Source organism: Sturnira hondurensis, unplaced genomic scaffold, assembly GCF_014824575.4.
Source record: "Sturnira hondurensis isolate 20B ecotype Veracruz unplaced genomic scaffold, ASM1482457v3 Scaffold0008782, whole genome shotgun sequence".
Taxonomy (NCBI): domain Eukaryota; kingdom Metazoa; phylum Chordata; class Mammalia; order Chiroptera; family Phyllostomidae; genus Sturnira; species Sturnira hondurensis.
This window is the reverse complement of record NW_028081413.1, coordinates 1327038-1470696: the sequence shown is the minus strand read 5'-3', so window position 1 is coordinate 1470696 and position 143659 is coordinate 1327038. Positions and strand designations below refer to the sequence as shown.

Here is a 143659-nt window from a genome sequence, read left to right as displayed (position 1 = left end):
AGAATATCTTCCACTTAAAAAAAATATATATAGTAATAAATTTAAAGAGGAAAGGAAATATTCCTTTTCTTACAGGCTGAACAAAGAAGGATCTTAATAAGAAAGTCAGAATCCTCTCAGCTGTTAACACTCTGCTCACCATTTTCTGTTTCTTGAGAGCTTTATCCTGAACCTGTGGGGTCTCTGGTAAGAGACACTTTAGAAAATAGAGAAGTTGGGGCAGGCTGCTGGCTTCCTCGGGTTTTTCCCCTTTAAGTTGTTTCCCAAAACTTCTTGAAGTCCTCACGTTATGTACAAAGTGAAGATTCATTCTCTTACGCCAACAGTCCAGAGGTCTCTCCCCACAGAAGTGTTCACTACTGTTGCTGTTCGGAATTGGCTCAGCAGACGTAAACAGGGTCATCTGGGGCCAAAGAGGGTGGGTGTTTAGTTTTCAAGTCCTGGGGTTAAGAGTGAAAGCATGTGACTCCAGCCTGGCCAGGAACAGAGAGGCCTTTGTGTGCCGGGAGCCAGCGATTGGCAGTCCCGAGGCTAAACGCAGGGGGAGAGGGAAAGAGCGCTGACACAGGTTTCAAGGGTCTGACAGGACACCACTGCAGGGAGGTTAACTCTTTGTGTCAGGCTCAGAGGCTTCCGTGGGGAGCTTCTCTGTGGCTCATACTAGAGCAAAGAACTTCAAAAACAAAACAAAACAAAACAAAACAAAACAAAAAAACAAATGGAGCTTCCTAGGCTTGCAAAGGAATACTAGTACTCCTGTGGCCAGTGCTGAGATGAGGCAGGCTAAAGCAACTGGAAGCAAAAGCAGTGTCAGGGATGGGCTGAGGGTTGATAGATAATCCAATGGAACTTCCGTGGAGTCCTAACATCTAAACACTGCAGGTGTTCCACCCGCTGTGAATGCTCCCCAGAGCTCCTCCCCCTTCTTCTGCTGGATGGCTAGGATGAACCAGAGAACAGGGCAGGCTGGACCACAGCTCCTGCTCACCGGCCCTCCTCAGCATGGTGGTTGGCAGAGCACCGCTAGAGGGAAGCTGGCAGGCTGCTGACCCAGCCCGTCTGGCTCTACCCTCAGGCACCAGCAGTCCACCGGCAGCATCACTCACCAAGGTGCCAGGGACCCATGGGCGCTTGGCAAGCTTCGGCTCTGCTCCCAGTGAACACTGAGTGAGGCAGGTAGGCCTCAGCCTGGCCCACTGTCCTATACTGCTCAGACCCCACCTGCCCCAGTGCCCATGTGCCCTTTTCCTAATCCCACCTCAGCTACCAGATAGTGAAGCATTGAGTATTTTTGAAGCGAGCAGGTCAAGTTTCCTAAAAGTCTGCAGAACCTGACTTTCAGACTTCGGCAGAGGGAGGAAAAGAAAGTTCAATGAAATCCTGTGTCCCGGAGACTCCTCAGGAGGAGTTCAGAGTAAATGTGGCAGTGGGTGGCACAGCTTGCTGAACGTCACACCAGCACTCACCCCATTCCTCCACCGTTACTCATCACTCCTCCCTTCCACAAGGATTTCTGAGCACGTGCAAGTGTTGAGTCCTTTCCTGGATGGTAGGGACACAGTAGTGAATGAGACAGACCGGCTCCTGCCACCAGGAGCCTTTAGTCTGCCCAGACACGTACACAGTCACACACACACACACGAATGCACTCAGGGCCACGAGCCCTGGCTGGCCAGCCCAGTTGGTTAGAGCATGTCCCGACACACCGAGGTTAGGGCACATGTAAGAATCACCCATCTGGCTGCAGCCATCAAGGGTATTAAAAGACTTAAGTGATTTCCAGAAAATGTAGCAGATTCATAAAACTCTTAAGACCTAAATTCCTTCCCACTCAAAAATCTTAAACCATCTATTTTGTGTATAGGAGATGTTCAGTGAAAGGAATCAATGTCTGTTAAACTAAAAAAAAAAATCAATCAATGAATGCATAAATAAGTGGAACAACAAGTTAATGTTTCTCTTGCTCTCTCAAGAGTCAATCAATAACTTTTTAAAATGGTGATATGTGTACTGGGTAAGTAAATGGTGACCGCCAGTGGTGACAGGTTGTCTTGATGGAATGAAATCTATCTTACAGGTAGACCCAGTTTTCCTAGTCAATGAAATACCACCAGCCCCTCTCCACATTCCCGGGAGGGGTCACTGCTGCCGTGACGATCAGTGGCAGCACCAAGTCCGGTGCTTAGGCAGGAGCCTCACTGAGTACCAGACGTGGGGCTGATGGAGCTTTCCGTGGTTGCTATTTAAAACAGTACCCAGTCCACCTGTATGTGTGCGCACACACATGTGCAGTGTCTATGAAATCGGTGCCCCGTGCTTAAGGGCACTCGGCAAAATATAAAGGATGTGCTAGAAATGAGGTTGCCACCAGGCACTGAACCCTCTCCACTTCAAAGACAGAGTCACTGGGCAGAACCCAGGACTCACTCGGGTGAAAAACAAGAACCTTTTATGAGAGGTGCCACAGTGCCCAAGCTTTTGCCCTTGACAGCTCCGGGGTCTCCCAGGGCCCCTGGCCACGCACCTTCAGTGTCTGACAGCTTCCCATCAGCTCCTTCAGCGCCAGCCCTGAGACACCTGAGGAATGGCATCCAAGCTCATTACCCACTGAAAGGTGGGCGAGAGAGCAGGGCTGCAGAGAGGACTGCGGCCACAAACATGTGTCTGTGTGGTGATGGGGTGTTCTCCCAAAGAACCAGACCGTTGTCAGGGCTTCGGTCTGCAAGCGTGCTGAAGGAGAGCGTGCTTCTCTGGATCCAGAATGCAGTATAGTAAACATGGGTGCATCCAGAGAGCACACTGCCCTCCTTCATGCTGTATCCAGAGGGTGGAGTATCTAGGGTCAGAGATAACTCCTTGTGGCAAGAGCCAAGTCAGGAGCAGGAAGAGGAAAGAATTGGTTTTGGTACTACTTGTTCTTCACAGGTATGCAGTCTGGCCCTACCCCACTTTACAGGTGAGGACACCAAGGGCCAGAGAGGTGAAGTCACTTCTTTACCCAAAGTCCTCAGCCAGTTAGTGACAGAGTCAGCCTAAAACCCGTCTCCTCAACCCTAGTCGGGGCGGGGGGCGGAGGGTGGGCAGGGGTTTCCACTGCTTTGTACCAGCCGCATTTCTTTTGGGACATAAATCTGAGGGCGGGGACCCCGTGACCTCTTTCTTTAAACTCTGCACGGTACAGGCGGTGTCTTGCTCCCGGGAAGAGGCTCGGCTTGGCTCGGCTTGGCTAGGCCAGTGCTGCTGACTCATTCAGTGGACCTTGTCTCTGCTCCGGGCAGAGCTTGGCATTAACTCAAATGCTAGTGTCAGACCCACCTGCGAGGTCTCAGTGAGCCAGGGGACCCCTGAATGGCAGCAAAAGCACCAGCCAGAAAGGATATCACTGACTCTCACCCTCCCCTCAGGGCAGTTCCAATTCTGATCCCACTCTGAGCCTTCCCATCAGGAGGACAGACACTTCTCTGGGGGAAGCAGGAGATTAAGGGCAGAGTGACTGGGTTTGGTGGCCCAACGGAGTCTCATTTGCCACAGGAACTGGTTCCAAGACCTTCTGTAAGGCAAAATCACATGACGTGAAAATTGCCCTTAAAAATCCTTTCAGACACCCATGAAATACAACAAGCAGACACATCACTTCTCCGGAAATCCCAGACAGCCGGCTTTTCCTCCAGCTTGGAAGAGAGCTCTGTGGCCTCAGCTGAGCAGCAGAGAAAACCGCTGGCTCTCAGGGCCACCCTGGACCACATGAACGTATCTCTGAGTGTGACATGACGCGGGTGTGACATGAGGCCAGGAAAGCACTGTCGTGCATGTTCCCACGTCACACTCACTGCAGGCACCACCATGTCCACTGAGTAGAGGGCAGGGGACCACCTGCTGCACTGCATCACCAAATACATCTCTCTCCCCCACCCCCTGGCCCCCTGTACACGCCCCCAAACAGAGCTGGCACAGTTGATCTCATGCAAATGAAGTGGGTGCTCCAGGAATCCGCATCTTAACACCGTGCTCCTTTGAATTCCTGACCCACAGAAACCGTGAGATAATAAATGAGATTTTCAGCTGCTAAATTTGGGGACATTTTGTTACATAGAATATGAAGGCAGAGTTCCAACACAAGGGGATAGCTGGACAGCGAAGCTAAGGAATGTGAACTGGACTCAGGAGGGCGCATTTTCCAGCAGAGAGCTCACTGTGGGAGGGGCAAGGCTGGCAAAGAGGCCAGCTAGGGGGCTCTGCAGTTGTCTAGGGAAAAAGAAAAGGCACGTTAGGACAACACAGCAGAGACAGAAGGTAGTTGCAAGACAGTTCCTAGTAAGAATGGTCAGACCTTATTGATCAGCTGCCTACAAATAATTTTAAAAAGTAGTATCAGTTTACATAAACAGACACCTTAATATGTTCCAAGAAAAGTGCCTTACATATATTCACACATTTAATGCTCACAACACCCTTAAAATACATACTACTGTCATCTCGTTTTACAGATGAGGAAACTGAGGCACAGAAAAGCATGCGACCTGCCCAATGCCCTTCAGCGGGTAAGCAGCAGAGCCTGGGCTCAAACCTGGGCAGCTGCGCCTTTAACTTCTCACTGGACTTCCTGGGGAGGGATCAGAGAAAGGGAGGAGCAGGGCGGGACAGGGGGGAGCTCTCAGGTTTCTAGCAGGGCTGCCGAACACAGCCTTACCCAAAGTAGGAGCAGATGCCTTGAAAGAAAGACAGTACATCACCAATCACCTACTAATTCCCTGTGTACCTCATAGGAGCTGCTAATGGGCTCAACTACAATCCAGCACGTGAAATGTAGAATAACATCCGGACGTGGCACCAGGCTGCACTCCTACCACACTCCAGTAAAAATAAACCTCTCTGTCCAAATATAGAGTGGTTAGAAGTGCCATGTTTTACAGGAGAAGAGGCAGTTATTTGGCATTAAAAATAGACAAGTTTTGGCTTCCCTGCAGATCTGGGCAACGGCACTGCAAATTTCCAAGTGGAAACCCAGAGAGATGGGCTAGGCACCCCCCTCCCCAGACTGACTCAGCTATTTAAAATGCCCAAGAGAAAACTGCATCCCTTTTCTGGGCCTCAGTTTACCCCCTCATACAACACAGAGGTTAGGCAAGACGGTGCAGCGTCCCTTCAAGCCCCCCACTGTCTATGAGGGCAGGCACTGGAGTTCAAACCTGGTTCTCAGGGCCAACAGCTTCCCAAGTCTTGGGCACGGCCGGCTTGGCCCTTTGGCTCTCAGCTTACTGCTGACAGGACCAGGGGTGGTTTTCCCCAAGGATTTTGAGAACTCTGTCAAGAGCTTTAAATTACCCTCTTGAGTCAGACACATTGTTAATCCACCAAGAAAGGCAAGCCAGGAAGTTCCCCTACAACTAGCCTACCTCCTAAGATGCCCCAGCTTGACAGGGATGGGGTAGTGGGGGTATGGGCAGGTTCTTTGCACGCATTCCTTCTAGTCCCTCGAGGCCGGTACAGCTGTGTTTTACATATGATAGAACTGACAGCTCAGAGGTTACAGAACTTGCCTACGACCATTCAGCTGGTGGAGGCTGAAACTGGTCCGATTCAACACCCATGTCCTTCCACCTCACGGGGCCTCTGCTGCGCTGCTTACTGTGTGGTCAGAAGGCTCTTCTCCACTCCAGCAGGAGAAGGGAAGTCCCGACAAGCCGGGAGCCCCAGGGGCAACTCAGGACGGCCGCTGAGACACAAGGTAGGAGTCTCAAATTCCCTCATGGGTCTCCTTGCATTGTTACCACACCTTGAAACAGAGCAGCTTTGCTTTAAATGGTTTTATTAAAAACTGTACCAATTGATGAAGGGAAGACACACACACACATACACACGCACACACGCATGTGAAGAACAAAAAGCCAAATACTCTGTACAGGTTAGAAAACAATGGATCCCTATTCCCCTCCCTCTTTCCCTGTTGCTGTCCCGCAGGCAGAGTGCCTAGAGCCGAGGGAAACTGAGCCCAGCTGGACAACACGCTACATTCTCACTGGGTCTCTCCCCTGGCAGCCCTGCGGACCCAGGGATGGGGCCCCACTGGGCGGTGCTCAGAGTGGGGAGAGGCACCGCCACCTGTGCAGAGAGGGGCCATGTGAACCCGGGAGCCTGCACAGGCCCCGAGCACCCGCAGCTGCGCCTCTCTGGGAGCACTGGGCATCCCCTGCCACTCCCTCAGGGCTCTGAGTCCTCACCAGCCCCTGCCTGCTCACTGCCCAGTGTCCCCAGGAGGCTTCACAGCCTGGTAAGTTAATCCTTTCCTGGGACAATTCCGGCCTAGGCGGCCTGCCACCAAGGGTCCCTAAGCCTCCTCCAGCCAGGGCTGCAGCACTGATTCACAGAAGCCCTGAGAGCTGTGGCAATTTAAGTCTTCCCGCTTCTGCTGCTCTCTCCTCCCCACCCCTCTTCATCAAGTCCGCCCCCAAAGATAAGCGTTCCTGGGGCAGTGTACTCCTTGCTGGCTAGGATGGTCCAGCGTCCTTCCCAGAAGGACTTCGGGCAGATGGAGGCCCTAGATGGATGATCCCAGTCAACACCTCCCTGCCATGCCCAGTCAGAAGCCACCCTTGGACAGGGCTTGGCCAGTGGGGACAGCGAGACAAGACAGCTGGGCCCCTCAGACACTCCGAACATGCCTGCTGCATAAGCTCTGGAAACAGACCTACTCCCCTTGGGGGTTTGGGGGGTCACTGGGAGGTGATCTTTTTCTGCCACAGATTGAGCAAGAGAAGGCCAAGGGAACAGCTCTCCAGCAGCCCAGACTTTGAAGCAGGCAAAGTGGGAGGCTAGGCCCAGCTTCCAACTGGCTGGGGAAGAACAAAACGTCTGGCCTGGGGGGTTCCCTCCCCAGTTCTGTCCACAGGCTTCCAGAAAACCCTGCTCTGGGGTTCTAAATTGGAAGGGCTGTTTTAATCCTGAATAGCAGGCTTCCCTTCCTCCGGGGCATGTCTACAACCAGGAGGGAGGTTGGTTTCCAGTCTCTCTCCCACCCTCAACTGTCAGCAAACCACAAAAGCTCCGCAAGTCTTCAGCTGGTTACAGGTCAGGACCCAGGTCAGACTCTCCCTCCCTCTAAATCTGATTCTCCACCCCCTCACTGGAGACAGCCAAGCCTCTGGGGGTGGGGGGTGGGAAGAGGGGGCCCAGAGGGAGGGGCAAGTCTCCTGAGGCTGGACTTGAGGAATGTTCAGACCAACTCACCAGGCAGAGGGGGAAGGGGCCCCGGGTCTAGATCACTAGGCCAATTAAACACAGCAGCCAGGAGGAACCTCTCCCTCCTGGGGCTATTCTGCTTCTGTGAGTTACCTCCAGGGTTTTCTGGGGGAGGGGAAAGGACGGACGGTTTAGATTTGCCCTGGCTTGCTTAGGATAGTTGAGTTAGTCCTTGGCTTCACAGAAGATGGAGACCAGTGCGGTCAGACCATCCTCCACCTGCCCCCAGGCTCAGCGTTCAGATGGGCTTGTCCAACTTGGGGCTCAGTTCTCAGCACAGGCCCTCCTGGGCCCGGCAGGGTCCCTGAAGTGGGTGGCGTTGCCTCAGCACCAAAGTATCGGCCATTTATTTGCTCTCTCATTCAGCTCAGGTCGGAAGTCTGCCAAGAGGGGTTAAAAATGGTTGGTAGAACAATCCTGGCTTTCTTGTGTGTTCCAGTCAAGCATACACCAGCAGCCTGCCTGTCCCAGCCTTGGTCCAGGAGAGGGGAAAACACCACAGGTCCTTTGCACACCCCAAGTGGCCTGGGGACACACTGAGAAGGCTGGGTTTCCCGGCGGCCGGCGCGCCCAGAGCCGGTCCTCGTGCCTGTTGTCTGGGCTCTTTCTCAGCAAGAACTCATCTTAGCAGACAAGCCATAGTACACACCCTGAGAATATAGTTCTGGCCAAGAAGAGGTAACACCTCCAGAACATCTAAGTAGAATAAAGCAAAGGCCTTTGCAGTTTGAGGTCCTTCTCCTCAGGGCCACTGTGAGCCCATATGGCACCTTCATACAAATTAGGAAGGGTGCCGGTTTTTCTGGGCAGACATAGATACAAGGGCAGACAACTTAGTGAGCAGAGCACAGGCTGGGTTTTGGCCCTTAGTATCTTCCTCTGTAGGTGCCCTTGTGCAGTGAACTTGCCTGACATCCAGAAGATCAATAGTCCTGCCTTCAACAGCACCGCAGACCTCACCCTCCCAGAGCTGGGGGAGCTGGGACTTACACAGATCTGGGTCTGCTCTGGACTGCTCCTGTTTCCTTGGGTAGCCCGGGGTCTTCTCTGCCCAGGAAAACCACCTTTTCTTTGGGCCTGCTTCCCTGTTTAGCACCAATGATATCTTTTCTTACATATGCAAAAATTATCAGTTAACTTCTAGGTGTCTGATTAGCAGGTCCTGTTCTTTCAGATCCCCTGCGTCCACTGCTGTCAGAGCCGTCAGACAAGCTGCTCTAACTCTCTCCATTAGCACCACAGCAGGGAGAGAGGGCAAGTTCAGAGGCAGCCGTGATCCTGCTGTGTTCCAGAGCGGGTCCTTCTGGCCGAGCTGGAAACTGAAGGAAGATAGGCAATGTGGTACCCAGCTTTGATGGGTCTGCACTCGCACTGTTATCTGTTGCTCTAAGAGACATTTCGGCTGACAAAGTCACTGTGCTGGCTTCTTCCTGTGTCTTACTGGGTGTGAAAAAGGAACGGGGATAAGGAGGAGGAGGTATGTAGTTTCCAAGGAAACCAAGGGCTCTGGGTTCCTCTAGGGCCGACGCTTCCAGGTGGGATGGCCACATTTCCCAGTCCCACTGCAGCCCTGCCCCTTCATGCCCGAGGCTGCTGCTGATCCCGGGGGTGGAACACAGGCTGTCGCTGGATCTTTGGAAAGAAAAGCTGACAAAGGCACAAGCTGCTGATGACAGCACGCTGATTGGCTATTTGGCTCATCATGGCTGACACCCAGCCAGTTCCAGAAAGCCAGAGGTGGCAGTGGTTCTGTACCTCGGGACCAATCCTGGGGCTTCCAAGTGGGACCAAGTCAGATTTGAGGCCTGTGGAGAAGTTTGGTTCATTCTGCGGCATGTCCGAGGGGTCCTTGGAGAAACCCAGCCCTCCCTGAGGTCTGCTGGAGGTGACAGGGGCTGGGCAAGAATCCCTGAGCCCTCGGGGCAGGCACTGGCGGGGCCACCTGAGAACCCAGATACAGGCAGACTGGCCTAGTGAGGTCGCCGTGCTCAGCTGGAAAGCCCCTGGCTGAGGCCCTGGTGGGTTAACGCCATGCGATTGTTCGGATCTCAGCCCCATCCATGGCGGAAGGCTGACAGGTTTGGTGGAACTAGGAGTGGAATCCGGTCTCCTGGTGCTTAACTGCGTTCCTGTGGGTGAACCACAGTCCAGTCGTCAGAGCGTGTCACTGCCCGGCCATCTTCGCAGCTTCTGACTGAAGGGTCTTCGGTCAGAGCCCTTGGGAGGACCCCCATCGGAGCCCCATCAGCCTCCACTTCAACAGTGTTTGACAAAGGCCCCTATTCCTGGTCAAGGCCCTGAACAGGGAAAAAGGCCCCACTTGGGTATGTCTTATGTACACATAGAGATAAATTTTTAAAGACAAAAACAACAAAAAACAACTTCACAAGACATAGCGTCAGTCCTCGCCGATGTCCTTCAGTGGTGCCCCATTCGAAGAGGCAGCCCAGCCTCACCTGGGACCCGCCCCGTCCCTGTTCTCCTCTCCGTTCAAGGCCAGGTTGTGCAGGAAGAGGAGGATCTGCCACCACATGCGATTTCGGTTCTGCTGGTGCTGAAAGGAAAAAAAATCAGCATGACTCCTGAACACAGCCTCAGATGACTCCTTATCATCCCCAACGAAGGTTCAGCAGGTCTGGGGGGGCACCTTAACCCCATCAGTACAACAAACTTGGCCGGGGGCGGGGGGGGGGGCAAGAGAAGTGGCGACCTGGGGGAGATAGATAGTTGAGTTCTGAAAACAACTGCAGCTTTAACATTAAAAAGACAAGCCCAAGCTCTTTATGTACTGTGCACAAGAGGATTAAACTTTTTCCCCTGCTTGCAGGATTTTCCAGAGTTTAGCCAAGTGCTGCTTTTAATCAGATTGGCTCCTGAGCCCCTCAAACCTCAGCTGCACGAACAACAAACTTTCTTCAGAAAGAAAGAGAAGTGCCCTCCTCCCTCCCCCCACTCCATAGTAACACAGAGAACAAGGGGGAGGAGGGGGGCGCCTCCATCTGCAAGTGATTTGACACTGTGAAGGTCAAAGGGTTAATCTTCAATTTAAACCACACTGCTGAGGCAGCAAAAATCTGATTTCATCCAGTGCAAACACGCACACAGACAGACATACACACACACACACTTGTGCGCCCGCCCTCTCTCCCTTCCCAGCATCTCCGGCTCAGCGCTGCCCTTTTTATAGCTGCTCTTGACAGTAAGCCATAAATAACCCCTCTTGGAGCTCTTTCCTACTGACTGGAGCCAATTAAACGTTAAGCAAGAACATACTTGAAAACAAAACAAAAACAAAGAATGCACACTACTCTCTGGAGGTTATCCCAGGTCCTACTGTCAGGCCGGGAAGCTGGGGGCAAAGGTCAGGGGTCAGCGACTCAGAGGGCTGGGGCTGGGGCCCCACCCACACAGGTACCGTTTCCCTCAGGCCAGAGGAGGCCAGGAGGGGACTGAGGGGTGCTGGAAGAAGCGGTCTTTGTTCTCTCTTTGTCTGCCAGGGCAGGAAGACTGGGGCTGGGGCCCTCTCCACGGGGTTCTCAGTGGACAGGGAGATAAAAACAGTGTGCAGAGAGAAACCAGCCCAGGGGTTACGGCATGGGTCCAGGCAGCAAGCATGTTTGTGTCAAGGGGCGGGGCGGGGCGGGGCAGGGGAGGGCGTGGGGTGGGAGCCCTCTCTCGGACTGTCTGTAACAACTGCCCTGGCCACTACCAGGAGATCCCCCGTCAGACAGGGTGAGGACAGGCTAAGTCGGAAGCAGAACTGGAAAGTGAGTCCAGGTCTCCCGACACCCACAGCTTCACAAGTACCTGGCCCCAGACCATCATGCAGGTTGCCGGGCCCCCTTTCACTCTGCCTTAGGCCACAAAGAGGTAAGAGAGGAGGCGCCAGCTCAGGCTGACCTCAGAGCCTGCCAACCCAGAAGGGAATGCCCCATGCCTGTGGTGACGGTATTCTTCTTTCCCTTGTGGAAGGGAGACTGGAAAACCCAGAAAGGTGAAGGCACGGCTACTGCCGGGAGGGGCAGGGAAACGGGGCTGTGCCACAGAGGAGGTCTGGCGGATTCCGCTGGGGGGACTGAGGGCTTCCTCGTGTTTTGTAAACCCAGATGAGTAGAAAGAGGAAACACACCCGGCTTAACAAAATCTGGTTACAGTAAAGCAGCGTGAAAATGGAATCGGCTGCAAACCTGAAGACTCAGGCCTGCAGCAGCTGGGCAGAGCACCCTCCCCTTCCCCACCCCAGCTGCCGCCCAGGACAGGTGCAAAGGTCATGTGGTGGAACAGGAGGAGGTTCCAGGGAAACGGCTGGTCCCTGGAGAGGCCAGTCGGCTGGAATTCCCAGTCTCCTCAGGTGCCGGTTAGAAAAGGCCAAGGAACAATAACAGCCATATCATAACAATAATAGTCACACTGGGTGCGCAGGGCTGTTTTGAGAGTTTCCCATCTTTCCCTCTCAGAGCGTGGTCTTGCGGACCAGGAGCTCAGCATCACCTGGGAGAGCTGATTAGGAATGCAGATCCACTGACTCAGAACGCGAACCTCTAACGAGATCTCCGGTGACTCGGAGAAACATTACAGTATTAGAAGCACCGCCTTATATACCCTGTACACAAAACTCCTTTGGCCCTCCCAAAAATCCTGCGAGGGAAGTATTACCTTATCACGCTCATTTCACAGAGGGGATCAGGGAAAGAGGTAACTTGGCCACACAGCTGGGAAGTGCCAGGGACAGGACTAAACCCAAACTACTTTTGACCCCTGAGCAATGTCCTTAACCCACTACGATTCTGAGTGCCACCACACACCCCTTTCTTTACACCCATTCTGGCACTCTATTGTCCCCTTGCCTAACTCACCCCAAAACAGCACAACATCCAGGGAAGGGAGATCACAATTCTATGACCTGGGGCTGGCCAAACCCCATCTCTGTATGCCTCAGTTTCTCCCCAAATTCCCCTAACAGAGGCTACCTGCTGCCTGGGGTAACTTCCTGAGCCTTAAGGTCTCTGGGAATAAAGCAAGGCAGCACCCTCACTCCTATCGCTGGGGCTGCTGGAGACCCAGAAACAGCTGTGAGCCAGGCGGTGCCACCAGACAGGAAGGCTGATGCCTCACAGGGAAACACAGGCAGGCCTAGGCACGGGGTGGGGGGCGGGGGGGCGGGGCAGGGTAGCGCAGGGCCACCCTCTGGAAGGGTCTGGGGTCCGTGCTGCTGCCTGTAACAGACCTCAAGGACCATGAATTGGCAGGGGAGGCTCTGGGCCAGGAATAAGAGGACCTGGCTATAGGCTGGGGTCTCCCACCAGCCTGTCTGGATCCTCTGAATCCTTGCAAGTAAAATGCAGGTTCCCAAACCTGACTGTGTCACAGAATCCACGGAGGTGCTGCTGTAAATACACAGTCCCCACGTCTCACCCGGACCCATTGGGTCAGAACCTCTAGGGAGGGGACCCAGGAATTTGTATATGGAGCAAGCTCCTGGGTGATATTTTTTTAAATCAGAAGTAACATTTATTGTATATTTTAGTCATAAGAGTAAACATGTTAACGGTAGAAAATTGGAAAATACAAGAAATTACATACAGGGAGAAATTAAAATCATTCATGATCCTACAGCCTAGAAGAAAACACGTCTTGATTTGGTGTTTTCTTCACTCTCTTTCAACCTCTTCCCACCAGAGTAACGACTTGGCCAAGTCAGAGGTAAAGCTGCCCAGGTGCTTCTACAGCAGCCAGGCCACAGACAGGCTTTTGGAAACCACTGAGGTGCTTTCCAACCCTAAGGTTTGGTGATTCGGCGTGTGTCATCCACAATTAGCTTCAAGATTACAACTCAAAGCTCCAACAACTGAATCCGGTTAGCGGGGTGGAGGGTCTGGGTGGGCCTGGGGCACAGGCAGCCTTGTACAGAATTAGGTTGGCGACTGCATTAGCCCTGAGACCAGCAAGAGCAGGCCTGGGAAGCCGCCTACAGCCCCAGCAGCCCTTCCTCTAGGCATGAGCAGATGCCAGACATATGCCACCTGGCCTTCTCCTGCACAGGGCAGCCCCCACCAGCCCCTTTTCTGAAGGGAAACCAAGCTGCCTCATATCAAGAGAATCAAAGAATACCCTGATTTTGAGGAGCAACAAAAAATATTTTTTAAAAATATTAAACAAAGGGCCCTGACTAGAAAGGAAAGAAAAAGGACTTGAAGAGAGGCCAGTGAGAAACAGTAAGAAGGAAGGAAATGAACATTCACCCAACAGGATGAAGTACACAAAGACACCAGAACACCAGAGAACATGGATCCTTCCAGAAGAGGGCGTGGAGAAGGGGAGGAGAAAGAGGGAACCAGGAAGGAGTGTGCTTGGCCTCTGACTCTCGGGACTTGGCACAGTACCCAGCGCGTAATCTCAGATCAATGAGTGCAAACCCTGGAGCCAGGCCCAGCTCTCTCACACTCGGCTTGAGCACCCAGCAAGGAACGGGAACCTGCAGAGAGTGGGCGTTCCCATACGCACAGCCAGGGTGCCCACAGGACTAGGGGGCTGGGCTACAGGGCCTGGGAAGCCGTGGGAATTTAAGCTTACACCAAAAGCTCTGAAATTCGGAATCCAGAGGGTAGGACCATGGTACAGAGGTAAAGAACAGAGGTGAAGGCCCAAAGGAAGGAAGGAGTTCAAACCTGGTGGGTAAAAAATCTTTTCTTCAGTTAAGAGAGCACAGCCAGGCGTTAGAGGCCTAAAGTTTTTCTCTGATGCAGTCCCACTTTCTTGCTGCGGTCAGGGGACGCGGGCAGTCAGATGACGAGCGTTCCAGTCACCCCTACTGTGTGCGAGGCACTGTGACCGAATGGGTGTTTATCTTGAGTAGCAGGGAACTTATAGGGACACGCAGTAGGTACTCAACAAGTACACACTGGACGGAATACAGAAAAGTTAGCCTTGCAAGATAACCTCCTTGTCTGAGGCCAGGAATGACCAATGTCTGGCCAGGTCTAAAGATGTACTTGATGTGATAGTATCAGCCTCTTGCTTGGGGAGAGGCCCAACTAGTAAAAGGTCTTTTTTTTTTTTAAAGCTAGCGGTGGTGTCTGACATGGTTGGATTACACAAATCAAACTCTGTTTCATCCCACGTGGCCTCTGCCCTTAAGCACAAAGAGTGTTCCCTGCCCTCCCCAGATAAGAATCTCCCTGTGCCTCTCTTCCCTTCGGATCCAAGGGATCCAATTCACACCCGGGGGCTGGGGCGGGGGGCGGGGGCTTGTGTGTTACCAGTGTCCAGATGCTCCAGCAGGAGCTAATTCACCCCAAAGAACTAGAGAAAGGAGCAGGGCTGTGCTGTGGTCCTGCTTTACAAGAGCCCTGCAAATTTACCAAACAGATAGCAATTCTCTCTCTCTCGTCCTTAGAACAGAGTACTTCCCTATCTTGCCGTTTGCTCCCCACAAAGATCTGGGACACAGAAAGGCAGGAATTATCAGTCCCAGCCAGGGAGGCAAAGGCTCAGAAAAGTCACCCCAAGCAAATTAGTTGGGGGTGGGGTGGGTATTCAGACTGCTGACTTCTCATTGCAGAGCTATGTTCTATCACTAAAATACTACGGTGTGTTTATTCACATCATGGAAATAGTATTAACTTTTCAAAGCGAATCACAACTGAACTGCCTTCCCCAGTATGTTTAAAGACATTGTTTCCAGATCATTAAGTGTTTAGTAAGGATGCTGTGGACCAGAAAAAATAAACCTTTCAGGGCCAGAGCTAACTGCAGATCAAACAGAAATAAAGCTGAAACTGGTCTGAAATTATAACTTCAGATCACGTTGTGAAACCCTGCTCGGTTTCTTTAAAATGAAGGATTGCACATGCTCCGCTCTACGGGGAGACACACACTCGGCAGGGTGACATTTCCCTACCTTTCCCCTTTCCGCCACCCTACCCCATCCCCACCCCAGCAGGGCCGAAGGAAAGAGGCTGGCTGTTGAGAAGCAGGAATGGAGACAGGGGAGACTTCAGGAAAATTCCACCTGAAAGAAGGTGGGAAGACACTTTTGTTCAACTCAGCAAGCTTTTGTCAAGCTCCCAACTGAGCTAAGGGTTACGAAGGATACAAAGATGAGCAACGTCAACTCTGTCCTCAATTATTTTACAGTCTGAAGGGGAGACAAGCCAGCACACAGTAGTCTGTGTGACAGAACACAGAGCAGGGTCGGCCCGGGAGGCGGGCACTCCATCATGTTCTCACTGTCTGTCACGTGCTTGTGGAGGAGCGGGGATGGGCCGGGGACNACAGGGGAGACTTCAGGAAAATTCCACCTGAAAGAAGGTGGGAAGACACTTTTGTTCAACTCAGCAAGCTTTTGTCAAGCTCCCAACTGAGCTAAGGGTTACGAAGGATACAAAGATGAGCAACGTCAACTCTGTCCTCAATTATTTTACAGTCTGAAGGGGAGACAAGCCAGCACACAGTAGTCTGTGTGACAGAACGCAGAGCAGGGTCAGCCCGGGAGGCGGGCGCTCCATCATGTTCTCACTGTCTGTCACGTGCTTGTGGAGGAGCAGGGATGGGCCGGGGACGACCGCGGCCCTAGGATCAGTCGGATGGTTCGGCTTCCAGCTCAGCCACTTAAGAGTGTAACCTGGGCACGTTATCTCACCTCTCTGAAGCTCACTTTCCTGTAAGACGGGAACATGGGGGTCTGGGTGTACAAGGTGGCATGGTGATCAAATGACCAAAACCTATGTGCCACAGAGGGCCTGGTGGCTGCACTGAACAAGCTCGCCTCTCCTGGCCAGCACAGGGGAAACCTGGGCCTGCTTGGCTTTGCTGAGTTCTTCCCTCAACACACTCTGTTCAAGGTGCCCGTCCAGGAGCACTATCGTTGGAGCGGATTCATCCAGTCCTGGGGAAATCCCTGACTTTTCATTCTGAGATAGGCCTCAGCAGCCAGAGGCAACTGGGCCCAGAATCCCAGGCTGCCACGCTGAGCCAAAGGCTGCCATTCCCTGCCCCACAGGGCAGCTCCTCGAGCCCAGTGGGCCCACTGTCCCAGAACACTTCTGACCCAGATACCCAAGGAACGAGCAACAGAATGGCAAAATGGAAAAGAAAATAATACTCCTCGCCAGAGCTTTCTCAGCTTGGCCAGCAGTGCTATTAGGACACTGAAGCCACAGGCCACCACCATGGCAAAGGGCAGCCTGGGGCCAGTGGGTTTTCAGTCAAAGACAGGAGGATGTCCTCTAATGCAAGTGGAGGCCCCTGTCTTCGCCACTGGGGACTGGGGATGAGGCACAGGCTGTGGTGGCCCAGTGGCCCCCAGGCCCCCAGGGCCTTGCTTTGCATTCCCATGGCCTGGAGGCAGGAGCTGCTGACGCCCTTACCCACCTTCCCTCTGGATGGTTCTGTGCTTCCGTTCCCCTCAGTCTGAGAACAGCTCCCTCAGACTACCAGGCAAACTCTGAAGAGCTCAAAAAGCACTGTAGTCAGTGTGAGTGCTCTGGTCAAAGGCAAGGGGGAACAGGGACTGAGAAGAGGACAGGTCTGCTGGGGGGCTACTGGGCTGGGTGGGAGGAACCCCAAGGCTGACTCCCCACTTGGGGCCTCTGCAGCTGGCTGTTCTCGTCCCCACCTGGGACTGATTTCTTGAATGAGACAAGGCAAGCGGACCACAGAGGATGGCCGGACCCCGCTTCCCACAACTACACAGGGACTGTTCTCATGCTGGTGCTGGAACACACCCTCTTGGTTGCCAGATGTGGATCATAAGGCAAACTACACTTTCTTCCTTCTTCCTTTTTAGTCCCCTCCCCCAACCCCTCCCCTCCTCGCCCCCCACCTCCAAGAAAAACAAACAACAACCAAAAAACCAAAGCCAATTCCCGCCCCCATGGTCTGCCTTGGTGAGGGGGTAAACTGTCCCTGACAGCAGGACCCTTCTCCTAGAAGGGATAGCAGTCAGGTGCAGTTGTGTGGGGAACTCAGCCTCTCTCAGCCGCGCTGATGACTCAGAAGCTAAATATAGTGAACGATATAAACAGAGCCGGCCGCAGAGCAAACACAGGGCCTCCGAGTCCTTGCACTGGCTCTCACGCACAGCAGCTTTCCACGGCCCCTCCCCCAGCCTCACACTTCCAGGCACTGTCCTAGGTGGACCTCCCACTCCTGGGATGGAGGCTGGCTTGTTGGGGCCCTTCTCACTTTAAGGCAAATCTCTGGGGCTCCTGCCCAGGGCTGTCCCATCTAAAGCCTGAACAACCTCACTGGCCACAGTCTGAGCTCCAGAAAACCACTTGATAACAAGGAGAGCATCTCAAAGGGTCAGGACGCAGTCAGGGGCTCCCTGAATGAAGAGTCCAGGCTGCTGGCCGTGGAGCAGCTGGTCACTAAACCATGCCAAGGGCACCCTGCCCAAAGAGCTCCCCAAGAACTACAAAGGCAGGTCCAAGTGAAATCCTAAAATCTTTTCCCCCCACATGAATAATTTTATGCTTTATTGTATTTCAAATCATCGTGAAATAATTTAAGTGACTCCGGTCTCTTTAGGTCCAGTTTGGGAATGGAGGAGCTGTAAGCAGTCAGCATTTGTCTATATACTTAGGGGCAGGAGTAAACTAGGGTCGGCAGCAACACTCGGCTACCATTGTTGGAGAAGCCCATTCAGGACAGAAATGGTTCTTGGTTGTCAGCAGTCGCTACTTTTTAATCAGGACAAACAATTAGCAATGGAACAGATTATCTTGAGAGGGGAGCACAGAACTAACCAATTGGAGGCCAGAAGCCCGGCTGGTGGCTCAGCTACCGTTCAGGGTCTAGGGCAGAACAGTGGGCTGGCAAAGTCTAGAGGTGGAATGGCTGGTTACGTCACTCCTTAACCCCCTTTTTCCAAACCACCTAGATGCTTTCCTCAAACCAGGTCAATCACCTTTTCACACATTTCAAAAAGCGTGAAACTGTCCATTCCTTAGTAGTTAGTTACATGTCTTACAATCAACTCTTTGAAGTAAGTATTAGAAACCAAGGCTCAGAGAAGATAAATGATCTGCCTGTGAACACAGTTCTCGTAAGCCACAGCGATGGGACCTGAACCGGGATCTGCCTCAAAGTCCAGGACCCTTTCTGCGATAGTGCAACTAAAGATCGTTTCAACTGAGTGGCTGCAATTTTTCTCAGATTTCATTTTCCAGAAAGTTTAATTACTGCTCAGGGAATTTCCAAATCTGACCGCTCTGAATGGAGCCTCTCCTTGTCCAAGTGAAAAAAGCCATTTCCAATACAAAAATTCCAGCTCTCCTTTAGCTTTACTCCACAGTCTACAGTAGCTACTTTTTTTTTAGGGTTCTTGGCTTCTTAACATTGTCCAAAAATACCCCTACAAATTCAAAAATGGTGCCATCGGGACAGGAGACTTTCTCCAGGGGAAGGGACACAAACCACTGTCCATTCTTAGGCCCATGCTAGAATGGAAGAAAGCTGGGACTAACTTCTCCTGACCAGAAAGCCAGGAGCTCAGTGAGGAAGCAAACCTGTACCGCCTCTTCCCTGCAGGAGATGGATGGAGGGCACCCTCACAGAGCCTGAGTCAAGGTGGGTCACAGTCAATACACCCCAAGAGGTCACCTACTCATAGAGGAGCAAAGAGAAGAGGGGACCCTTCAACTCCAGACCCAGCCAAAGGAAGGTGGAGTGTGTGACTGGGTTTAGAAAGGCTTTTTCTTTTACTCACTCTGCCTCCAACTCTCTGGTTGCTTTGGAGACCCAAAGAGCCAAGAGCAAGCACCTCACTGACACTGATCGGCCTCCATCCCCTTGCTGGTTGGTCCAGAGGAGGCACCCTGAACTGACCACTTGGGTAACCAGGCTAGACCTGCATGCTCTTTGGGAAATACGCTGGCCAAGTTTATGCCACCGTAAACTGACACCTTTTCAATCTGGGGTCATGCTGATGCACTCAGTGTGCCACAATGCCATGTGTAACACACTAGCTGTCATCACACCCCTGCATCAGCTCCAAATCTCCCAGGCAGAAGGTTTCCTGTGATACAGAACAGGAATACCTGAGGTCAAACCAGGGACAAAAGGCAGAACTCTCACTCCCTACAGGACTCAGGGATCAATGGCCACTGTCTGGCTCTGGGACACCATCCCAGATAAAGGGGAAAGAAGAGGCGCAGGCCTCCTCCATTTCTGACTACCTCTTGGGTTGTCTTTCATGGCTCCCCAGATTCAGCCTGCAATAACTGGGGAATGACCGTCGCTCTCTGAGGATGTACAAGGCCAGAGCCCACAGTTGAACAGTGTGGACATAGATTTCTATGGACACGGGCAGGTAGAGGGGACCTCAGGAATGACAGTGATGGGTGGGGTGGGAAATGTGAGGGCTGATCAGGATTATAAAGAGACAAAAGGAAACAAGCATTAAAGAATACCTACTGTGTGCCTGGAATTTTCACAGGTATCATCTCACTTAAACTTCACAGTAAAACTGTGTGGTGTTAGCTCAAATTTACAGAAGAGGAAATAGGCTTTGCAAGGTCAAGTGACCTCCCGGTGGCTAGCAGGCACTAAAAGTGTTGTTTAAACCTGAGATTTCTGACTTTATACTCAAAGCCTGAAGACTTAATCCCAAACCACTTCCTTCCTAGGGCCTCCGTCTTCCCACCTGTAACGATGAGGGAGGTGCACAGGGAGAGAAGATACAGGATAAGAATGCAGGAGTGCCGACAGTGCTTTTCAGATATGAAATATTAGACTGTAGTTTATGTAACAACCAAGTTCAGAAAATGACTCACGCCCTGGCTGGTGTGGCCCAGTGGACTGAGTGCAAGCTGTGAACCAAAGGGTCACCAGTTTGATTCCCAGGCAGGGCACATGCCTGGGTTTCAGACCAAGTCTTCAGTGGGGGCCACATGAGAGGCAACCACACATTGATGTTTCTCTCCCTCTCTTTCTCTCCCTCCCCCTCTTCTCTAAAAATAAATTTAAAATTTTTTTTAAAAATTTTTTTAAATTTATTTATCTTGGGAAGGGAAGGAGAGAGGGAGAGAAATATCAATGTATGGTTGCTTCTCGGGCATTCTCTGCTGGGAACTGCCCTGCAACCCAGGCATGTGCCCTGACGGGGAATCAAACCGTGATCTTTTGGTCCGCAGGCCTGTGCTCAATCCACTGAGCTACACAGGCCAGGGCTAAATAAATAAAATCTTTAAAAAAAAATGATTCCCTTAAAACTAGCTGCTAACAGGTCTTAGGTGTGCTATTATTCCTGCCCTGCCCCCAGGGTGAGCTCCTGGTGAAGGTCTTGTGAACGAGGTTAGTGGGGAGGAGGGGGTGTAAAGCAAGAGGATGCCACAAACAAAAAGCCTAGTTCTTTGTAACGGAAAATCTAGGGAAACCAGCTCTGGGCCAGAAAGGCTTCCCTGGCCAGCCTGCTGATACTGCAAGATTGCAGTAGGTGGCCAGCAGGTAAACGAGGAGCTCAGAGAACTCAGGAGCTGATATGGGGTGAGGGGCAAGCAGGGAAGACTCTTCTATAGTTAGTTCTCCTGCTCTACTCCTCCTCCTACCGGGCCAGGATGGCCCTGGCTGGGGGGGACAGCATCCTGCCTAGGGCTGAACCACGCCCTCAAACAGGCAACCTAGATTGGGCTGGGGGAAACGATGCCAAGCAGCAAAGAGCAGGGTGGGACCTTGGGATAAAAGTCGCCTCTCCTCCTGTTCAGGACTGTGTCGGGAAGAAAGGGCCCTGGGCTGTGGTCCTATCCTCTAGCCTGCCCCCAAGCCTACGGGAGCGCACCAGTGGATAGGGGAATATTCTGGGAAACGCCTGTTGAGAGAGACAATGTCTGCTGGAAATTTAAAAAGCTGCCTTCCAGACGGTCCTCTAGACAAGTCCAGGAGACCCACAGGCACCGTGTCCTCCATCAGCTCCAGCACCGGGACTGGGAGCTGGACGCTGGATCAGCCACAGGCCTGGACAACCAGGGCTGAGTTGAATGGGCAGGAAGGAGGCCAAGGGAAAGAAATCAAGAATCAGAGTGAGTCCACACATGGACTGAAAGGGAAACTCTAAGCCAAGTTTCCACAGAAAAATCAAAGGACAGACTAGAGACTGGGGTTTGGGGCCAGAAGAGGAGGCCAAGCTGCCTTATTATCTAAGCGCAGGGCCACCCTCCCTTCCTGATCACTAGGGGCTAGGAGGGCCCACAGGGCCAATTCTAGACCCACATTTCCTTCAGAAGCCCTTGGCAAATGGCACTAACCATATCTAACTCTTGATGGCCTCTTCTCAGGAGACCCAAAGTCAACTTCTCTTCCCCCGGGTGCTGGCAATGGTTTGGTCCCTTAGTCAAACCTACAACTACCAACGGCTCTCCCTCCCCCGTTAACCTAAAGTGACCCATCGAAACTCAGGGTCTTGCCCAATCGTGGTGTTATTTATTTTCCTGATTTCTAGACAGACAGACAGATACACACACACACAATCTTGCAGGCCAGAGACAATGTCTGGGGCGGGGGGCAAGGAATGTGTTCATTTCCAGGTGTCATGCCTCTGCCTCAGCTTCAGGGGTGGTTGTACCAGCACAGATCAGCCTCGGGCTCCTCTCCCTGCCTTGGCAGCCCTCCAGAAAGTCAGCCCAGAGAGGAAGGGTTAAGTGCCTGGGGGGCACCCAGACGGGGCTGCAGAGCAGGGCAGCCTCCAGCCCGTGGCACCACTGCTCCTCCAGCACGAGCCTGCCAGCCGCCGCCTTTGTTGACGGACTCTGCCACATGCTCGACTGACACGGACCGCCCCGCCCTGGCGGGGCTGGTGCCAGGCTGCCGGCCAAGCGCCCGGCCAAGCGCCCGGCCTCGGGTCTGGAGAGACTCTCTGAGGTGCACTCTCCAGAGTCCCAGGCCCCAGTTCCCAGACAGAGACAATGAGGAGCAGCCTCCCCAGCTGGAAAGTGTCAGGTTACAACCGGTTCCACCACTTTCCCCCACTCAGGCCCATCCCTCAGCCTTGGTTACTCAGTCCCCATTGCACCTCAACCAGGCACCCCCAGCTGTCCATTTTCACTGCAGCACCCTGAAAATCGTCCCCTTAGGTAAAGGACGATCTCCCCACTCTGGCCTCAAGAAGGCACAGTTTGTCGAGCAAGGCTGCAAAAAGCCACCCCATTTTCCAGGAAGGAGGGATGGTAGCACCTCCTGGAGAACCTGAGCCGAGAGTGGGCAGACAAAAAACTAGGAGCTCTGAGACAGGGCCGGCGTGCTCATCCAACGGGGCCTACCCAGTCCTCAGGAATCACATCAGTCAAGGCCACAACTCTGGGACCATATCCTTGAGGTCTGGCAAAACAGAGTTGCAGAGGCAGGCCCCAGCCCCCCAGCCTCAGCAGACTGAAATCTCGCCACCCCACCCCACCCCAAGGCCCCATGCCTACTTGCTGCATATGAAGCCGATGAAATTGGTCTGCAATACACTGAAGCTTTCTGGCAATCTGTATCTCTGCTCGATGTTGCCACTGTCCTTCAGGGGGCTGCTCACCAAGGGGCGAGCCTGCAGGGAAACTGGCAGGGAGAGGGAGCCGGTAGCCAGCATTGCCTGCAAAGACAGAGGGCCCACATCTCAGCATTCCCCAGGACTGCCCCTTCCTCCCCGCGCCTAAACACTCCTGGCAGAGGCCTGGGGCTGAGGCCGTATCAGGGCAGCCTGCCAAATCTAGACAACCTGCCGTACTTGCTGCCTAAGTGTATAAAAGTTGATGCTGGGAGAATATAAGGAGATGGTTCCAGGCTTCCCTTCCGTTCTCCGTTCACTGGCAGTGCCACAGCAAAGGTAGTATGTGTAGGTGAACATGCCAACCTTCTGTCCTTCTTTACCAAGCTATTCTTGAAAACAATTTATTATTCAGGTAGCAGCAGGTTCAAGTTCTTCTCTGGAAAAGCACTGGAGGCAGCTCTCCAGAGACCCTGGGTTGAGCAAAGCAAGGCACACAGAAACAGAAAACCAAAATGCATCTTCGCTTTTTAGTGTAGCAGAGGAAGGCTGGTTTCAGGTCTTAAAGTTCTAGACCACGGTACAAAAACTAGGGAGAGAAAATTCCTCTCTGGAGGCAGCCCCCGGCAAGACCTGAAGATGCGCGATCCACACTTACCGAGTGCTGGCAATCGAGCTGCCGCTAGGGGCACCCGCCCACCAGCCTCCTCCCTTCTTTCCCTCGTCCCACCAGAACTGCTGTGCCCAAGTTACCCTACCGGTGAGCTCCCTCCGGGAATAACTGCAGTGTCTGCCCAAGCTGTCCATCAGACCCAGCAAGAGAGTCTCTGAACCTTTCCCCTCCCTCCATAAGCTATTGTGCTAAAACAAGAAAACAGTGTCTAACCTTGCCCTTTTGCCAGAAGAGGGCATACTGCTCACAAAACAAACCATTTAAGTCCAAAAATGAAGGGGTCTTGTCCTACTGAGCCTTGGAAACAGCCCCTCTGTTGGCATGGAGCCTAGGCAGTCCCAACATCTTTTTCCAGTTCCCCTGCCAAGCACAGAAAGTCCCAAGTGACAACTGGGGGACACCTTCTGCCTTCAGGAACCTTCTGTCCCAGAACCAGCTGGGTTTTTCCCCTTTGCTGTCAACAGCGAGTCACAGAACCCCGAACCTTCTCCAGAGCAACACCAGCTACTTTATGGAAGGTATATCACTACCAGGACACAAAGGCAGGACCACTCTCCAGGCCACAGGATGTAAAAACCGAGGCTCAGGTACCCTCTCTGCAACCCAACAAGACATCCTGGACCCAAGGATCTCTCCAGAAAGGGACAAAAGAACAGAAGTAATGGCAGGGCAAATTGCCCTTCTTGGTGCCCAGCGAGTACAGGTAAGGAGCAAGGACAAGCAGAAAAGCAGCAGGTGAGAGCTAAGGAAATCAATAGCCCCTGCTGCTCACTTTGGGGAAGGAAATAGCAAAGGGCAGGTTAGGGGAGGGAAAGTCCCCTCTTTTCCCCAAGTCTCTATGGGAGGAGCCCTGAGGCTATGAGCACTCACCATAAAAGAGTCGCTGGGGTTCCTCGGTCACCCCACAAGGCAGCATGACACCCTGGCTCGGGGAGGCTGGACTGAGGGTCTGAGTGGCCTTGTCTTCCTGGCTGGTGGGTCGAAGCCCAGGGCCACAGCAGTGGGTGAGGGGGAAGAGCTGCAGGCGGCTGAGGGGGCAGTCCAGCTGGCTCTGGGCAAACAGGTCAGCAGAGGGCAAGCTCCCAGGCTGGGTCCCCAGCTCATCCTCTGGCTGAAACACATCATCCTCCAGCTCCTCCACACACTGAGGTGGATCCATCTCCCCTGTTAGGGTGTAATAAGGCATCCAGGATGCTATTCCTTCCAAGCCAACCCTGAGGTGGGGGCCCTGGAGGGGGGCCCTACCCTCCCTTCCCCTTCCTTCTTCCCTCTTCTCCCTTCCTATCTCAGGAAGTGGGGACAGGTACCGATGGCTGATAACCCTGGTGATATAGTACTGCCAAGGGTGACACTTGTCCCCAAATGTGGACTGCCTCACTGTTCAGGGACTTTCTGCACCTCTTTCCTGAGACCAACCGGAGCCAACCTCCCCTCAGCCTCTTCTTCTGACCCAGAGGGTCACAGTCACGAAGTTTGACTGCTATGGGCTCTGGGCAATAGCATGGGTATGATCAGCTGCTACAAGCCCTCAGAGTACCTGGGGAAATGTCAACAAGACTAGGACTCCAAGAGTGGCTGTGGAAGGGCAGAAGGGTGCTGTGACTGGCTGTGCACACAGCTCACAACACTCTCTCACACTCATTGCCCTGAGCAGTAACAACCACCAAGTCTGAGCTGAGCTCCAGGCTCAGCAATAAAAACAAAAGCCAGTCAGCAATCTTAGAGAAGCCAGGTTCCCTCCAAACCTGCTAAGCCCCGCCCAGCTGCCCATCTAGTCTAGTCTCCACCCCCAGCTTGCTCAACACAACAAACAGGCTCCCTGGTGTGGTAAGAGTGTGTCCTGGGAGAGAGAGGGAAGAAAAACCCAAATTAGTCATTGCAGCTGCCCTCTTAGCGCAGGGAGAGCAGTGTGCCCACCACAGCTTGGTGTGGAGGGTAGGTCCAGCATCCAGGAAAGTGGCCGGCCTCCCCCAGCTTAGTCCACTCACTAGTTTCCATGACCTCAAATCTTTCCCCACAGCTTACCATTCCTGCCAGTGCTGAACCTGAGATTGGTACATCCTGCCTCACAGGAGGAAGTGAAATTTGGCCCTTTCTCTGTGACCTCACTCACTGCCTATACTACTCAGGTTGTTGATACGAGTTTCTTGGTAATAAAGAAGTTCCTCTGGCTTCACCTGATGACTCTTGGAAGTCTGACCTTGGAGCCACCTAGCATCTTGAGTTCCCAACGCAGCTCCCTACACACACACTAGGAACCCCACCGAATCCCTGGAGCAGCCAGAAGCAACAACCACCTGAATGGTTAAGGATACAGAGAAGCAACGTTTGTCACTGCCAGATTCAATTAGAGATCCCCTGGGAATTCTGCCTCCCAGTCTCCTGCTTTGAAGAACAAGCCAAATGGTTTGTGGGTTGATAAAGTACTTAAAGAAATCTCAATTAAACTCAGAAATCCTGGCTTTCCCAAATGCAAGCTGTCCCTCTGAGATGCTTGCTTCAAGTCTCCCTCCATCCCATCCAGTCCTGAAGCTATGGTCCTATCTCTCTGCCCTCCTCCCTGGAGAGTGAGGAGATGCCCACTTGGATGGCAAAACAGGCACCTGGTGTTCTTTGAATAGTTTTCCCCAAAGCGGGGGTGGGAGAACTCCAGCTTATCAGCACTAGGAAACAAAGTTTCCTGCTGAAAAGACCAAAGGCTGTCCTGCCAGTCACCTGGCAAGGGCTCCCCTCCAGCCCTTCAACCTTCTCTTGGCAAGCTGGCAATCCCAACCTAAGAAGGGGCCCTCCAAAGCCAATCACAAGCAGGACTCATTGTCTTGGTTCTTCCTTTGAAGCCCATTACCTCCCCCTCCCCCTCCCATCAAAGCCCCAAAGTTCAACCCTTGCTTGGCCTGGATTGTGGGGGAGGTACAACCAGAGGGTGTGGCTCTCCCAGCTGAGGGACCCTTCCCACTCTACAGAAACTTAAGGTGGAAGCCTCCAGAGGGGTATTGGGCAAGGTCAAGTGTAAAGTGGGACACACCGGAGAGACCCTCTTCTTCCCCTCCCCAGGCCCGAAGAGGTGATGTCCAAACTGGTGGGAGGAACACTTCCTAAGAGCTTTGCTAGGGAAGGCTTTATTCCTAGCAAGGGGAACTAAAGCCGCTGTAGCCAACCCAGCCGCTACGGGCTCTAACAGGGATGCTGAACTTAGACTCCTCCTCCTAGGAGAAGGCGGCAGACAGACACTCTGAACTTCGACAGGGTCTAAAATCTGGGAACGCTCACATACACACTCACTCTCACACAACACACAGCAGACCTGGGTGACTCCAGGAGAGAGTCTCAGCCTCCGAGTCGTGATGCCAGGGCTCCGCGCCAGGGTCCAGCGTGACGAGCACTCGGGGGCTTGGCGCCCGGACTCAATTGGGAAGGAGGGAAAAGCCCAGCTGTTAAGGAGAGGGGCCTTCAGACTCCGCAAGGAGGCAGGACGCCCCAGAACTCTCTGCCTACCCCAGAGTAAGATCCAAGGACCTGGCGGTTCTCTGGCGACCAGGTCAACTGAGCAGTGCGCCGCAGGTTCCCCTGCCCACCTGGACCCAACTCCTTGGTCTCTCAAATGCTGCAAACCCCAAATAGCCTCGTGGAGCAGCGCACCTAGATGTGGATTCTGCACCCCGTGCCTGCAGCCCAGTGCCCCAGTCCTTCGTGGTCACCCCAGACACCCGCAGCCCAACCCTTCCCGGGCCCCCCACGCGCAGCGCGACTCCTCTCCCCACCTCCCCGAGGAGGTGCGATCCAACTCCGCCCGGCTCCCGGCCGCCCGGGCGCTCACCGGGCTGTTACGGGAGGCGGGAGGCGCAAACAGGGGCGGCAGCGGCAGCGGGCGGGCGGGCGCGGAAGGAGGCCACTCGGCACCTCGCGGTATTGTTTCCAAAATACGCCCGCTCTGGGCATCCCGCAAACAGCTGATGAGGCCCCGCCTCCAGCGCGTCACGCCGACGGCTGGCCAATGGTGAGTGGAGCCCCAAGTCCCGGGCTGGGCGGCTGCCAGGGACAGTCAAGAATGTACGAACCTTCCCTTGGAAATATTGCAAGGGGCCGAGCTAAATTCTGACTCACGCCAGAAACGCAATTGCTGCGAGGTCGTCCCCGCAGATTCTGTTCCTTATGCAGCCACAGGAAGCAGCGGAAGGTCCCTGAACCCTATTAGGATCGAGCGAGGGGGCGCCAAAGTGACTTTTGTCTTCTTCCTCGGGAATGGGCAGAATAGACTCAGCATTCAGACAGGGAGGGGCGGGGAGACCGAGAGAATTTAGACGCCGCTGGCCGGGTCCAGTGGGTTCTGGTGCGGGTCCCTGTGGATCCCAGCCGGGTGGCAAAACACCCTCCCACTCACCGAGCGAGTCCGGGGAAAACTCCAACCCCAAATCTGTAGGAATCCTGAGAACATGTGTCTAGTGCTGTTACTGAGTGACTTTCAGATTAAATGCATCCAAAGGGATTCTCAGGTACTCTTCATGACCGAGTGTGGACACTTACAAAATAAGCATCTGGCTGAGGAGAGGAGAAATAAAAAAATTTTTTAAAATGCAGGGACTACTTGGGTAATTAACGCGCATCCTCTTTATGGCGGCATCCAGAGGTGGCACTAGTGCCGCCAGGAGAGCAGTGTGCCCTGCAGATGGTACACTATCCGTAAGTGAGTCTGTGGCCTAATCCACAAACATTTATTGAGCACCTAGTTGTACCAGGTACTGAGTTGGGTGCCAAAAACCTGGTTCTGCTGTCAGGGAGCTTATAACCTACTGGGAGAGGTAGACCTGAAAATAATGGAAAACAGTATGAAATGTGTTAATTCCAGGAATAATGACACCGGGAAGAGGCACAAAGCAGACTGGCAGAGACTTCAGAAAGATGGCTTCCAAGTTGGGACTTGAAGGAAGGGGACATTTTTTCAGTAAGGAAGCCATATAAAACAGCCCAGGCCTAGAGGCAGCAGAACAAAGTGAACTGGGGGATCTGGCCTGGGAGGAGGCTAGAGGAGGAGACCATTGGGAGTGCACTGGGATTTAGGGAGGGTAGGCATGGACAGGTAGATTCAAGTCAGAGTACATTGGTGTCCCTAGATTGCCAGGTTGGGGAATCTGTACTTTATTCTGGAGGCAAACAGAAGCCAGCAAAGATTTTATAGAAGATAGAGTGACTTGACCAAGCCTGAATTTTAGGAAAGATAAATGAAGAGTCCAGATATGAGTGAGAGGGAGCCAGTCCCTGTGATACACTAGTCGATCAGTGATGGGGCCTGATCCCAGCGGTGGTGGCAACTGGCAGTCCTCTGGCTACCAAGCTGCTCTCTCTGGGCTGTAAACTCAGACAGATTTAAGTTTAAGGGAGTTGGGACCATTAGCTCAGAAGAGCCTGAAGTCATCTTATACCTTTTTTCCTACCCCTTCTTTCTCTAGCTCCCTCAAAGTCACATAAAAAAGAGCAAACCAGGGGCACTGAGCGCTGTGGCTGCTGGAGCAAGAAAACACTCTTCCAAAAGGATGAAGAGGAGGGAAGGGGGAAAGAGGGGAGCGTCAAGGTTGGCCAGTAGACCAGTCCCCCCAGGACTTGACGGACATCCAAAAAGAGGTGCTGGAGCCAAAAGAAGGTACATTATTTGGCCAGGAGGCTGGGCCAAGAGGGGGTATCAGAACCCATGAGTGTCGCAGTGCACCTGTGGGATGTTGAGGAGAGCAAACCCAACCTCCATGCAGGGTTCTCGGGAGCCCTCATCATGTTCACCACACACAGATCTCCTTCCCCTCCTCCCTCCCTTCCTTCTTACTGGCTTTCCTCCTGGGCCAGTGTCTCAGGCTGGCCAGTGATGACGACAGGGATTACTTAGGGTAAAGGGTGAAACTAAAGGGTAAAGCAGCTCTGAATCTGTCCTCCGGGGCATCGTAGGCCCTAGGGGACAGAGATCACCCTAATTCTCCTGACCCACCCAAGCTGCTAAGGCTCTGTCTGCTTTGGATCCACAGGACCTGGAAGCTGGTAGAGCAGGATGTTACCTGAGATCCATGTATTTGTCAGACTTACAGGGTGTCCTCAGCAACTGTGAACCCCTGAATCTGGCTAAATTCCGTGTGGGTTAACACAAACATTTTTGGACGGGTGGCTCCATAGCTTATAACAGTTTCCCAAGGGGTCTGTGACCCTATAAAAGACTTAAAGTCACCACTCTAGGGGAGCAGAGCAGATCATCTTAGTGGGTCTGGGCAGTTTGCAAGATGAAGGGAAGGCCACACCCTGTAGTGACATTTCTTCTAAGTCCTCTCTCCCAGGCTTTCCCAGGCTGTTCCCTCAGGCTAGTTCTAAAGGACACCTGGTGGCTTGGCCTCCTGGGCTCTCAGCCTCTAAGGTCAAGCAGCAGGGGCTGAGCCTTCTGAGCCCGAGGGACCAGAAAAGACTGTCAGGGATAAAGGGGTCAGGGAGGTCAGGAGCCTCACTCCCCACCTCTCATCCCCCTCAAAGCAGACCCCGCCCCACACCCCACCCTTTCTCCCCTGCTAGACTGGGCAGACTCTGCAGAGTGAGGACCTGCTGGGCTAGAGATCCAGGCTCTGAGCACCGGTCCAAGGGTCCAAGAGCCGCACACAAGTAACAGAGGAACCCTAGGTTTTGGATGGGTTTCAGAGCAAATGCACATTGCAGCCCCAGCAGCCTTTATTCCAGAGAATTTCCTTTCTCTCTTTCTCTTCCCACCCCTTGGCCTAATTTGTTTTCTCTTCTGCCTACTGATCCTGGCCCTAGAAGGAGGGTTGGCAAAGAGAAAGGCAAAGTTGCTCTGAACAGCATCAGTGTGCAGGCCTGATGAGGGAGGCAGACCTTCCCCCACAATCTGGGAGGGATGCGAAGAGTTAAGGGGAGCGCTTTCAGCAGAAGAGAAAACCCAGCTCCCTGCAGACGGCAGGCAGGAGCCCTGTCCATTGTTTCACCTGGCTATAGGATTTCTCTCCGAGACAAGGAATGGGCTCTAAAACTCCAGTAACTGGATCACTGGGAAGGGAGGGTTTTTAAAAACCAGCTGACAGCTGAATAATAGGAATTACCAGGCAGGCCGCCCTGGGGTTACCGAGGTTTGTAACTCAACCCCCAGGGAGGGGCCAGATTGGAAACTGATTTATGGGTAAGGTGGGGGTCTTAGTGGGGGAGCCCACAGTGCTTGACCCCCTTGCCTCTTAACTCCCTTGAGGACAGATCCTGAATGTAAGAAAGGCCAAGAACCTGGAAGGCTTGGTGTCCCTTCCCTCTCTGGATTTGCTCTAACAGAGTGAATTTATCTCCCTGTGCATGATTCCATCTGCCTGCATAGGAGTTAGTTCCTCTCTTCTGAGTTGCAGAGTGTGTGTGTGTATGTGTGTGTGTGTGTGTGTGTGTGAGAGAGAGAGAGAGAGAGAGAGAGAGAGGAGTGGAGTGGGAGACAATAGCAGAACAGACAGCAGACAGACAGATTGACTTCTGCTGATTGGATAAACAAGTGGAGAGACTTGATTTCCCAGTCAGTTGGCCGAAGGCATGCCAATCACTAGTTCGGTGGGACTAAAATAGAAAAAACAGGTACTAAAGAGGAAACATTTGGGAATTCGGAAAGCTGCATGTAGAGGGCAATGTGCAGGTGGAGACAGCGCTGCCAATGCCCAGAGGAACCTAGGAGGTAAGGTGAAGCCCGTGAGTTATGACATTCAGCACAGATTCAATTTTATTTGGAGGGACATGCAGTAAATATTTCCTGAGTAAGCAAATGGGTGAATGTATATTTCCACATTTCAAAATATGAGTATTAGGGGCTGGAAAAAACCTTCAGTGGAGCATTTTCCATGAACATCCGTCTTACATTGTGTTTGCTACTTGGGACGGTTGGTCTTACCTGAGTTTCTTCTCACCAGCAAATTCCTAGAAGGCAAAGGTGATGCCATCAGCACTTTGGTACCCTCAGACCACCCTCCCCCAGGCTTGGCACATAATGGAACTATGACTACGGAGGCCAATTTACAGAATAACCCCAAGCACAGCCCTCAGCATCGAGCCTCAGCTCCCTTTACTCCCACTCAGTGTGCCTGACCCTAGTGAGAGATGAAGAAATCCAGTAAAAATACCCTTCCTTTAAATCTACTTCCCCCAGCACGCAGCCGCTTTCCTGGGCAAAAGTACATCAATACATCAGTACGTATTTTCCTGGGGATTGTCAGGGAAACATCAGAAATTTGCAGCTGAGACCAGAGAATGATCAATTGTTATCAAGGAAATCTGCCACTCTAAAAAAGCTGGAGACTAGTCCCTTCTGGGCCTAGAGCCTCCCAAGTTTTGAATCTGGGGTTCAAGAGGATCTGAGCAGAGAGGGTAAGTTGAATCAGCTGTTTCCCAGCCAACCCCTCAGCCCCACTTTCCAGGAGTAGGAGAGGGTCCCTACCTGCCCGTGAGGGAGGTGATCGATCACCTAGGTATAAGTTCATTAAACATTAACTAAGCAGCTGCCATACCCTAGGCTCCTCTCCAAGGCCAGAGGTGCAGATGCAGTCCCTCGGGGGGCCTTGAGTGTATCCACACCCTTTCTTCACAAACACGAACCTTCGTGCGCACAAGTTAGGGGAGACATGGGGACAGGAGGAAGGTATGGCAGGAGCCGCAACTGGACAAGCTAAGGGTAAACAGCCTTCCTGGGGGGCTGGGCCTCCCCGAGGTGACCTTGCTTTTCTCCTGGGAATGTCCGATGCCTCACCTCTTTTCTGCCCCCAAAGCCCACCTGTAATCAGATCAAGTAGAAAGAACCCCATGCTAGATGTTCAGGAGATCTGGGTATAGTCCCCAACTGTGCCATCAGCAGGCGACCTTCCCATACTTACATTTATGTCTCTGCCCCAACAGAGCCAGGGTTGGCATAACTTGGGTAAACTGTCTGGCTCGGTGGGGGTTAGGATTTGGGGCAACACCAGCCTCTTACCCAATCTTGCCTGAGGTCCTCGGGCTATAATCCAAATGACTCCCACCTGCTGAGCTCACACTGCATGCTAGACCTGTGACAAAAGGTGTCTCATTTAATCCTCAGCAACCCCGAGAGGAAGTCATCACCATCAGTGCCATTTTACACTCAAGGAAGCTAACGTCATATTTCTAGACAGGCAGGCAGCACCAGAACTATGACTGGAGGCCACATCTGTCTGGCACGAAAGCTGGTGCTACAGCCCCTACACCTACTGCCTGCAAGGCACACCCAGTCCCTCCCCACAGACGGAATTCACTTCCCTTCCCCCATCAATAACACAATGTCCCCTGTGCCCCCAGAACAGGAAGGCCAAGCCTGAGGCAGCCTAGCGAGGTGAATTCCAGCCTCTCTCAGTTGCAGACACTCCCACAGCCACCACCACCTGTGGCAGAAGAGATTGCATCACCCGCAGGAAGCGGTCCAGCAGCCCAGCATCAGCTCTGGGGCACGTTTTCAGTTCCTACTTCTATCCTTGCCTGCGATGAGCACACTGCCTTACCTTCTACCCTTGCCCTGGCCCTGTGGGGTTAGGCTAGTGTGCATGACTGGACAGGGACTGTGGTCTGTCACTTGGATGAGACATAAACAGGGCCAACAGGGGCCCCTTATCCCTTTTCTGAACACTGCCATGTGGGGGAGGGGAGGCCAGCCTGAAGGGGCTTTCCCAGCCAAGGACCAGAGCTCATGCTGGCTCAGAGGAAAAGTCCTCTTGGATACAGGAGACCAGTCCCCAGCAGCCACCATCACTTCACATCTGCCTTCAAGGATGAGTACCCACGTGTCTGGGCCGTGTCCGGCTGTCAGGTGGGCCTGCAAGAGGAAGGTGCTGAAAGCCTGCCAGCACAGCCTGGGTATCTCTGATGCGGTGTCTGGAGCCCATTTGATTGACAGACATGCTGCACTGGGTTTTGCTTCCCTTCCTGCACCACCATGGAATCTTCTGAAACTGAGGACAGATCCTTGCCCCTGTAGCTCCTCTTCTGCCAACCCTGGGCTTCTTGTCTCTCTCTGCCAGCTTCCTTTGCTTTGCTAAGCTAACTTACTCCTTGGCAGAGGTTAGGGCACCTGAATCAGTGTTCTTTTAGGACCAGCCCAGCGTTAACTTAACAATACTTGTTGCTTTGTTTTAAAAAATGTCAAAATGCACCTCATAACTGGGTAATTTCAGGCTGTCTCCGAAGGGTTCAAGGTCATCAAACCTGTTCAAGATGTAATAAACCTCTAAGGATTGACGAGGAACTCCGAGAACTCTGAGCTCTTCCCCCAAATCAGGCCTGGTTAAGGAGCCTATTCCAGGTTTCACAGCCTCCTAAGGATCCTCAGAGGCTGTGTAAACTCATGATGAAGAAACCAAATATTGGGATCAATCCTGGATTTCACAACTGGAGAAAAATATCAAAAATTCCTGGATGCTTCGGAGTGAAATCATTTTTTCAATGCTGACCATTCTCACAATGAGAGTGTAAAATAGACAAAACTGACCTCTGTGTAAGCCCTGGCCTAAATTCTTATTGACCTTAATGAGAAACGATTTCCCCAGCTTAGTTTAGCTCCAAGACAGATCATGGACTATGACCTTCACTGTGCCCTTGGACTAGGTAAACGCTCAGAGGGGAGGGGGGAAAATCTTGATGTGGCTTTGGTTTAGAATGCAGTTCTTCAGAAAGCATAACTACAGTTTACTAGTTTCCTTGTGTGCAGGAAGGAAGCTTTGCTTAAATGTTTATTTCTCAAATACACCCTGTAGGCAGAGAGCTTCTGAACTCCATTTCTTTGGTACCTAAAGCAAAATTTGTGTCATTGTCTTTGCAGTGTTATTTTAAGAAAGAATTTAATGCTATTTTTGGGGGACCTTGTTTCATTTTGGTTCCTTGTCTCTTTTAGTTCTTTGGCAATGGGAGGGGTGTCTATTCTTATTTCTACATATTCCTAATAGGATTAACTTCTCTTATGCACTTTATTACTTCTCTGAAAACAAAATGATTTCCTTTAACTGAGTATTTATTGAACATATACTATATGCCCCAAACCATTCCTAACATTCCATATTAAGAATGTTAAGGAGGCCATGAGTTATAATAAGACAGATCTGGCTGCCTGCCCTATTGTCTTTATTGAGATATAATTGAGCCCTAGATGGTGTGGCTCTGTGGATTGAGTGCCGGCCTATGAACCAAAGGGTTGCCAGTTCGATTCCCAGTCGGGGTGCACGTCTGGGATGCAGGCCAGGTCCCCAGTAGCGGGGGGCATGTGAGAGGCAACCGCACATTGATGTTTCTCTCCCTCTCTTTCTCCTGACCCTTCCCCGCTCTCTAAGAATAAATAAAAAAATATTTTTAAAAAGAGAGATATAACTGAGATATAATTCACCTACCATAAAATTCACCCATTTAAAGTGTATAATCTAATGGTTTTAAAGTAGTTCCAGAGTTTTCTAACAACCATCACAATTTTAGAACATTTTCATCACCCTGAAAAGGCCAAACAGAAATCCCATATCTCTTAGCAGTTACTCTTCATTTCCCCCAGCCCCTCCGAGCCCAAGTAACCATTAATCTACTTTCTGTCTCTAGATTTGCCTATTTTGGACGTGTCCTATAAATGGAATCATACACTATGTTGTATTTTATAACTGACTTCTTTCACTTAATGTTTTCAAGATTCATCCACATGGTAGCATGTATCAGTGTTTCATTCTTTTTTATGGCTGAATAATGTCCCATTATATGAACGCATCCCATTTTGTTTATCTGTTCATCAGTTGGTGGACATTTGGGTTGTTTCCACCTCTTGGCTATTGTGAATAGTGCTACTATGAACATTTCTGTATAGGTTTTCATTAGAAACCTGTTTTTTATTCTTTTGTGTACGTGCCTAGGAGCAGAACTGCTGGGTCAAATGGTAACTCTGCGTCTAATCTTTTGAAGAATCATGTGGGTTCGATTTGCATTTACCTAATGACTGCTGCTGGTAAATTACCTTCTCATGGGCTTTTTGGCTATTTTTATATCTTCTTTGGAGAACATCTATTAAAATCCTTTGTCTAGCCCTTGCCAGGGTGGCTCAGTTGTTTGGAGGGGCATCCCGAGTCCACCGAAAGGTTGAGGTCTATTTCCAGTCAGGACACATACCTAGGCTGTGGGATGGATACCATGTCTGGGTGATACAGGGTGCAGCCGGGGGAGGGGGGGCAAAAAAAGATTTGGAATGGTGTCCAGAACTCAAAGTATATAGGAATATTGGAGGAAATATTAGGATGTCCTCACCTCCCCACCCCCCCTCAGGTGTCAGCTGGGGTAGGGGATAAATGAAGCAGGGCCATTGAGAGCTGTTTTGCATAGCAACAGTTTTGCAGCTAACCTCTGGAATGGTCATTTAACATATCTATAACCTTTAACTGGTTTCATAGATACGTTAAATAGCTGTGGCCAAGTTTTGAGCCAGGGAGAAGTGAGTGGCTTCTACCCAGGATGTAACTGGAGGCCGATCCTCTGAGACGGTGCCTGCTTGAGAGCCATGTGGCTTTAGCAGAGTGAGGACCCCCTCTTAGCCAGGTGAGGGGGAGAGCCACACTGTTTTGGAAAGATGTAGACCCCTGTAGCCATTAGGGAGAGAGCCACGTGGTTTCAGCAGAGTTGGGACCTCCCCTCTTCTAGCCATGAAAGAGAGAGCCATGTGGTTTTTACCAGAGTTAGGACCCCCTCTTTCCCAAACAGAAAAGGGAAAACCACGCAGCTTTGCCGGAATGGAGATCCCTGCGGCCAAGTGAAGAAGAAAGACGCGCTTTTGGTGGAGTGCAGCTTTGGTAGAAGAGGCCCACGCGGCTTTGGGGTGCTCCCTTTGGCCGAGTGGCCTGGAAAGCAGGAGAGACTTTGACTGGAACTTGGTATAAAGAACTCTTGCCAGTTGAAGGTGCCACATGACTTTGGATTAGTTGGAGATCCTGCCTAGACAGGCGAGACAGCCCACAGTGCCATCGACCTGAAAAACGGACGTGTGCTCTTTTCCTGATTTACGGTACCCAGAGTTGGGACAGTGGGAGAAGGGAGCGCTCTGTGTGTGTGTGTGTGTGTGTGTGTGTGTGTGTGTGTGTAGGTGTATACCCTTAAAGACTTTAATATTTTAATGAAGGCATTAGGCCTAAATAGCATTAAATAAACATTTTGTTTCCTTTTCACAAATCTCTGGCATTGAGAGATGCCTTTCCAATTGTCAGTGGACAGAAGAGCCCAATAGATAATAGTATACCGTCCCTGGGAGGGGCCCTGTTTTCTGAAGCAGTTTTTGGCATCCTTTGGTGGGCCAAGTATTGCCCCCACCTCGGACTCTTGTTTGGTAACATGGGCACATTTGGGAGGCAATCAATCAACATTTCTCTCTCACATCAATGTTTCTCTGTCCCTCTCCCTTCCTCAGTCTCTCTCAAATCAATAAATATATTTTTAAAAATCCTTTGCCTATTTAAAAATTGGGTTATATGTGTCTTTTTATTGTTGAGTTGTAAGAATTCTTTACATATTTTGGATATAGATTTCTTATCAGGTCATGATTTGCAATTATTTTCTACTATTTTCTACTAGTTGTCTTTTTACCTGTTGTCATGATAATGTCATTTGCAGCCTGAAAGTTTATAATTTTAATGTAGTCCATTTTGCCTATGCTTTCTTACATTGTTTATGCTTTTAGTGACTTATCTAAGAAACTATGATCTAACCCAAGGTCGCAAAGATTTACTCATATATTTTATTCTAAGAGTTTTATAGTTTTAACTCTTACACTTAGGCCTATGTGCCATGCCATTTTTAGCTAATTTTTGTGTATAGTATAAAGGGGTTCAAGTTTATTATTTTATGTGTGGATATCTAGTGGCCAGAGTACCACTTGTGAAAAAGACTGTTCTTTGCCCCATTCAATGGTCTTGGAAGTCCTGTTAAAAATCAGTTTACCATATGTTTGAGGCTTTATTTCTGGACACTCAGTCCTGTGCACTTTGTCTGTGTGTCTGTCCTTCCTGCCAGTGCCATGCTGTCTTGATTACTGTAGCTATAGAGTGACTTTTGAAATTGGAAAGTGTGAGTCTTCCAACTTTGATTTTATTTCTCAAGATCATTTGGATATTCTTGGTTGTGGGGGCGACTTTTCTCGCAAGTCCCCCTGTGTGCCATGGATGAGAGTAATCATGACTGAGACACGATGTGATCTGCTTGGGGAGGAGAAGTGGCCATTTTCCCAGAGGAAAAAGGCGTTGAGCCTACTCTTCTAGTGGCTTTTATTGGGCTGTAATACACAGGAATACAGGGCGGCAAGGATCAAACAATAGATAACGTTTCAAAGAAATCTGAGGGCTTAGTATGAGTCAGAGTCTGTCAGGAACAGAGTTTTAGGGTTTTTTGCTCGAACTCTTACATATGAATGAAAACACTCTTAGCAGAGCAGATTTCACAGGTTTATCAGGAAGTCTTTGTGATGCCAGATTGTTCCCCAGGACACGCTCCAGCTCTAGCTCTAGCTCTAGCTCTAGCTCTAGCGAGGCGAGGAGCTGCACCTCTCCCCAACAGGTATTCAGCCTTTAGGGGAGTAGAGCCAGGAAGCCCTTCTCCCAGAGGACATGGGGACTCAGGCTATGTCAAAGCAAGGGGGGTGGGGGAGTGAGAGTCCATTGCTCTTTGTTGCAGCGCCCCCAAGTCCTTCCATGATGGCCTCCCATGTGATCAAGTCTGGCTTAGGTTGTCCCTCCCCCCCCCACACCGCCCTGCGAGGGGTCTTACCCATCATTGACTTCCGACCAAGCTTTGGGGGCAGGGATAAGAAACTGAGGCAGCATTTGTTACTAGAGACAAGCTCTGTCTCCTGTGGCTCGCATTCCAAAGGTTGTCCCTGGCCCTTAGCCACAAGGAGTCGAGATACAATTTCTAGAACCAGGCAGATCGGCCTACAACACTTGGTTTCTTGCATTTCCATGTACATTTTAGGATTTGCTTTTAATTCCTGCAAAAAAAAATACCCAGCTTCTAATTTATGAGCATGTCTTTCCATGTCTTTAGCTCTCCTTTAATTTCTCTCAACAGTGTCTCATAGTTTTCAGTGTATACTTCTTGCACATCTTTTAAACATGTATTTCTAAATATTTTATTCTTTTTGATGCTACTGTAAATATAATTGTTTTCTTAATTTTATTTTCAGATTGCTTATTACTACTGTATTGAAATACAATTATTTTTTGTATATTGACGTGTTATTCTGCAATCTTGCTGAATTCATTTACTAGTAAAATAGTTGTGTGTGTGTGTGTGTGTTTCTTTTTTGAGGATTCCTAAGGCTTTTCCATGTACAAATTCAGGTCACCTGTGAATACAGAGTCTTACCTCTCCCCTTTCACTGTGTGTGTGTGTGTATATATATATATATATATACAAATATATATATATATTGGAATCCTCACCTGAGGATATGTTTATTGACTTTTTTTAGGAGACAGAGGGGGAGAGAGAAAGAAAAAAATTGATGTGAGAGAGGAACATCGATCTGTTGTCTCCTTTACGCATCCTGACCAGTGATCAAACTCACAGCCTTTTGGTGTGTGGGACGGTGCTCCCACCAACTGAGTCACCCAGCCACGGTCTACACACCTTTTATTACTTCCTCTTGCCCGACTTCCCTAGCTAGAGCCTCTGGTGCAATGGTGCACAGAGTGACAAGAGTAAACATCCTTGTCTCATTTCTGATCTTCAGGGAAAAGCTTTCAGTCTTTCACTATTAAATATGATGCTAGCTGTGGGGTTCTGGTACATGCCCTTTCTCAGGTTGACAAAAGTCCCTTCTAAGGCCCTGGCTGGTTTAGCTCAATGGATTGAGCTGGGGCCTGTGAACCAGACGATCGAGGTTCGATTCCCAGTCAGGGTACATGCCTAGGTTGCCTGCCAGTTCACAGCAGGGGACGCATGAGAGGCAACTGTACATTGATATTTCTCTCCCTTTCTCCTTCCTTTCCCCTCTAAAAGATAAAGTAAAGTAAAATCTTTTTTAAAAAACTCCCTTCTATTCCTAGTTTATTGAGTGTTTTTATCTTGAAAACATTTTGGGTTTTGTCACACGTTTATTCTGTGTCTATTGAGATGATCATGCAATTTTTGTCCTTTATTGATATTGGGTATGTATTGATTGACTTTATATATTAAACCATCCTTGTTATCTTGTGACAAATGGTACTTTGAAAGGTTTTTTTATGTGTTTCTGATATCAGTTTGCCAGTCTTTTGCTGTTTTCATCTTTTGAAAAGATAGAATTTACACAAAAGGAATAGAGGATATTTAATACAAAATAGTATATAAGCAAGAGCTACAAGATAAGGTACAATTGGTTCTACTCTATCAAATACAGGCATACCTCATTTTATTGTGCTTTGCTTTATTGCCCTTCATAGATGTATTTTTTACAAATTGAAGGCAAGAACATCCGGCAACAAAAAGATTACACTTTGCTTTATTGTGGTGGTCTGGAACAAAGCCCACGATATCTCCAAATTTGCCTGTAAATATTTATTGTGCATCAACTCTGTGCCAAATATTGTGGTTTGGGAAGATAAAAGCTGTAGGGGCCAAGGGCCTGGTGGGAGCCATCGTCCCCAAAGTCGTGATGACCTGCCCACCCCTTTTCCACTTCTGCCACGCCCAGGGCCCATTGAAAAAGGGGACAGGACTCACTCCTCAGCAAGTTAGATGGCCAGAGATAATACCGTGGCACAGTGAAGGGGCCAGAAAACAGGGTCAAACAAGGCTTTGGAGTCAGACAAACGAGGGTTAAAACCCTAGTATTGATGCCTACTGGGGGTAACAGGGTCAGTGAACCTCTCTGAACTCAGTCACAGCACCTGTCGGGCGGAGGCAATCACAGCACCTCCCGCTGTGGCTGCTGGGAGCAGACGTTGTGACAAACTACCCAGAGCAGCTCACAGTCTGCTCTGACACAGCGGATGCTCAGAGAATCAGCTATTACTGTGTGTCCAGCGCTGTGTGACAACCACCGGGCAGGGAAAGAAAGCCCAGGAGGAGAGTGGAAAAATCATTGGCCCTATTTTCAGAAGGTGCATGTTGTAGCCAGGGAGTCAAATCTAGCATTACAGAATAAATGTAGCATTCTAAAAAACACCATATATTTTACGTAAAAGATCAAATTATACAGGCCATGAGAGGAATAAAGGAGACCATAGTATACAAAATCTTTGACAACAAAGTGCCTGACATACAGTAAGTACTCATATAACAGTAGTAAAAATCAACAGTTTCCTCCAGCTCCAGAGTCACTATAGATCAGGGGTTTCAAAGTGTAGCACCTGGTCCAGCAGTGTCAGCATCCCCGGGCCTACTACCACTGCAAAGTCTCGCTCTCTTTGCCACACCTACTGACTCAGAATCTCAGAGGGTGGGGCCCAGCAATCCGTGTTTGAATGAGGCTCCCAGATGATTTAGCTGCCGTGGTTCCAAACACTGATGCACGGTAGAATTACCTGGGGACCTTAAAAAAAATCCTGATGCTGGTCCTGATCAGGGTGGCTCAGCTGGTTGGGTGTTGTCTTGCAACATGAAAAGTTGATGGTTCGATTCCCAGTCAGGGCACATACCTGGGTTGTCAATTTGGTTCCTGGTTGGGGTGAATGTGAGAGGCAACTGATGTTTCTCTCTCACATCAATGTTTCTCTCTCTCCCTCCCCCTCTCTCTAGAAATAAATAAATAAATAAAATCTTTTTTAAAAATCCCAATGCCCATGCTCACTACAAGACCAATAAGAATCTCTGGGGATAAGATCTAGGCCTTAGAATTTTCAAAGCTCCCCAGGTTATTCAAGTGTATATCTGGGGTTTAGGACTATATCTCTAGGTAGAACTTTGCATTTACAAGAGGAAGAGAAGATTCAAACTTTAAAATTAATAAATTCATGCAGGTTATAAAAGAGGTCTTAAAATACCCATTTTCCATCTTATGCCCCTCCTCCCAAATCGTCCTATAGGAAGAGAGACCTGGGAGAAACAGCCTCTTTCCTAAGCTGAGGTGGAGCGGGGATCAGGGAACAATGCCTCCTGTTCCCGCCCCTTACATGGACCGCCACCCCAGGGAACAGACACTAAAAGCTTGAGCCTGATATTTACTTTCATTACCCAGCGTTCCATTCCCTCTGGAGGACAAGGAGACATCTGCCCCTCAACACAGGAGGGTTTGTGCCACCCAAATACTTCACTTACCCATGAAACAAGGAAGACCCTCCAGCAGTTCCAGTCGTGCATCAGCCCAGCCTGTCCCCCACTTGCACTCTGGCTGTACCCTGCCCATCCTGGAGCATCTTTGGGGCCTTCCAAGGCCACAACGAGCTCTCAGATGGAAAGAAAACTTGGTGTGGAGTTTAGCAGAGAATACACGTGAAATGAGGCCAGGAGCCAGGAGCGCCCATGCCCTTCTGTATAAGTGGTTGTGCAAAACGACACCGTTAGGAGCACTGGCTTTTGGCCTGCAATCGGGGAGAACAGCCACCAGGCTCTGCTTGTGTAGCCAGTGAAGCAGACGCTCCCCCAGCTCTGGGCTGTTTTAGGGAAGTAGCTGGCAGTGAAAGAAGGGTGGGGTTAGAATCCTCAGACGTGGATAGAAATCCTGCTGTGTCCCCCTAAATTACTAAACGTCTTTGAGTCCCAGTTTCTTCCCCTGTTTATAAAAACTGCAGATTAAACCAGGTGCCGACATAGATAACCCCCTGAGCATGGTGCCAACCACATAGATGCTCAGGCAGTGTTAGTTTCCCTTCCCTTTCCCAGAAAAGGGAAGGAGTGGCAGGGGCGTGATGGGTCAGCTGTCTAGGCCTTCTCTGTGACACCCGCGTCCAAACCACCAGTGTCCCTGCCACTCAGTGTCTGTGTCTTTCAGAGCTGTTGCTAATTAGGAACAGGGTAAGACAGATGTGAAATATTCCTCTAATAATTACCCAGCTACAGCTATAGCAGACTTGTGATTTCATCCACTTTCAGGTACAACCTACATTCCCAGTACCTAACTTAAAAACTCAAATAGCTGAACATAAAGTTTTTTTTTATTCTAAAATTATTATTGTAAAAAAACCTAGAAGACAATCTTGTGCCCCTGTTTCTTCACGGGGAGACAGTGCCTCACAAGGCTGCACCCTTTCTCACGAGGGCTTGGACTTTCTTCCAGGCTCTCATTTTTGGGTTCCGGGTCACATTTATTCATTCTTTCAGAGTCTAGGGCTGAATTTCTAAAGAAAGAAGAAAAGAAAGTAGGGGGGAAATGGGTTGTTTTCTTTAAAAAGGAAGTGGTCCCAACATTTAAACAACCCCAGCCCTCTGGAGTGCCCACGTGAACCCCACCATCCCAGCCTGGGAATCGGAGCAAAAATAGTGCCAGGCCTTTGGGGACAGCAAAAACGTTATTTACACACATTTGTGTACAGTTAGATGCAAATGTGCACAGTGAATTAATTAGCATTCCCAGCGGTGGCTGCAATCAACCTCCGTATTACAAGCTGGCCCGTGGGAGGCAGGTGGCATGATCACTGGGCCGGGCAGCGCGGTGCTGCAGCCCAGAAGCAGCTACCGCTCTGGGGCCTCCTGGAAGTGAGGGCCAGAAACCCAGAGTCACAGAGATCAAGCGTCTCCCTGATCTCTCTGCCCTCCCAACTTCCTCTTTCTCCCACCTCAGATCCAGCTCCAGCTGTCCTCCTATCTCCCTCTAGATCCTGGGGAGGCCGTGGCTCAGTGAGTTAGGGCATGCCTAAGCCCTGCAATATCCTCAGAATGCAGAGAGCTCCCCAGTCTGGGACATGGGGGCTTACGGGGCACACGCACTTTGGCAGTGCCCACCCCACAAGCGAAACCGCACAGTAGCTGCAGTGGGGCAAACATACCGGAGCATGCCGGCAGTGTGGAGACCTGTAAGGACAACTCCAGGAAGGCAGGCAGAGGAGGAGACCTAGGAGTATGGGAAAATTTGGCCCGGATCCATTACATCTGCCTTTAAAATACACTATTAAAGTTTCATGCTGTTTGCTTCCCATATCTGTGGAACCCTTTGTTCTCTGGTCATTGCTGACCAGCCTGGCTCCAGGACAAAGCCAGACAGATTGTTCTAAAGTTTGAATTTCTACTGGCTCTCTGCATCTAATGAGCTGTCACACAGAACTCTGCCTTAGAAACCAGCCAGTGCCTAGAGGAAGTAGGGGAAGACAGCGTGCAGGGCAGCGTCAACAGCTGGGCCTGAGCCACCCCTGGTTAGAGGGAAGTCTGGTTGCCCTGACCTCTGGCCCCAAACTCCACTTTCAAACTCCATGCCCTTAAGCAAGGTCTCTAGATCCTGCCTAACCCTCAGGCCAGAGCCACCACACACGTGGTATTGCTACCGCAACCTTCTTTCTTCCCCAGATTGTCCACACTTAGACCAAGATGACAGCTGCCAATACGAAATGGTGTGAGAAGGGTCCCCAAACTTCTGGGTTTCCACAGCCTTCCCTGAGGCCTGCAGAACCCACAACTGTAATCCCTCTTTCGGAATATCCAGAAGGCCCTGCTAAGACACAGCTGTTGCTGGAAGAAAGCCTTGGAGGAAGGGGCTGTAGCTGCCCCTACAGGAGGTGCTCCAGCTTCTCTGTGGTAACATCCAGCCAAAACCTCCTCCCGATGGGGTTTTCCTTGCCGTGGTTTAACGAGAACAGTAAAACAAACCCACAGAACATGTCACTTCAAAAGCACTTTGCCTCTAACCATCTGTATAGTATACCCACTTCCTGGCTCAAGCCAATATTGAAAGAGTCCTGTGCTGAATGCCTAGGCCAGTGTTGCTCAAACCTTAATAAATCACCTGGGGGGCCTATTACAGTGTGAACCACACTTCGATGAGCAAGGCTGTAGAGGATTTAAAGATGAAAAGGAAAAGGTGTCTGCCTTTGCTTCGCTTTTAAATCCAGACGCCCACCGCACCTCCCTTGTCCTGGAGGTGAGAAGTGCCGGAACAGGGGCTCCTAAGAGAGAACAGCACAGAGAGGATTTCATTGGTTTCAATCAAAAAGTGCAAGATTTTGGAAGATTTCAAACCTCAAACCCCTCAAGAGATTTAATATCTAAGACTATTTGGCAAAGGAATGTGCTGGGGCAGGGGTGGGTTGGGGGCAGACGCAGAAACTCAGAGAAGCGTGCATGGAACCAGCGCCTGGAAGTCCTATGTCTGGAAGACTATGCTATCAAAGTCCTCACTTTTCCTCTCTCCTGCTGATGGAAACTGCTGGAAGGGAAGAGACCGCCATCCCATCCTGGACGGTGTAGATGTTTTCTCATGGGCAAAGGAAGGCCGAGGTTGGCTGTGGGGAGCCTCCAAGAGATGAGCTAGAAGAAGTGCATCGAAGGGAGGCACAGGAGGACCCAGGCGTAAACCACTCTTGTAAAGGGAGAATGAAACAAAGAGGGTCAAGCAGCCAGAAAGAGTATAACTCACACTCTGGCTGGTGTAGCTCAGTGGATTGAGCGCAGGCCTGCAAACCAAATGACTGCAGTTCGATTCCCAGTCAGGGCACATGCCTGGGTTGCAGGCCAGCTCCCAGCAGGGGATGCATTAGGGGCAACCATACATTGATATTTCTCTCCTTCCCTTCCCTTCTTTTTTTTTTTAAAGATTTTATTTATTTATCTTCAGAGAGGAAGGAGAGAGGGAGAGAAATATCAATGTATGGTTGCCTTTCATGTGTCCCCTGCTGGGAGTTGGCCTGCAGGGAACCAGCCTGCAACCCAGGCATGTGCCCTGGCTGGGAATCGAACCGCGATCCTCTGGTTCACAGGCCCGAGCTCAATCCACTGAGCTACACCAGCCAGGGCCCCTTCCCTTCTAAAGATAAATAAATTAAAGTTTTTAAAAAAGTGTAACTCACTGTGGGTTACTTTGAGTTCTTGTCATTTCCAAGCAGGGAGCACTGCTTGCTTCTTTCCAATCAGGCCTGTCTCTGAAGGCCTGGGTTGGTGTAACCTTAAATCTAACACCAGCCCTGAGGGCTAAGGCTGATAAATGTCAGGCTTATCAGTTAGGATCTGTATGGGGCAGGAACCATCAAAGAATCATGAGAATTTAGAGCTGGAAGTTCCATCTTTGGACCCAACATCTTCTGTTTAAGCTAAAAAAATAACAAACTCAAAGCCCGACCCAGTGCTCCCTGGAGCAGCCCACCGTACCTCCCTTGTCCTAGAGCTGAGATCCTCCACAAGGACGATGGCTCTGCAGTCCTCACAGAATCCTGCTGGTGGCCCTGGGCGAGGCACGAGAAATGAAGAGAAGAGAGGCACATCCCCCGCCTGGGGTGGAGGGTCGGAGGTGAGGAGGGCTGGTTTATCAGCTCTGGGGCCATCCTCAGAAACCAGAAGACAGGGCTGTATGCTGGGTGACTCAGTCCCAAGAAGTAGAACCGGAAGGAGGGCCCACCGCTTGGATGCTGAAAACAGTGTAAGTTAACCTGGGTTGTAACCCCCTGGCCAGATGGAGGGCCAGTGGGAGTGCGGCCCAAAGGGTCCCTACCGCCCTTAGAGTTGGGAGGGCCATGTGTCCAGGTTAGCCTATGACAGTCCCAGCATATAACACATGTCACCTAAGAATAACTATTAAAAGTTCCCCCTTTCACTACCCATCACTACTATTGTTTTACACAATTATTTCTATGGTCATTTTGGCATTGCTCCCAGTCTCTGACAGCAAAGGCTGAGGGCTGGGGTGGCTGAGCCCCTGCCTGGCCCCACAGGGTCTCCCCTCTCTGCCTCTGCTCCACTCTGACGGCTCTGGATGCACCCCCAAGATCCAGCAGAGCAAGAAGTAGGGGTCTGGGCTCAAGACTCTTTAGGGAGCCTGGGAGGCTCAGCCTGGCCTGGGGGCAGCTCTGGAAGGGTAGAGAGGGGGGCAAGAAGGACTCTGAGGCTGCCCCAAGATGGGAGACCACCCTGGACCTCACCAAGCCCCAGCCAGGCTTGTTCTAAAGCTGCCTCAGAGCCCCTCACCCGAGAGGAGCAAGGCTTGGGACAGGGCACATACATCCTGGATATCAGCACCGTGATGTTAGTCCTGGGAAGGGGGTGTTGCCTGGAGACAACAGACACCAGGAAGCCAGGACACGATGCCAAGACAAGGTAATCAATCACAATTAAAACTACAACCACACTATTTGTCAATAGTTATATCATTTCAGGCTGTTCTCCTACACCCAAGGACTGGCTGTAGTACAGTTCAGCTACAGGCCTCAAGGAGGTCACACTCTAAGGAATCACATGCTGGATGTACCTTCCCGTGGGGCCCGAGTCTGGGCCTTTGCCTCTGAAGAAGCCACATTTTCCTCCTTCCTTGGCAGCTGGTGCAGGCCCACCTCACTCCTCCCTTCCTCCATTACTACATTTTGCTCCCCAAGGAGGCAGGCAAACTTCACCCAAGGCCAAACTGTTCCTGGGATCCAGGTGTCCCGAGGGTCTGTGGACCTCAGGGAGGGCCCTCTGCAGCAGGCGAGACAGAGCCGGAGCTAAGAGGACTTGTCCTGGTTGAGGCCTGGGGCTGGTGCCTCTGCTCAGTTGAACGGTCCTTTATTTGGCTCCTGGCAGATAATTATACTGTCTTTGGCAGGTAATTAATGAGAGGGCTGAGTTGCAGCTGGCAGCCAAGCAGCCGGAGGCCGCTGTCTCCTGAGGACTTGTGGAGCACAGCCTCCATGCTGGGCACGGCCCACCTACCCCGAGACAGTCTCTTAAAGAGAAACGGCCTCTGTCTTATTGAAGCCATGGCCATTTTGAGTATCCATTACTCACAGCCAAACCTAACCCTTGCTAAGTGTGTTAAGACTTATTGTTCACAGTCCACTTATATCCAAAAATAATTTGAGACAACTTCAGAGTAAGGACCAAAAAAAATGATAGAATCATGCAAACAAGGATAAATGAATAGAAGGCATATAATAAAATGGGGCGACAGTTTTTCCAGAAAAGTGTGCAGTAAGGGTAATTATGGTAACTGCATGCAAGGTTCGTATCTAACTTCCTGACAGCCCAGTCAAGTAAAGGCTGCCCGGTGACTCAAAGTGCTGCTCATTGTCAGTGACTCGGGACAAGACTCTCACCGCTGTGTGCCTTGTCGCTCAGCAGCACCTGGCATGCAGGAGTAAATGCTCAGGGAGACCCGCTGGCTGAGCTGCTGACTGCACAGCGGAGTGGGAGTTGGGTTCTGCTCTCTCTCAGCTTCACCCCCGCTATGCTGGGTGACCTTGGCCAGATGACTTCTCTGAACCTTGGTTCTGTGCCTATCACTTGAGAGGGTTGCACTAGATAATCTGCAAGACCTCTTCTCATTCTGCCATTCAGTGATTTTTAACTCCCACCTCTGGAGTTATTTCTCTGAGTTGAGACATTAGCTATCCAAATATCCTCTGTTAAAACACACACACTCAACACGGGGAGGTTAGCATAACAAAAAATCCATCAGCATCACTAAGGAAAATTCTCTGATGTTTCTGAGTAGCTGGTCTCAGAGGGAGAAATGTCTTATGGGAGGGGGGACATGAAAGGAACTTTGGATATGAGTAGGAAAGAATCTGAAGCCAGGTGTGCTGTCCAGGTACTCTGGTTCTAGTTGAGATTTTGCAGGAAATAGAGAGCGGGCAATATGCCTGGGTAAGTGGAAAATGGGGGACATAAGGACAGTGAGAAATCTGGGGGGCACAGGAAGTTGCCAGAGAAAATGCCATCAATTAATTGCCCATGATTGCCTAGCAGAGCAGCGAAGTGTGGTGAGCCAGGCTGCCGACTGCAGAGCGGCAGGGGGCAGGGCTGGGGCAAGGGCTGGTGCCTTGCTCCAGGAGGGCTGGCCAGAGGCCACATGGGAGGCCCCTCCAGGCAGCAGGTTGTCAAGATATGACCTGTAGCCATCGGGACTGTGATACCCATGGGTCAGTCCTCAGGGTCCCTGCGTGGCTGAAACTGAACACAAGAGGCAGGAGCCTGTCTCCCGTCCCTTCAGATGCCCTCTCCACTCTGCACCGGCTACAAAAGAGTCAGATCCAAGGCAAGTGGCGTTCTTTCTGAGGTGCCTACTTTTGTCTTTTCACGTAGCCTGTCACATTCTCGTCACTCCCAGACGTATTTCGCCGGAAGTGTAATGGCATTGCTTTCTTATTTGTCACTCACCCTGAGTAATTCTGTGTGTTAGCCCCAGGTACACTGGCTTAATCACAATCTTTGGCTGATAGCCCTCGTTCTCCATTGATGCTGGCATAGTCTGCCTTTGTGTTTATTTATATTTAACTGTTTATTTCAAAAGAATATATGAAACACAAAAACCCATTGCCAGAACTAAAATATGAGCCATGCCCACACCAACCTATGCGCTTCTCCTATATCCTATCCCTCTCCCCACCTCCCCTCTACCTCCTCTCCTCCGTAGAGTTTTTAAAAATTTAATCTCCAAGCCCTGACTGGCATGGCTCAGTGGGTTGAACATCATTCTGCAGAGTGAAAGGTTGCTGGCTCAATTCCCAGTCAGCGCACATGCCTGGGTTTGGACTGGTCCCTGGCTGGGGGGTGTGCAAGAGGCAGGCGATCATTGTTTCTCTCCTCCTTCTTCCTCCCTTCCCTTCTCTCTAAAAATAAGTGAATAAAGTCTTTTAAAAATATATTCAATCTCTGAGGCTGTGAAAATCTAATACCTACCCAGAGTTTGGTACCCGAACCACAGCCCAGTGCTTCTGATTTCTAACTCACTCACCTGCTCCCCCTCAGAAGGGCCCAAGCCTCAGTCAGTGACACATGTTCACAGCGATTGTGGCTACAGTTGCCGACTCGCAGTGAAGTCAGACTGCCCACGAATATATTTTGCATTGTTTTAAAGTTTTACCTAACCCAGGGTTTCTGAACCTTGGCACTACTGACATTTGGGCTGGACAGTGGTCTGCTGTGAAGGGTGCCTCGTCCTCCGTGGGGTGTTCAGCACCACATCCGGCCTCTACCCACTAGACGCCAGTAGCATCCCTGCGTCTACCCTTCTAGTTGTGAGAGTCAAAAATGTCCCCGGGGGAAAGGGCAAAGTCACTCTTGGTCAAAAACCACCAGTCTAAGCAAATATTTGGCAATGTCTAGTTCAACAAATTCTACTGACAAAAGGCCCCCAAATACAGGCCCCTCCTAAAAGAAATATGCACATCTGTGCTATAAAGCCTTGCTTCACAAAGTGAGGTCCTAAACCAGCAGCCCGAACAATACCTGGGAGCCCTTTAGAAATATAGAAGCTAGGCCCCACCCCAGCCCTCCTGAGTTAGGATCTTCATTCTAACAAGCTCCCCAGGTGATTCAGGTACACAGGAAAGTCTGAGAAGCCCTGATGTGGAGATTTACACAAATTGCACTTATGTGAATAAAGTGGGCCCAGATGCAGTGTTCCTCAAAGGGGGAGGTTACAACCACTTCAGTGGGACAATCCGTTGTTCTGTGGGGTTGTCCCCACTTTGCAGAGCATCCCCCACCCATCCTCATTAAACACCCACAGGGCTCCCTGGTCTCCAAGACAACCAGACATACCCTCCCCCTCCAGGTACCTGTTGGGAAGCAGAAGCACCTGGGGTGCAAACCTCGGGACAGGAGTGTTCTTGCAACACTCAACCGTGTGCCCGGCAGCAGGGCTGCCTCGGTCTGCAGATGGATCCAGGAGGCAAGGAAAGATTCACAAGTTAAAACTTCACAGTGCCCTCCATCATGAAGTGGGGAGGGGGTGGTGCCAAGTGCTGAGTACTGGCCAAGGAGGATCCGCACCAGCTAATGGGAATGTGTCAGGGTTGGGGCAGCACAAAGCGGAGCAGGGGAGACACAGAAGCCCTCCAGGAGACACTTGTGCTTTTTAAAAAATATTTATGCCCCTTGTATCATGCACAGCACCTGACACAAAATATTTGATAAATGTTTGTTGAGTGAATGAATGACTTTCTAGAATGCTTGGTCTGATAAGGTCCTGTGCTAGCTATTCTCTATTGTTCACTTCTGTCAGCTAGTTAGTTGGTTAACCGGTGTTGCATGAGCCCCTGCCTTCGGGCCAGGGCCTGGAATTCAGGAGAAGTTCGAACCGCCACGCCCTGCCTCCGGGGCTCTAGCCTCCGGTGAGGGATGCGGGCTGAAGCAGTGGAACTTTACAAAGCCCTCTCTGGGAGAGGCCTGCAGGTCCAATTTCTTTGCAGTTGAGGGGGAAACTGCAGCCCATGGATGGGAGGGATGAGCCTCACTTGAGCCTGTCTGTGTGGCAGGGTCTTCCCATGACAGCGCCGTGGGTACTCTGTCCAGAGCATGTTGGAAGCCAGCCTCCCTGGTAAAACACAGGGGTCACAACTGGCTAACCTCCCTGCCTCTTTTTTAGGATGCCCACCGCCATCCCTAACTCATTACTAGGGGCAGGGATGGAAAATCAGAAACAGGATCAGTTGGATTCCCTTCTGTCTTTGGCTTTCTAACTCTGCCTGCCTCTGGGTTCTCTTCTCCCTGCTTGGTTTTTGAGCCTGTTCTGGAAGAAGGGCATAGAAACTTCCCAGAGACGATGTGTCCTGAAGACCTCTGCAAAGAAGGGAAGCTTGTGTGGTTTTTATCCTGGCTCAAGAGACCGGAGTTCTCACCGCTGGCCTGTCCAAAGTCAGGAGTGAGCCTGGGATTCCGAAACGTGAAGAGTTCCCTGGCATTGCTCTAGAAGGCTCCCAAATTCAGGTTTCCCCAGGTCCTCAGTCTCAGAATTGTTTTAAGACAAGAAGAATGTTGGTTAATCATGGGGAAGGCCCATTCCTCCAGACCAGGCCAAAAAAAGAACAGCCTTTAGGGTAGAGGGTAGAGGTGGGAACTGAGACCAAATAGCTTGTTGAGTCACTTAATTCTTCTCTGAATCATCTCACTTGTAGCCATGGTCAGCTTCCCACTGTGCCATGCAAACATCTCCATGCTTGGCTCCCACACTCAGCCAAACTGCGTTGTTTCCAGTTGTCTCACCCTCTCCCAGCCTGGGGGCCTCTGACCTCTGGCTTTACCTTGGAAAAGCGATGCAGAGTCCAGATCTGCAGAAGTACCTCCCACAGCTGGGGAGCTCAGAATGTCAGAAGCAAACTTTCCAGTCTGCACCAGGCCCTAGGAGGCAAGATCTGAGCAAGGGAGCAGCGGGAGCCCAGATATACCCTCACCCCCCAGCTGCTCCACCCTCCTGTCAGCTCTCCCACACTGCCTGGCTCTGTCAAGAGCCATCCCAACTGCTGTTCACTTATCATGGGATCACCACCTCCTTAAAATAGGACAGGCCAGTCTGCAACTCATTCCCTCAGGTTTCACCACTATGGAGCCACAGGAACAGAGCAATGAAAAATTCCACTGGCTCTTCCCCAGGACCTCCACAGTTAACACACACAGTGCTTCGTGTGAATTAGAAAAAGGAGGCCCTCTGGACAGACACACTTTGAGAGGTGCCTCCTCCTCTGAGTGAGCAAAACAGGAAAAAGTGTCCCCATTTGTGCCTCTGATCAAGCACTCTTAGGCACAGCCTAATTTGTGCAACTGCAATACACACGCAGCCCTGAGTCAGCCCCCTTTGCAAAGACCCCCACCCCCAGGTCATCGGCGTGTTTTCCAGAGCACTCATGCTCACCAGCCAGTCCAGTCCCAGTACTTCCCACCCAGCATCTGCCCTGCTCGTCCTTCCCTGCTGTCTCTGCTGGAGCTGAATCTGAGGGTGCTGATGTCCAGGCCCAGGTGTGGCCTGGCAGTGCTTTCCTGATGGGCAGGAACCAGGTGTGCCCTCTGCACCTGGGCGTGAGGGCGGCATTGCTGGAGGCCCGCCTGACTCCTGCAGCCCCTGCCACAGCCCTCTTCATGAGGCCAGGAGTCCCCACGGCCAGGCTGAGGAGGGGTCACTGTCCAAGTGGATGTTACATGGCCCTCTCCATTCCTGTTCCCCATAAGCCCCTGGGCAACCCTCCTGCTTCCACCATTCCTCTTCCTCAAAGACAAACAAGATTGCCTGCCAGGGGTCAGACCCATCAGTTTGGGGGAAATATCTATTATGTTGGAGCAAGTGGAGGCTCCCTCTGCATATGACCCGAAAGACCCTGAATTCACTTTTCCCACACCCAGAAGCTGAAGTTTATTAAACATTAGAACTGGTTGAATTTCTTAATTTAGAACTGAGGTGTGCTGCACCTTGAGTACTAGGCTTGGGGTGGGAAGCTGGCAGCATTCAGATCCTACTCTGCTCTTCCTCGGTGGAAAGTCTTATAGTCACTTTACTCATTTGTTAATTGAGCACGATCCTGAATATCTGGGGAATCCCTAGATTCTCCAAGCCTTCCTGGAGCACAAAACTCTGGTCAGGTTAATGCTAGGGCAAAATAGCCTAATTCTGCACTTTCTACTGGCTGAAGAGGTTACTTAGCTCCATGTAGTACTCTGTTTCTTAACAGCCCTGCTTCTGTTCTCAGCTTATTTGTCCATTCTGACCTTTTGGTTCTTTTGTCAGATGTAGAAAAGCCGATAACTGGTATCTCTTTGTTCAGCATGTATATTTTTGCATGTATCAGTGTGGAAATTCTGGGTCAGGCAATTTCCGATGGTTTGAGAAGAGCCATGAAAAGTAAGGTAGTTCTGCAGAAAAATAGAAGCATAGTCCAGAAAGGAGTTCCCATGAAATGAGAGAATCTCAGCTCCTCGGATGGTACCCTGTAACATGTTAGCAAGAGCAACTGTGAGATGCAACTGGGCAGCAGCCAGTAGTTCCCAGCCCTGGCTAATGTATCTTTTTACCCTTTACCTCCCTTCCTCCTGGCAACCCAAGATGGTTTGGATTATTATGCCTCTTTCTCATTGGTTCTTGTACCTCAAGACACCTCATCACTGGTAAATACAAGATGCAGATGCTGCTCTGATTGGCTGATCTGTTGCTGGGGTAAAGGCCAGCATGGTGATGCTGCTTTCCCAGATGTGGTCTCCTTCAGGCCCTGAACACACACCCCCATTCTGTCTCTCTTGACCTTCCTTCCACCCCTGGGACAGTCCCTCCCTCCTGCTGTGGTTGCACAGTAAACAAGCAGTCCATCCAAGGGTTCCCTTGAGACCCAGAGGTTTTTATCTTTGCAGTTTAGCCTACTAAAGCTAGATTTTGAGTCATCCATGAAGGCAAAGTTGGGGGAGATCAGCCTTTGACAATCATGAACACACACATCTCCACAAGGAAGAGATCATAGATTTTTCTAACAACTTAACCCCTGTGACAACCATTGGTGCAGATAGGTATGGCTTTGCATGTAAAATAAATGGGTGAAAATGAGGGGCTTGCTAGTCCCCAACTGCTACCAGTTGCCACTGTGTCTGAAATCCCACCATTAAGATTTTTTAAAAATTGATTTTAGAGAGAGAGAGAGGAAGAGAGAAACATTGACTTGTTGTTCTGCTTATTTATGCATTCATTGGTTGGTTCTTCTGTGCATACTGATGAGGATCAAACCCACAGTCTTGGCGTATCAGAACAATGCTTTAATCAACTGAGCTACCCGGCCAGGGCCTCTACCATAAAGATTTAATTCTTTATGCATTTTCTTCTCCTGGTCCTACTGGTAAAATACAAAGAACCTAAACTACATTCTGAAAGATGTTTGAGAAGGTTTCTTTAGCATTAAATAAATGTGGAGATGCCAATATATTTCAGCACCCTCAGTGATAAGTAGAATAAGGGCCCCCAAAGATGTCCATATCCTAATCCATGGAACCTGTGCACACATCATCTCTTATACAATGAAAGGAACTTGGCAGATCTGATGAAGGTTCAGGACCTTGAGGTTGCAAGGTTATCCAGATCACCTGGATGGGCCCAATCACACGCGCCCTGAGAAGCAGGGAGATTTTCCTGACTGTGGCCAGACAAACAGATGTGGTGACAGAAGCCAGAAAGCTGCCACGTTTCTGGCTTCGAAGATGGAGGAGGGGCCACAGCCATGGAATACCAGTGAATGCCTCAAAAAACTAGAAAAAAAACACACCAAATTCTTCCAAAGGGCCTCCAGAAATGCAGTCCTGCCAACACCTTACTTAGCCCAATGAGATCCAAACAGACTTTTGACATATCAAACTGTAAGATGACAAACTGGCATGGTTTTAACCCACTGAGTTTATGATACTTGTTACAGCAGCAATAGAAAACTGATACACCCCTTCAGAGATTCATGGTGCACTCTGGCGTAGTGGGGGCTCTAGGGGGCCTTTTAGTAAAAGGCTTCAGAAACTTATTTGAACACCAAAAAACGTATTCCTCTGTCACATCAATCAGCACCTTAGAAAATGATGTGGAAAATACTGCATTCAAACATTAAGTGTTACACACATCTTAGCGTAATTTAGTTTACATGTTTTCAATGTGGCAGCTAGGTGAGAGAGGAGAGGCCAGAGGACAAGTTTCGATGGGCCAGTGTGGAGGTCTAAAGAAGGCAGGCTTGGGTGTGAGAGAATTCGATGGAGAGGGTAGGGAATGGAGGGGAGGTGGGCATGTGCTACAGAGAAACTTCAGTAACTACAGAACTTGTGTCATTGTGCTTAATAGTTCATGCCAAATCCTCCTTGCCCTTCAGGTTTACCGTCTTCTCTAGGAAATTTCCTGACCTACCTCTCTCCTCAGGCCTAGGCTGGAGGCTCTTCTTATGTGCTTCCATGGCCCCCTGTGTTTATTTACCTCTAGCTGGGGCAGCAATGTACTGAAATCACTTGTTTTCTTTGTTATTGTTGTTCCGTTTTGTTTTTTGTTTTGCCTGTCTCTCCACTACACTGAAGTTTCTAGAGGACAAAACTGTGTCTAGTTCACTGTTCACATCTTTTGTGTCCCACTCATGCTTTGCACATTAAAATCCTCAGCCTGAGCCTTTGTCTCATTCTCTTTGGACCATAAAGGGTAAGAGCTTAACCCTGTCTTTCCTCCCAATTGGTGGGTGCTGTTGAAGCCTATATCACGTCTGGGCCCCGTGCTGGCCACACAGCCGTAAGTCAGCCTAAAGAGAACTCATGTTCCAAATAAGACCACAGAGCACCACAGCCATGCACTTATTGTTTTACCTATCTCTCTTTTTCTCTGGTCCAACCAGCAAAGGGTTTAGCCTGAATATGCTCTATATTGTACCACAGTTTATGGGGTATCTAACTAGGCTACAAGAAAGACTGAGATCAAAGGAGCAAATGCTACACTTCTGAAATAGTTTATAGAAAGCAGTTGAAATTAAGGCATTGCAGATGTGAATGGGACACTTCAGGGAAAGGAAATGAGGGGCTAGGTTCATCCAGGTGTAAGGTAACTGATAAAATGAGCCAGAGAGAAAATCCCATGTACCACATCCCCCATAGTCCAGGAAGTCTTCCTTAGTGTAGAGGACTTGGAAGTAAAGGGTAACCAAAGTTTCTACGGGAACCAGCTGAAACACAATTTGGGCCTGAACAATCACTAACCCCAGTGACTGTGTGGGGGGGAAGGAGCTACTCAGAGTGACTCTGAGTCTGAATTTGAACCTGGAAGGATAAAGTCCTAAAACTTACTCAGTGGAGAATGGCAGTATACCAACGTAATGGGGAGACCCAGTCCTGATGACACCCATTGAGTGTAGGTTTAAGCCTTTTACATAACAATCAGTAATTATTTTTTCTCAGTAAGCTAATTTGAATTGAATTTCCATTCCATTGCAATCAAAAGAGTCTCGAAAATCTAGAGAAAATAAAACTTTACTTAGTAAAAATAAAAACAAAAAATGTGGGAACCAAGACCCAAGGAATAGTGGACACCTACTCCCAGCTCCCCACTCTGGGAACTGCCATCTCTCCCACCATCCCCATGATCATAGAGAAGGATGCACATGTACCCGGACTTGTTTGAAAGACTTCTCCCTTGGTCACGACTCAGCCCACCATAGCCACTTCCTCAAGAAATTGAAACAGGGCTTCAGAGTCCAGTGTCAGTGGAGGTGATCTCCTGAAGGGGAAAGAGTCCAGACCTGGGGAGCTGTGGTACAGCTGTGTTTTTCCCTGTGGACTGTGCAATAGAGAAGGCAGGGCAATGTCACCAAGACACTGCAGATGAAGAAAACTGAAGGTCAGAGAGATTATGTAGCTTACCTAAGGTTGTGACTTTGGTACGATGATTACAGAACTAGAATTCAGCTTTTCTTTTCTAAGATTTTTTTTTTTTAATTTTAGAGAGAGGGGAGAAAGAGAGGAAGAGAAACATCGATGTGTGGAAGAAACACCAATCGGTTGCCTCTTGCACCTGCTCCTATCAGTGACCGGGCTCGCACCCCAGGCATGTGCACTGACCACTAATGAAACTGGTGACCTTTGGCGTTGTGAGACAACGCTCCACCCAACTGAGCAACGCCAGCAGGGATCTTTTATTTTTTTAAATTTATTGATTTGAGTGTGGGGGGAGAGAGAGAGAGTGAGAGACTTGTTGTTCCACTTATTTATGCATTCATTGCTTGCTTCTTGTGTGAGCCTTGACCAGAGATGGAACCTGCAATGTTAGTGTATTGGGACAATGCTCTACCCCAGCCTTTTTGGCACCAGGCACCAGTGCCGTGGGAGACAATTTTTCCACGGACGGGGTTGGGTGGATGGTTTCAGGCTAATTCAAGCACATTATATTCAAGCTCTCCTCCTGCTTTGCGGCTGGTTCCTAATAGGCCATGGACCACGGGTACTAGTTTGTGGCCCTGGGGTTGGGGACCCCTGCTCTAACCAGCTGTGTTACCCAACCAGGTGGTTAGAAAAAGCGGAATCCAGCTTTTCTGAATTCTGCAGATAGGCAGGAAACAGCTGGGATAAAGCAGCCCAAGAACTCTGGACACATGTGAGGCTTCGGGCAGAGAGTAGGGTGTGATCATACAGCCTGACCAGCCATGGAGAAAAAAGTCAAGCCAAATGCGAGCAAAGATATCTCCATACACTCAGGACATCAAAGAAATTTTGGTGCCGAGAGTGTCTCTGGCTCTGTTCAGAACTGGCCTTCCACGCGGAGAACACCTGCGCACCGGGGCCTGCGGCACCTGGGCAGACACCCGGGCAGACACCCATGGTGGAAACTACAACTCCCACTATGCACCGCGACTGCGCGGTCTAAACCCCAGGATAAACTACAAGCCCCAGAATGACTTAAGCAAAAGGCGCGAGTGAGAGCGGAGGGACGTAGCTACGTCGTGTGGGACCGTTAAATTTGAAAGTTGGCGGCTGGCTGGTGTAGAGGTGGCTGGTTTGTGAGGGAGTTAGATGCTTACTCTTCTTTTGTCCCTGAGCACCCTCTGGTCGCTTCGATACCTCTAAAAGGAGGTTGCAGAAGGAAACCCAGACGGTCTGCGTCTCCGAGGAAAGGCCCGGAGGAGGACGAGGTTCTGAGCTGGGAATGCAGGATGGAGGCGAAGAAGAAGGAAGGGGGTGCTCTGAGGTAGGTACAGGAGCTGAGAGCTGGGCTTGCGAGACCCGATAGTGTCCAACAGGTGTCAGAGGCCACACTAAGAACAGCCAGAGAGAGGAGCGGACGGTCAGTAGAAGAGCAAGCCAGGTCGCAGCCTTCTTCCTGTTCGAGTCGGACGCAAGGGATGGTGGTGAAGACTTGGAGCTGTGGTACAGCTGAGTTTTTCCCTGTGGAAAACCAGTGATTACTGGTGGTAATCACTGACCTCACTGGGGTACAGGCACTGAGAATCCCGCTCCATGCGGCTTCAACATAGGGGACGCTTTGGGACCCCAGTATTACGAAGACCATGAAATTTGTAGCGGGGTCTGCGTTTGTATCTCAGTTCAGCCATTTACTAGGTCTTTGACCTTGGACTGGTCTTAATATGGAAAATGCTGATTAGTCTTATCTTATCACGTTCTGGGAAAATTCAAAGTATTTGTAAACTAAGGGCCTCCAAATAACTGCTCAGCAACCTGTAGGTTCTATAATTATGTCAGTGGCAGTTAGAAATCTAAAAAGCCCTCCTCTGCATACTTGCTGCTTTTCCATGTGTAAATGTATACCAGCTTTTCTAGGTTGGGATTCTCTATGTGTTTTCATTTTGGGGTACAATACGTACCCCAAAATTGGGGTACAAAACAAATGTCATATCATGACCTGTTTAATTCCATGCAACAAATATTTATTAATGACCTACTAAGTGCTAGGTGCAGCAAATAAAAGACAAAAATCTCAACCCTACTGAAGCTTAGTTTGGGATGGGATGAGGGTAGGGACAATAGACAATAAACATGATAGATAAGCTAAAAGTTAGATGGTGGTCGCTAATTTAAGAAAAACAACAGTGGGGAGAAGGGGGTTGGTACAAGTTTAGATAGCTTGAACAGGAATTCTCACTGGAAAGCTGTCATTTGGGTTAAAACTTGAAGGAAGCTGAAGAGCTAGTCATGCATATATACAGGAAAAGTACAAAGGCTGGAGGGTGAGGGTTGGGGGAAGACCTGCACCTGAACAGTAGCTGGAACAGAATGGACCGGAAAAGTAAAAGGAAATGAAGGAGAAAGGGTGAGGATGCAGGCATTGTAAAGACTTGGCTTTTATTCTGATTGTAGTCAAAAGTCATTGGAGAGTTTTCAGCAGGAAAAAGACATGATCTGACATGGGTTTAAATGGGGTCACTTTGGCTGCAGTGTTGAAAAGACTAAAGGCAGTAAAGGCCTGGAAGCAAGGAGATCAGTTAAGGGGTTACTGAAATAATCCAGGCCAGAGAAGCAGGGCCTTGAGCCAAGCTGGAAACAGTAGAGATGGTGAGAAGAGGTTGATGTCTGGATATATTTTGAAGGTAGAGCCAGCAGGATTTGCTGAGTGACTGGGGAGATATGACAGGGGTTGGCTCTGAGACTTTTGACTTGAGCAACTGGAACAATGAAATGGAGATGAGGGAAGACTGGGAGGAGCAGGTGTGGGAGGAGTCAGGAGAAAGGCAAAGCAAGGGAGCAGTCCCAACTCAATTTAGTATATTTAACTGAGTTCATTTAATTGCTAGTTTAAGAGGAAGAGAAGAAATTCAGATGAACTCAAGTATTTATTCAGTGCTTACTAGTGTCAGATCCTGTTGCTGGACCATGGGGATACAAAAGTAAACGACATGGCTGTTATAGGATTCACACAATATTAAATGTGAGTAGTTACAACCTACATTATTAAAAACATTTTCTTTAGGTGTTTTTGCTCTCATCTAGACAAAGGTCACAGGTAACTTTCACTCTATTTTGAAAATTAGTGCCTGATTTGCCTCTGTTTTAAACCCAGAAGTAACACCTGCCATCCAGAAGTAGGCTTTTGTCCGACTCTGGCAGAGCTCTGAAGTTGAGAGTGAATACCCAATGTAGTGATTGCCTCCAGAACACTTGTGGGGGTTCCCCCCAAAGGCTTGGTAGAATTGGGAGGTGGGGAGCAATTGAGACCAGTAAGGTATATTTTTGTCTGCTTCTGCTCTGGGCCACCTATGTATGTAAATTTTAGTTTTAAGTCATCAGTTGAAACATGGGGTGTTATTCTGACAAACACTTGGCTAATTTTAAATTAAACTAGATGGTGTGTTCAGTGGTAGGCATAGAACTGCTTTTTGTCTACTTTGCCAAATTATAATACTTTTTCCCCTTCTTTCCTTAAACTTTATCTTAAATTTAAGTTTTTAAAATGTATTTATTTGAGAGAGACAGAAACACTGATTTGCCATTCTACTTCTTTATGCATTCACTGGCTGATTCTTGTATGTGCCCTGACCAGCAATTGAATCTGCAACCTTGGTGTACAGGCATGGTGCTATAACCAACTGAGCTACCCAGCCAGGGCTAAACTTTATTCCTATAGTACTGTTCACAATACCTGCTACACTCTTTCTTCCATTAGGCATATACTACAACCGTAAACTTGGAAACCAGGTCACAGAAATACTCGGGAGCTTAGAAGTGTAATAACACTGCTAATGTGTGTGCCCACGATATTCAATCCAGAAACATGACTAATTACTTATCTGAGAACATTTTCAATAATCTAGTGATATAATAATTCACTACAGGTTGATATAAAACTTACTTTTGTTTCCCTCTTCACAGTGAAGCCATGACCCTGGAGGGAGATGAATGGGAGCTGAGTAAAGAAAATGTGCAACCCTTAAGGCAAGGGCGGAGCATATCCACACTTCAGGAAGTGTTGGCGCAGCAAGAATTGGCCCGTAACACTACTCTACAGCAGCAGAAACGGTGTGTAGAACCACTGGGGCTCAACCTGTCCTGATTCATCCCCGAACTGTGGTGGATAATTTGTGTGGATCCATGCACAATGGTATAAGAAGTGTTCTTCAAGAATTGATAATCCGAGAATCCTTTGCTTGCCTGCTTTCTCATCACATGACAGCTATCTAAAGATCTCCTCAGATATGATGAACAGGAGCTCTAGGATTTCATTTCATTATGGAGCAGCCAAACTCTTGTATTAAAAGAAATGCATTTTGGCCCTGTCTGATGTAGCCCAGTGGATTGAGCACAAGCCTGCAAACCAGAGGATCGTGGTTCGATTCCCAGTCAGGGCACATGCCTGGTTTGCAGGCCGGTTCCCTGCAGGCCAACCCCCAGCAGGGGACGCACAAAAGTCAACCATACATTGATGTTTCTCTCCCTCTCCCCTTCCCCTCTAAAGGTAAATAAATAAATAAATAAATTAAAAAGAAATGCATTTTATACAGGGGACAGTGAGAAATAAGTAAAACAAGTATCATATTACAGTATTGCCCAAAAGTATTATGTCATTCTGAATCCCTAAACAGAGTTAACTCTTTTCTTTGATAATAATCAATTAGAGGCATTTCTTTCTTGGATTCTGAGTACTGAGGAAAAGGGAATCTGTTATCTTTTATATGTATTCAATTATTTCCTTTCTAGGAAAGTATTCTAATAATGTGCCAAAAAGAACTAGTGATCTCCAAAGAAAACATAAACCTCAAAGAAACTGAATTTATACTAGAAAATGTCTCAGTAATGATTTAACAGACTTTGGATGAACAAAAGCTGAAAAATATGACTACATTATTCAAATGAACCTATGGAACTTGCTTTCCTTTGAATAATACATGTTTTGATAAATACACTTTTGTCAAAAAACGTATAGCTTCTACCCTCTATCTCTGACAAAAGTTGTTCATCATCGGCAAATTATAATATTGGGTTATAATATAATGAATATTCTTGTTCATCTCATTGGATCTTTAAAAGCATTGGTTTTATTGTTTAGTTTTAGAGCTATTCGTACTGTATTCTGTTCTTACCCCTTCTTCCTGGCTTCTGTGAAATTGCACTAGTTTTTTTCCACTTCTCCACTTAGTACTTGTCCTTGTTGATTTCCTGCTGTTTTACCTAAGTCTCTGTTCCTTGCCCTTTGCTCTCCTTCCATATTTAAGTTTTCCAGGATTATTTAACAACTGTGTACATCTCTTACTTGTCTTCTAAGATTTTTTTAAAAATATATTTTATTGATTATACCATTACAGTTGTTGTTCTATTCCCCCCTTCATTCCCCTCCACCCTGCACACCCCCTCCCCCACCATTCCTCCCTTTAGTTTATGACCACGTGTCTCAAGTTCTTTAGATTCTATATTTCCCCTACTATTCTTGCCCTCTCCCCTATCTATTTTCTACCTACTGTCTATGCTATTTTCTGTACCTTCTTCCCTCTTCTCCACCTACTCCCCTGTTGCTAACCCTCCATGTGTTCTTCATTTCTATGGTTCCACTCCTGATCTAGCTGTCCTCTTGGTTTGCTTTTGTTTTAGGTGTGGTTGTTAATAACTGTGAGTTTGCTGTCCTTTCACTGTTCATATTTTTCATCTTCTTTTTCTTATATAAGTCCCTTTAGCATTTCATATAATAAGGGCTTGGTGATGATGAACTCCTTGAACTTGACCTTATCTGAGAAGCACTTTATCTGTCCTTCCATTCTAAATGAAAGTTTTGCTGGATAAAGCAATCTTGGCTGTAGGTCTTTGGATTTCATGACTTGGAATACTTCTTTCCAGCCCCTTCTTGCCTGTAAGGTCTCTTTTGAGAAATCCGCTGACAGTCTGATGGGCACTCCTTTGTAGGTGACTGTCCCCTTGTCTCTTGCTGCTTCTAGGATTCTCTCCTTCATTTTCATCTTGGCTAATGTAATGATGATGTGCCTTGGTGTGTTCCTTCTTGGGTCCAACTTCTTTGGGACTCTCTGAGCTTCCTGGATTTCCTGGAAGTCTATTTCCTTTGCCAGACTGGGGAAGTTCTCCTTTATTATTTGTTCAAATAAGTTTTCCACTCGTGGCTGTTTCTCTTCCCCTTCTGGTACCCCTATAATTTGGATGTTGGAACTTTTAAAGATGTCCTGGAGGTTCCTAAGCCTCTCCTCATTTTTTTGAATTCTTGTTTCTTTGTTCTTTTCTGGTTGGATGTTTTGTTCTTCCTTCTGGTCCATTCCATTGATTTTAGGCCTAGTTTCCTTTCCATCACTATTGGTTTCCTGTTCATTTCCCTTCATTTCTATTAGTTTAGCCTTTATATATTCCTCTAATTTGTGACTATAATCAACCAATTCTGTGAGCATCCTGATCACCAGTGTTTTGAACTGTGTATCTGAGAGGCTGGCTATTTCTTTTTCACTGAGTTATGGGCTCTGGGGCTTTGAGTTCTTCTTGAGCATATCTTGGACTGTTCATGCCTGTTATATATGAGGAGCAGAGCCGGTCTGTCTCACTGCTCACTCTTCTGCTGGTTTATCTGTGCACGAATGTGCAACCAGGGTCAGTCTGCCCCGCACCCTCACTCTCACTGGGTTCAAGATGCTACCCGGCTGCCTGAGCGCCTGGGTCGGGGGATCCTTCCTGCCAGACCCTGCTCCGCTGCTGGCTCCGCCCCTCTTACCAGTCCTGGTCCAACGGTTTGTTGTTGTCAGACTTTTGTATATTTCAATTTTCTGTTCTTTGGCTGCGTCTTTGTTTACTAAACCTTTGTTGTAGTCAAACTTGGTTGTGGGAGAAGGCACAGTGTTTTCACCTATGCCTCCATCTTGGCGGAAGTCCTAAATGTTTTTTCATGTACCTGAAATATATAATTAGATAAATGTCTCACTAATGAGTTAAATACCAAATCTTCTCTCATAAATAACCTTCCTTTTCCTTTTCTTAAAAATTTTTATTTATTTACTTGTAGAGAGAGGGGAAGGGAGGGATAAAGAGAGGGAAAGAAACATCAATGTGTGGTTTGCCTCTTGCATGTCCCCTACTGGGGGCCTGGCCTGCAACCCAGGCATGTGCCGTGACTGGGAATTGAACCAGCGACCCTTTGGTTCATAGCCCATGCTCAATCCACTGAGCTACACCAGCCAGAGCTTTATCAGCATTTTAAAAAAACATTTTAGAAAGAGAAAGGGAAAGAGACAAACATCAATTTTGTTGTTCCACACATTTATGCATTCATTGGTAGCTTTTTGTATGTATCAAGAGATCGAACCCACAATCTTGACTGGATTGTGCACCAACAACTGGGATACCCAGCCAGAGGTAGTACCATTTAATCAGCTTTGACATGCATTTCAAGACACATTTTCATTATCTCAGAAGTTCTCTCATGCCCCTTTCTAATCAATGCAAACAGTGACCAGATTCCTAGCAACATAGGTTATTTTTGCTTTATTCTAGAACTTTGTATAAATGGAATCATACAGTTTTTTACTCAGCATTTTTTTAGGCTTTTTTATGTTGCATGTATTAAATAGATTATATCTTTTTATTACTGAGTAGTAGTTCATTTGTTTATCCATTCATCAATTGGTGGGCATTTAGATTTTTTCCAGTTTTGTGTGCTTATGAATAAAGCTGCTATGGACATTCTTATACAAGGCTTTTTCTGGATATAGATTTTCACTTCTCTTGGAAAGGAATTGCTGAGTCGTAGAAGAAATGTATGTTTAACTTTTTAAGAAACTGCCAGTTTTCCAAAGAGGTTCTGAAGTTTTATGCTTCTACCAGTAATGTACCAAAGTCTATTTGTTCCAGATCCAGTATTGGGGGTCATTCTTTTTTGTTTTAGCCATCCTGGTGGATGTGTAATAGTGTCTCATGGTTTTACTTCCCATTTCTCTGGTGCATAATGATAGTGAACACTTTTTACATGGCCTTTAATATAATTCTTTTGTTGTGTATTAGTTAGACGTTATGCCCAGTTTTAAAATTAGGTTGCAGGAGTTCTTTTTATAGTCTGTATACAAGTCCTTTGTCAAATATATGTGTTATAAATATTTTCTCCAGTCCATGGCTGGTATTTATTATTTTTAAGATTTCATTTATTTATTTTTTAGAGAGAGGGGAAGGAGAAAGAAAGAGAAAGAAATATCAATGTGTGGTTGCTTATCGCGTGCCCCCTCCTGGACACCTGGCTTGCAACCTAGGCATGTGCCCTGACTTGGAATCGAACCAACAACCCCTTGGTTCAGCCTGCGCTCAATCCACTGAGCTACACCAGCCAGGGCTCTTGCTGGTATTTTTTGATAAGCAAGAAGTTTTTTATTTTCATGAAGTTTAAATCAGTGTTTTTCTTTTATGGTTAGTTTTTTGTGTGTCTTCTCTGAGAGATTGTTACTACTCCAAAGTTGCAAAGATATTCTATGTGTTCTTATAGTAGGTTTATTGTTTTAGCTTTTATGTTTAGGTCTATGATTCATCTTGAATTTATCCTTGCCCTGACTGGTATGGCTCAGTGTGTTGAGCGTTGTCCTGCAAACCAAGAGGTGGCTCATTTCCTGGTGAGGGCACATGGCTGGGTTGCAGGCCAGATACCTGGGTGTGGGCGTGAGAGAAGTAACCAATGGATGTTTCTCACATTGATGTTTCTCTCCCTCTTTTTCTCCCTCTGTTCTACTCTCTCTAAAATTAAAAGAAAATTTACACTTGTGTATAGTGTAAGGTTGGAGTAGAAGTGCTCCTTTTCCTCTCCTGTCTGCCCCAATATGGATATCCAACTGTTCTGCCTCCATTTGTTGAAGAGATTCTTTTTTTTTAACTTACCCCATTGAATTGGCTAGGGGCTCTTGTTAATACTCCGGCTGGTGTGGCTCAGTTGGTTGGAGCATCCTTCTGTAAACTGAAGGGTCCTGTTTCAGTTCTGGGCACATGCTTAGGTTACAGGTTGTCCCAGGTCAGGGCACTTAAGAGAGGCAACCCAGCAATGTTTCTTTCTCGTATTCATGCCTCTCTTCTCCCTTCTGCTCTCTAAAATCAGTGAGCATGTCCCTAGGTGAGGATTAAAAACATAATTTGATTGTGTGAATTATTTCTGGACTCCATTCTGTTCAATTGCTCTAATTTCCTATTCTTTCATCAGGTAGAGTTTGTTTTCCAGTTTCATTGTTCTTTAAAAAATTTTTTGCTTAGTTTTGGTTCTTTGCATTTGTAAAAAATTTTTAGAAACCATCTTGTTAATTTCTAGAAAAGAGCCTTCTGGGATTTTGGTTGGATTGCATTGAATCTATCTATAGATTAATTTGGAGGATGGCTGATTTTTCCAAGTAGTGTCTTGGATTTTATTTTTTCACCATTCTACAGACAATCTCCCCATTATCTCATACTTCAATCACCATATTAGCTTCCTAATTGTGACCCTTTTTGAATGGGCCTGTTCTTATAATGTTACTTGGTTAATCTTTTTAAAATCTTATCATATTCAAGATACTAACCAACTGAAGAATTAAAGATCCAATAGTAGCTCATGCCCTTTTCTTTTTAAAAAATATTTTATTGATTTATTTTTAGAGAGAGGGGAAAAGAAGAAGAAAGAGAGGGAGAGAAACATCAATGTGTGATTACCTCTCATGTGTCCCCTACTGGAGACCTGGTCTCCAACCCAGGCATGTGCCCTGACTGGGAATCAAACCGGTGACCCTTTGCTTCACAGGCCCAGGCTCAATCCACTGAGCCACACCAGCCAGGGCTTTGTCTTCCTTATTAGAATCTAAAAATTCCTTTGTGTCAGGAACTATTTTACTCTTTAAAAAAAAAAGCAAAATAGTGATTTTATTTATTTATTTTTAGAGAGAGGGGAGGGAGGGAGAAAGAGGGAGAGAAACATTAGTGTGTGAGAGAGATACATCACTTGGTTCCCTCTCTCACACCCCCAAGCCGGTGGACCTGGCCCAACACCCAGCCATGTTCCCTGGTTTTGATTCAGAGGTAGGCACTCAGTCCATGGAGCCACACCAGCCGGCTATTTTATTCTCTATATCAAACATAACATTTTATATGTTTTTGTTGATTTATCTAAATTGTAGTTTATTACCCAGTACTTCTCTATTCTAACGGTCAATCTTAACTTAGTCTTAGCCCTCTTGTCTTTTCTAAGCCTTTACAAAGTCATATTTTATACTTTCTTAAGGCACTTCCCAAAATTTATATGGTGTTATTCTCTAATGTTGCCCACAGAATTTTTCTTTAAGATATATGTGTGTGTTTCATTTGTTAAATACTATTATACACATATATGATAACTATCATTTATTGACTATTTGTTATGTCTAAACACTTTAAGACTAATCAAACTAATAAGATAGGTAGTATTATTATCCCCATTTTTCAGAAAAGGAAACTGAAAATAGAGTGTAAATAGCTTGTCCAGTGTCACTCAGTCAGTGACTACTGGAGCTTCATTTGAATGTAGCGAGTCTTGCTCCAGGGCTTTAACTTGCTGTGTAATACTGCTCTCCTATACGCTGTTTTGGAACGTGCTTCTCTAATTTGTACATGTTTTGTCCCTCTTGTTCTGTTACCAGGCAGAGCCCTAATTGTTTCTATTCTTGTTCCTTTTGTTTATCAAACTGTTAAACTCCAGTGCAATTATCTAGATTGACATCAAACAATAAATGAGTAAAAATGGAGGTGATACTTGGTCATTTGGCTATTTTCACTATTGCTTATGCTAACGTTTTCTATTTAAATTTCAGGGCATTTGAATCTGAAATTCGATTTTACACTGGAAATGACCCTCTGGATGTTTGGGACAGGTGGGTCTTTTTATTTAACAAGGGCAGTAAACTGCCCTCACACATAAACTTAACATGTGAGTCCTTAAGGTCATGCTTTTCAGACTGGGGTGTACAGAGCAGTGTGCCAGAATGTAAAGTGGTCTTTTGGGGACACAGAGAGAGAATAGTCATAATGTCCCTTCCTGAGGTATTCAGGGTGTGGCACGTAGCTGTGAGTTTCACCCTTCTGTCCTTATCCCCATAATTTCCAACAAGTACTTAATTAGAAATACTTAGAAAATTTGAGGGGGTACAGGATCGGGGTGTGTCTTTTGAGGACCTCTAGATAAACATACTTTCAATATTTCTGCTTTAAAAAAATTCCAGAATGGGTTTTGGAGCAAGAACAAAAGTTTAAAATATTTCTAAAATATTCGTTTCCTTTTCTTTCTGTTCAGGTATATTAACTGGACAGAGCAGAACTATCCTCAGGGAGGGAAGGAGAGTAATATGTCAACATTACTAGAAAGAGCCGTGGAAGCACTACAAGGGGAAAAAAGATATTATAATGATCCTCGATTTCTTAGTCTCTGGCTTAAACTGGTAAGTCTCAAATGCCATCTGAACCTAAAATATTAAACCAAGAGATATTCTCTAGAAGTACCTGATGCACCCAAAAATGACAAAACCTGAGCTATTTTGTAGATAGTAAACATTTAGTAAATATTCAATATTTGGTAAATTGGTTTTACTTTAAAGATGGATTTTAATGTAAGGTTTTATACGCCTTTAAGAGTGATCACAAGGCTGGCATACCTCTCCATGGGAGTGGCTTACTTTGTTTGTTTTAAACAATTGGGTCATGCAACTGTATTGGAGGAGGATGTATAAGAGCAAACACAAGGCAAATTGGAAAAAGCTCTTGTAGATGATTCTGATATCCTTTTCTCCCTTTTTTGAGAATCATCATAAAAATGATGTTTAATTCTTCATCTGTCTTTGGGCTTATTTTATGTAGTTTATTGCTATATCAGAAATGTTTGTTGACTACATTGTACTTTCTTACTTGACATGTAGTTCTTTTATTTCTAGAACATTCTTGAGGATTTTTTTATGAAAACATTTTCTTTGTAACAAATAATGACCAAGGTTACTTAGATATTAATTTCATTGCTTTTATCCTAAAAGAGATTAGAAAAAAGTAAGTGATAAGTATCTAGATTGGGATGTTAGGTAATGGATAATTAGATACTTTAAAAAATTAAAATAAATTTAAAAAATTACATATATATTAAAAAAATAGGTACCAAATTTTTTGGACTGTAAGGTGCACCAGACCACCCTGGATAGTGTGGCCCAGTGGCTTGAGCGCTGGCCTGCGAACCAAAGGGTCACCAGTTCAATTCCCAGTCAGGGCACAAGCCTGGGTTACAGGCCAGGTTGCTCAGTAGAGGGTGCACAAGAGGAAACCACACATTGATGTTTCTCTCTCTCTCTTTCTCCCTCTCTTCCCCCTCTCTAAAAATAAATTAAAAAATTTAAAAAAAAAGATGCATTGGACCATAAGATGCACCTAGGTTTTAGAGGAGGAAAATAAGGGAAAAAATTTTGAAGCAAAAAAATGCGGTAAAATATTCAATAACATAAATAACAGCCCTGGCTGGTGTAGCTCAGTGTATTGAGCTCAGGCTGTGAACCAAAGGGTTGCAGTTTGATTCCCAGTCAGGCCATATGCCTGGGTTGCGGGCCGGGTCCCCAGTGGGGGCCATGTGAGAGGCAACCACACACTGATGTTTCTCTCCCTCTCCTCCTTCCCTTCCCCTCTCTCTAAAAATTAAATAAACAGACAAACAAACAAATAAAATAAATAAATAACATAGGCTGCCCCCCCACAATCCAGGTAAGCTACATTCAGACTATAAGACACACCCCCCCATATCCCCCCAAATGGGGGGAGTATGTCTTATAGTTTGAAAAATACAGTAATTAGGTATTAGGTTAGATTAGGTGTTCTAAATAATAGAATATTTATAATAGTTCTTATAATTTCATGAAATATTGGTGCATTCCCACCAATAGAACATGAAGATTCCCCTTTCTCCACATCATTGCCAACATCTGTTTGTTGATTTATTGACTATAGCCATTCTGACATGTATGAAGTGATAGCTCTTTGCGGATTTTAATTTGCATTTCTCTGATGACTAGTGACATTGAGCATCTTTTCATATGTCTATTGGTTGTCTGAATGTCCTCTTTGCAGAAATGTCTATTCAGGTCCTCTGCCAATTTTTTAATTTGGTTCTCTGGTTTTTTGGTGTTGAGTTGTATGGGTTCTTTATAAATTTTGTATGTTAACTTTATCAAATGTATCATTGGCTAATATGTTCCTCTGTTCATTGGGTTGTCTTTTTGTTTTGCTGATGGTTTCCTCCACTGTGCAAAAGCTCTTTAGTTTGATATAGTTCCATTTGTTTAGTTTATTTGTTTTTCTTGTCTCAAAAAGTTTTTTGCTAAGAGGAATGTCAGAAATTTTACTGCCTATGTTTTTTCTAGTAGTTTTATGGTTGTGAGCCTTACATTTAAGTCTTTAATCTATTTTGAGTTTATTCTTGTATATGGTGTAAGGAGGTGGTCTGATTTCTTTCTTTTTTTTAATTTTTTTTGCATTGATCTATATGTCTGTATGCCAGTATAATGCTGTTTTGATTACTATTGGCCTCATAGTATAGTTGGATATCAGGTAGCGTGATACCTCCAACTTGTTCTTCTTTTTCAAGATTGCTGTACCTATTCAGGATCTTCTATGGTCCCTTATTGATTTTTATATTTTTTGTTTGCATTCTATGAAATATGACATTGGTAATTTAATAGACATTGCATTGAATCTATAGATTGCTTCAGGTAGGGTGGACATTTTAGTGATGTTAGTTCTTCTTCATGAGCATAGTGTATACTTCCATTTATTTGTATCTTCAATTTCTTTCTTTAGTATCTTACAATTTTCCAGGTACAATTCTTTTACCTTGTTGCTTGAATTTATTCCTATGTAATTTATTTTCTTTGAGACAACTGTAAATGGGATTGTAAATTGTAAATTGTTTTCTTAGTTTCCCTTTCTGATACTTCATTATTGGTATATAAGTCTGCAACCTATTTCTAAGTTTTCATTGTATTCTGCTACTTTACTAAATTCATTGATCAGTTCTAGTAGTTTTTGGTGGAGATTTTGGAGTTCTCTACATACAGTATCATGTCATCTGTATATAATGAGTTTTATTTCTTCCTTTCCAATTTGGATGCCTTTATTTCTTTTACTTGTCTCATTGCTGTGTCTAGGACTTTTAGTACTGTGTTGAATAGCAGGAGTGAAAGGGGGCATCCCTGTCTGTTCCTGATCTTAAGGGAAATGGCACTTAGTTTTTCCCCATTGAGAATGATGATTACTGTGGGTTTGTCGTGTACAGCTTTTATTATGTTTAGGTATGTTCTCTCTATTTTCACTTAGCTGAGTTTTTATCATAAATGGGTGCTGAATTTTGTCAAGTGCTTTTTCTGTACATATTGATAAGAGCATATGATTTTTATCCTTCATTTTGTTTATGTGGTGTATAATGTCATTGGCTTGCAGATTGTAAGGATTACAATCCAAAGGATTGTACCATCCTTTAATCCCAGAACAAATCCCACTTGATGATCACATTACTATATTGCTGAACTTGGTTTCCTAATATTTTGTTGAGGATTTTTGCATCGGCGTTCATTGTGAATATTGGCCTATGCTTTTCTTTCTTTGTAGTCTTTTTATCTTGTTTTGGAATTAAGGTAATGCTGTCCTCATAGAAAGAGCTTGGAGTCTTTGTTCCTCTTGAATTTTTTGGAATGGTTTGAGTATAGGTGTTACTTCTTGAATGTTTGGTAAAATCCACCTGTGAAGCCATCCAGCCCAGGACTTTTTTATGTTATGAGTTTTATTATCGCTTTGATTTCATTAGTTACAATCAGTCTGTTCAAGTTTTCTGTCTCTTTTTGTTTTGGTTTTGGAAGATTGTATGTTTCTAGGAATTTATTCGTTTTGTTCAGATTGTCCAATTTGTTGACATATAATTCTTCATAATATTTTCTTATCCTTCATGTTTATGTGGTGTCAGTTATACTCCTCTTTCACTTCTGATTTTATTTCTTTTGGTCCTCAAAGAACCATCTCTTGGTTTCTTGATCTTTTAAAAATTTTTTTTTAAAGATTTTATCTATTTATCTTCAGAGGGGAAGGGAAGGAGAAAAGGAGAGAAACGTCAATGCACGGTCGCCTCTCATGCATCCCCTGCCAGGAACTGGAAACTGGCCTGCAACCCGGGCATGTGCCCTGACTTGGGAATCAAACCTCGACCATGTGGTTCGCAGGCACGCGCTCAATCCATTGAGCTACACCAGCCAGGCCAAACAAATTTTTTTAAATTTAATTATTGTTCAAGTACAGTTTTCTGTCTTTTACTCCCATCGCAGCCCCTCTCCCAGTGCTCCCCACCTCCCTCCTATTTCCACCCCTGTTAGTTTTTGTCCATGTGTCCTTTATACTTGTTCCTGTGAATCCTTCCCCTTTTCTCCTGAAATTCCCTCCCCTCTCCCCTCTGGTCCCTGTCAGCCTGTTCTCTATTTCAGTGTCTTTAGTTATATTTTGCTGGGAAGGGAATTTGTTGTTTAGGTTCCTGTTAAAGGTGAGATCATATGGTATTTGTCTTTCAATACCTGGCTTATTTCACTCAGCATAATGCTTTCCAGTTCTATCTATGCTGTTGCAAAGGATAGGAGCTCCTTCTTTCTTTCTGCTGCATAGAATTCCATTGTGTAAATATACTGTAGTTTTTTGATCCATTCATTTACTGATGGGCACCTAGGTTACTTCCAGCTCTTGGCTATTGTAAATTGTGCTGCTATGAACATTGGGGTGCATAGGTTCTTTTGGATTGGTGTTTCAGGGTTCTTAGGATATAATTCTAGCCGTGGAATTGCTGGGTCAAAAGGCATATTCATTTTTAGTTTTCTTTTCATTTTTACAAAATTCCATACTGTTTTCCATAGTGGTTGTACCAGTCTGCAGTCCCACCAGCAGTGAACTAGGGTCCCCTTTTCCCCACAACCTCTCCAACATTTGTTGTTTGTTGCGTTGTTTATGATGGCCATTCTGACCGGTGTAAAATGGTATCTCATTGTGGTTTTAATTTGCATCTCTGATAGCCAGCGATATTGAGCATCTTTTCATGTGTCTCTGGATCCTCTGCTGTTTCATTGTTAGTATACAAAAATGCCTTTGATTTCTGGATATTGACTTTGTATCCCACTGTTTTGCCAAATTCATTTATTAGGTCGAGCAGTTTTTGGGTGGAGTCTATAGGATTTTCCATGTACACTGTCATGTCATCTGCAAACAATGACAGTTTTGTTTCCTCCTTTCCAATTTGGATGCCTTTTATTTCCTTTTCTTGTCTGGTCGCTGTGGCTAAAACTTCCAATACTATATTGAATAGAAGTGGTGAGAGTGGACAACCTTGTCTTGTTCCTGATCTTAGTGGAAAAGACTTTAGTTTTTGCCCATTGAGTATGATGTTGGCTGTAGGTCCCTCATATATGGCCTTTATTATATTGAGGAATACTCCCTCTATTCCCACTTTGCTGACTGTTTTTATCATGAATGGGTGTTGTACCTTATCAAAAGCTTTTTCCACATTTATTGATATGATCATATGATTTTTGTCTTTGCTTTTGTTTATGTGATGTATTACATTTACTGATTTGTGAATATTGAACCATCCTTGCATCCCTGGGATGAATCCCACTTGGTCATGGTGTATGATCTTTTTAATGTATTGTTGGATGCGGTTTGCCAATATTTTGTTGAGGATTTTAGCGTCTATGTTCATCAGTGATATTGGCCTGAAGTTTTGTTTCTTTGTTGTGTCTTTGTCTGGTTTTGGAATTAGGATGATGCTGACTTCATAAAAAGAGTTTGGGAGTCTTCCATCATTTTGGATTTTTTGGAATACTCTGTGAAGAAGGTTTCTTGATCTTTTGTGTTGTTTTTTAGGCTCTATTTTGTTTATTACCACTCGTCTTTATTATTTCCTTCCTTCTACTCACTTTGGGCTTTGACACTCTTTTTCTAGTTCCTTTAGTTGTAAGTTTAGATTGTTTATTTGGTACTTACCTGGCAGAGGAGATACCATGATCACGAAGGTGGTTTTCCCAGGGCCAGGCTTATCCACTGCACTCTGGATGTGCTGACCCCTGTGATTTCCCCTAATGTGGGAAACTCAACTGCATAGTTTGTGGTAGAGGTGGACTGCATTCGCACTCTCCCCTGGGGAAAAAAAAGACTGTTTATTTGAGATTTTACTTATTTCTTGAGGTGTGCCTCTAATGCTCTGAATTTCCCTCTTAGGACTGTTTTTGCTGTATGCTGTAGATTTTGTGTTATTGTGGTTTCATTTTCATTTGTCTCAAAGTATCTTTTTTTTAAAGGTTTTATTTATTTATATACCTTTAGAGGGGAAGGGGAGAGGGAGAGAAACATCAATGTATGGTTGACTTTTGTGCGTCCCCTGCTGGGAGTTGGCCTACAGGGAACCGGCATGCAACCCAGGCATGTGCCCTGACTGGGAATTGAACCGCAATCCTCTGGTTCACAGACCTGTGCTCAATCCACTGAGCTACACCAGCCAGGGCCTTATTTTTTATAATATATTTTATTGATTAAGTTATTACAGTTGTCCCTTTGGCATTTTGATTATGATGTGTCTTGGTGTGGTCTTCTTTGGGTCCAACTTGTTTGGGACTCTGTGCTTCCGGGACTTGTAGGTCTATTTCCTTCACCAAATTAGGGAAGTTTTCTTTCATTATTATTTCAAATAAGTTTTCGATTTCTTACTCTTCCTCTTCTCCTTCTGGCACCCCTATGATTTGGATGTTGGTATGTTTGGAGATTGTTTTTTTTTCAATTTATTTTTTCTTCTTGCTATTCTAGTTGAATGCTTATTTTTTTTTAATGTTCCAAATTGTTGATTTGAATCCTGGCTTCCTCCTCTCCACTGGTGGTTCCCTGTAGATTTTTCTTTATTTCACTTAGTATAACCCTCATTTCTTTCTTTATATTGTTGCCATTCTCAGTGAATTCTCTGAGCATCCTGATCAACAGTGTTTTGAGCTCTGCATCTGATAGGTTGATTATCTCCATTTGTTTAGTGCTTTTTCTGGTGTGTTGTTCTATTCTTTCATTTGGGCCATATTTCTTTGTCTCCTCAATTTGGCAGCCTAGCTGTGTTTGTTTATGTGTATTAGGTAGAGCTCCTTTGACTCACTGTCTTAGAAGCATGACCTATTGTAGAAAAGGCACCTGTAAATTATGTGGGGCAAAGCCTTAGGTGATTGCCAGGGCAAGGCAACCTGTTTTACTACTTTGTGGCTCCGCGTGTAGGGAGAGGTTAGAGAGTGGACAGTGCCGCTGCCTGGCTTCTGGGCTTCTGGAGGTTTACTGGCACTCACCCCATTTCCAGTCACTTCACCCACTTCCCCTATGTGACTGGCACCCTTCCAGCTGTTGCACTGGTGCTGAATCCCAGAGTGGGTGGGTTTCTGTATGTTCTAAGTCTGTCCGGGCCCTTTAAATGGGGTCTCTTGAGCCCTGGCTGGTGTAGCTCAGTGGATTGAGCACAGGTCTGTGAACCAGAGGATCGCGGTTCGATTCCCAGTCAGGGCACATGCCTGGGTTGTAGTCCAGTTCCCTGCGGGCCAACTCCCAGCAGGGGACGCACAAAAGGCAACCATACATTGATGTTTCTCTCCCTCTCTCCTTCCCCTCTAAAGATAAATAAATATTCAAAAAAATAAATGGGGTCTCTTGAAAATCCATCAATTTTCCACTGCCCCAACTCCCACCGGTTTTTATTGCCAGAATTTATGGGGATTTATCTCCTTGGTGCTGGAACCCTGGGCTACATGTTCTGGCCTGGAGCTGGATTTGCTTGCTCCCAAGGTAATCCCTCCTGATTTTTATCCACCACAGGTGAATATGGCACCAGCCATTCTGCCGCCTCTCTGTGCCACACAGTGTCTCAGTGCTTCTCCATTTGTCTCTGCAACTCTTTCCCTCCTACCCATCTGGATGAATATGGTTTCTTTAAATCCTTGGTTGTCAGACTACTGTATAGCTCAATTTTCTGACGGTTCTGGGTGTTACTTGTTTTGAGATCTAGTTGTAGTTCTTTCTGTGGTTGTGTGAGAGGCGAAGTGTGTCTACCTATGTCTCCATCCTGACTGGAAGTCTCAAAGTATCTTTTGATTTCATCTTTGATCTCATTGTTAACCATGCATTGTTTAGTAACATGTTATTTAGCCTCTGTGTGTTTGTGTAAGTTTTTTTCTTATAGTTGATTTCAAGTTTCTTTTCTTTTTTAAAATATTTTATTTATTTATATTTAGAGAGAGGGGCAAAGAGGGAAAAAGAGAGGGAGAGAAACATTAATGTGTGGTTGCCTCTCACACACCCCCTACTAGGGACCTGGATGCAACCCAGGCATGTGCCCTGGCTGGGAATTGAATCACCGACCCTTTGGTTTGCAGGCCAGCACTCAATCCACTGAACCACATCAGAGAGCATGCTAGATTTTTAGTTTCATACCATTGTAGACAGAGAATAAACTTCATACTATTTCAATCTTAAATTTTTTGAGACTTGTTTTGTGTCCTAACATGTGGTCTATCTTAGAAAATGTTCCAGGTACACTTGCAAAGAATGTATATTCTGCTGCTTTGGAGTTAAACACTCTGAAAATTCCATCTGATCTGGTGTGTCATATTAAGTATTGTTTCCTTATTGATTTTATGTCTAGAAGACATAAATGTTTATAAGGGTTATATCCTTTTATTATCTTGATCCCTGTATCATTATGTAATGTCAGTTATCTCTTTTAGTCTTTATTTTAAAGTCCATTTTGTCTGATATAAGTATAGCTATTCCATTTTTTTATTTCCATTTGCATAAAATAAAATTTTCTAGCTATTTACTTTCAGTCTATGTGTGTTTTTAAATATGAAGTCTCTTGTAGACAGCATAGGTAAGGTTCTTCTTTTCTTATCCTTTCACCCATTGTATGCCTTTAAGATTTTATTTATTTTAGAGAGGAGGGAAGGGAGGGAGAGAAGGAGGGAAACATCAATGTGAGAGAAAAACATCGATCAGTTGCCTCTTGGCGTGTGCCCTGACTAGGGACCAAACTCACAACCCAGGCAGTGCCCTGACGGGGAATTGAACCGGCAACTTTTCACTTTGTGAAATGACACTCAACCAACTGAACCGCACCTGTCAGTTATGGCTTTTGATTGGAGCATTGAATCCATTTGCATTTAAAATAGTTATTGATAGATATGTATTTATACCCACTATATTATTCATATTTTTGATCTTTTGTCTTCTTCATAAAGAAGTCCCATTAACATTTCTTTGTCTGGGAAGCTCTTTATCTGTCCTTCAATTCTAAATAATTGCTTTGCTGGGTATTGTAATCTTGGATGTAGATCCTTGATTTTCATCACCTTGAATATTTCATGCCATTCCCTTCTGGCCTGCAAAGTTTCTGTTGAGAAACCAGCTGACAGTCTCATGGAATCTCCCTTGTAGGTAAATAACTGCTTTTCTCTTGCTGCTTTTTAAGATTCTCTTTGTCAACCTCTAACCAACATGGAAGATTAGCTAGGGACCCACCCCACAGAGCAGGACTTACTCCATCATAGCTGGTGCTCACCAAGTCTTCCTTTGAGTGTATTGGTTGTGGAGATGATTGGGTGGTGGTGCTTTGACATGGTCTGAAGCTGTCCACTGGGTACGCTGGCCTTGGGGCCTTCTGGGAGGTGCAGGCCAAGGTCAGCTGCCACCTGTGTTCTGCCTGGGGTTGCCAGTGGTAGCTTCAAAACCATCTGCAGATAATGCTACTTATGCTGGGTTTAGGGGTGCCCAGGTGAGGCCAAGCTGTAAACTAGGTGGCCTGCTGCTAGTGCTGGGCCTGGGGCCACTTAGCAAGAGCTATAGGGCAGGTTGAGGCCAGATGCTACTTGTTTGAGAGCTTTTAGGAAAATTTGAGATATGAGCCAACACAGACAAATCTTATGGAAAAGCCACTGGAAACAGCTTAGGTGGGCCCAAAATTTGGGTGAGGTAGTATCTCAGGGAATCACCAGCGTAGAGCAAATAGTGTGAGCCAGGCTGATGGAGACTCAGATGTGGTGCCAGCCTGCCTGTTCTGTGTGGGATGGGCTTATCAAAGGAACAATGGCCTCTGGCAGCATTACTGTTTGGGAGAAAGCTGCACCCCCAGCTCCGCCTTTGATGCCATGCAATTCATTTCCTCCCTGTGTGTGTCTAGTGACTTTCAAGATGCTGCTTCAGTGCTGGAGCTTAGAGGGAGTGACTAAGTCTGTGCATGGGTACTTTAAGAGGAACTACCTGGGACTCCAGAAACTCTCTGTCTCCCTCAGCCTCAATGTATAGTGATTTTTTAAAATCTTCATCAGAGGACATGCTTTACTGATTTTAAAAAGAGGGGAAGGGAGGCTGAGGGAGAAACATCAGTCCCGTGTCAGGTGCATACCAGGAGACTTCCACTGGTTCTTTTCCTTTGTGTTTCTGTCTGCTGTTTTTGTTTGGTGCTGTTCCATACTTGTTTGCTCTTTTTCTGTCTGTGTGTCTCAGTTTGTGTGTGTGTGTGTGTGTGTGTGTGTGTGTGTGGTTACCATTAGATTTATGAAAAAGAAAGTTTCATATATAGAGTAGTCCTTTTCCTTTTGAATGAATCTGACTTCCATTCTCCTTTGCAAATTTATACCTTTTCTCCCTCCCCTTTTATGTTTTGTTGTCACAAATTATCCCTGTTTATGCTGTAAGTTTGTTGGTAATCTTACTTTTATTTTATTTTTTAATAATTTTTTATTTATTTATCTTTAGAAGGGAAAGGAAGGAGAGAAGGAGAGAAATATCAATGTATGGTTGCTTTTGGTGCATCCCCTGCTGGGAACTGGCCCCTGCTGGGAACTGGCCTGCAACTGAGGTATGTGCCCTGACAGGGAATCGAACCGAGATCTTCTGGTTCTCAGGCCCGTGCTCATTCCACTGAGCTACACCAGCCAGGGCGTGATCTTACTTTTAGATTTGTGATCTTCTTTGTTTCAGGTACAATAACCCTTGAATAAATTTCCTCAGCTGCTCTATGTCTGGGAGAGTCTTCATTTCGCCTTCATCTTTAAAGGATAATTCTGCTGGATATTTTACTCTTGGCATTTCTCTCTTTCAGTAGTTTGAATTGTTTTTTTTCTTTTTAACTCTCACCCAAGAATATGTTGTTGTTTAATTGATTTAGAGCAAGAGGAAGGGAGAAAGAAGGAGAGAGAAACATCGATGCCTCCTGTGCATGCCCTGACTGGGGATAGAACCTGCAACGTAGGTATGTGCTCTGACTGGGAATCAAACCTGTGACCTTTGGGTGCACAGGTTGACGCTCCAACCAACTGAGCCACCTGGCCAGGGCAGTAGTTTGAGTATTTGTTTCCCATCTCTTCTGGCTTGTAGAGTTCCTGCTGAGAAGGTGATAATGGGCTTTCCTTTATAGGTTGCTTTCTTATTTTTCCTGGCTGCCTTGGAAATTCTTCCTTTGTCATTCTCTTTTGACAGCTTTAACACAATGTGCCTTGGAGAAGGCCTCTTTAGATTGAGGTAAGTTGGTGTTCTGTTTGTTTTTTGGATTCAAGGATCTAGCTCTTTCCATAAGCTTGGAAAGTTCTTGTCAACTATTTGTTTGAATATGCTCTTTTTTCCTATTCTCCCTCTCTTTGTGCTTGTATGCTTGTTAGTCTTACATTATTCTTTCTGTTGGAGTCAGATAGCTCTTGTAGCGTTCTTTGGCTTTTTTTTAATGTTAAGTTTCTCTCTTTTTCCCTCTGTGTCATTTCTGGATTTTTTTCTTTGATAATCACTGATCTTTTCCTCCACTTGGTTTGCTCTATTTCCTGTGTTGCTAGTTCATTCTTGGTCTCTTTGGTTGAGTTGTTCTCCAGAATTTCCATTTTGTTCTTTATTAAAGTTTCAATCTCTTTGAAGGACTTATGTTGTTTGTTATTTTTTGAGCTTGCTAAATTACCTGTCTGTATTTTCTCACATCTTGTTGAGTATTTCTACAACTGTAGTATTTTGTTTTTCTAATATTTTTAAAATTTTCCTTTAGAGAGAGGGGAAGAGAGGAAAAGAGGGAGAGAAACATTAGTGTACAAGAGATACAATTATTGGTTGCCTCTCGCATGCCCCCAGGAGGGGATCTGGCCTGCACCCCAGGCATGTGCCCTGACTGGGAATCTAAGTGGTGGCTTTCTGTTCACAGGCTGGCACTCAATCTACTGAGCCACACCAGCCAGGGCAAGAACTACAGTCTTGAATTGTCTGTCATTTCTGTCACATATTTCCATGTCTCTAAGTTTTTTTTCTGAAGATATTTCATTTTCTTTTTAACCTGCCTCTATACCGTGGTTATTCATATTTGTCTACCTTGGTTATTCATATTTGATAAATTCCTTCTCTGTTTAGGCATCAATGTGAGAGTGTCATATCTCTAGCAGATTAATAAAAAGAGGTCTTTCCATTCTTTTTCAGTAGGTGGTACTGAATCACAAGGGTTTCTTGTTTGTTTTGTTTTTGTTTTTAGCTCTGTGAAATCCCAGTGCTCTCCATCAGAGCCAGACGCTGTGGTCAGGGTAGCTGCAGTGCGTGGAGTTTGGGAGGGTGGGGAGAACCTGCCAGCTTCTTTGCTGTTTTGTTCCCCCTGTGACCGGACTCTGGGATTGGTCAGAGAGCACATACACCCTTTGTTTAGGTGAAAAGGTAATGCTGTAGTACTAGTTCTCGGGTTTGCAGATAATGTATTCTACAACCCAACACCAAGGGCAAAGGGCGTCAAGTCCTGAGAAGTTAAAGAGAGGTTGCCAGTCTCTGTGGCTTTGTTTCTCTGTCTGAATTTCTGACCACCCAATAACCACAGCCACGCTCCTGTGCTGTGTCCTATGCTAGGTCCGTCAGCTCTGCTGCAGTTCTTACTGCACACTCCTGTAGGAGTGCCCACTGAATCTTTTTGCCTCTCCCAGCTAAGCGCGTGTCAGCTACAACCAGCTTCCTCCCCTCTCTGAGCAGAGCCCTACTGTGGGCTCTCAAATGCCAAGCTGCATCCCTGGGTCCTATCAGCTTCTCTTCCTTTTCTCTTTTGCTCCACTAGCCCACCTTGAGAAGTATCAATGCATGGGTCTCAGGTGTATTTGTGCATTGAACAGGTACTCCTTCTTGAGTTATAGCTGTTCAAATTGTGGACACTTCAAGGGGGGAGACCAAAAGGATCTTGCACACCGCCTTTCCTCTGATGTCACTCTCCCAATTTTTTTTCTTCCACACATGGGTGTGGGAGCAGCCAATTCATTTCGTTGGCCCTTCTGCTAGTCTCCATGTGGCTTCTTTTCTAATTCCCTAGTTGTAAGACTTACATTCAGCCAGATTTCAGGTGGTTCTGAATGGTGGTTGTTCTGTAGTTAGTTGTAATTTTCATATGGTTGTTGAAGAAAGTGAATACCATGTTTACCTGTGTGATTTATTAAAAGGTAGACTAAGGCAAACATCTAAAATGACTTAATCCCAGGATTTTATGGTTATATTTTGTCGGCACTATTAAGAGAAACAGGGCCCTGGCTGGTGTAGCTCAGTGGATTGAGCACGGGCCTGCGAACCATATGATCTCGGTTCCATTCCCAGTCAGGGCACATGCCTGGGTTGCAGGCCAGTTCCCAGCAGGGGACACATGAGAGGCAAGCATACATTGATATTTCTCTCCCTCCTTCCCTTCCCCTCTAAAGATAAATAAATAAAATCTTAAAAAGAAAAAGAAACAGTTAATTAGAATAATTTTCCTGTTCATTTATGTAACTTGGCATTGCTACTGAACAGCAACAACATTTTTGTGAAGTAAAAAGACTAGTGTTACTGGAAGAATGGTCTGCAGACTGTTCAAGATAAGTACAAAAATTTAGAATAATGACTTAGAAGTCTTGTTAACCATTTAACATTGGCACAACATCCAACTGCATTATCATATATCTAGTAACTTCCATTTTTATTGTATTGTATTTTTTAAAGATTTTATTTATTTATTTTTAGAGAGGGGATGGGAGCGAGAAAGAGAGGGAGAGAAACATTAATATGTAGTTGCTTCTTGAGCGCCCACTACTGGGGACCTGGCCCACAACCCAGGCGTGTACCCAAACTGGAAATTGAACTAGCAACCCTTTGGTTCACAGTCAGGTGCTCAATCCACTGAGCTACACCAGACATGGCTGTTTCTATTCTATTTTTTAAAACTATCTGTCCACAATAGAGTGGAAATTTTTATACAACTCACACACACCTCAAAACTGGCCCCTGAGGTAATTTGAGAAGCACTGATCTAGACAACCCTCAAATTCAAATGATCAGCTCTAAATGATGAGCAATAATCTTAACTTTGTTTTTTTTTTCTAAAAGTATATTGTATTGGTTCTGCTAATACAGTTGTTCCATTTTTTTTAAAGATTTACTTATTTATCTTTAGAGGGGAAGGGAAGGAGAGAAGGAGAGAAATATCAATGTATGGTTGCCTCTCAAGAGTCCCCTGCTGGGAACTGGCCTGCAACCCAGGCACGTGCCCTGACGGGGAATCGAACCGTAATTGTGTGGTTCGCAGGCCCACACTCAATCCACTGAGCCACACCAGCCAGGGCAATTGTTCCATTTTTTTATTCTCCATATCCCCCTCCGCCCTGTACCTTCCTCCCTTCCTTCAGCAGTACCCCACCTTGGTTCATGTCCGTGGGTTGTACATTTAAGTTTTTTGGCTTCTGCATTCCCTATACTCTTCTTAACCTCCCTCTGTCTGTTTTATACCTACCATTTATGCTTCTTACTCCCTGTACCTTTTTCCCCCTTCTCCCTCTTCCTCCTCCCCACTGATAACCCTGCGTATGATCTCCATTTCTGTGATTCTGAAACAGGAAAAGCTGGTGTTCATACTGGCAGTTACCTACCAGATCCAAAGAACAGAGGCAGGGATTAAATCTTTGGAGGTGCTTTATTCATATGGTCTGTGATCTGAGAAGACAGCAGTTTGTACTCTTAAATTCCATTTAAGACAGACATTCAGCCAGATTTCAGGTGGTTCTGAAAATCTATACTTCTTCCATTTAAGAAGACAGCGGTTTTTACATCTTAAATTCCATTTTGAAATGACTTTTTGTAAGGAGAACAAAGTGTCGGTAAGGGGGTTGGAATTCAAGGAAAAGTTAATTGGATTAAACAACTGCAGCATTTTTGCCCTGGGTGGTGGTCCCCTCCCTCAGACACCACGTGGATTGCTAGTCATCCTGAGGCACAGAGGTGGGACTGCTCCCGGTCTCTGGAGCTGGGGTGGGTCATACTTTCAGTTCCTGAAACAGTGGCTTTTACATGCATTGATTACTAAGCTTATTAGCTATTGTTTAAACTAAGTCCCCCATCAATGCTATTCCTGTTCCAGTTGTTTGCTTAGTGTTTGTTTTTTAGGTTCAGTTGTTGGTAGTTTGAGTTTGTTGTCATTTTACTGTTCATATTTTTTATCTTCTTTTGTCAGATAAGTCCCTTTAACATTTCATATAATAAGGACTTGGTGATGATGAACCCCTTTAACTTTTCCTTATCTGGGAGGCACTTTATCTGTCCTTTCATTCTAAACCATAGCTTTGCTGGAAAAAGTAATCTTGGATAGAGGTCCTTGCCTTTCAAGACTTTGAATATTTCTTTCCTGCCCCTTCTTGCCTGTAAGGTTTCTTTTGAAAAATCAGCTCAGAGTCTTATGGGAACTCCTTCATAGGTAACTGTCTCCTTTTCTCTTGCTGCTTTTAAGATTCTTTCCTTACCTTTAATCTTAGGTAATTTAATTATGACATGTCTTGGTGTGTTTCTTCTTGGATCCAACTTCTTTGGGACTCTCTGGGCTTCCTGGACTTCTATGTCTAGTTCCTTGGCCAGACTGGGGAAATTCTCCTTCATTATTTGTTCAAATAAGTTTTCAGTTTCTTGCTGCTGCTCTTCTTCTTCTTCTTCTCCTCCCCTTGCCCCCCGCCCATGATTCGGATGTTGGAATGTTTAAAGTTGTTCCAAAGGTTCCTCAGCCTCTACTCATTTTTTCAAATTCTTATTTCTTCATTCTGTTCCATTTGGATGTTATTTCTTCCTTTTGTTTCAAATTGTTGATTCGAGTCCTGGTTTCCTTCCCTTCTCTGTTGGATCCCAACAGAGAAAAAAAAATATATATATATATATATTTTTTTTTTTAAATTTTACTTTGTATAGCCTTCACTTCATTCTTTATTTTGTAACATTACTCAGTCATTTCTGTGAGCATCCTGATTACCAGTGTTTTGAACTCTGCATCTGATGGGTTGGCTGTCTCCTTGTTGCTAAGTTCTTTTTCTGGAGTTTTGATCTGTTCTTTCATTTGGGCCATATTTCTTAGTCTTGGCTCACCTGTTACGTTGTAAGGGGCTTAGCCTTAGGTATTTGCCAAGGCTGGGCAGCCTGCTTCATTAAGTTGTGGCACTGTATGTGGGGGAGAGGTCAGAGAGGGAACAATGCTGTTTGCTTGGCACTCACCCCACTTTACGTCACTTCTCTTGCTTCCCACAAGCAGATTATGCTCTTCCAGGTGCTGATTCCCTGGTGGGTGAGCTTGTGTACATTCTAGGATCTGTGGGTCTCTAACCAACTCTTCTGTGAGACTGGGAGTTCCTCCTGTCACCACAACCCCCACAGATTTACAGCCATAGGTTTTGAGGCTTTAATTTCCTGCTCTGGAACCCTGGGTTGCTCCCCAGTTGTTCCTCCTGGTTTATCCGCATACGAATGTGGGACTGCCCACTCTGTTAGCTGCCATCTTTCCTGCTCCAGTCAGCCATCCACTGCTGCCTTGTTGCAAGTCCTCTCTGCCCTGGTTTCCCTCTCCACCCCTCCTACCAGTCTGGATGAATGTTTCTGTAGTTCCTTGGTTGTTGGACTTTCGTATACTTTGATTTTCTGGCAGTTCTGGTTTTATGTTTTTAAATTGGTTGTTATCCTTCTTTTCCATTGTGTGAGGAAGTACAGCATGTCTACCTACTCCTCCATCTTGGCCATAAGTCCTCTACCTCATAATCTTAACTTTGTACATGGGTGACAAGGTGCATATTAAACTATTTTGCTATTTTAAAGAAAAAGTAGTCAGGAGAAGTAACAGATGGTTTTCTCACTATTTTCATGTGCACAAAGATGTCTCCAGTCAGTTATTTTTGTAAGGGATAATTACAGTCCAGCGAAGGAAGTGTTTGTTCTTAGAAATATCCAGTATTTTTAGTTAAAAGGGTAATATTGTTTTAGTTTGGCTTTTTAGGCGTTGCCAAAAAGACTTGTTTAACTTTTGGCTCTATTACTCTGACCGTGTTGTCCCTTTATTTACGTTTGCTGAAGTGATCTCATGTAGCACTCTGGAGTAACCACAGGACAACCTTTATTGGCCACTCCATTGTACACTGGAGCTAGTCACGAAGTTGTTCAAGTGAAATTAGTGTTAGGACTGGGTCTTATACTGACAACAGAGTTATAACTTTTCTTGACATACTGTAACATATTGGAAAACATCACTAATATGGGTAAGCAGAAAACAACCATTTACTGAGTTATTGCAAAGTTAAACTGTAAAATACTAACTGTTTTTGTCAGATATAAATGGAGCATTTCATTTATTCAACCTTTTTTTTACCAGACCCTGGCTAGGGACTGGGATATAGTAAATTGCAATGTTTTCTGCATTTGCAGAGCTTACTTTATTGGGGAAGACAGATGTTAAGCAATTAATTGTAACAAAAAAAGAAAGAGGGAAAGTATTGAGTTGTGTGGATATACATACAAGGAGGACTTAGGCTAGACAATTAGGAAAAGGTAGGTATGCAATGAAATACGTCTAATAAATAAACAGGAGAAAATGTTAGCCTACCTGGTGGTAAAAGAACTAATTAGAATACTGAAATGCCATTTTTATATGAAATTAAGAACTTTTAAAATTAAGTATTTTCTGTGAATTAGTATTTGGGAATTATTACTAGCATTTTAAATTCGCATAACTTTTAAAAAGCAATTTTTAACTTTCTAACATAGCCCTCCTATGGACTTTTTAAGGAATTAAGGAATTTTTCTTAAGGCAGTAATGCAAAATGTGAATATCCAAAAATATTCTTAATTGATGTAAGATCTACACATGGAACATTGATCTATTTAAAAATAATAGTGGAGAGTGTTGGCTGGTGTAGCTCAGTGGATTGAACGTGGGCCTGTGAACCACACAATCGTGGTTCAATTCCCAGTCAGGGCACATGCCTGGGTTGCAGGCCAGTTCCCAACAGGGGACACACCAGAGGCAACTATACATTGATATTTCTCTCACTCTCTCCTTCCCTTCCCCTCTAAAGATAAATAAATAAAATCTTTAAAAAAATAATAGTGAAGAGCCCTAGCTGGTGTAGCTCAGTGGATTGAGCGAGGGCCTGCAAACCAGACGATTGCGGTTCGATTCCCAGTCAGGGCACATGCTTGGGTTGCAGGCCAGTTTCCGGCAGGGGCCAGTTCCCTGAAGGGGATGCATGAGAAGCAACCATACATTGATGTTTCCTTCCTCTCTCCTTCCCTTCCCCTCTAAAGATAAATAAATAAAATATAAAAAAAATAATAATAGTGAAGAGTAAGCAGCAGAGTAAACATGGAAAACCGAGTAATACACTAATGGAATATAAATAATTTTCATCATTAAAACTTTATAAAATTATAAAAATCATCTTATCATGTATAAGACGAAAGAAAGCACATCAGACTGTTAATGGTGTGGGATTTTAGTGATTTCCACTTGCATTCCCCTCTACCCTTTCTAGCTACTAGAATCATCTACATTGTATCTGGTCTTATAAGGTCCCTTCTAAAATACAGATTTGACTGTCTTTTTTGCTGTTGTTGCTGCTGCTTATACCTTTCCCACCTTACCACACTTACATTGACTATCAGGTAAATTCAAAATGTATTCCCTTAATATTCCAGACCTGTCATACCTTTTTTTTTTCCAAATTCCTATCTTCCCTGTACCTCAGCAAACTATTCTCTTTGTCCTGCCCTTCCTTTCCCAGTCTCTATCTCATATAAGTCTAGTCCTCCTTCAGGACCACATGTAAATATCATACTTTCTGGAAGTCTTTCCTCCCCATCCCTTTTTCTTACAAATTAACCTCTTATTTTTGTTCGTTTCTTAGGTCCTCTCAGTGTAGTCCTTACAACATTGTATTATAATAGACATATATCTTTTTCAACATGGAAACTACAGATAGTATATCACCAGTGATTGTTTGACATGCAATAGACAGTAAGTAAATAGAAATTGGTTAACTGTCGGTGCTTTTAATTTGTTACAGGGGCGTTTATGCAATGAGCCTTTGGATATGTACAGTTATTTACACAACCAAGGGATTGGCATTTCACTTGCTCAGTTCTATATTTCATGGGCTGAAGAATATGAAGCCAGGGAAAACTTTAAGAAAGCAGATATGATATTTCAGGAAGGCATTCAACAGAAGGCTGAACCACTGGAAAGACTGCAGTCCCAGCACCGGTAAGCTGCTTCTCTGGAGCTTGTTTAAACACTTTAAAACTAGTGGCTATAAATGGTTGTTTTTACATCTAATAAAGTGCTCTCTATGGATTGGCAGGTTTACTCAGTTACTACTCAGTTTTTAAAAAGGCATATTTAACTTTTTAATTTAACATACAGTAAAATTCATTCTATGGTGTACAGTTTACAAGTTTTCACAAATGAAAAGAGACACGTAACAATTACAATGATCGTGATGGAGACTAGTTCCATCACTCCATGGAATTCCAGAATGCTGTCCCCTTTGCGATCAACACTGACTTTCACTCCCAGCCTCTAGCATCAACTGATATGTGGAAAACATCCAGAATGTTATAATAGAACAATACAATATGTAGCCTTTTGAGTCTGGCTTTTTTCATTTAGCATCGTACATTTGAAGTTTAAGTGTTTTTTATGTATTCTGATACAGGTCTTTCGTCAAATAACTGATTTGTAAACTTCTCTCAGCCAAAGTCTGGTCTATTCATTTTTTTAAACAATATCTTTTATGGAATAAAAATTTTTAATCTGAAGAAGTCTAAAATCAAGTATTTCTTATGGATGATTTTGGTATATCTGAGAATTTTGTCTGAGCAAAGGTCACAAAGATTTTCTTCATTGTTCTCATCTTGAAGTTTTATCGTTTCACTTTGTACGTTTAGATCTTTGATCCATTTTGGGTTAATTGTTGTAGAGGGTTTGGACCAAGGTTCTTTTTTGTAGGTGAGCCTGTTTGTTCCTATGCCACTTGTTGAAAAGACTTTCTCCATTAAATTGCCTCTGCACGTTTGCCAGAAATCAGTTTCAGTTTGATCATTTTTGTGTAGGTGTATTTCTTTTATTCTATTTTGTTCTATTGATCTGTGTATTCACTGGTGTATACCACATTATCAGGATTACTGTGGCTTTATAGAATTCTGGAAATCAGGTGACATGAATTCTCTAACTTTGTTCTTTTTATCTCTTCTAATTCCTTTGACTATAATGTCTTGATTTTTCTCTGGGTTTATTTAGGATTTTTTTCTGTAACATTTGTTTTTGGCGGTTTGATTGTGATATGTCTAGATGTAATTAACTTTGCATTTAACCCATTTGGAGTTTAATGGACTTTTTGAATTTATAAATGCTTACCGTTCACAAAATTTGAAAAGTTTTCAGCCATGATTTAAAAATATTATCCCATACCTCTATCTCTTTCTTCTTCTGGGACTTCAGTTACACATGTATTAGATCTTTTGATATTGTCTTACAGGTCTCTGAACCTCAGTTCCTGTTTTAAAAAATTTTAAATCTTCTTTCTGTTCTTCAGAACGGCCAGTTGTTATTGTTTGTCTTCAGGTTTGTTTAGTCTTTCCTCAGCCCTTTTCATTTCGATACTTAGTCCATCCAGTAAATATTTTATTTTAGATATTGTGTTTTTCAGGTCTAAAGTTTCCATTTGATTCTTTTTATGTATTCTGTATCTCTGCTAATAACTTTTATCTTTCTATTCATTTCATGTCTCTACCTTTATCTCATAGAGCATAGTTATAACAGCTGCTTTAAAAATCTCTGAAAACTTTCATACCTGGGTCATCTTGATGTTGGTGTCTCTTGGTTATCTTTTCCTTTGAGAATTAGTCACATTCTGTTGGTTCTGTGTATGTCAGTAATTTTGGATTGTATCCTGGACGTTTATACTGATAACATATTATACTCTGGGTCCTGCTGGTTGGTATTCTGTGGAGAATGTTGATGATTTTGTTTCAGCAGGTAACCAACATTCGTATGTTACAAGTTCTTTCTCATTTTATGTGGGTAGTGCTTTGTGTCAGTTCAGTTTTCAAGACCTTTGGGTTTGTGCTGTGTGTGTTGCTCAGGGGATATTCTGGGACGTGGGCAGTGGTTCACCTTATAGCTCAGTTCTCACAGCCCTTTTTGTGCTGCCTTGGTTCTGCTCTGTGTGTGCATAGCTGAGGAATGAGTGAGTCCAGGGTTTGTGCCAGTTCAGGCACAGGATTAGGAGGTCTTCTTCAGCTGACCCTCTCCCATATTTGTCCCATACCCATTGGCTCCCAGAGTCCCCCTTTCCCAGGCCTTGGGCCAGAAAGATGAGATTTCTTTAGGAGTCTTAGCTTTCCACACTACCATTGCAACAATTCAAAACCACAAGAAAGCCCTGGGTGGTATGGATCAGTTGGTTGGAGCATCCATGTAGTAATCGGAAGTTTGCAGATTCAGTTCCTGGTCTGGGCACATACCTAGGATAAGTAAGGGTTTAATCCCCAGTCCTAGTGCATTTGGGAGACAACCAATCATTGCTTCTCTATCCCTTCCTCTCTTTCAAAAACCAATGAGAAAAATGTCCTTGGGTGAGGATCAAAAACAAAAACAAAAAACCCACAAAAAACCACAAGAAAAAAATAGAAGAAGGGAAAAAAATAGAAGGGGAGAAAAAGAGGAAACAACTCTGTGTGGGTTGTTTCTTCAAGTTTGACTCGTCTCCACAGTCCACTTGCTTTTGTTTACTTTACAGCGTTGCTTTTTTGTGTTATCTCTGGAGATTTTAATTCTAACCAGTGAGGGGGGTGCTATCATGGACTTACTCCATGTTGGCCAGCACTTGAAGTTTATTTTTTGTTTTTGTTTGTTTTTACCCTTTCATTAATACTTAAAACTTTGGCAGCAGCACAAGTTTAATCTTCAAACTTCTGCCAGTTTTGCTAAAGTGAAATGTTATGCTGGATACAACTTTATTTCACATGATTCTGGAAGGAGTGAGTTGTGGGCGCGCTCTGTGGGGAGGGAGACACATAAAAGACAGTGATGAAATAATGTGACAAGAAGTTAGCAACTGATAAGTCTACACAAAAGGTATTTGGGTGCTTATTTACCTTTATCAACTATATTATGTCTAAAAAGTTTTATAATAAAACTCTGACATTAATAAATTCTGTAATCTTAGTCACCCTGATCTTACCCTCAGACATCCTAGTGGGGATCTTCAGAGTATTTTTAATTGGTCACACTTAGACATTTACACGGGGAAGATTAAGCATTCGAGCCCAAACCTCTCATCCCAAGGTGACTTCTTTATGCCTGAGAAAATAAACACTCTATTTGGGCTATTTCTATATATTTCTTCCCTCATCCTACCCTTCTCTCTTGTTTTAACAAATTAGAAATTTGAATCTGGTGAGTAGTGTTTATCTCACCAAAAGTTAATTGCTCATTCTTTTCCTTTAGACAATTTCAAGCTTGAGTGACTCGACAAACTCTGTTGGCACTTGAGAAAGAAGACGACGAGGAAGTTTTTGGATCCTCTGTACCACAACGAAGTACACTGGCGGAACTTAAAAGCAAAGGGAAAAAGACAGCAAGAGCTCCAATCAACCGGATAGGAGGTGCTCTGAAGGGTAAGTTTGTTCCACGTTATGGGAGTCTCTTGCCTCAAGTTGTAGGCAGATTATGTAAAGAGATAATGTATATGTAGACATTGTCCTAGTTTTTTGAGTACTAGGTAGCAAAAAGAAGAAGAGCTGAGTAGCTCAGTGGATTGAGCGCGGGCCTGTGAACCAGACAATCATGGTTCGATTCCCAGTCAGGACACATTCCTGAGTTGCAGGCCAGTTCCCGGCAGGGACCAGTTCCCAGCAGGGGATGCACAAGAAGCAACCATACATTGATGTTTCTCTTCCTCTCTCCTTATTTGAAAAAAAAAGAAGAAGAAGAAGAGCTGCATAAAAAACAAAATGTGCCAGCAATTTTGTGTCTTAATTAAGAAAAACCTAACATAGGAAGCATGAAGGGTTTCTATTTAAGTGTTATTAGTTGAAAAAAGATATGTATTGTTAAAGTTTATATAATTCAAGTTTACACCTACCAAAACCTCAGAGAATGTATTAACATAGTCTTCAGTCTTTTGGGGCTAGAAATTGGTCTATCTTTGTACACTTAAAGATGAACAGTAAGCTATTTTTATTTCACTATTTTTAAGGGAAATTTTAGGTTCACAACAACATTGAGCAATAAGATTTTATTAACAAAATGTGTAGCATTAGGCATGTAAATGAGAACATTTTTTAAAAATCTCTTTTCCCTTCCTTGGTATCAACTTATTAATATTTAGACTGTTTCTTGGACATCCTAGAATTAGAGTATGAGGGAGTGATGGTCCTAAAGAACATTTCATTCAGTGAACGATGAAGCTTGATTGTAACAAGCAGCCCTACGACAGAAGACAGCCCTAGTAAATGGGCCAATTGTAGTTTGTCTGCTCTAGATTCAGTATGTCTCAGCTGATTTCCACTGACAGAAAAATTTGAACTGAAAAAATGGAGATTTAGGTTAGGTTAGTCTTGATAAAAGTAGACATTGTTACAATGATGACTGAAGGAAGGTGTAGTATTTGGGTTTTTTATATCTGTGAATAGAGAATTGTAGAAGGAAAGGGAGACTGTAAGTAACAATATACAATGGACTAAAAAGTTGACTAATTATTTTTAAAAATCTCTTTGATTCCGTGGTAGTAGAAGTAACCTTCTCTGGCATCTAAGTTGGATAATTAAAGATTTTACATGATTTTAATGTTTTTCTCCTAGCTCCAAACCAGAACAGAGGACTTCAAAATCCATTTCCTCAACCAGTGCAGAGTAATTCTAGAATTAGTGTTTTTGATGAAAATGCTGATGAGGCTTCTGTTGCAGAGCTGTCTAGGCCTACAGCGCAGCCCTGGACAGCACCACCTGTGCCCAGGGCCAAAGAAAACGAGCTGCAAGCAGGCCCTTGGAACACAGGCAGGCCTTTGGAACACAGGGTAAGGATTCAGATCCTGTGTATTTGACAATGTAACAAAAACCTCAGGTTTAGGGTANTGGATAATTAAAGATTTTACATGATTTTAATGTTTTTCTCCTAGCTCCAAACCAGAACAGAGGACTTCAAAATCCATTTCCTCAACCAGTGCAGAGTAATTCTAGAATTAGTGTTTTTGATGAAAATGCTGATGAGGCTTCTGTTGCAGAGCTGTCTAGGCCTACAGCGCAGCCGTGGACAGCACCACCTGTGCCCAGGGCCAAAGAAAACGAGCTGCAAGCAGGCCCTTGGAACACAGGCAGGCCTTTGGAACACAGGGTAAGGATTCAGATCCTGCGTATTTGACAATGTAACAAAAACCTCAGGTTTAGGGTAAGAGGAATATTTTTACCACCTTTAAAAATACTCCTCTTGAATAATTAGGCATGGTCTGCATATTTTGTGTCAGAATGTAAAACTATGGTAATTTTAGTTGTATTCTTCATCACCAGCATCATGGCAATACTGCTTCTGTGACAGCCGTACCCTCTGTGCTTCCCAGCTTTACTCCGTATGTGGAAGAGACTGCACAACAGCCTGTTATGTGAGTTGGTTCCCAGATTTCCTGAGGTGGGAATTATTAAGTGTGCGTAGAGGCACTTGTTGTAGTTCCCAAAGGCATTTTCTTCTTTAGGGGGGTATGAAAGTAACCAGATGAAGTTTTTTTTTTTTTTTTTAGGTCTGTGTTCCTTTGAGTATGTTAGGGCTTAAAGACTATTTGGTAATATTCTAATTGAGGAGTAAGTTTAATCAGCTTATATTTATATTTCTGTAAGTCAAAGTTAATCACCGTGATTTAAGTGAGATGTTCTACCTTTGTTATTGACAGGAATCCGAAATTATGATAACTTTTTCTCTGATCCTGCTCCTTCAGATGTCTTCAGCTTTTTCTTCCTAGTCCTTAGCGTTTCTGCTTACAAGAGAATGATAGGTGATGACTAGATAATCAGGCAGCCTGAGATTCAGTCTGGTACATGGCATCGTGGGTTCTAGTACTAGATCGTGTTGTCTCCCAGTGCAAGTTTCCTCGTAACTAACCTGTAACCTGCACTGTATGCCGAGCAGTACGGCAGTGTAAAAATGGATAGGATTGAAAGCAGAACTTCTGTCTGATAAGAACTAAACACAAGGGAGATTATTCTTCTTTTTTTAATTTTTATTTATTTATCTTTAGAGGGGAAGGGAAGGAGAGAAATGTCAATGTATGGTTGCCTCTCGTGAGTCCCCCGCTGAGGACTGGCCTGCAACCCAGGCATGTGCCCTGACTGGGAATCGAACCGCGATCGTGTGGTTCGCAGGCACGTGCTCAATCCACTGAGCTACATCAGCCCGGGTGGGAGATTATTCTTAAAAAAATCATATGAGCCCTTACAAAGGATTACCTGAAGAAATTGATAGTACACACTTATGGATGTTTAATTTTCTTAATGTTTCAAATCACTTTGTAGACACAATTATGAGAGAATAAATATGGTATAGAAAATGTTCAACTTTATTTTTATTTTTGTTCTTTTCTATAGCTGTCTTATTTGACCTCTCTGTAACATTTTTCTCTAGTTTGTGTTTCTCTTAATGTGTCCCAGGGACTTTTCATAGATTAAGAAAACCAGCTAAGATCTGTAATAGGAGTTGCAAATATTTTCGCCTAGTTTGCCCCTTATCTTTTGTTGTCACACAGCAGCAACCATTATATTGGGTTGGCCCAAAAGTTCATGTGATTTTTTCCATAAAATGAAAGATACTTTTTATAAAAAGATTTTATTTATTTTTTTAGAGAGTAAGGGAGGGAGAAAAAGAGGGAGAGAAACATCAATGTGTGGTTGCCTCTCACATGGCCCCCACTGAGGACCTGGCCTGTACCCCAGGCCTGTGCCCTGACTGGGAATCAAACTGGCAACCCTTTGGTTCACCAATAACTTTATTGATTTGGATACTTTGAGTATGTTGGCAATCTTCTGCATGGTATAACATTCATTGTTCTCAATGTCGCGATTTGATCGCTATCAACTTCATCTGGTCCAATTTACTGTGGAGCATCATCCAGTAAGAATCTCCGGATTGAAACTTCGCAAACCGCTTTTGACACATTTGATCAGTCACACAGCACCTTCTCCGTGCACTGCACAAATCTTTTTTTGTGTTTCAGTTGCATTTTTACCTTCCTAAAAAAAATAAAGCATAATATTCCAGCGCTCAGATACCCTTGGGTGAAACAAAATCAAGGGCTGAAGCCGCATTGTATCTCACAGAGAAAAATGAAGGGGGAGACCTGTAAGGGAGCATCCGCATGCAGCGTATTCACAGGGACCAGATGGTCCCCAGAAGGGTGAGAGAGTGGAGGGTAGAAGACGTTTTCAGGTCAAGTCCTAGCAAAGTAGGGGAAGATGAGAAGAAAACTCCTGAAACAACACTGGTCGCTAAGTACAGAGCCTTTGCAGAACCCTATAAGAAAGAGGTTACACATATGGGTATCACACCGTTCTCCTTTGGAGGCAAAATCAGAAAGGCCTGGCAGCACAGGCCTCAGTCCATCACACGCAGCTCTCCTTGCCCCTCCCCGACCTTCCCTTAGAGGGGGGCCAAACGAGGACCCACTGAGTCCCTCCCCAAATAATTCCTATGGAGAGAAAAATAACACACACCTAGGAATAAGAACCTTAATCATACAAAAAGTCTAAATAGTCTAATTTTTGCCTTCTGACAAGGTTTCCTATCCAGTTCAGACATTATTTCATTTCTTAAAGATACCCACTCTCCCCACAAAAGCTACTTTATACAGCCCATCCCACACACCCCAAACCAGGCATTGCCCTTTGACACAAGGTAAACTTAAAACTTACAACTTTGCTGCAACCTCACAGCCTCTAAGGGGCCGCTCATTACAACCAACTCAAACTCAGTCTGCAGAGGAAGGGAGAGCAGAAGGCAGGGAGGCCTGCCAAGGGCCCTGCCCCTTCACAAGGAAAAGGAAAAGACAAACCAAGAACAGGGTTTTCTTCTCCTGCTCCACCATCAGACTGGGGCCCTGGGCCCAGGCTCTGCTGGACTCACGAGGTCTCAGGACTTCAAGATTCTAGTGTGTACCAGCTGTCACAGGCAGGTGTGCACCTAGTCAAGGAGAATATTCCTTGCATCCTTGCTCACTCAACATTAAGCTGTAGCTCTCGCCGCTACAGGTCACCCTTGAGGATCCCATCATATACATTTCATTGTAGGTGGGATTGTTTCCTGGGCTGCTTTTGTTTTCTTCTTGGTGGTTTTCTGAAAGTCAGGAAGTAGATAAATGTTCACATAGGGGTCAGGGTCATTCCCATCCTGGAGCAGTTGCACGGCCCAAATATGCATCACTATGATGAAGAGTTTGTTATTTTTGTAGGAGGTCGACAGCTTTACCTCTCCTCCCACCTTCCCAGTGTGGCCAGGCTGGTGCTTGCAGCCTTTTCATCCCAGGGCAGGGGGGAGAAGAAGGTATATACCAGATCACACTTGCCACCTCCAGAGTAGCATGGATCAAGTTCCTCTTTATGATTTCTGCATCTCTGTCATTTTTTGCTGGGATTGCTGCAGCCAAACTAATCTCCCCAGCTCTGCTTTACTCAGCCCCTGCATTCTTCATGCTGTCACAGCTGCAGTGCCAATCTAATCATGTGTTTTCCTGATCAGAGTCCCTCCTAGTTCTCCGTAACCTGTGGGGTGAAACCCAGACTCCTTAACATAAATTATAAAACCGTTTATGATTTGGCCTCTGCTAATATCTTCAGTTTTCTTACACTATACTGTTTGCAAGAGTAGCCATTCTTTGGACATTTGGGTTGTTTCTTTCTATCTTTTTGGCTATTATGGATAATGCCTCTGTGTATATATTTTTGTGTAGACATATGTTTTCGATTCTTTTGAGTATACGAGTATAGCTTGAAGGGAGTTGCAGAGTTGTATAGCAACTCCATGTTTAAGATTTTGAAGAACTGTTAAACTGTTTTCCAAAGAGGCTGCTCCATTTTATATTCCTACAATACCTCAATGATGATTTTGATCTCTGCACGTCCTAACCAACTTGTTATTGTGTTTTTGTTTTGTTTTTTGTTATTGCCATTAGGGTTTTTGATTTGCATTTTCCTAATCACTAGTGATGCTGAGCATCTTTTCATGGGCTTATTGGCCATTTGTATCTTATTTGGAAAAATGTCTACTCATAAGATCAGGTGTGTTCAGGGTGATTATGGCTGTAAACTGAGTTCATATATTCTGGATTAAAGTCCCTTCTAGACAGAAAACTGTACTTGAACAACAATTAAATAAATATATTTAAAAAATACTTCTTTTGTTTCTTGTGCTTTTGGTATTATATCCAAGAAGGCTTTGCCTAACCCAAAGTCATGAAGATTTACTCCTATGTTTTCTTCCGAGAGTTTTATAGTTTCAGCTCTTACATGTCTGTGATACATTTTTAGCTAGTGTTTGTGTATGATATAAGGAAGGAGTCCAACTTCATTCTTCCACATGTAGATACTAGTTGCTCCAACACTGTTTGCTGAAAAACTTCTTTCCCCATTGAATAGTCTTGGTATCCTGTTGAAAATCATTTGACAATAATATATGGATTTATTTCTGGACACTTAATTCTATTCCATTGATGTATGTGTCTATCCTTATGCCAGTACCAAGCAGTCTTGATTACTGTAGATTTATGGTAACTTAAAATCTAGAAGTTGGGTCCAACTTTGTTCTTTTTAAAGATTGTTTTAACCATGTAGTCCCCTTGAAATTTCATATGAATTTTAGCGTCAGCTTGTCAATGTCTACAAAATAGCCAGCTGGGATTTTGGTATAGATTATGTTGAATCTGTAGATCGATTTAATGAATATTGCTGTCTTATCAATATCAAATCTTTTAAAAATTTTTTTTAATTTAATTATTTTTCAAGTACAGTTTTCTATCTATTACTCCCATCCCATCCCATCCCACCCCCCTCAATATCAAATCTTCTGATCCATGAACATGAGTTGTCTTTCCATCTAGTTATGTCTTCTTTATGTTTTAATCAAAATTTAAAAACATTATTGATTTTAAAGAGAGAGGAAGAGAGATAGAGACACATCAGTTTTGTTCTATTTTTGTATTCATTGGTTGATTTTTTAAATGTATGCTAGACACTATGCTGCCTCTTTTTTATATTTTTAAGATTTTATTTATTTACTTTTAGAGAGAGGGGAAAGGAGTGAGAAAGAGAGGGAAAGAGACATCAGTGTGTGAGAGAAACATCAGTTGGTTGCCTCTCACACTCCCCTAGCTGAGGACCTGACCCGCAACCTGGGCATGTGCCCTGAATGGAAATTGAACTGGTGACCTTTCAGTTCGCAGGCCAGCACTCAGTCCACTGAGTTACACCAGCCAGGGCTCATTGGTTGATTCTTGTTTGTGTCCTGACCAAGAGTCCACCCACAATCTTGGTAAATGGGCATGTCGTTCTAACCAACTGAGCTACCTGGCTAGGGCCTAGTTATACCTTCTCTCATTTCTTTCAACAGTGTTTTGTAGATTTCAAGATACAAGTTATTCACTCTTTTAAAAAATCAGTAGACTTTATTTTTTAGAGCAGTTTTAGGTTTACAGAAAAATTGTCTAGAAAGCACAGAGAGTTCCCATATACTCCCTCCACCCCACATTCAATTTTCTCTATTTATTTTAAACTCACTATTTTATTTTGCTATCAGTAGAGCATTTTGAAGATTTTATAGAAGGGGAGAGAAACATCGATGTATGAGAGATACATCAATCAGCTGCTCTTGCATGCCCCCATCTGGGGACCTGGCCTGCCCTGGGCATGTACTCTGACTGGGAATTGATCCAACAACATTTTGGTTCACAGGCTGGCACTCAGTCCACTGAGCCACCACACCAGCCAGGGCAATTGTCCCTATTATTAACATCTTGCATTACTGTGGTATATTTGTTATGAATTAACAGTCCATTAGTAATAAGTTATTGTTAATTAAAGTTCATAGTTTACGTTAGGGTTCACTCTAATGTATTTTACATTTCTATAGGTTTTGAAAAATGAATGTCATGCATCCATTATTGCAGTATCATACAGAATATTTTTACTGACCTAAAAATTCCCTCTACTTTATTTATTTATCCGTCTCCCCTACTGAATTCCTAGCAACCACTAATCTTTATGTTGTCTTTATAGTTTTGCCTTTTAAAAAATAATTCTGACATATTTTATTCTTTTTGATGCTATTAGTAAGTAAAATTATTTCCTTCATGTTGTTTTCAGATTGTTTATTGGAGGTATATGAAATACTATTGATTTTTATATATTACTCATTTGATGAACTTATTTATTAGTTCTAATAGTTTTTAAGTGGATTCTTAGGATTTTCTATATATAAGGTTAAATCATTTGCAAATAGAGATCACTTTACTTTTTTCCTTTCCCATCTGGTTGCCTTTTACTTATTTTTCTTGCCTCATTGCCTTGGCTAGAACTTCCAGTACAATGTGTAGCAAGAATGGGCATTTTTATATTGTTCCTGATTGGGGACAATATAAAAATTGGGGAAGCATTCCATCTTTTATCATTAAATATGATGTTCATGTAGGTTTTCATAGATGTTCTTTATCAGGTTAAGCAAGTTGAAGAAGCCTTTTAAGCATGTAGATGCTTGGACCCTACCATTGAAGGCTCTGAGTTAGTGGACTTGGGGTAAGGACTGAGTATCTTTAGTTGTAAGAAGGTATATAAGAAAATAAAAGGTATATAAGTCATTCCGATCCATAGCCAGGATTCAGCTAACACCTGCCCTATCCTGATTGAGGTATTTTATGCTTCATTCTTTTTGACCTATATTCTCTCTCTCTTCTTCAGCTGAGAACATTGAACTTCATACCATCAGTTCCCTAAATGCTGTATTCCTAACTCTAATTCTTTTGAGTGCTAAAATATGGGAAATGGGCTGTATTGCATATGGGTTTGATTAAGAAATTGTATTATGATATTTTTTTCCTGTAAGGAATATAAGTTATTTGATGACCCTAACTTACAATTAATTTCCTTCCTCGTCATAACAAAGTAGTACTTAGAACATAATTGTCAATGACTCATATAAATTATTTTTAGTCTCTTTTCTCAACCTTATTTGTTTTTGTTTTTTTATTTTTTTAAGTATATTTTATTGATTATACCATTACAGTTGTTCTATTCCCCCCTTCATTCCCCTCCACCCTGTACACCTCTCCCCACTTCCCCCCCCTTTTAGTTTATGACCACGTGTCTCAAGTTCTTTAGATTCTATATTTCCCCTACTATTCTTGCCCTCCCCCTATCTATTTTCTACCTACTGTCTATGCTATTTTCTGTACCTTCTCCCCCTTTCTCCTCCTCCCACTCCCCTCCATATGTTCTTCATTTCTGTGGTTCCGCTCCTGATCTAGCTGTCCTTTTGGTTTGCTTTTGTTTTAGGAGTGGTTGTTAATAACTATGAGTTTGCTGTCCTTTCACTGTTAGTATTTTTCATCTTCTTTTTCTTATATAAGTCTCTTTAACATTTCATGTAATAAGGGCTTGGTGATGATGAACTCCTTGAATTTGACCTTATCTGAGAAGCACTTTATCTGCCCTTCCATTCTAAATGAAAGCTTTGCTGGATAGAGCAATCTTGGATGTAGGTCTTTGGATTTCATGACTTGGAATACTTCTTTCCAGCCCCTTCTTGCCTGTAAGGTCTCTTTTGAGAAACCAGCTGACAGTCTGATGGGCACTCCTTTGTAGGTGACTGTCCCCTTGTCTCTTGCTGCTTCTAGGATTCTCTCCTTCATTTTAATCTTGGCTAATGTAATGATGATGTGCCTTGGTGTGTTCCTTCTTGGGTCCAACTTCTTTGGGACTCTCTGAGCTTCCTGGATTTCCTGGAAGTCTATTTCCTTTGCCAGACTGGGGAAGTTCTCCTTTATTATTTGTTCAAATAAGTTTTCCACTCGTGGTTGTTTCTCTTCCCCTTCTGGTACCCCTATGATTCGGATGTTGGAATGTTTAAAGATGTCCTGGAGGTTCCTAAGCCTCTCCTCATTTTTTGAATTCTTGTTTCTTCATTCTTTTCTGGTTGGATGTTTCGTTCTTCCTTCTGGTTCACTCCATTGATTTTAGGCCTAGTTTCCTTTCCATCACTATTGGTTTCCTGTGCATTTCCCTTCATTTCAATTAGTTTAGCCTTCATATGTTCCTCTAATTTGTGACTATAACCAACCAGTTCTGAGCATCCTGATCACCAGTGTTTTGAACTGTGCATCTGAGAGGTTCGCTATTTCTTTTTCACTTAGAGTTATCGGCTCTGGGGCTTTGAGTTCTTCTTGAGCCACATTTTGGACTGTTTGTGCCTATTACATACGTATGAGGAGCAGAGCCCTAGGTGTTCACCAGGGCGGGGCAACTCAGTTGCTGGGTTGTGACGCTGTATGTGGGGGCAGGGGTCAAAGGAAAGCGGCCCCCTCTGCTGCCTCCCGCACTGCTGCTGGGGTCCGCGTGGTTCATCCCACTGCATCCAAATGTGTGACCATGGTCAGCCTGCCACCTTGTGCCTTCACTGGGTTCGCCACTGGAGCCTGCACAGTCCTGCACGGTCCGTCTCACTGCTCACTCCTCTGCTGGTTTATCTGCGCGCAAATCTGTGACCACGGTCAGCCTGCCCTCCACCCTCACTGTGTCTGCCCTGCTACCCCGGCTGCCTACGCGCCTGGGTCTCCTGGGTCAGGGGATCTTTCCTGCCCGACCCTGCTCCGCTGCTGACTCCACCCCTCTTACCTGTCCCGGTTGAACAGTTCGTTGTTGTTGGACTTCTGTATAATTCAATTTTCTGTTCTTTGGCTGCGTCTTTGTTTACTAAACCTTTGTTGTATTCAAACTTGGTTGTGGGAGAAGACTTTTGTTTTTTTAATCAATCATATATAGTCTTGCTGCTAACATTATCCCTGTGTGTTATCAAAACATGTAAAAAACAATTCATTTGGTCTGTATGGTGAATAATAATTATTTTGCTTCTTTTAGGACACCATGCAAAATTGAACCCAGCATAAACCACATTCTAAGCACAAGAAAGCCTGGAAAGGAAGAGGGTGATTTCCTGCAAAGAGTCCAAAGCCATCAGCAAGTATCTGAGGAGAAGAAAGAGAAGATGATGTACTGCAAGGAGAAGATTTATGCAGGAGTGGGCGAGTTCTCCTTTGAAGAGATCCGGGCTGAAGTTTTCCGGAAGAAATTGAAAGAGAAAAGAGAAGGTATGAATATTGATCTAGTTCAAATTTGTTGAAATAACTTAGTTGTAGGAAGGTTGAGTTAATATAAAGTCTGAGGAAATTGCCCCATTGTTTGTTTGTTTATGTTCTGCTTCTATGGTTTCTACTATTTTTTTCTCTCTATTTAAGCTGAATTCCCATTGCTGCTTTTCATGGAGACCCCTGGGTGGAAAAACTTAGCAACTAAGTCTGTGTTCAAAAAGGAGAAGAAGCTCTGAACTACAGGAAGAATTCATATTCACTGATGCAATTGGCAGATAGCTGTGACCCCCTGATATGCATACATGCATGTGCCATGCCTCCCCATTAAGTACTTTCCTCATATTGCCTGAAATATTTCACTCAACTTCTGATACTCTACCTGGAATTTCTCCCAGGGCTTATTTAGGTTAACATGCCCATTGACACTTCAGCCACTTAGATGATACTTATTTGTGTTGTGATCATTTTGCAATATATACAAATATAGAATAATTATGTTGTACTCCTGAAACTAACATTGTGTGGCAGTTATACTTCACATTTTTAAATAAATAAAACAGCATTAAAAAAAAAGAAAACTACTGTTTTCTTAAGGGAAAGATAATAGCTGAGATGGGATTTGAATACATAAGACCTCTTTCGAGTTTTTAATTCTACTTCCTAAGCTGGTCTCTGCATCTAGTTCATGAACATGTGATTTCCCTGCTGTGAATAGTTTGCATTCTTAGAAATCCTCATGCGTATAATAAAGTGGCTTCTGGTCACTGTTAAAAACTGGCATTGAAGACTGTTGCTGATTGCTCACTGTCAGGTAAGAACACTAGAAGTGAGGGAGCCATGGGCAGGGCCTGGAGAGAAACAAGGCTGTTGTTCTTTCTTTCCATTGCCACTTCCAAATCATCTTTTTCTCCTTCTTCAAAACCTCTGGTTTCTTTCACATTTGTGTCCTTTTTTTTTCTTTTCTGTTTTTTTTTACTTACCTCCTGAGCCTCCTTAGTATTCTCCCCTCAGCCTTTTTGGTCACTCCCCATTATTCATTAGTAGACTAAGCACCTAGCTCTGTGTCTTCCCTCCGCCCCTACTCCTTCCGGTGCTGTGGCTTCTCCATTTTGTGGCCACCATCCCTCCTGTGATCTCCTTCTCAGCCCTGCTCACTGCCCCCTTCCTGGTCTCACTCAGGGACTCTTCTGAAGTTTCTTTTCTTGGACTACTACCTTCTCTTCTAGCTTACTTGCTGTAGGACTCTGCTCCTGGAATTCTGTATCCTTCCTGAGATCACTAATCCATCCCTGCCAATTTTATTTTTTGCTGTTTATTATCATCCTTATGTCCTGATTTCCTTTCCTCCCAGCTCAGAGTCAGTGACTGATTCATCATTATGATCACTCCCTTGTAAATACCCTTTACCTGTTTAACCCTGTCTCCATATTGTATTCTCCTGGCAAAACCTTAACCCTGGTTAAATTAACATATCTGCTCACAGTTTTTGTCTGTATCCAAGTAGTTTTAAAATATCTGGAGAAAAATGCAAATATGTGTGTACAAGTCTTGCTTTAAATTCATGACCACAGGTCTCAAATTGGTATTCACCAGTGCTTAGCGGTCTTACTGCAATTTCCTGGTAGGTGAATTTCTGCTAAACAACTAATTTAATATTTTTCATATTTTCAAATCTTCTGTACCGCTGATCCTCCTTAGCTATGATCTTGCATCATACTTCACTGGGAAAGTGAACGAATATAATGGTAGCTCCATTTTCTTCTACCACAGCTACCATATCCTATAATTCGTATCTATGCACCTTAATATTCTTTCTGTTAAAATTAATGTTCTTCTGTTCCTATCAGAGGAGTAGCTCTTTTTTCCTCCCCTTCTAGCATTTTTTTTCTAACTCATTCTTACCATTAAACAAAATACTTTTAATATCTCCAGTTTTTTATTTTTTTAATTTCCTCAATTATCCTCAAAGCTTCTCCAGCTATTACTACCCATTTCTCTCCCTTCATGGCAAAATTCCTTGGGGATTGTGATCATCTTCACTGCCTATTGCTTCCTCAAGCCCTGCTCTGTTCCAGTGAGGTAGTCTGATCATGGCTGTCAGAAAACTCCTTTCAGCCAAATCTGCTGGCTTTTTCTGCCCTGATCGTGGCTTCATTAGCCAGTTGATGGAAACTTCTTTATGAAATCCTTCTCTTGGCTTCTATGTTGATGTATAGTATGTCTCCTTTTCCTTTATTGCTGTTTTCATACAGGACCTCTTCCTGAGGCCCAGGATAAAGCTCTGGAATATTCCAATTATCTTTTCTTTCTACAGCTATCTCTAGGTAATGAACTAAATACTGTTTATAAGCTATAGACTACCAAATTTATCTACCTACCCCTGTCATTTCACCTGAACTTCAGACTCGTATCTATTGTCGATACTAATAAGAATTTTAAACTCAACATAGCCAAAACTGAATTACTGATTTCCGTCACAAACCACACCCCAGTACACACATGTACCAGCAATTCCTCATTTCAGTAAAAGGTATCACTATGCACCCTGGTTATTTAAACCAAAAAAAATCCAGTGATCCAGATTTTTAATCACTATTTTCTTACTATTTCCCACAACTAGTGAATAAGCCCATCTACTTTACCACCCCCAAGTTCTCCAAATCTTTTCATTTATCCCATTCCCATTATTACCTTAATCTAAAGCACAATCTTTTATCTAGATTACTGCATCTGGACTTTCAACACTCTTTCTTACCACAATCTTGTTTTGCTCACAGTAAAGAATCTTTTTTAAAAATCAGATCATGTTACTTCTTTATTTAAAATTCTCCAATGTTTTTCATTGTCTTAGAATGTGATATAATCTCTTTACCCCCACATGACTTGGCCTCTGCCTACTTTTCCAACCTCATCTTTTACTTTTCTCCCTCTCACTATGCTTCGTCGCACCGTGCAGGCCTTCAGTGGAACACAGTGTGATCCGCAGTGACCTTGTTCCTGAGTTAGGCCTTTGTGTCAGTTCGTCCCTTGACCAATTATCTTTCCCTGGATCCATATGGGACTGGCCTCTGGTCATTCAGGTTATAGCGTTATAAAGTCTCTTTCTTAGAATGATCTTCTCTTATCACTGGCCTTAAATAGCCCCTGACCCCCATCTCCCAACCCAGTCATACATTCTCAAATCACCTATTTTACTTTATTTTTAACATTGACTTTTCTTGTTAATGTATATGTGTGTATGTTTGCCCCCGCCCCAAATTGAATGTTAACATCACATGACCAAGGACTTTGTATTATGCACCACTGAAACTTAAATGCTCAGAGTCATGCTTGGCATGTGGTACATACTCTATTTTTTATTGACTGAATAAATAAGAGACCTCAGTTTGAGGATTCTGTACCACTTATATCATTCTAATATGTAATATATGCTGAGGACAGGAGCCCCAAAGATGGTTTTTGACAGAATAAATTGCTATCAGAAGTAAGTGCCTCAGCCAACTTTATTGTTTCTAGCTGAGCTGCTGACCAGTGCAGAGAAGAGAGCAGAAATGCTGAAGCAAATTGAAGAGATGGAGAAGAAACTAAAACAAATTCAAACTACTCAGCAAGAAAGAACAGATGATCAGGTTATTCCTCTTTTTTTAATACATAAAACTAAACCTTATTGAAACAAATTTAAGAAATGTAAAAGCATAGAAAAAGTCCTCTCATCCACTATTTTGAGTTTTCTGTAGTTTCTTATCTATGAAGCAGCAAAACTGAGCAAGAAAGTAATTTAGCAGATTCCTTCAAATGGACTTTATGGTATGTGATATAATTTATTGACTTCTTAGTTATATTCTAAGCCATTGTTTTGTCACCTGTAACTTTGGCTCTTTACTCTAGTCATTCCCACTATAGTGGGGTTAACTGAGGAAATTCAGTGTGTGGTTGGCACTGCTCAGTTGATTACAACAGTTCCAGTTTATACGAGGGACATAAATTGTTGGAAAGAACTTGTGGGGAACAGATATTTCATCTTGTTATAGATGAAATAACAAGATGAAATAATAAGTATCTGGGATAAAGTATGAGAAAGCTAATTTTGGAACTAAAGATTGAAAATAGGTAACATTTTCTAGATAGGGATAAATTGATTTTGTTTATTTAATGCACACAGCAAGAAGAAAAGATGCCTGTAAAGGAGACAGCTGACCTGCGGATTGTTCCTGAGTCTCAGGAAATACCAGGAATGACTCTGTCCAATTCTGTTTGTCCAGTAAATTCTTGTGCCAGGTAGGACTACATTAATGGAGAGAATGATGCTTATGGGAGAGCGTTTAGACCCAACCTTTGACTCTCTAGTGGCTTGAAGCCTCCTTGACTTCTATAGTATTAAGACATGATTTTTGCAAGTCTCTGTCACAACATAAACTCTGATGTTGTTGAGGCAGGCTAGGGTACTGACTTTCTTCCATTAAAAAAAAATACATGTTTTTTAATAGAAGCAATCAAATATAAATAATTCTTTAAAAGGCAAAACCAGCCCTGGATGGGGTGGCTCAGTGGGTTGGGTGTCTTCCCGCAAGCTGAGGGGTTGTGGGTTCGATTCCCAGTCACGGTACATGCCTGGGTTGCAGGCCAGCTTCCTTGTTGGGCATGTGCAAGGGGCAACTGATCAATGTTTCTCTCCCTCTCTCTAAAAATAAATAAATAAATAAATGATATATTTTTAAAAGGCAAAACCAAGTTCTGGGTGTTGTGGCTCAGTGGATTTAGTGCCATCCTGGGAACCAAAGGGATAAGTTATGCCCTGGCTGGTGTGGCTCAGTGGATTGAGCGCGGGCTATGAACTAAAGGGTTGCCGGTTTGGTTCCTGGTTAGGGCACATGCCTGGATTGCAGGGCAGGTCTCCAGTGATGGTCACATGAGAGGCAACCACACACTGGTGTTTCTCTCCCTCTCTTTCTCCCTCCCTTCCCCTCTCTCTAATAATAAATAAATAAAATATCTTTAAAAATAAGTTAAATAAATTTAAAAAGGCAAAACCATGCATGTCTACCACCAAGAGATGAGTGCTGTTAACATGGTATATCTTTCCTTATTTGTTCTATTTTTGTTTTGATGTATAAAAATGAGAGTTTACTGTTTTGTAATCTACTTTACATACACTGTTAATGTAATTTAACATCTATTATCTAACATATTTCTACTACAATTTTAATGACTAAAGGTTCCATCTTATTAAAGAATTTGGATTTATAATACTAGAATATTTTCTTTATCTTAGAGTGAAGATTGTATTTAATAAAAAGCCTCTTGGACTTTTAAGAATTAAATAATTTTGTGGATACTAAGCATATATTTTAAAACAAGTTTCTTTACAGGGGAACTTCACTTGCAGAAAACGTTTGGCAAGAACAACCTCATGCTAAAGGTTAGTTGTATTTTACAATGTCATGAAGAACTTGCTGATAACCCATGCATTATGTGACACGTGGTAAACATCTCTTAATTACTGTGAAGGGAGTTGAAAGAAGGCAGAGAGGGGACTAAGGTTATTACTGTGTCTTTGAATCATGGAATTCAGCTATAAGCATGTGATTCAAGGTAAGATAGGCATTTGAAAGACTTTTTGTAAGATTCCTCAGGGTTTTGAAATATTTGGTTTAAATGTAAATTTAAATTTATACTGACTACCAAATAATCTCCCACTTTAGTTAGTGTATGCTAAGCTAAGTATATCTATAGTATCCAACAGCCAAGACTGGAAAGTAGTTTTTGGAACAAAGAAAAAATGCTTAAAACTAAAATTATTTTATATTTGAATTTGTTCTCTTTTCCATTTAGTAATATGTTAAAGTTAAAACATATGAATACCCACCATAAGTAGTTTAAAAAAAACATTAAATTGAGTCTGAGTAAACCTCTAATTCCAACCACCAAATTATAGGAAACAAAATCATGGAGGAACAGGTTAAACAGCACAGAGGGGTGTGATTGGCAAAAAAAATTCAGCATTATGGGGCAAACAACCCAGTTTCTTCAACAAAAAATTACTTTAAAAGAATTCAGTGGGATAAAAGCTATTTCAGAGGCATTTTTACCAGTCATAGTACATGAATTTTACTCTCCATTCCCAGTTCAAACTTTCTAAAAAATTATGGTAAACGGGAAAAAATGGGAAATTTGGCTGCCTAGATAACTGATATTCCAGAAATTATTAATCCTATAGGTATTATCACATTTTGAGATTATGTTTTTTCAAAGAGCCTCTCTATAGCAATACATACTGAAGTATCTATAGATGAAATTGTGATGTCTTGGATTTCCATCAAAATAATCTGGAGCTGGGCTGCGTTTGGAGGGTAGTGGTGATGGGGAATAAGGATAAGCAAGATGTTTAGATAATTATTTTTAAATGATCTTTACCTTTATACATTTGCAATTATTCATTATAAAAAGCAAACAGATTGCCTTTCTGCTTTCAAACAATGCAAAATATTAATTGACCTAGTTGTCTTAAAGAATAGAGCATTTACTCTCAAGAGTATAAATTCGGTGTTTTATTTCTATAGGTTCCAGTATACCTTTCTCCATTTTTGATGAGTTTCTTTCAGAAAAAAAGAATATCAGGTTTGAATTTTTTGTTTTGTTTTGAACTTTAAAGTTTTCTATTTTAATAAATGAGAGATTACTTTTATCTGTGTAAATAGAAAAAAAATGCTAAATGGAATGTGTCTTTTCCAGCCCTCCTGCAGACCCCTCACGGGGTTTAGTCCAGCGAAGACCCCTTGCAGTTCTCAAAACTTCAGACAGCATCACCTCGAGTGAGGATGTGTCTCCAGATGTTTGTGTAAGGAGAAGGAGCAGTATTCCTAATTTAACATAATGGACTAGTGGGTTGTTTCATTCAATTCTCAAAATAGTTTAGGGTTCAAATGAGCATTATTGACTTGAAATAAGCACATGAAAAGATGCTTAACACCATTAGTCATCAGACTAATGCAAAGCAAAACTACAGTGAGATACTACTTCACAGTCACTAGGATGGCTATAATCAAAAAGACAGAAAATAACAAGTGTTGGTGAGGATGTTGAGAAATTGGTACCCTTGTGCACTGCTGGTAGGAATATAAAATGGTGCAGCCACTTTGGAGAGCAGTTTGGCAGTTCTTCAAAATGTTAAACATGGAGTAAACACATAACCAGAAAATCCCTCCTAGGTTTATATCCAAGAGAACTAAAAACATACATTTACACAAAAAAAGCTTGTACATGAATATTCATAGCATTATTCATAATAATCGAAGAGTGGGAACAACCCAATCTCCATCAACTGGTACACAGTTAAGTAAAATGTTATATAGCCATACAGTGAAATATTTTTCAGGCATAAAATTGAAAGAAGTACTAATACCTCTTACAACGTGGATGAATCTTGAAAACACTTTGCTAAGTGAATGAAGCTAACCACCAAAGACCACATATTATATGGTTTTGTTCTCATGAAATGTCCAGAAAAGGCAAATCCATAAAAATGGAAACTAGATTAGGGATTTTCAAGGGGTTAGAGATTATAGGAGTGAGAGACTAACTGCTAATGGGTATGGGTTTTGGTGGGGGGCGGGGTGGTGGCTACGTTCTGGAGTTAGCTAGTGGTGATGATTGTACAACTTTGTGAATGTGCTTAAAAAAAAACACTGAAATGTTCACTTTCAAAAGGTGAATTTTTTTAAAAGTTTGAATTTATATATAATTATATCTCATTTTTTTAAGGTTTTCTTTCCTTTCAGAGAGAGAGGAAGGGAGGGAGAAACACAGGGAGAGAAACACCAATATATGAGAGATATATCAATGGGTTGCCTCCTACAAACCTCCAACCAGGGACCTGGCCTGCAACCCAGACCTGTGCCCTGACTGGGAATCCAACTGGTGACCCTTCAGTTTGCAGGCCAGCGCTCAATCCACTGAGCACCACCAGCCAGTGCTATCAGTTTTTTTAAGTGCAGAAAAAAATCACTATCTTAAAAGCCTTTAGCACTTTCTCTTTTTAAACTAACGTAGCAAAGAATCTTTGTTATTTTTATATAAAATGCCTTTTGTGGCAATGGAAGAGTTACATGGACCAACCATTTGACTTTAATAATGTTCTGTTTTAATTTTTTTTAAGATTTTACTTATTTATTTTTATTTATTTTAATATTTTATTTATTTATCTTTAGAGGGGAAGGGAAGGAGAGAGGAAGAGAAACATCAATGTATGGTTGCTTCTTGTGCATCCCTTGCTGGGAACTGGCCCCTGCTGGGAACTGGCCTGCAACCCAGGAATGTGCCCTGACTGGGAATCGAACCACGATCGTCTGGTTCGCAGGCCCTCGCTCAATCCACTGAGCTACACCAGTCAGGGCTTACTTATTTATTTTTAGAGAGAGGGAGAGAAGCACTAATATGTGAGAGAAACATTGATCAGTTGCCTCTTACAGGTCCCAACCAGGGACTTGGCCCACAACCCAGGCATGTGCCATGACTGGGAATCAAACCAGCAACCCTTTGGTTCTAAGTTCACTAGTCAATCCATTGAACCACACTAGCCAGGGCAATGTTCTATTTTGACCCTATGGACAAATGACATGATAAAAAAAAGCCTCACATAAAAATTAAAGTCTTGAAGTTTTAAGGAAGAAGTCATTCTCTTCAAGCTAGCATCCAGTCATATAATATGAAAAATAGAGACATTTACTAAAGAAGATGCAAGAAACATTGTACAGCGGACAATGATACCTCTGTCCCCTTCAAAGTAGGCACCTTGGGACCTCACACAGTTCTCCCAATTGCCATCAGCTACCCTGTCATATTTTCCTGAATCTCATCAATGGTCCGAAATATCTTCCCTTTCAAAGGTGATTTTAGTTTTAGGAAAAGCCAGAAATCTCAAGGCACCAAATCTGGGCTATAGCGGTGTTGTGTCATGTTGGTGATTTGATGTTTCACCAAAAGGCTCTGAAGGAGACATGATACATAAGTGGGCATGTTATTTTGATAAAGCTGCTAATCACCAGTTGCCTATTGCTGTGGCCTTCTGAATCATCAGAATAGTTTCCTTGGAGGAATGTTCAAACTTAATGCAAAATTTGATGCAGATTCATTACACTTACTTGCTTAGTCATTTTGAATGCAACAGCCAAACAGTACACAGGCTCACTCAACGGTGTCTACTTCCCCCACAGACCAGTACAGTGAAGTCGTCATTGTTCAGACATGCACATTCCAGTCCTCTCTCCTTGGCTGCCAGGTTACATCGATGTTGCACAAACCATTCTTATTGTATTAAAAATAGCGAGACTATTTCCAGACACCTTGTATTTTATATTCAGTAAACTACAAATTTAATTGTCCAGCTACATGAGATTTTACATGTGTGAATATCCATGCAGTCTTCACCTAGATCAAGATTAGAAAATTTCCAGCCACTCAGAAGAACCTAGGGAGCCAACTATAGGTGTTCAGGCCACATTCTAGCTATATTATATTGGAATTTGCAGGACTGATATCCAAGCATTTATTTTTTAAAAATAATTTTTATTGAATTTATTGAGATGATGATACAATGTATTGTTGTTTTAAATACATTACCAGATAATTCTGATAGTCCACTGACTGCTTTGAGAAGATAACAATGCCGAAGGGTAATTAATTATATACTGTGTTCCTGAGAATATCCCCAGAGAACATAATGATAGTCTAGATTTTGAGGTAGTAGTTCTATGTTCAGGTTTCAAAAATAGGCTGAATTATTAAAGGAGTCAATCTTAATTTAGTTTTTTGGCTTTAAACCTTTTACTTAAATTTTGTTAATAGGTACTTATCAGAATTTTTCCCCCTAAAAAATTATATTTGAAATGGCTAAAGTGCCATAAGTAGTAGTTGTATAAAATGTGTTCCTAGACTATAGATAACTATTTTACTTTAATTTTACAATTTTTAGCCACATTTATTATTTCTTCTAGATGTACCTCTTACCTTTACTTACTAATGCTGTCAGATTTAAAGTATATGTCAAATTAATGATCTAGAAAATTAATATCTAGTATGCACAAGGGTTAAATGAAATAAGCACTTTTGTATACAACAGGTAAATGTTTAAAGAGGTACAATGTCCCTGAGGGCAACCAGGCAGTGTGTATAAAGAACCTTAGCATTCACAACCTTTTTTTTTTTTTTTAAGGTTTTGTTTTTTAGAGAAGGGTAGGGAGGGAGAAAGAGAGGGAGAGAAACATCAGTGTGTGGTTGCCTCTTGCACGCCCCCTACTGGTGAACTGACTCGCAACCCAGGCATGTGTCCTGGGAATCGAACTGGTGACCCTTTGATTTGCAGACTGGCAGTCAACCACTTAGCCACACCATCCAGGGCAGAATTCATAACCTTTTAACCTGATAATAATACTTTTAGGAATTATTCTTAAGAAATTAAGGGATAGTTTCCTTAATTTCCTTAATTCCTTAGGATCCTAAAATATTCCCAAAGATGTAAATGTACAAGGATATTTAAAATAAAAAATGGAATGACCTAAAAAAGTTAGTTGACTTCTGATAGATCCACAGTGTGACCATATTGTTTTTAAGGAATTTATAACAGCACATAAAAATATGAGAAAGAATAATACATACAGTTGACCGTAGAACAACATGGGTTTGAACTGTGTGGACTTCTTTGTACTTTATATTTGGACTTCTTTTTTTTTAATATATTTTATTGATTATGCCATTACAGTTGTCCCATTCCCCCCCTTCACTCCCCTCCACCCTGTACACCCCTCCCCCACCATTGCCCCCCTTTCGTTCATGTCCGTGTATCACAAGTTCTTTACATTCTGAATTTCCCATAGTATTCCTGCCCTCCTCCCTGTCTATTCTCTACCTACCGCCTATGCTACTTATTTTCTGTACCTTCTCCCCCCTTCTCCTCCTCCCACTCCCCTGTTGCTAACCCTCCATGTGATTTCCATTTCTATGTTTCCGCTCCCAATCTAGCTGTCCTCTTAGTTTGCTTTTGTTTTAGGTGTGGTTGTTAATAATTGTGATTTTGCTGTCCTTTCACTATTCGTATTTTTTTATCTTCTTTTTCTTAGATAAGTCTCTTTAACATTTCATGTAATAAGGGCTTGGTGATGATGAACTCCTTGAATTTGACCTTGTCTGAGAAGCACTTTATCTGCCCTTCCATTCTAAATGAAAGCTTTGCTGGATAGAGCAGTCTTGGATGTAGGTCTTTGGATTTCATGACTTGGAATACTTCTTTCCAGCCCCTTCTTGCCTGTAAGGTCTCTTTCGAGAAACCAGCTGACAGTCTGATGGGCACTCCTTTGTAGGTGACTGTCCCCTTATCTCTTGGTGCTTCTAGAATTCTCTCCTTCATTTTAATCTTGGCTAATGTAATGATGATGTGCCTTGGTATGTTCCTTCTTGGGTCCAACTTCTTTGGGACTCTCTGAGCTTCCTGGATTTCCTGGAAGTCTATTTCCTTTGCCAGACTGGGGAAGTTCTCCTTTATTATTTGTTCAAATAAGTTTTCCACTCATGGCTGTTCCTCTTCCCCTTCTGGTACCCCTATAATTCAGATGTTGGAACGTTTAAAGATGTCCTGGAGGTTCCTAAGCCTCTCCTCATTTTTTGAATTCTTGTTTCTTCATTCCTTTCTGGTTGGATGTTTCGTTCTTCCTTCTGGTTCACTCCATTGATTTTAGGCCTAGTTTCCTTTCCATCACTATTGGTTTCCTGTGCATTTCCCTTCATTTCAATTAGTTTAGCCTTCATATGTTCCTCTAATTTGTGACTATAACCAACCAGTTCTGAGCATCCTGATCACCAGTGTTTTGAACTGTGTATCTGAAAGGTTGGCTATTTTTTGGTCACTTAGAATTATAGGCTCTGGAGCTTTGATCTGTTCTTGAGTCATAATGTTTGGCCTGTCCGCACCTGTTATGTATGAGGAGTGGAGCCCTAGGTGTTCACCAGAGCGGGGCAAGTCAGTTGCTGGGTTGTGACTGTATGTGGGGGCGAGGTCAGAAAGGGGGAGAAAATGGCGCTTTGCTCTGCTCCGCTCTGCTCCCTCTCAGATTTCTGTCCCCTCTGAGGCTTCCCACAAGCAAATTGGGCCCCTCTGGTGCTGGTTCCCAGGTGTATGGGCCCGTGTACTCTCCAGGACCCTGTGGGTCTCTCCAGTGAACTCTCTGGGAGCCTGGGAGCCTCTCCCAGCCCCTCAACCCCGAGAAAATCTTTCCTGTTGGTGCTTTCAGGCTCTAATTCCTGTCGCTGAGACCCTAGCCTGAGTGGTCTGTCTCACTGTTCGCTCCTTCGCTTGGTTTATCTGCATGCGAATGTGGGTCCGCCCATCGCCACTCCACACCTGGGATCCACCAACCGCTTCTGCCTCCACTCCTGGGTTAGTGGGACTGAACGATCTTTCCAGCCTGACTCCACTCCACCGCTGACTCCGCCCCTCTTACCGGTCTGGCTGAGTGGTTCGTTGTTGTCAGACTTCCGTACAGTTCAATTTTCACTGTTTTGGCTGTATTTTTGTTTCTAATACTTTGCTGTCTTTAAATTTAGTTGTGGGAGAAGGCACAGTGTTCCCACCAATGCCTCCATCTTGGCCGGAAGTCCTGGACTTCTTTTCAGTGTACTGTGGCTCCTCCTCTTCCCCACGTTTCACATCCATGATTCAACCAACCGAACAGTAATTTTCATTTGTGGTTGGGAATCTGCGGATTGAGAGGGCCAAGTGTGTGCATTCTTCTGTGCCATTTTACATAAGGGACTTTAGCTTCCAGCAGGGAACTCCTGGATCAAATCCCACACAATACTAAAGGATGACTTGTAAGTTAAGTTTTGGGGGAGTCAAAAGTTATCCAAGGATTTTCAACTGTGCAGGGTTAGGGAGTTGGCTCCCTAAACCCTGAGTTGTTCAAAGGTCAACTGTACTACCATATATTTCATTTGTTTTAAAATACCTTTTTTAATGCATAGAATGTGCTTGTTCATGTATCATACCAGATATATATATGGCAATAGTAGTTGCTTCTAGGAGTGATAGTTGAAGGGGAGATGAGAGGTCAAGTTCAAGAAGGAGAGTTTTTCAGTATATGTCCTTTTAAACTAGTTGATTTTTTTAAACCATGTATATGCATTACTTTTATTTTTTTAGTTTCCATTGATTGATTTTAGAGAGAAAGGGAAGAAGGGAGGGAGAGAGAAAAAAAACATGGATTTGTTGTTTCCACTTATTCATGCACTCATTGGCTGACTCTTACATGGGCTCTTACAAAGGATCAAACCTGCAACAATGGCATATCAGGACGATGCTCTAACCAGCTGAGCTACTTGGTCAGGGCTATATGTATTACTTTTTAAGACAAAGGCATATTTTAAATTTTTTTACACTTTATATTTTGTTTTACATATTTTCTACCATGATTGTGAATTATCTTTAAGAAATGAAATAAAGCCCTGGCTTGTGTGGCTCAGTGGATTGAGTGCTGGCCTGCGAACCAAAGGGTTGCCAGTTCGATTTTCAGTCAGGGCACATGCCTGGTTACAAACCAGGTCCCCAGCTGGGGGGCATGCGAGAGGAAACCACACATTAATGTTTCTCTCCCTCTCTTTCTCCTACCCTTTCTCTAAAAATACATAAATAAAATCTTTTTTTAAAAAGGAAATAAAAATTAAATATTTGGTATAGAAGATGACTTAAAAGGTAGGAGGATAACAGATTATCAGAACATTTTCTAGGCTGAAACAAGACAAAAAAATGATATTAGTCTTCTAATTCTTAAGTGAAATTTTTGTGAGGAAGACATTGTTTGGTATTTTTCCTTTGTGTAGAGAATCCTCACAATGTAATTTTGATGAAATGTAGTTTGCTGCTTTCACGATACAAAACCTTGTTCCTCAAATATTATGATATGCTTTTAAAAATTGTGTTTCCTTAGAGATTCTGATATGCTTCTTCTGTACCCTGTTTTAAAAATCACTTAGCTAACATATGTCTGAGTAAAAAAGATAGGGCATCCATCTGCTTATTGAAATATTTAAGCGAAACTTAATGTGGTTTTAATTTCAGGATGAATTTACAGGAATTGAACCCTTGAGTGAGGATGCTATTATCACAGGTTTCAGGAATGTAACTATTTGTCCTAACCCAGAAGACACTTGTGACTTTGCTCGAGCTGCTCGTTTTGTATCAACTCCTTTTCATGAGATAATACCCTTGAAGGATCCTTCTGATCCAGAGAGACTGTTGCAGGAAGAGGATCTCGATGGGAAGACCTCTGAGGACCAGCCAAGTGCCTGTGGCACTGTCTACAATCCAACTCTCAGCACCAAGAAGCTGAGGTGACTTGTGATTAGAGGTTGCACAAACCGGATTGTTTAAATGCTCTTATTGTGTGTGCTTATCAGTTGTAGCAATTAATTATCAAGCTCTTACTACCTGCCAGGTACTGTGCTAAGTGCTTTATGTGACAGTAGGGCTGCCCCAGATAAAATGTCAATGGAATTTAGTAATTGATTTGAATATGAGGGTTAGAAAAGTATGTTTTGATGGTTATGAGATTAAGAGGCCCAGGAGGATTATGGTGTATACCTGATTGAGAGAGAGAAGGCGTTTATTTTTCCTTTAATATAAATTTTAAATATGGTAAAATAGTACTATTTTCAATTAGGCAACTAGAGATGTATTTTTTTTAAAGTGTTTTTTGATAAAGAGTTGGAAATGAACAAAAAGTAAGTATGAAGGAATCGCATAGAGACCCAGAGGCTAAGCCTTATGATTGAGCCATATTTAAAAGTCAGCTAATTTAAACAAACTTATCCCAACTTGAGAAATATTCCTAAGTTTGTCAATTTGTGCTTTTAAACTGCAGTTTCAAACTTTTTTTTTTTAGATTTTATTTATTTATTTATTTATTTTTAGAGGGGAGGGAGAGAAACATCAATGTATGGTTGCCTTTTGTGCATCCCCTGCTGGTAGTTAGCCTGCAAGGAACCGGTTTGCAACTCAGGCATGTGCCCTGACTGGGAATCAAACCACGATCGTCTGGTTCGCAGGCCCGCGCTCAATCCACTGAGCTATGCCAGCCAGGGCTTCAAACTTTTTCCAACAAACTTTTTATCACACTTGTTAGCATGCGCTCACCTTGAGTGATGTTGGTGTCCCCTTTCTTTCTTGACCCTTTCTTACTGTAGAGTAAGAAGTTCAGAGAAGGGATAAACAGGAAGGTTAGTGTCTTAGTCAGCCTTCTTAATTGTTTAGAATAGATGTAGAATAGGCATTTACTATAGATTAGGTAAATAAGTCATGAGTTGAGAAATTTAATCTAGGTATTGCTTGTTAACCAGGGTACATAAAGTTACCTAGATTCTGATTATGAATCTATTTCTGTTACAGGAAAATAATGGCCTTTGAAAATGAGGCTATTAAATATCAAATAAAATTACAACAGGTAAATTGACAGGACTGACTCATTTGTTGTTCTTCTAGCCCAATTATTGAAGACAGCGGTGAGGCCACACACTCCTCTGGGTTGTCTGGATCTTCTGCCTCAGTTATAAGCACCTCCTCCATCAAATGTCTTCAGATTCCTGAGAAACTGGAGCTTACGAATGAGGCTGCAGGTGCGTGCATATATCCCACTGACTTGTCAGCAAACACCTGCATCCATGTCCTGTGAACACTTACTCATCTCAGCAAACCAAACTATGTTTTTCTTTTCTAGAAAAGTTCCCATAAACTGTGAAATTTCTAAAATGTATTAGTACTAATTGAGCATAATATCATAGAGGCCTAAGATAGATACTGTTGTTAGGTTATTGGTATTAATCATGTAATCTTTTTTTTAACCCCTGTTATAATACTCATTTTAGGTTTTCTGGGTGATGTTTGTCTGTTCTTTTGGGTTTTTTACAACTGCCCCTCCCCCTCCAGAAAACCTCATTGAGTTACCCTGGTGTTCACAATATCGTAGACAACTGCTAAAGTCCCAACCAGAGCTAAGTGCTTCGTCAGAGTTTTTTGTAGAAGATAGATCAATGCCTGAATTGGAAATAGAGAAGGAAATTGAGTTAGGTAAGTACCATTAAATGCATGTCTTTTTGTGTATGACAGTGTACAAAGTGATTATTTGTACTTAAGCTTAATGCTTTTGGCCAATAAATATTTCTAGATTGTAAGAAACAGAATCATAGAAGTTGACACATTGATAGGTTCTTGTCCCAGTAACAATAGGAATTATGTGTTCTTTCAGTGTTTAACAAGTGATTTTTAAAAGTATTCTAGCTGCTACTAACTGGCAAATATATTAGTGCTATTAGCCCTTAAACCAGGAAGTAAAAGTGTGGGGCCTATACATATTCCAGTGGTTTTTAAATGGACTCAAACCTTCCCAACAGGTAATGAGGATTATTGCATTAAACAAGAATACCTAATATGTGAAGATTACAAATTATTCTGGGTGACACCAAGAAACTCTGCAGAATTAACCTTAATAAAGGTGGGACTGATTCCTTGTCATTACAATTACTTTGCCAGTGATGTGGGTTGAAGCAATAACTGTGGCTCCACGGTACCATGAAATCCTTCGAATAGTCTATAAGCTTATTGAAAGTGATGCTTCAAGAAATCACTCATCATTCTGTGCCAGGATCAGATATCAGAAATAAGAAGCTATTGTATAGGTCTCTTAATGTGTCCATACATACTAACTAATTTTATCCTTTTGAGGAAATCTAAATTTTCTGGCTTGCTCCAGTATGGACATTCTAGCCTTTACTATGATTTAACACAAGAGTATTATTTGGAAACTTTCATTCACCGTCATCCTAGAGATTCACGTTACCTCTTTCCTTTTTGATATTTTATTTATTTACTTTTTTTTAGAGAGAGGGGACGGGGAGGAGAAAGAGTGGGAGAGAAACATCAATGCATGGTTGCCTCTCATGTGTCCCCTACTGGGGACCTGGCCTGCAACCCAGGCATGTGCCCTGACTGGGAATCGAACCAGCCACCCTTTGCTTCACAGGCCTGTGCTCAATCCACTGAGCTACACCAGCCAGGGCACGTTACCTCTTTCTTATATTGGATACCTAGTTATACTGGATTCCATTTTTTTTCTTCTTTCTTGGTTTAAGCCCTCGTGTTTTAGTAACTTCCTGAGAAGGAAGGGATGCAGGAGATACAAGATTTTTGAAATCTTTCATTCAGAAAATTTTTTATTCTACATCTTTACTTGATTAGTAGTTTGATAGGATGTTAGAATTTGAGGTTTAAAATGCTTTTCCTTAGACTTTTGAAGATGAGTGCTATTATCTTTTGACTTCTAATCTTGCTCTTAAAGTCTTGCCATTCTGTGTGAGAGATTACCTTTCCCCTCTCTGAGTCTTTGGAGGACCTTTTGTCCGTGGTCTTCCAGAATTTCACAGTTACAAGCTTTGGTCCAAGTCTTTTGTTACCCATGTGCTAGGCACCCCATGGCCATTTCAATCTGAACTCCTCGGTTCTGAGAAATTTTCTTCAAAGAATAAAATTTTTCTTCCTCTCAGTCTTCTCTGTTCTCTCATTTCAGAAATCCATTTATTAGGATATGAGATCTCCTGGACAGATCTTTAGAAATATTATCTTTTTCTCCTATTTTCTATTTCCGTCCTTTTAACTTTCTGGAATGTTTAGTCAACTTTATTTTCAGTCTTTTTACTTTTTAAAAAAAATTTCTTTGTCATGTATTTAATTTGCAAGAGCTTTTTTATTATCAGAATTTTCTTTGTAGCATTCTCTTCATTTCAAAGGTGGCATATTCCTTATCTCCCTGAGAATATTGATGATGCTTTAATTTTTTCTTTCTTTGTTGTCTGTTTCCTTTTGTTTATTTTGATCTCTGGCTTTGAAGTCTTGGGTGCTCTATTTCTATTTAGGTGTGGGTTCTGAAAGCCATTGGAAAACCCTGTGTATGGAAGGGATCTTGACAGCTGTGGGACTGACTTTGGGATGGTCTTGCTTGGCCATTTTATTAGAAAACCCCCAATCTTTAGATCTTTTCTATTGCATGGATCAGATCCCTCAGAGAAAACTTCTCTAATTTCCTGCCTGGAGCATATAATCCTGGCTGCTAATTTCTGGAAAGCTGAATGGGGAAATCAGTCTGCAGAGTAGAGGAGAAGGAAGTCATCTTGATGTTTGATATATAAACTTTTTTTAAAAAAATATTTTATTTATTTATTCTTAGAGAGAGGGGAAGGGAAGGAGAAAGTGGGAGAGAAACATCGATGTGTGGTTGCCTCTTGCATATCCCCTACTGGGGACCTGGCCCGCAACCCAGGCATATGCGCTGACTGGGAATCAAACCGGCGACCCTTTGCTTCACAGGCCCATGCTCAATCCACTGAGCTACACCAGCCAGGGCTTGATATATAAACTTATTTCTCTTTTCCGTGTGGTATTCCCACCCTCAAGAGTGCCTGGTATCCTCTAATCCAGAGCCCTTCTGTTTTGTCCTCTCTAGAAATAAACTTCTGGTGTTGTGGGGGAGAAGCAGTTGCTAGGCTAGGTTACAAGAGGAGGGGGGAGAATCTGGGATCTAACTTCCTCTTGAACAGTTCAGCCTCTCCTGGTGTCGCTCTCCCTTCACCCTGCTGTAGCCAAGGGTGCCACCAGTTTTACACTCTAGGGAGGCGGTCTTTTATCATAAATTTGGTTGCTCTCAGCTTGTTCTGTTGCTAGATGAGCTTTTCTTGGGTCTGCCAAGTGGATTGTTATCTCTTATTGTTCTCTTTTCAGCTACCAGAATTTATTGCTGGTGTGTCCTTTATTATACATTTATGCTTTTAAAAATGCCCCTTTACTATGATTTCTGACTGGGTATTGGAAAGGCTGGAGGGAATGTTTTTAATCTGCCAACCATAACCATAGATTCTAACTGCTCTTATTTTTAAAACATAATTTTTTACAGGTATCTTCTCAAACTGTTCCATGGGACTTTTACATCAACCTTAAGTTAAAAGAACGTTTGAATGAAGAGTGCGACCATTTGTGCAGCTATTATCAGTACCAAGACGGCTGTATTGTTTGGCACCAGTATACGGACTGCTTCACCCTTCAGGTTTGCAATAATCTAAAAACATAATTTGAAGTCCTCAGGTAGAGAGATTTGTGCTTCATTTAGCAAAAGGATTTAGAACAAAATTCTTGTTAACCTTCTAGAAATAGACCGATTCATTATAAATGAAAAGCACTGATCATTTTCTTTTCCCAAGTAATTTTTACCAAGAATCTTTTAACTTTTATGATGTCGGTGTTCAGACATACACAAAATAGATAACAGCACAGTGATCCGGCCGGCCGTGATCATCATCGGCGCATGGTCCCTCTGGTGTTAAAATCCCAACTTCCTTCCCTGCCATGTCTGGTTTTGATGCTTGGTCTAGCTCTTCAAATTTTGTTTTTGCCTTTTAGTATTCCTTGTAATTTTTTTCTTGGTAGCCGGACATGATGTACTTAGTAAAAGGAACTGCTATAAATAGACCCTTACTTAGTAATATAGTGATAAGGTATGCGGGGAAAAGCTTTATATAGTCCTGTGATTTATGTTTTTTTAGTGAGCCTATGCCTCTGGACTGTGAACTTCCTAAGTGTTTCTCAGTCCACTCCTCCAGCCCCCCTCATGTGGAACAGGATAGCTATAACCAGCTGGAGTTGGGGGTTTCTTTTCCCCAGGTTAGATAGGCCCTGTTGAACCAGTTTGCCCTGAAGGCGGACCCTGTTAAGAACAGCGCACTGGCCCTGGCTGGTGTGGCTCAGTAGGTTGAGTGCCAGCCTGTAAACCAAAAGGTCACCAGTTCAATTCCCAGTCAGGGCACGTGTCTGGGTTGCAGGCCAGGTCCCCAGTAGGGGGCACCTGAGAGGCAACCACACAATAATGTTTCTCTCCCTCTCTCTCAAATAAACAAACAAACAAACAAATAAAATCTTTCCAAAAAAAGAAAGAAAAGAACAGATCACTCTAGACCATTTCAAAATGGTTTCTTTTCTCCTCCTCCTGCCAGAAACATGAGAGGAATTTTCCCCAATATTTACTGTGAGAACCTGGTATATAGCTCTTACAGGTAAAAAAAAAAAACCCCACAAAAGTGTGGATCTATGCTTCCAGATCCTAGAAGAGTTACCAAGTTTTTTACTTGATAAGACAGAATGGCAACTTCCAAACTCCTTCTGTAAGGAATGGGAACCAGAGGTTAGAAGGTCTATTTTTGCCACTCTTGTTTTATCTATACTGCCCCAAACTGGATTATTTTTAGAACCCAAACACAATACAACATTTTATTCCTTGGAATGTTCTTAAGAAGGTTTTGCTGAATATTTTGATTGTAATATGAATTCTCTAAAATGGTTGGAATGAGGGTATTTAAAAACTACCATTTATAGAGCACCTTTTATGGGCCAGGTCCATCCTTGATTCTCATCATCTGTTATTTCATGAAATCCTCACAAAGAATCTTACAGAAGAGTCCTATCTGGTGTAGCTCAGTGGATTGAGTGCAGGCCTGCAAAGCAAAGGATGGCGGTTCGATTCCCAGTCAGGGCACATGCCTGGGTTGCAGGCCAGTTCCCAGCAGGGGACTCATGAGAGACAACCATACACTGATATTTCTCTCCCTGTCTCCTTCCCCTCCCCTCTAAAGATAAATAAATAAAATCTTTAAAAAAAAAAATGAATCTTACAGAAGAGCAGTGTTGTTAAACCTGGGGCAAAGGCCCAACCTACAAAGGAGCCCACATCCTGCCAGGGAACAACAAGGAAGAGTATAAAGCAGCAGTAAGCAAGGTTTTGAGTCTAAGTACAGTCACTCTAACTATAGAAATAATGAGTTTGTTTGTCCTTCTGTCTGCAGGATCTTTTTCAACACAGTGAATTTATTACCCATGAAATAACAGTGCTGATCGTTTATAACCTTTTGACAATAGTGGAGAAACTACACAAAGCAGAGATAGTCCATGGTGACTTGAGTCCAAGGAGTCTGATTTTTCGAAACAGGTTGATCCTTTTAATTCTTTTAATGTTTCTGTTAGCTTTCTCTTAAAACATGGGTAGTTTCTATTTTCTTCTGCCTTTTGACAAATGCCACATTTACCAACTAGTGTGTTAAGAGAATATTTGCTATCTAAAAGGCAATAATCACTGGGAATAGTTTAAAAGAATTCAAAGAAAAAACATTTTGGGAATATATTAATTCAGAAAAAAGAATCACCCACTCAGTGTTGTGATGACTCCCATCAAGAAGAAATGTGAGCCTGGCTGGTGTAGCTCAGTGGATTGAGTGCGGGCCTGCAAACCACACAATCGCGGTTCGATTCCCCATCAGGGCACATGCCTGGGTTGCAGGCCAGTTCCCAGCAGGGGACTCATAGGAGGCAACCATACATTGATATTTCTCTCCTTCTCTCCTTCCCTTCCTCTCTAAAGACAAATAAATAAAATCTTTAAAAAAAAAAAAGAAGAAGAAGAAATGTGAAATCAGACCGTCAGGGAAAGGCATACAGTCTGGTCCGTCTCTGAGAGGACCGGCACTGCCTAGGTTCACAGGCCAAAGCTTAAGTCAGGCCAGATTGAGGTAGTTGTGGGAGGAATGGGTAAAACCAAAGTACACATGCAAACTATGCCAAGAAAGGGGGCTTAGTGTTCCAATTAAACCCAGCTTAGCCATCAGGTTCAAGGGTTAAGCACAGAGCAGGAAATGAGAAAGCCCAAATACTTAAGAACTGAGAAAATATAGAACACATTAAGGCATGTACATTTACACAGTGGAATACTAATTGGCTCCAAAAAAGAGGGAAATTTTACCTTTTGCAACAGCATGGGTGGACCTAGAGATTATTATGCTAGGTCAAAGAAGCCAATTAGAGAGAATAAATACCATATGATCTCACTCACATGTGGAATCTAATGAACAAAATAGAAGCAGAGGCATGGACACATGGAATAGACTGACAGTATCAGAGGGGAGGCGGTGGAGGGGCTGGATGAAAGAAGGTGAAGGGATTAAGGGGGGAAAACAACAATGTGTATATAACACAGACAGAGACAACAGTGTGGCGATAGCCAGAGGGAAAGGGGGTTGAGGGATGGGGCGGGTGAAGCTGGGCAAAGTGGGAAAACGGGTGGAAAGAGACTTTGCACGATGGGGTGACGGATGCACGATGCGGTGTGCAGGTGATGCTTCATTGACTTGTACGTTTGAAACCTGGGTGGATTTGTGAGTCAATGTCACCCCAATACATTTAATAAAAACCAGTAAAATAAATTATTTTCTAAAAGAAGAACAAATTAAAGCATGGACGAGGAAGGCATAGCCCACAGTTTTTGTTTCATGAAAGGGAGTGGAGGACCAGCACACCCTCGTAGTGGCTGCTGGTCTGGTGGTGTTTGAGTACAGCAGTCTGGTGTAGGGTCTGCCTGCCCCAGCCCCGTGTCTGCCGCAGCTTCCGGTGACCAGTCAGCTCTCTCTGAGGTTGCTGATGTATACAAAAAGCTTCCGTCATTCTTTGTTTCTCCTGATTACTTAACCTGTAAGAGGAGGCTGAATTATAGTTGGCATGGAAATCGAAGGAACCCTCAATGTATTTCTGCAATTATAACCAAAAGAACTGGAGCATCGCACCTTCTTTCCTGAGAAAGTAGAATCCTTCCACCTTCCCCAGGCATAAGGTAGCAGCACTTCTCATCCAGGGCACCAGAGGTATTTTAGATGAGACAATTCTTTGTGCAGGTCTATTCCAAGCATTTTGGGATGTTTTATATCTCTGTTGCCCCAGCCATTGTGACCACCAGAAATCCTCCCATGTGTTTCCAAATGTGAGAACCTGGGTATCGTTTTTATTTTCACTGTGTTTCATGCCGCTGAAAGTTTAGAGGATAGTTCTGAGGTTGATGGAAATTTTAAGCAAAGGGATGTTCTAAGCCTTTTTAACGGCTGAGCATTTGTGTGCTGTGTCTTTGGATATCCCTTCTCTCAGTCCCCAGTGACTCCAGAAAAGCGCGCAGTGTTCGGAGGTGTTGCCTTTTTGTCACCGCATAGCAAATTGAGTAGGAAATTTCATATAGATTCAAAAGGACTTAAAAGAATTTTTCAAAGTCATTTAATGCAGTTTCTATATATTTTTTGTGAGGAAAATAAGATTAAAAAAGTGGAATGCCTTGCCCATGGCAACAGCGAAGAGACCTACCTGCTTCTTTTCATTAACCAAAGACACATTTTCCTGCCTCTTTCTTTTTAAAAAATATCTGAGAACTATAGTTTTGTGATGGCCAAAAGAGCAGTTGCATCTTGTACCAAGGAAAAATGGGAGCAAATATAAATTCTAAAGTGAAATAGACCACTCGGTGCTGTGTATGGTGGGCTTAGTCAAAGTCTGTGTTTAGGAGTAGAGGGCCTGCCACACAGTGTTGGTCGGGCATTTGGGGGGACTAACTGGGGAAAGCAGAGACAAAGAAACACAAAACTAGCCCATTGTTTTCTCTTGCATAAATAATTCCTGCGCCTCTGTGAGCATAATAGCTTTATTGCATGGAATAAACCCAAGGAAAATAAAATCAATTAATTGTGAATTAGTGTTACATAGTTGTGTTTTTGTTTGTTTCTTTGTTTTGTTTTTGTTTTTAGGAAATGAGTTGAAATAAGAGCAAGGTAGAATTTTGTATTAGTTTAATAGAAACAGTATAGTTTACGTTTCAATGTAGGTAGCACTTTACCAAAAACCAGCTTTATGTTGTTTTCATTTAAACTCTGGGAGGTAGGAATCTGAATGGAAATGGGAGCCTGGAAAGTCTAATTTATAACAGTAAACAAGAACGACTATGACACCTATGAAAGCTTAATTTCCTCCATCATGATTCTTACCAATGTGTATGGTCATTGCTTTTATATGTACAGTGTAAGGCAGGGGCATGCACTCTACTTCAATACTTACTTTATATAATATGGAAACTTGGTAAATGTTCTGTGATGACCATGGACTGTGGTTTAGATATCCAGGAAGTACTTTGTGTCACTAAACCATAATCTTGACATTCCTTTCTTGGAGGGATGGACACTGCCGGGGCTCTTACAGGTGCATTTTAAAAACTAACCACTGGAGGGAGCTGTTGTCATAGCTAAGACACCTATAGAACCTCTTTTTCTTCATTTTTTTTTAAGATCATCTATGCAGCTTCTTTCATGGCCTATTTTTATTATCTCTTTCTCTTTAATCTTGGTTTAGAATCTACGATCTCTATGATTGTGAAGAGAACAATCAAGCTTTGCACATAGTGGACTTTTCCTACAGCGTTGACCTGAGAGCACAGCTGGGCGTTTTCACCCTCAGCGGCTTTCGGACGGTGCAGACCCTGGAAGGACAAAAGATCCTGGCCAGCTGCTCTTCTCCCTGCCAGGTGAGTGTGAGCAAGCCTGAGCATGTTCGGGGGTTTCCTGATCTCTTTCTTTTCTAGATAAGCTATGGGAGCTACTGTTTACTAATATTTTCTCTCCTGGAATAGATGACCTAGTTTTCAAATATCATCAACTCAAGCAAAATGTACCATTTTTTTGTATCAACACTAAAGAATAGACACACACGTGCAGACCCACGACTAACTCAGTAGCCTGGGTGTCAGGGCCAGTTCCTCCACTTATCCAGGCAGTCCTTTATAAGCCATTTTCTGTGATCTTTTCTGTAAAATAAGGATAACAGTCTGCTCTATATACATCAGAATCGTTGACTATTAAATCATATAATGTAATGTGAAAATAGCATCAGGACAAATACAGAGTGTTTTATGTTATATGCACAAATGCTTTCTGACTCAGCTCTGGACATATGACATTTGCTGACTGAATGTGTAGCATGAACCTGAATTAATCATGTGGACCACATTTAGATCACAGCTGGAGTCCACGCAAATGCAGTAGGTCCACAAATTTGGATTCGACAGTCCAGATATTTTTGTTACCTTTTGTTCTTAAGGGTGATTCCTAGAGTTGGCTCCACTGATCACTTCTTAAGGAGCTTTTCCTTTACTGTAAGGGTAAAGAATGATCTACTAAAATAATATGTCGTAAGATAAAGTTAATCACTGTGGTATCTCTCAACTTCCTACATAAATAAATTGCCATGATAGTAGCAGAGAATTATTTTAGCTGATGGTGCTTTTTGTGATTTCAGGTAGATCTGATTGGTATAGCAGATTTAGCACATTTACTGTTGTTCAAGGAGCACCTACAGGTCTTCTGGGATGGGTCCCTCTGGAAACTTAGCCAAAATATTTCTGAGTAAGTATTAGTGATTTCAGGGTCTCTGCCTGCTCAGATAATCTTGTGTTTCTCTCGGGTGCTCTCTCTGCTTTGGCTGCCTTCGTTTTCTTAGTCCCAATGCCACGATTCCATTCATTTCAAGCAGTGTTTCTTAGGAGTGTTAGCGGAGCACCTAGTGCAGGACAGGGTTGGCAGTTTGAAATAAATGGTTCAGACTTCAGGACATCATTCTGGACCTAGATTTATCATACAGGCTGCAATTGTAGTATTGAAGCCTCTTAATTTAGGAGTGTTAGTAGAAACGGTTCATGAGAATAATTTTCTAACCAATTGGTCGTAGTCTTTTTTTGTTTTTTTTTTTAAGATTTTATTATCTGAAAAACCAAGGCTGGTCTTAAGTCTTATCTCCTCTTTCATAGGTGTTGTTACCAAAGGTTAAGCATCTCTTAGGAGAGTTAAATTTCTAAATTGTAGGCCATTATTTATTTAATGAATGGGTAGAACCAAAACAGAGAACTGAATCTTCTTGGTGAAGAAGTAAATGGTCTCTTAATAAGAGCTGCTTGGTCTTAGGACTTTAGCGCTCCCTCAAGCCTGCTCACTGAACTTATTAAATATCCCATATTCTTCATTAGTTTATCAGAGCTAATAACTTCTCACAACAAGTCTGTCAATCTAATACTTATTGATACGTTTTTTTAAAGATTTATTTATTTTCTTTATTTAAAAATTGTTTAGGGATTTTATTTATTTATTTATAGACAGAGGGAAAGGGAAGGAGAAAGAGAGGACGAGAAACACTAACGTGTGGTTGCCCCTCATGTGTCCTACCAGGGACCCGACCTGGCTGCAACCCAGGTGTGTGCCCTAGACTGGGATTTGAACCAGTGATTCTTTGGTTCACAGGCCAGCATTCAATCCACTGAGCCATGCCAGCCAGAGCTAAGATTTATTTATTTTCTAGAATTGGGAAGGGAGGGAGGAAAACATCGAAGTGCACCAATTGGTTGCCTCTTGCACACCCCCTACTAGGGACCTGGCCCGCAACCCAGATATATGCCCTGATTGGGAATCAAACTGACAACCTTTTGGTTCACAGGCCAGCTCTTAATCCACTGAGCCACACCAGCCATCGCTGATATTTGTGGGGTTATTTTTAGATGTTATTTATTTATTTTTATGGAGGGAGGAGGAGAGGGAGAGAAACATCAATGTGTGGTTGCTTCTCATGTGCCCCCCACCAGGGACCTGGCCCGAAATCCAAGCATGTGCCCTGACTGGGAATTAAACTAGTGACCCTTTGGTTTACAGGCCACCACTCAATCCACTGAGCCACACCAGCCGGGGCTGTTCTTTGGTTTAAAAAAAACCCTCAGTGTTGAAGATTTAACACCCCTTCTCCTCCATTTCCCCCTCCCAACAACTGAATAGCACTTTTTTTCTTTATTTGATTCAGAGTGGCCAGTCTTGTTTGTCTCTGACATGTATTTTAAAAATAGGTTTGAAGTATAATGTAAGACACATGGGCCAGAGGCAGGCATCTCCAGTTGTTTACAATCCTAGGTGGGTCTGACACAAAAAGAAACCTGTGGGGTCATCTGGGGTTTCCTGATAGCTCTGCTTTATACAGTAATTGAAGCATTTTTGGTTTTTTTAAAGAAGTACAAACATCATAGACTTCAGCGGTAGTTACTTCAGTCAAGCTTTGCATTCTCAGAGGATTGTGGAGATAATAAACCACTGGGCAGGCAGCGAGGTGCTGTGGTCTCTCTAGTGACCTGGACTTAGAGGAAATCAGAGTAGAGGAGACAACATTCATTTTCCTTCTATTTGTAGGAGAGAAGTGCTGCGTCTTAGTACAAAGGAAATGTGTAGATGCAGATGAGAGAGTGTTTCCCCCATTTTGTGCAGTGTGTTATGGCTTTTCCCACTGTGGTCAGTCTTTTTTTTTTAAGTTTCACCTTGGACTTTCAAAGGACTACTTGAGTGATCTCTAACCCTAGAGTTCTGGGCTTTACCTTAAATCATCTTGATGCATGAATGTACTTCTTGAGTTAAACACAAAGAATTTTAAAGAATATGCCTAATCTTGATGGAAATGGTTTTATATATTTTTAGGCTGAAAGATGGTGAATTGTGGAATAAATTCTTTCTGCGGATTCTGAATGCCAGTGATGAGTCCACAGTGTCTGTTCTGAGGGAACTTGCAACAGGAATGAATGAGGTGTTTGACACCACATTCCAAAGTCACCTGAACAAAGCTTTATGGAAGGTAGGGAAGTTGATTGGTCCTGGGGCTTTGCTCTTCCAGCAAGATAGGCAGCCAAGTCTCTCGCAGATCCCTGCCTGAAACCACCGGTTCTGTTGTAGAACACAGACCTGGGTGTGCCACAGTCTGTGTTAGGGCACATTTAGATGCACCGCCAACCCTTTCCTACTTTTTGGTAGTGGTATACTTCTAGCTAACTGGCATTTTTTACACAGCAGTATACCTACTCTTGTTCTTGTCTAACTTTAACAAAGAACTGTTTTATTCTAAATGCTCTCCATGTGAATGGGTACCTTGTTTAATGCATTTGTCTCTACTTTTCCCTGTATTTTTCCTTTTTGTAATTTGTAATCACTATGTATTTTAGTAAATAATAAAATAGCATTTGTTAAATGTATGCTTCTCCATCTCATCTACTTTTTGCCAACTAAGATGAAAAATAGCCTGATTTTTGCAGACAGGAACTAATGTGCCGTGGAAATGTACACACTCTAGATTTGGAGCTAGGTAGGGTCGTGACAAGACGGACGGCTAACCATTCCTTCAGGTGTTCCTGACCTTTGACTAAGTGGTCTAGATTGCAAAGTAGATAAAATGATTTACGCACGGCCAAATTTTCTTAAATTTCAAGTGGCAAGATTGTCTATGTTCTCAATGTATTTTAATGTTTTTTGTTTTGTATCCACCAAGTTCCTTGGTCTATGTATGTAATGTAGTGGTTCTGCTGCTGCTGGGTCTCTGATTATGTCAGTGTCTGTTAGAAAGGAAAAGAAAAGGTTTGAATGGGGTTTAGCAGCCCTTTAGAAATGGACTGATGACCTCCATGTTCTACACAGAATGACTTGGTGGAGACATGACGGAATAGAAAGGGGTTTTGTTATTTGGAAGATTTGAAGATGCAGAAGGTCAGAATAAAGACGAAACTTTGAAGTGTGGAATAACTTGAAAGAGTAGGTCTAGATGAAGTATTTGGGCCCCCACATGAAAGCATGAACTACACCTGGCCTTGGGGATAGGGAAGGAAATTGGTATAAAAGGGCACTGAAATTATCTAATTATCAAAATTATCATACATAGCCCTGGCTGTTGTGGCTCAGTGGATTGAGCACAGACCTGTGAACCATAGGGTCTCTGGTTCCATTCCCAGTCAAGGCACGTGCCTGGACTGCTGGCTGGGTCCCCAGTAGGGGGCACTCAAGAGGCAACCACACATTGATGTTTCACTCCCTCTCTCTAAAAATAAGTAAATAATTAAAAAATTTTTATCCTATATGTCTCCATTCCAGTGCCTGATTTTTTTAAGCTTTGGTTGTCACTGGTACTGCTCTAAGATTTCTGGAAAGCAGAAAATTCTAAATATATCTCAACTAAAAATATTTAAGCATTTATAATTGAAGCACCAAATCAGAAATTCTCGCTCTTAACTAAAATATGACTCCTCAAACATTTTCATGTTTGCTTCTCATACAACTGAAGATACAAGATCATGTATTTATATCTTCTGGTAATTGAGCCCTTCAACCCCTCTGCTCTCCTCGTTTTTCCATCTACCGCTTTAACACAACGGCATTACTCTGAGGCTGGACAATAAATTTAGATTCTGTCTTACATAAGCTTAGCTACCATCTAGTGAATTCTTCAGCAGCCTTGACGGCAAGGCTGATAAACCAGTGGGCGTGGGGAAAGATTAATTTCTGAGAGTCCGCTCTGAGGAAAGGGAGCAGAAGCTGAGGAAGCTACTTCTTAGAGAACTTGCAGCTGTTTTGCCATCTCTCCCTGCATTTCCCCTACCCTCCCACTCCAGGCCTTCGTCAGGGGTCGGGAGCAGTGCCTGACCAGTCAGGACCTGTGATATCTTAGTCTTCTCTTTGCCTAAGCATAAAACCACGGTGCTGGCACATTCGCATTTCTCTTATATCTTATGCTTGTTTGTCTTGGGAGAAAGAAGCCTCTGATTTGTTACAGAGGTTTCAAATGATTTTTTTTCTTTATTTATCTTTAGAGGGGAAGGGAAGGAGAGAAGGAGAGAAATATCAATGTATGGTTGCCTCTCATGCGTCCCCTGCCGGGAGCTGGTCTGCAATCCAGGCATGTACCCTGACTGGGAATTGAACCGCGATCCTCTGGTTCGAAGGCCCTCGCTCAATCCACTGAGCTACACCAGCCAGGGCCTCAAATGATTTTTAATTCTTTTCTCTCTGAGGCAGAGTAGCGTGATGATGGACCTAGAAGGGAGGGGGGAATAAAGCTGAAAAGGCAGCATTTTCACTTCTTTTTGAAAGACACCATGGAGCATGGAGTGCCTCGCATCCACAAAGTGTACCTCCACTGATGTGCTGTGGCTCTAAAGCTTCACCCTCCCGTGGCAGCCCTGCGAGAACCTCCCGGGGAGGGGGGCGGGGGGGAGAGTGCTCTAACCCGTGCGGAGCCTGAGTTGACACGCACAGAGTTTTCCTATAACAGCAGGGCTTCGGACTGTGAGTGGAGCCGTTACCACAAGGTGGATGAGAAAGCCTTCCAGAGGCTTAGCCAGGACTCTGAGGTGAATCTTACTGGGTTTAGGGCAAAGTGTTTAAGCAAAGACAGCAAAGAAGTGACTCTTGTCTGTTGCATCAGAAAATGAGAAATTATTTGTCCAACTGCACCAACTCTTTCTAGTATGTTAAAATGTGCTTCCAGTCTGGCTCCTAAAATTAAAAGTTCCCTTTGTAAGGAAGGTACATTAAAGAAATTTTTTTTAATATGACAAACTTCAACCTTAATGAGGTTCATGGTTCCACCAAAGACCCATGAAGCCATGAGTGGAATATGAGGAAGGTGGCGTTTCAAGTTCATGTGGGGAAAGATGTATTATTCAATGGCTGCCGTGGAATTGGTGGGTTAGAGTTTGACCTCTACCACCAGTGGCACCACTGGTCTGTACTGCACGTTTGCACGGACTGGAGAGCGGCCCTTCCTCGGCTGCGCTCGGTGCCGCTCGCGCGCCGCTCCGCGCTCCGCCGCTTGGCTGGGTTTCCGCCCCACTCGGCCTGGTGCTCTTGTGCGATGAACAAGTGTCATAGCCACAGGCAGTGGTCTCTGCCTGTTTTAATGCTTATCCACAAAGCAATTTGAGATAGATCAAAAATGTTCATATATAAAATATTAGATTACTTTGTAATTTTTTGTCTATGTGGCATTAGACCAAGATATAAACAAGAAGATTGCTGTATTAGTGTAATAGATAAACAAAATCTAACATGGCCACTTATCTCTACTATTAAAAAACAAAAAGCAGGAAAAGTTACATACAGATACATATGAGGTGGGACCCAAAAACCCCAGATTTTAGTTATTGAATATAAAGATGATGTATTTATTCTTACATGTTTAAACTTCAGCCACCTTCACAGTTCTCTCCCTCTGATGCAGTACGCCTGTCGGGATGCCTTTTCCCACTGCTCAGAACAGGGGTTTTTTCTGGTAAAGATTTTATGTATTTATTTTATCTCTTTTATTTAAAGAGAGGGGAAGGGAGGGAGAGAGTGAAGAGAAACACCAATATGTGGTTGCCTCTCACATGCCCCCTACTGGGGACCTGGCCCTCAACCCAGGCATGTGCCCTGACTGGGAATTGAACCAGTGACACTTTGGTTCCCAGGTTGGCACTCAATCCACTGAGCCACACCATCCAGGACTCAAAAGTGTTTCTGAACTTGTCAATTTTGATGCCTTTTAGTGCTCCTGCCATTTTTGTTTTACCTCTTCCACATAGGCAAAAAAGGTTTCCCTTTGAGGACTTTTATTTCTAAGATTATTTTAATTTTTTTGGAAAGAAGGGAAGAAAGGGAGGAGGAGAGGGAGAGAAACATGGATGTGGGAGAGATGCATCCATCCTCTCCCAAGCCCCCAACTGGGGACCTGGCCCACAACCCAGGCATGTGACCTGGCGGGGAATTGAACTGGTGAGCTTTTGGTTTGCAGGCCGGCGCTCAATCCACTGAGCTACACCAGCCAGGGCCCCCTTTAAGGACTTTTTTCATCCCAGGAAACAACAATGTCACTAGGGGTGAGATTTGGTAAGTGTGTGGGGGGGGGACACTGGGGTCACGCCGTTTTTTGATCAAAAACTGCTGAACACTCAGTGCAGTGTGGGCAGGTATGCTCATAAGTCACCCATCATGAAATGGGCAAATGTGTTGAAAGTCTTCCAAAAAAATTCACTGAAGCCAGAGACAACAATGCCAACTGGCACACTGACACAGATGGGTTTCTAGAACAATCATCTAGTGGGGGGAGCCTGTACCACAAGAGGCCCACCCCCCCTGAAGATAAGTCCAGTTTGGGGGGGTTCCCCCCTATACTTGCATCATCTTTCGCTTGGATTGCCTCAAGTTTTCCTAACTGTCCCTGCTTCCCTCTCCCACGCCCACCTCCAGTGGCTCCCATGTCACACAGCACAAAATGTAAGACCCTACCAGATCCGACCCTCTATTTCCTGAACTCTTTTTCTGACTCCTCTTTTCCTTGCTCACCCCCCTCTGGCAATCTCATCTGCCCACCGCCCTGCGCTCCTCAGACATGCCAACTAGTTTCTCACTCTACAGCCTGTTTGCTTTGCCATTTCTCCTGCCTGGAATGCCCTTCCTGGGTTTCACATGGATTACTCCCTTACTTCTCTGAATTCAGGTGTCTTCTCAAATACCCATTTTATCAGAGAGGCCTTCCCTGGCCATTCTGTACAAAATAGCTCCACCCACACACTGCTGTTACTTTCTCTCCTCTTTACCTGCCTCATTTCCTCTGTAGCACCTATTAAGCACCTCACGTACGTGTGTGTGAGCATTGTCCTGTTTACTTTTCAAAATTAAATTTTTTCCAAGTTTAATCAAAATGTGTACTTTATTTCCCACATGTGTTTAATTCAGCCTCACATTCATTTGAAAGTGTGTGTGTGTCCTACTACCAGAATTTAAGCTCCTGAGGGCAGGGATTTGCTCTGTTTCCTGTAAAAATGCAACATAAACCTGAAATTTTCATCATTCACGTAGTAATTGAAAATTGTGTTTGAGGATAAGGGGAGGCAAGCACTCATTATTGGCTGGAATGCAAATTTGGTGCATTATTAGGTGATTTGGCAATTTTTATTAAATTTAAATATTCATTTCTTTCCATTGATCAAGCCTCCTAATATTTACCTTAAAGAAATATCGACACTGGCGGTCAGAGATAAAGCGCTGTTTGCAATCGTCCTCGCTGCTTCCAAGGCTCATAATGTCCTAAAGGATGGTCAGCCCCTGGGAAAGAGGGGCGTGGCGCCGAGCAGAGGTGACAGCAGACCACTGCTGCCGAAGGCCACTCTCCCAGTGTGGCAGGACCTGAGGACCTAACTCGAGGCGGCAGAACCTGAGTTAGGCTGTGAAAGATGAGTTCCCCACATTTTCAGGTCATGTTAAAGAGGAAAAAGTGGTTGCCTGTGGGGAGAGGGTATAATGGTGGAGTGAGGAAAGAATGAAGGCTTTTACTTCTCAGTTCGTACATTTCTGCACATGTGCAGGTATTCCTTATGTGCATGGGATAATCTAGGCCAAGAAATTACGGGCTGTGCTTTGTCATCTTCTCCCTTATCTACATTTAAAAAAATAAAAAGCTTAATACGTGTTAGTTATTTTTCTAATGTGAGATGTAGGTTAATTTGGAATTAAAATGTGAGCCTGAAAATAGTTTTAAATCATTGAGGACAATATATCTAAACTATTATTTTTAGTATGCTAAAAATCCATGTGTTCAAATGTTTTGTAATGTTTCTATTCAAGATATGCTTTCTAAAATTACCATCTTCCTACTGTTGCAACTTCCTATGTCTGTGAACAGGGATTGAATTATATAAAACTCGTTCAAAATAAATATATTTTACGGCTTTCATATTAAAAACTTGAGTTTCCACAAACTGGCATTGTATGATTGAGAAAGGAACAAACAGTGATGAACTGAGGCCAAACCTCTATAAACACCTACTTTCTCCCGCCGGAGCACGGTACTCCGATGCTCGGTACTCCGATGCTCTCGCTCTGTTAGCGGCTCCGGCTCCGGGGCCAGGCTTCCCGCTGCGCAGCGTCAGTGTCCCGTGAGGTCAGATCTCTCTCCGCGGGGAACAGTGGTTGCCCAATCAAACTGCTAGTTTTCAAGCCTCCTATGAGCAAAGGACTATGTCTGTTTATTTATATACTCCCAGAAATTAGCACATAGTTCTCGAAAATATGGGAATTAAAATGTTGGAAAAGAGCAGCAATGAGTTTCAAAAACCAAGTTACGTCAGAGCCAGAGCCGTGGTGAGGGGGAGGAACCTGTCCACGCGCTGGGTGTGCCCGGCGCCGAAATCGCTCTCCCATGCGCTGTGGCGCTTGCTCGTGTGCGCTTCTTTAGCTTTATGTCGGAACTGGCTGCTGACCTTGTGTCGAGCTGCACTTCATTGTTCCATTTGTTCTTTTCAACATTGAATGTTATTTTTACAGGTTTATTCCATCAGAATGTGCACTTGATTTCCCAGGTGTGTTTAATTCAGCCTCACATTCGTTTGAAACAGTATGTGAATCAGCGTGTGCTACAATTTCAAAGTAGTTTAATCTTACCGGCCTGGTCATGTGATGCATTTTATTTAATTCTTTCAGTCCTGCAATTAGCAAAGTGAGGATGGAATTTCATAAAAACAAATATCCATTAAAATCTGTGCACAAAAGTATCAGTATCCATTTACTTGTTTGATTTTGCATTTTTTAAACAAAATTGAAAAAGAAATGTGACACTAGAATAAAGTAATGAAATAATGAAAACGATGACATGTGAAGCATCAGTGAGGTTGGACCATTTGGGAAATGGGACATTTCCAGTGGAGGGTGGGTGTGTGTGGCACAGTGAGTCAGGGAGTCCCCGTGAACCCAGATGGGTGGAGATATAAGCCAGGCAGAGTGGACAGAGGTTAACCAGCGTTGCCGGGAGGGACTTCACTGGTTAGCTGGACCCCGTTGTTAGATGGACAAAGAAGCCTTTTGCCCAGGAATACCCAGTCAGGTACGTCCAGGGTCCAGCCCTGTGGTCCAGCGGTCAAGATTCTGTGCTGTATAGACCACGGGGCAGCCTAGCGCTCCTGCCTGCACTGGTCCCCTGCTACGTTATTAGTTGCCCAGGACAGGTGCACATGTACATGCTTTACCTTAACTCAGGTGAACTCTTCTTTGGGACAAGATCTGTGTCTCTTACACCCTAGATATAATTTGCATGCAGTGCTCATACTACAGGGCATCAACCTCACAGGCCCAGAACCTCCTCAGTATTGAGGAGGCTCCCTGCCTGTGGTACCACACCAAACACTAGCATGGTCGTTAGCATGCTCTCTCTAGGAACCAGAATGCCTGGGCTTGACTCCTGGCTGTGTGGCACTGAACATGTTGCTCTAAGCCAGAGAGAGTCTCCCTCTACAAAGTTAGGACACTCTGGGTGCCTACTTTGCAGAGTACTGAGAACTAAAGCTTTTAGTACAGACACTTGTAGATGCTTGTACTGATTTAGTTCTAAATGTCATTTGAATGTCTAAATTTCTCTGGAAACTTCTCAAGTACATTGGGATGCCAGCTACTTGACTGGAGTCTCCGTCTTGGATTAATTTACAGTACAGAGTAGAGCCAAGTCCGTAACATAATGAAAAGTGAGTGAAAGAAGTATGGTGTTCTATAACCTAAAGGGTAAGGCGTGTTTCTGTTGGGAGTGACCTTCAGGCAACAAAGTATTTGTACTTAGAGAAGACAAAGTCTCAAGGTCATTTAAACACAAAGGCTGCCGTCCTCTGGCTTCCAGTGACAGCTGCCGTGCCCGTGCTTGGTCAGAGCACAGACATCTAAAGGACGGGCTCCGGTCCCGTTTGCTGTGACGGGTCAGACCGGGTCTTCCTGCTCACCTCAGTGGGAGGGAAGCAGGGGCACATCCCCGCTCTGCTGCCTGCAGTCCACCTGCACTCCCATCTCACTCCTCCTCTCTCCTTTCTCACCGGGAGACGGTTCTGCCTTGGGGAGCTGCCTTGGGGAGCGGGGCCTGCTCAACACATTTAAATCCTAGACATCTGGTGTCTTCCTGAGACTTCTTTGTAGAGGCTTTTGGACCTATTTCTGTTTTATGCTTTGCTACATCCCTGTCCTGAGCCAACGGATAAAAGGTGACCGCTGCTTCGTGGGAAAAAGGAAAGGGGAAGCACAGGAAGCCCTAAGAACTTGATTTCAGAACTGGAAAACCCGGGCTCATACCCCACATCTGCTCCTTACCAGGTGCTTGATCCGGGCAGGTCGGTCTGCCAGTATGGACACTAGTGCTGCCGGTTCCTACCCCACAGGGCATTGTGAGAACTAAGAACACGGTATGGTTGCCAAGCATGAACCTTTCTTGGCTCGTAGCAAGCGGTAGATTCCTGTCTCCACAGCAGCCGGCTGAGAGACGGGTGGAGCGGGTGTGATCCGCTGTGTTCACTCAGGCCTCCAGTTGCAACCTGCTGCTTCCTGTTTTATTTTATTTTTATTTTTCTTATTTTTAAGATTATTTATTTATTTCTAGACAGAGGGGGAGGGAGAGAGAGAGAGAAGTATCAGTGTGGTTGCCTCACATGCCCCCCACTGGGGACCTGGCCTGCAACCCAGGCATGTGCCCTGACTGGGAATCTAACCAGCGACTTTGGTTCACAGGCTAGCACTCAATCCACTGAGCCACACCAGCCAGGACCTCCTGTTTTACTTTAAATGTGTTCTTTTACCCTCTCCAGGACAGGAAATAATCTCTTGAAACATGTTGAAGAAGGTTAGCTAATAGATATTGAGCTCTACGGGGGCTCCAGTAGGATTAGAGACACAAAAGGCATGCTGGCTCCCTTCAGGGAGTTGATAACTTAGCTCAAGAAACAGGATGTTATGGGTTAAAACCCAAGACAATATACAGGGCAGTCCATCAAGGGACGTCTCAAAGCAAGTCATGACCAGAAGCCGAAGGTGTGTTAGGACACTTGGCGGATGTGAGGGCCACCCTGGGTTGGGGTGTTCTGGAAGCCATCGTGGTATGACAGGGATTGGAGCTGGTTTGTATTAGGTAGTTTTCACCTGCAAAAGTAATCATGAAATGATTAAAAATACTGTGAGGGGCAATAAGTTCTGCTGTCTCACAGGACACCAGCCTGGCGCTGAGCGCCTCGCACAGGACTCCGTCCCCGCTTTCTGCTCAGCCGTCCTCAGCGTGCTGGCTTTGTCCTCTGGCTGGTCTCCCAGCAACGCAGATGGCTCCCACGGTTCCCAGCTCAGTGATTTGGAGCAGCACAAGAAAACTTTCCCAAAACCCTCCCAGCAAACTTTCCCTCTTATTCCTTGGTCATACTGTCGCACGCCCTGGGCTCCCACAGCGATCCCTGGCAAAAGGAAGGGAATTACTGAAACTGGTCCAAATTAAGGGTCATCCCTGGGATGGGTGTCAGGGAGGGGCCTTCCCTGATCACACAGGAAGTGGGAGAACGCACACCCAAGCACACTGCGTTTCTTCCAGCCAGTGAGAAGAGAGGTGAGGTGGCTTTAGAGAGGCAGCCAGTAGCGTCTGCCACATGGGTGGTGTTGGATTTGGTAGCACAATCGCATCCTGGACCGGAAACGTTGCCCAGGCTGTGGGCCCCTGTCCTGTTAGTGACCGAGCAAGGGAGTCAACTTCAGGAGGCCTTCGTTTTCTCACTTCTGAGGTGGGGTAGTGGTTCCGACTGAGGTCGTAAGTTACATGAGGACAGGGACTTGGGCTTTGTACCCAGCAAGTACTCAACAGATATTTACAGAGTAGATTCATTAATTGGATTACTTGAGGATTTAAGGAGTTAATGTACAGTAAGCACAGTATGTAGCCTGTAGTGTGTGCTCAGGAAAATTAGCTTTTAGCCGCAGTCACTGTCGTGGCTTTAGGAACCCTTCACATATCTCCTTTTCCCACTTTGCAGCACCTGGTGGCCAGAGCCATCACTGGTCCTTGCCCACTGCAGAAGCTGAGACATGTGGAGGACCCTGCTCCTGGTAGACTGGGGCTGGGATGGCAGAGGCCTGTCACGCCCTCTGCTGAAAAGAGGACACACATGTAGAGTCTAGGACCTGGGACTCTGCGGTTTGTGACTGCTCTGACCTGTTTCTGAACCGGCCCTCACCTTGCTGTTAACTTCTCAGGGTCAATCCCCTGAAGTGCCCCTGGGACCCGCCTAGAGGGGAGGGATGCCCACAAAAGCTTTTCTTTTTCACTCTCAGTGAAGGCCCAGAGCATTTCTGCTAGTCCCGCCTTTTCTGTGCTCTGACAGCCCGGCCAGCCCCTCCCACAGAGGCTTCTCCCAGGAAAATGCCACTGATGAGCCTGCCAGCCATGAACTTCAGAGGACTGAGTGCCGGCTCCCTGCCGAAGTCAAGGCCCGGCCTCCGTCCCACGGAGATGAAAGCCGGCCAGAGGCAGCTCGTCCCTTTCTGCAGCACTCCCAGCTCGGGAAGGCAGGACGCGGCCAGACCCCCGCTGGCGGCTGGCTCCCTTCAACCATCTGTGCGGTGTTGCCCAGAAACAGTTGAGCCAGAGCTGCCCCAGGGGGGTCCTGCCTCAGCCACGGGGTCACAGTGAGAGTCAGGGCGACACTCTGAGTCGCAGACCTGTACAAACTGGGGTAATAACACCGGCGTTTTGGGGCTTTGAGGATTCAGTGAACTAACAGCTGGAAAGATCCATCCTGTGCCGGCACTTGCCAACTAGTTCAAAATGATTCCAGCTGCTGCCACCCCACCTCACAACACCAAGTATTTTCACAACTCCACACACCCCTGGAAAAAGTATTCCATTCCCTTGAAGCACAGGTTCTCCTGAGGGGAAACTCCTGGAGGTCGACAGCAGAGGCCCCAGCCCCGGTCACCACTAACTCGGAGATTCTGGTCTGTGCTCCTCTCCCTGGCGCCCCCTATAGCATTGTGATGGATTGGGCAGGACAGGGATGCCTTCCAGATGGTGCCTCTGGCCAGCTGCTGACACTGCCCTCTCCTCCAGGTCTGTCTGTCTCTCTGCCGACCATTCCCCTGTCACTCTCCTGGCTTCCCCCGGTTGCCCCAAAGGCATGGGGGATGCCAAACCAGCTTCTCGGGGAATAATCCCTGTTTTCTGTCAGACACCACTTTGGTCCCTTCACCTCCTCCCCACTTCCCTGCCCCTTGGTGTCCAGGCAGGTTCTGCAGCCCACACTGGGCTGCTGGAAGGCCTCCACTCTTCACTTTTGGGCAGAGGGCCAGTCTTGGGCCTTCTGCTCAAGGCCAGAGTGGCAGTGGCCAGGTAGCAGGGCTCCTGGTAGTAACTCCTGGGCTTTTCCAATTTGCTTTATTCGTAGTAAAGAGTTGCTGGAGAAATCCCCTACTCTGCAGCCCAGCAGGCACTCCTATGCTATGGAGCATGAGAAGGGAAAGCCCCTGCCGGCCATCCTCCACACCTTGCCCTGCCACCAGGGCCCTTCATTACCCTGGGCTCCCTACCCCTGACCCCAAACACACCGGAGAGGGCACAGAAGGTACCCAGAGTACCCCTATCTGACAAGGTCCTTAAGCATCCTTCCTACTGAGGACCCCCAGGACTCGACCTGCTCATCTTCCCTTTTGCTGCCACACCAGAGAGGGTGGGCGGGTGCCCTGGAGGCATCTGCTCCCCAGCCACCCCACCTGCCATGCGGGAGGCCATTTGGGAAAATCTCTTAGAGGTGCAGCCCCTGCCTCTGCCCTGGCTCTCCTGGAGGTCCAGGGCTGAGGGACAGTGCTGAGGTAACTGCAGCCCTGCCTGGGGTGCAGGACACCTGCCTCAGGTAACAGCACCTGCTCATTAACCCAAGGCTTCCTCTCTGGAGCCTGCCCTGGCTCGGGGCGGTAGGAGGTGAAGGCGAGCAGGATCCGTTCCTTCCCGGCCCGAGGTGTGAGGTGTCGACGAGTGTAGGCAGGTACAGACAGGCCTGCTCAGCCATCAAAAAGGCCGGTGTGAAGCGCCCTCTCTACATGCGGCGGGAGGAGTTGGGGGAGTTTGTGGAAGAATCTGAAGATCTAGAAAAATTTGGCTGTGAAAAGAATTCTTCCCACATGCTAGAACACTACGCTTGTTTCTGAAAAGTCAGTCTCTGGGAAAGTTTAGGACTTCACTCTGACAGGGCCTTTCTAAGCATATCTCCAAATGATTCTTTTCAAACCACACAACGGCACTGTGGACGGAGGCGATCATCCCAGCTGAACCTGACTCACCAAAATGGTGCGGATGACACAAGTTGCTTTTGAGACTCTAAGTACACGACCATTTTCCAAAACAAGAGAGCTTCAGGTGAAAGACTTTATTAAGAAATTGTAAGGACACCAGCTTGGTTGATTTGCACACTGCAGCCCTGAGAGCCAAGATTCAAAGGCAGAAATGCCCGTGGTGACAGTGTTGCTGCTGCCTCTGTCTAGATCACGGATACATCATGCTCCAGCCGGGCTAGAATGTGGCTGCGTGAACAGCACGGGGACAATAGAGGCCTGAGAAGACGGGAAGCCACATTCCAGCCTTGATGTGCAACCCCCCCCCACCTCCATTTCCTGTGTGGCTTTGCTGAGTCGCTTAATCTCTGGGCTGCAGCTTTTTCACCTGTAAAAGAAGGTGGGGCTGATGATTCTAGAATCCCTCTCAGGTCCCTGATTCACCATATTCCAAGTAAGGGAGGCCAGAGCACAGAAGCCCTGCGGGCGTTCGTTCATTCATTCAACAACAAAGTTTGCATGAGCACATGAGCATCTACTGTGTGTCCAGCACCATGCTGGGATTCCTGCCCTGGACAACTCAGCCTCCTGGGTTAGCAGAGGGGCGACTCCACCAGGATAAAGGGCACAGGGCACACCACTGGCCCAGGAGTGGAGGCGTCTGCATGCCTGACCCCCCCCCCACACACACACACAGGCCACCAAGCTTTGTGGGGTTTCCTCAACAGGCTGGCAGGTCCCTCCCCCGGCCCACCCTATCCCGTCACCCTTTCTACAACCTGTGAAAGAAATGAACCTAGATTTGCCGATATTTTCACCAAATCAAGCAGTCATGCAACGTGCTAGAGCAGACAAATGAGTCTGCTTGTGCAGGCCATCCATTTCTTGTCTTGTGAAGACAAGAACAAAAGAATCAACAATGACAGGTGATCACACTCAGAAACTTAAAATGACTAGAAAAAGTGCTGAAGATGCCTCGGTGACCAACGGCTGGTTTGGGGCCTCAGGCACCCTTTCCTTTAGTACCAGCACCCTGGTCTTCACCACATCGTGCCTGGTGATGGAAGTACTACCGTCCCCCTGCCGGAGCCAGAGGTGGACATGTGGCCTGAGCCCACCGACCACATGCTGCTCTCTGCTCTTGGCTCACAGATGCGGAGGTGCATTAGGAGGGGTGTGCGGTGGGAGGACCTTCTGTCCAGGTCAATCTGGATGCCTGGAGACCTCAAGGCTGCACTGGCTGCTGTCCTGAACTGGATGCTCCAGACTTCTCATCAGTGCTAGGAATTAGTTACCTGGTGGCCATCAAAAAACTTACTTTTCTGCTCAAGATGGAGCTAGGGTGGGTTCCATGGCTGGTAGTTGGAGGACCTGACTGATCGAGGTTTTTATGGTTAATGCATTGTGGGCTAATACTTTGCAGTTCAATCAAAATGTCTATGTGTTCAGCTTGAGCCCTTTGCACAAGAGGTGCCTGGGTCAGGGTTTTGAAAGGCCAGCCTGCTCCCTGTTGGTAGGTGGGTAAGAATGAGCAACAGCCGCAGTCATGCCAGCTGAAAGCTAAGAAGGAAATTCATGTTTGTCGAGCTCTCAGAATGAGCGGTCCCCCTGCCAGGAACTCTGTTCATCTAATCCCCATAATCCTGGAAGGCAGGCAAAATCACCCCCATATTATGGATGAGGAAACTGAGTTCAGTTGGTAAATGACATGCCAAAAATCACTTGGCTGATGAACAGCAGAGCTGGGACTTGAAGTCAGAGCCTGGGCTTTTAACCAAACACCACACTGCTCACTATGGAAGAAAATGTATGAAAGAGTTTTCAAAAACAATGAGTAGTGTAGTGCCACCTTGGTTGTAAGGGGCTGGGGAGTGGGAAGAGTCAGCCCGTTTCCATCTGCGGGCAGCACTGGGCACTGGGAGCAGGAGCTGGCCAGTCAGGGCGGCCCCTGCAGCAGGGCAGCAGGATGCTGGGCTCCAGGGTGAGCATTGCCAGGTCTAAGGTCAAAGCCACGGTGAGGGCAGTGTTTCCATGGAGAGGGTAACAGTGGGGAAAGAGGGGTAGGGAGTCAAAACTTGGGCGTCCCACAGGGGGATACTGAGAGAAGTAAAGCAGCCAGCAAAGGCCCAGAGAGCGGAGGGCACTGTGGAAAAGGTCGGGCTCCCCCTGGAGCGCTCAGAGAGGGGGCCGATGGGCGCGTGCACAAAGGAGCTCAAACTGCCTACCTGCAAATGCCCCCGTTTCTGACCAGGGGTGATGATACCATGGGGGTGGGTTGAGTAGCTGCCTTCTGCTTCCTGAAAACCCAGGACGCCAGCCTTCACGCTGCCCAGCACCCTCTGTGTGCTGCTCACGTGAAAACCAGCTGAGACCTGCAAAGGGAGCGCAGCCCGGCCGTGGTCATCAGGGCAGGCCAGGTCTGAATCTCGCAGCTCTGCGGGCTGGGGAACCTGGGAGGTC

General features: G+C 44.8%; 2 protein-coding genes and 1 non-coding gene across 4 annotated transcripts; 2 read left to right on the top strand and 1 right to left on the bottom strand.

The window, feature by feature from the left end:
- Positions 1–9616: 9616 nt before the first annotated feature.
- On the bottom strand, positions 9617–27332 carry BMF (Bcl2 modifying factor). Of its 2 annotated transcripts, none has more exons than XM_037056094.1 (5): positions 27196–27332; positions 26667–26809; positions 24249–24542; positions 22650–22810; positions 9617–9793 (listed from the first exon to the last, which is right to left on the bottom strand). In XM_037056094.1, the coding sequence occupies exons 1-5, from the start codon at positions 27315–27317 to the stop codon at positions 9692–9694; spliced, it is 822 nt and encodes a 273-aa protein (XP_036911989.1). In that variant the 5' UTR covers positions 27318–27332; the 3' UTR covers positions 9617–9691. The 2 variants fall into 2 exon arrangements, with proteins under 2 accessions (XP_036911989.1, XP_036911987.1); XM_037056092.1 differs by having other exon boundaries at positions 26683–26809; positions 27196–27326.
- Positions 27333–57641: 30309 nt separating this feature from the next.
- Positions 57642–129315, top strand: BUB1B (BUB1 mitotic checkpoint serine/threonine kinase B). The gene is given in 23 exon segments (XM_037056091.1): positions 57642–57876; positions 60513–60659; positions 67412–67471; positions 67891–68035; positions 87005–87201; positions 90448–90617; positions 91803–92017; positions 92508–92599; positions 101103–101332; positions 104849–104961; positions 105495–105610; positions 106702–106751; positions 107893–107950; positions 108065–108170; positions 115437–115708; positions 116856–116989; positions 117300–117440; positions 117764–117864; positions 120316–120465; positions 122255–122397; positions 125622–125793; positions 126564–126670; positions 128771–129315. Coding segments are annotated over 23 exon segments (3186 nt in total). The 5' UTR covers positions 57642–57841; the 3' UTR covers positions 129003–129315.
- Positions 73630–73793, top strand: LOC118993661 (U1 spliceosomal RNA). The gene has a single exon (XR_005067915.1). It is a non-coding gene; the product is annotated as a U1 spliceosomal RNA (small nuclear RNA).
- Positions 129316–143659: the final 14344 nt, after the last annotated feature.

Bases quoted from the DNA above. Each gene is read 5' to 3' on its own strand.
- BMF (XM_037056094.1), bottom strand. From the start codon at position 27,317: ATGCCCAGAGCGGGCGTATTTTGGAAACAATACCGCGAGGTGCCGAGT. The intron at 24,543-26,666 runs GTGAGAGTGAGT...ACACCCTAACAG, and splicing joins CCAGGTCTGCTGTGTGTTGT to GGGAGATGGATCCACCTCAG. The intron at 9,794-22,649 runs GTAGGCATGGGG...TTTTCCTTTCAG, and splicing joins ATCGGCTTCATATGCAGCAA to CACCAGCAGAACCGAAATCG.